Source organism: Oncorhynchus masou, chromosome 3 (genome assembly GCF_036934945.1).
Source record: "Oncorhynchus masou masou isolate Uvic2021 chromosome 3, UVic_Omas_1.1, whole genome shotgun sequence".
Classification (NCBI taxonomy): Eukaryota; Metazoa; Chordata; class Actinopteri; order Salmoniformes; family Salmonidae; genus Oncorhynchus; species Oncorhynchus masou.
In genome coordinates this window covers 43,759,815-43,903,993 of record NC_088214.1, presented here as the reverse complement: position 1 = coordinate 43,903,993, position 144,179 = coordinate 43,759,815, and the positions used below count along the sequence as shown (strand labels likewise).

General features: G+C 43.3%; 6 protein-coding genes and 1 non-coding gene across 13 annotated transcripts in view; 1 reads left to right on the top strand and 6 right to left on the bottom strand.

Annotated features, from left to right (window-relative positions):
• Window positions 1-18,500, bottom strand: part of LOC135517709 (protein wntless homolog) — a 25,818-nt gene extending 7,318 nt beyond the window's left edge. Inside the window, exons 1-6 of the mRNA XM_064942252.1 lie at window positions 18,083-18,500; window positions 14,795-15,067; window positions 8,993-9,117; window positions 8,544-8,705; window positions 8,184-8,320; window positions 4,974-5,142 (exon numbers count right to left, since the gene is read on the bottom strand). Of these exons, the coding sequence (XP_064798324.1) occupies window positions 4,974-5,142; window positions 8,184-8,320; window positions 8,544-8,705; window positions 8,993-9,117; window positions 14,795-15,067; window positions 18,083-18,188 (972 nt within the window). The 5' untranslated portion in view covers window positions 18,189-18,500. The remainder of the gene's footprint in view (window positions 1-4,973; window positions 5,143-8,183; window positions 8,321-8,543; window positions 8,706-8,992; window positions 9,118-14,794; window positions 15,068-18,082) is intronic.
• Window positions 18,501-20,149: 1,649 nt separating this feature from the next.
• On the bottom strand, window positions 20,150-41,553 carry LOC135517705 (gelsolin-like). The gene is made up of 17 exons (XM_064942238.1): window positions 41,444-41,553; window positions 38,980-39,167; window positions 36,546-36,700; window positions 32,079-32,240; window positions 29,913-30,062; window positions 29,312-29,401; window positions 28,872-29,004; window positions 28,230-28,318; window positions 27,697-27,912; window positions 27,293-27,426; window positions 26,857-26,947; window positions 25,355-25,525; window positions 22,554-22,728; window positions 22,080-22,195; window positions 21,795-21,872; window positions 21,613-21,673; window positions 20,150-20,938 (listed from the first exon to the last, which is right to left on the bottom strand). Exons 2-17 carry the CDS (start codon window positions 39,158-39,160, stop codon window positions 20,778-20,780), a joined length of 2,163 nt encoding a protein of 720 aa, XP_064798310.1. The 5' UTR covers window positions 39,161-39,167; window positions 41,444-41,553; the 3' UTR covers window positions 20,150-20,777.
• Window positions 41,554-52,887: 11,334 nt separating this feature from the next.
• Window positions 52,888-89,449, bottom strand: ccdc18 (coiled-coil domain containing 18). Of its 3 annotated transcripts, none has more exons than XM_064942207.1 (27): window positions 89,009-89,445; window positions 88,587-88,809; window positions 88,217-88,372; window positions 88,018-88,127; window positions 87,750-87,878; window positions 87,396-87,492; window positions 87,185-87,306; window positions 74,590-74,914; window positions 74,374-74,461; window positions 73,843-74,060; window positions 73,617-73,727; window positions 73,349-73,480; window positions 72,917-73,051; window positions 72,625-72,702; window positions 72,232-72,348; window positions 71,605-71,772; window positions 66,035-66,177; window positions 63,708-63,871; window positions 63,287-63,500; window positions 61,274-61,373; window positions 61,009-61,125; window positions 60,774-60,842; window positions 60,248-60,388; window positions 59,967-60,104; window positions 59,286-59,498; window positions 57,729-58,457; window positions 52,888-55,395 (listed from the first exon to the last, which is right to left on the bottom strand). In XM_064942207.1, the coding sequence occupies exons 1-26, from the start codon at window positions 89,110-89,112 to the stop codon at window positions 57,756-57,758; spliced, it is 4,314 nt and encodes a 1,437-aa protein (XP_064798279.1). In that variant the 5' UTR covers window positions 89,113-89,445; the 3' UTR covers window positions 52,888-55,395; window positions 57,729-57,755. The 3 variants fall into 3 exon arrangements, with proteins under 3 accessions (XP_064798279.1, XP_064798289.1, XP_064798298.1); XM_064942217.1 differs by having other exon boundaries at window positions 74,626-74,914; window positions 89,009-89,444; XM_064942226.1 differs by lacking the exons at window positions 52,888-55,395; window positions 57,729-58,457; window positions 59,286-59,498 and adding an exon at window positions 59,509-59,818 and having other exon boundaries at window positions 89,009-89,449.
• A 6,897-nt stretch (window positions 89,450-96,346) lies between these two features.
• On the bottom strand, window positions 96,347-106,807 carry mtf2 (metal response element binding transcription factor 2). Of its 4 annotated transcripts, none has more exons than XM_064942193.1 (15): window positions 106,593-106,807; window positions 104,667-104,880; window positions 104,448-104,529; window positions 102,751-102,846; window positions 102,448-102,548; window positions 102,054-102,190; window positions 101,852-101,947; window positions 101,662-101,730; window positions 101,314-101,437; window positions 100,748-100,815; window positions 100,417-100,590; window positions 100,151-100,259; window positions 100,012-100,067; window positions 99,808-99,915; window positions 96,347-99,655 (listed from the first exon to the last, which is right to left on the bottom strand). In XM_064942193.1, exons 1-15 carry the CDS (start codon window positions 106,595-106,597, stop codon window positions 99,289-99,291), a joined length of 1,806 nt encoding a protein of 601 aa, XP_064798265.1. In that variant the 5' UTR covers window positions 106,598-106,807; the 3' UTR covers window positions 96,347-99,288. The 4 variants fall into 4 exon arrangements, with proteins under 4 accessions (XP_064798265.1, XP_064798269.1, XP_064798248.1 ...); XM_064942197.1 differs by lacking the exon at window positions 106,593-106,807 and adding an exon at window positions 106,417-106,545 and having other exon boundaries at window positions 102,054-102,187; XM_064942176.1 differs by lacking the exon at window positions 106,593-106,807 and adding an exon at window positions 106,417-106,543.
• A 2,577-nt stretch (window positions 106,808-109,384) lies between these two features.
• Window positions 109,385-116,645, top strand: LOC135517645 (divergent protein kinase domain 1A-like). The gene is given in 6 exon segments (XM_064942145.1): window positions 109,385-109,720; window positions 113,906-113,966; window positions 113,969-114,039; window positions 114,342-114,449; window positions 114,790-114,966; window positions 115,174-116,645. Coding segments are annotated over 6 exon segments (1,284 nt in total). The 5' UTR covers window positions 109,385-109,666; the 3' UTR covers window positions 115,987-116,645.
• Window positions 116,646-117,740: 1,095 nt separating this feature from the next.
• Window positions 117,741-122,409, bottom strand: LOC135517653 (large ribosomal subunit protein uL18-like). 2 transcript variants are annotated; one of them, XM_064942157.1, is made up of 8 exons: window positions 122,301-122,409; window positions 121,002-121,071; window positions 119,965-120,080; window positions 119,728-119,862; window positions 119,079-119,281; window positions 118,552-118,729; window positions 118,150-118,238; window positions 117,741-117,878 (listed from the first exon to the last, which is right to left on the bottom strand). In XM_064942157.1, exons 1-8 carry the CDS (start codon window positions 122,301-122,303, stop codon window positions 117,776-117,778), a joined length of 897 nt encoding a protein of 298 aa, XP_064798229.1. In that variant the 5' UTR covers window positions 122,304-122,409; the 3' UTR covers window positions 117,741-117,775. The 2 variants fall into 2 exon arrangements, with proteins under 2 accessions (XP_064798229.1, XP_064798237.1); XM_064942165.1 differs by lacking the exon at window positions 121,002-121,071 and having other exon boundaries at window positions 122,301-122,387.
• LOC135519070 (small nucleolar RNA SNORA26) lies at window positions 118,912-119,035 on the bottom strand. Its single transcript, XR_010452260.1, has one exon. It is a non-coding gene; the product is annotated as a small nucleolar RNA SNORA26 (small nucleolar RNA).
• Window positions 122,410-144,179: the final 21,770 nt, after the last annotated feature.

Below are 144,179 nucleotides of genomic sequence, written 5' to 3'. Positions count from 1 at the left end.
CCCACCTAAGGACACAGCTCACTTTATACATGTGATCACTCCTTAGTGGTATGCTCAGCTACGTCAATGTATGTGTGTATCAATAAGCCTGAGGTTACCTTATTAGGCAAACATTTTCAATAGCTTCTCTGAATTTATTAGAATCACAAGATCAAAATATCAAAACCTGACCGTGGTTACTTCTCTTTATCTAATTTCAGTCTGACTCACACCCAGCCTGCAAGCACACTCTCGCAACAGCCAGGGCTTAACCACAAAGACTAATAAAGATGGCTTGTGCAACGTATAGTGGCAGAGTTTAGACACATAGCAACAGTATCTTATTATAAGGCCTGCAGAAAAACATAGGAATCTTAAGGTCCCCTTAATCAATAATGGGGAGGGTCTTTGGGACCCACCCCCTACAGGCTCTGTGCAGGCCAGCCAAGTTCTTCCACACCAATCTCGACAAACCATTTCTTTATGGACCACTCTTTGTGCACGAGGGCAGTGTCATGCTGAAACAGGAAAGGGCCTTACCCAAACTGTTGCCAAAAACTTGGAAGCACAGAATCGTCTAGAATGTAAATTGTAGAGTTAAGATTTCCCTTCACTGGAACTAAGGGGCCTGAACCATGAAAAACAGCCCCAGAAATGTATTCCTCCCCAATACACTACAGATAGAGTTCTCCTGGCATCCACCAAACCCAGATTCATCTGTCGGGCTGCCACATGGTGAAGTGTGATTCAGCACTATAGAAAACGCCTTTCCATTGCTCCAGAGTCCAATGGCGGCAAGCTTGACACCACTCCAGCCAACACTTGGCATTGTGCATGGTGATCTTAAGCTTTACACTACAGATAGAGTTCTCCTGGCATCCACCAAACCCAGATTCATCTGTCGGGCTGCCACATGGTGAAGTGTGATTCAGCACTATAGAAAACGCCTTTCCATTGCTCCAGAGTCCAATGGCGGCAAGCTTTACACCACTCCAGCCAACACTTGGCATTGTGCATGGTGATCTTAAGCTTTTGTGCGGCTTCTCGGCCAAGGAACAGTTGTTGTGTTGACGTTGCTTCCAGAGGCAGTTTGGAACTCGGTAGTGAGTGTTGCAACCGAGGACAGTCAATTCTTATACGCTACCCACTTCAGCACTCGGTGGTGCCAATCTGTGAGCTTGTGGGGCCTACCATTTCACAGCTGTGCCACTGTTGCTCCTCGATGTTTCCACTTCACAATAACAGCACTTACAGTTGTCCAGGGCAGCTCTAGCAGGGCAGAAATGTTACGAATTGTGTTTTTGGAAAGGTGGCATCCTATGATGGTACCACGTTGACAGTCACTGAGCTCTTCAGTAAGGCCATTCTACTGCTCATGTTGGTCTGTGGAGATTGCATGGCTGTGTGCTCGATGTTATACACCTGTCAGCAACGGGTGAGTTTAGCCGAATCCACTCATTTGAAGGGGTTGCCACATACTTTTGTATATATAGTGTATGATAGGCTACATTACACAAGACATCAAATCTTAAAACCCCATAGATGTATGCTGTCTTGGGAACATCTAGTCATCTTATTCATTGCATGTGGACTGCATTATATGTACTGGAATTACACATCTCTTTCAAATAATGAAGCTGGGATAAAGCATGCAATGCTGATGGTTCATTGATTTGTGCAGGACATGCAGCCTAAGTTAAAATGGTAAACAAATTCACTCAAATTGACTATAATCACAGGGCCTATTTAACACAGTGCAGTGCAGTAGGAAAGCATTACGACCCCTTCAGTTTGTTACGTTACAGCCTTATTCTAAAATGGATAAAATATATATTTTTTAAATCCATCTACACATAATAACATTTTTTCCCTACTTCATTATGGGTATGTTAGCACATTTATTCAAAATAAAAAACAGAAACACCTTAATTATTCAGACCCTTTGCAATGAGAGTCGAAATGGAGCTCAAGTGCATCCTGTTTCCATTGATCATCCTTGAGATTTCTACAACTTGATTGGAGTCCACCTGCAGTAGATTCAATTGATTGGACATGATTTGGAAAGGCACACACCTGTCTATAAAGGTGCCACAGATGACAGTGAATATCAGAGCAAAAACCAAGCCATGAGGTCGAAGGAATTGTCCACGGAGCTCAGAGACAGGATTGTGTCGAGGCACAGATCTGGGGAAGGGTACCAAAAAATGACTGACGCATTCATTGAAGGCCCCCAAGAACACAGGGGCCTCCATCATTATTTAAATGGAAGAAGTTTGGAACCAACAAGGAAGCCACTCGTCAGAAAAAGGCACATGGCAGCCGGAGTTTGGAGTTTGCCAAAAGGCACATAAGACTCCCAGACCCTGAGAAACAAGATTCTCTGGTCTGATGAAACCAGATTGAACTCTTTGGCCTGAATACCAAGTGTCATGTCTGGAGGAAACCTGGCACCATCCCTACAGTAAAGCATGGCAGCATCATGCTGTGGGGATGTCTTTTAGCGGCAGGGACTTGGAAACTAGTCAGGATCAAGGGCAAGATGCATGGCGCAAAGTACAGAGAGATCCTTGACGAAAACCTGCTCCAGAGTGCTCAGTACCTCAGACTGTGGCGTAGGTTCACCTTCCAACAGGACAACCACCCTAGGCACACAGCCAAGAAAACACAGGAGTGGCTTCGGGACAAGTCTCTGAATGTCCTTGAGTGGCCCATTTCTTGTTAACAAACTACAGTTATCTACTTTGTGCATGACAAGTAATTTTTCCAACAATTGATAAGACAGTGAAATAATCTATCACAACTCCAGTGGGTCAGAAGTTTACATGTACTAAAGTTGACTGTGCCTTTAAACAGCTTGGAAAATTCCAGAAAATAATGTCATGGCTTTAGAAGCTTCTGATAGGCTAATTGACATAATTTGAATCAATTGGAGGTGTACCAGTGGATATATTTCAAGGCCTACCTTCAAACTCAGTACCTCTTTGCTTGACATCATGGGAAAATCAAAAGAAATCAGCCAAGACCTCAGAAAGGAAATTGTAGACCTCCACAAGTCATTCATCCTTGGGAGCAATTTCCAAAACGCCTGAAGGTACCACGTTCATCTGTACAAACAATATTACGCAAGTATAAACACCATGGGACCACCAGTCGTCACACCGCTCAGGAAGGAGACGTGTTCTGTCTCCTAGAGATGAACGTACTTTGGTGCGAAAAGTGCAAACCCACCATAAAAAAAGCCAGACTACGGTTTGCAACTTGTACTTTTTGGAGAAATGTCCTCTGGTCTGATGGAAAGAATAGAACTGTTTGGCCATAATGACCATCGTTATGTTTGGAGGAAAAAGGGGGAGTCTTGCAAGCCGAAGAACACCATCCCAACCGTCAAGCACAGGGGTGGCAGCATCATGTTGTGGGGGTGCTTTGCTGCAGGAGGGACGAATTCACTTCACAACTGGATGGCTTCATGAGGAGGGAAAAGTATGTGGATATATTGTAGCAACATCTCAAGACATCAGTCAGGAAGTTAAAGCTTGGTCGCAAATCGGTCTTCCAAATGGACAATGACCCCAAGCATTCTTCCAAAGTTGTGGCAAAATGGCTTAAGGACAACAGAGTCAAGGTATTGGAGTGGCCATCACAAAGCCCTGATCTTAATCCTATAGAAAATGTGTGGGCAGAACTGAAAAAGCGTGTTCGAGCAAGGAGGCCTACAAACCTGACTCAGTTACACCAGCTCTGTCAGGAGGAACGGGCCAAAATTCACCCAACTTATTGTGGAAAGCTTGTTGAAGGCTACCCAAAACATTTGACCAAAGTTAAACAATTTAAAGGCAAGGCTACCAAATACTAATTGCGTGTGTAAACTTCTGACCCACTGGGAATGTGATGAAAGAAATAAAAGCTGAAATAAAACACTCTCTACTATTATTCTGACATTTCATATTCTTAAAATAAAGTGGTGATCCTAACTGACCTAATACAGGGATTGTTTACTAGGATTAAATGTCAGGAATTGTGAAAAACTGAGTTTAAATATATTTGGCGAAGGTGTATGTAAACTTCCGACTTCCACTGTATGTAAACGTGATCTGTTTTTTATTTTTAATACATTTGCAAAGATTTCTAAAAACCTGTTTTAATTGCCATTATGGGGCATTGTGTATAGATTGAGGGGGAAAAAAACAATTTAATAAATTTTAGAATAAGGCTATAACAAAATGTGGAACAAGTCCAGCGGTCTGAATACTTTCCGAATGCCCTGTACCTTTCAGAATGTTGCACCTAATACAGTATGTCGTCAAGCTTGCATTTCTCTTCGAATAAAATGATCCTACTTAGGTTCCAAAAACAAAGAAAAACTGTATTATTGTTTGAAAGAGTACAAAACTCTAGTCTCAGCTGTAAACTGCAGCGAATATGTATTTTAAATAAAACGCTCAAAAGCTCTACGTTTTGAATACACGTTTCATTCCGAATTAACTGCATCTAGCCTAGGCCAAGTTAGGCAACCACTTGGAGAAGTCTACTCGACAGTTTACAAGGTACAGAAATGCAATTTGAATGGACTGATTTAAAGCAATGATATATAGGCTATGCTGCAGCAAATTTACCTGTCACAAGAAAATACAACAAAAAAAAGTTACCAACTGGTGAGATACATCCATTGTGAACTGCGCTCCATATCAAGACGCACCGTGTTCCCCCACGTGGGACCAATGACATGCTTTGGGAACACCCCCTGTTCTGTAGTGATTGGCTCCTGATTTGCTAGTGTCAAACTGACGACATCATCAGATTTCCTGGGAGAATGTCAGCCAACGCCCTCCAACACACTCACGTCATGCTGCAAATTTGTATTCACGGTACTTAACTCTTCCGAGTTGGCGAAATTTATATTCTCCTTAAGTCACACTCAGCCATATTAACTCAAATGGATAGATACTAAGACATCAGAAGAATACTTGGGAGAGGTGAAAAGACCAGCGACAAACCATGAGGTGTTCTCCACAGAAGATGATCCAGAAGGAGAGCAGCATGGCGTAGAAGATGCCCTGCCGGATGTCCCCGAACAGCAACATCCAGGTCCAGTTGAACCCCACAGAGAACCACTCCACCGGGATGTTGATGAAAGTCATGCACAAGCCCAGGGCAAAGATCACCCTGGAGGACACAGCAGCATCAGCAGCAGCAGCAGTACCACCAAAATTAACAGGTTAAATTAAAATACCAGTCATCACCATAACGCACTATATTAACATAATGATCATAATCAATATCATCATCATTATGTCCGTTAGTTTTATATAATGGTCAGAACTGTAAAAAAAATACATTTTAAAAAAGTGAACAATCTCCTTTGTCATTCAAATCAAAATGCTATTTGTCACATGCTTACAGTGAAATGCTTACTTACAGGCCCTTCCCAACAACGCAGAGAAAGAAAAGAGACGATAGAAAAGTAATAATGAATACACAATGAGTAACGATAACTTGGCTGTATACACGGGGTAGCAGAACCGAGTCCAGGTAATGGAGGTAGATCTGTACATAACTAGGAATAAAGTGACTAGGCAACAGGATAGAGAAACAGTACCAGCAGCGTATGTGATGAGTGAAAAAGGTTTGTGCAAAAAGGATCAACGCAGATAGTTAAATTGTTAACCAAATAGCTACCCGGACTAACTATTTATCTGTCTTATGGCTTAGGGGTAGAAGCTTTTCAGGGTCCTGTTAGTTCCAGACTTGGTGCATCGGTACCGCTTGCCGTGTGGTAGCAGAGAGAACAGTCTATGACGTATGGCTGGAGTCTGAACATTTTTGGGGCCTTCCTCTGACACCGCCTGGTATAGAGATCCTGGATGGCAGGGAGCTCGAACCCAGTGATGTACTGGACCGTACATATTACCCTCTGTGTAGCGCTTTGCGGTCGGACAGTTTCCATACCAAGTGGTGATGCAGCAAGTCAAGATGCTGTCAATGGTGCAGCTGTAGAACTTTTGAGGATCTGAGGGCCCATGCCAAATCTCCACCACAGCCCCGTCGATGTGAATGGAAGTTGGCCTGGCCCTCCATTTCCTGTAGTCCACGATCAGCTCGTTTGTTTTGCTGATGTTGGGAAGGAGAGGCTGCCGTCCGGGTACCACATTACCAGTTCTCTCACCTCCTCCCTATAGGCGGGGTCTCATCGTCGTCGGTGATCAGGCCGACCACCGTGCCGTCGTCAACTAACTGAATAATGGTGTTGGGAGTTGTGCGCGGCCATTCATTCGGTAATAGACGACTTCCGCTGAGAAGGCATTGGCGCCATCAGAAATACTTGGGACACAGAACCCCAGTGTGTAGCAGGAGAACTTATACCTGGACGTTTCTCCGTAGACCCCTCAGGGAGCCGTGGGGTAGGACCTCCGGGAGACTCCATACTCCATCTCTCCAGTCACTGGACCACGCTGCTATGATAAATCACACTGGCTAAAATAAATAAATCAAACCAACCTATTACAGACACAGAACAAGGCTTCTCTGTTCAACCGCTGCAAGTACCCGCATGCCGGGACAAGATGAAAGGATAATCGCATAGAGAGGAGAAAAGGAGGGAGGGGTGCAGTTGAGGGATTGAGAAGGGGGGGTGTATTGCAGGGAGGGGGAAGGGGGGGGTGGAACATGGGCTGAGGGAAATGGTGGTGTGTGGATTGGGGATGGGGTGCAATTGACTCTAAAAACATTAATCACATTCCAGAAGAGCCGGCAGCGAGATACGTTCCATTGGGCTAGTATGAATGGAATGTCCTGCGCTCTGCGAATATACAGATGGGAGAGATAGAGGTGTGTGTTTGTATAAAGAGCACTTAAACTAAACAAGCTGCAGAGCTAGCTCCATAACTTGTAAGAGAGACATAAGCAGCAAGAGGACTCAACCTACAACCTGGGGAAATAAGAGCACTAACTACCGTATATAAAGAAATAGCTTTGGTGGAAACAGACTTGACATACACTGCGTGTACAAAACATTAGGAACGCCTGCTCTTTCCACGACAGACTGACCAGGTGAAAGCTATACAAGGACTGTACATGTGTGCCATTCAGAAGGTGAATGGGCAAGACAAAAGATTTAAGTGCCTTTGAACGGGGTATGGTGGTGTGCGCCAGGCGCACCGGTTTGCCGGTCACGAAGCAATTCGCTGCTGGGTTTTTCATGCTCAACAGTTTCCTGTGTGTGTGTCAAGAATGGTCCGCCGCCCAAAATGGGGTGCAACTCAATATTAGGAAGGTGTTCCTAATGTTTTGTACTCTGTGTAGACGCGTTTATTATTTCAGTGTGGACTACTGCCATTTCTTCCAGTGCTTTAACAAGGCCAATTACTGATAAATGACCTTCATGTACTTTCCACAAACAGAGTTCGAGTGACATTTTCTGAGAGCTGCGTGGTCACTTGGGAACGAGGGCTCTGAGCCCGAGAGACGACGGGGAAGACGGAGAGCGGGAGGAGAGGTTGGGGGTAGAAGTGTTAGCGGAGTGCTAGAAGATTGTCGCTCTTGGACGAATGTTCCTGCTGGGGTGAACGCAGCGCCGCAGGGGACAAACCAAACTGAACACATAGCTCTCGGCACAGAGTATCAGTCTACATTACATTGGTACATCATTTCAATCTGGCGTTAGTTATCGTTTGGAATAAAGTTGTCACCACTACAGGTCTTGAAAAAGCTACACCTGGTTCTCATTTTTATTTAACAGTGTAGCTGCCCAACTGCTGCTCTAGGATCAGTTTTGTCTTTTTAGATCATTATGAATAAGATTACATGACAAACAAGTGGGACCTGATCCTAGATCAGCACTCCTGCCCTGAGACACTTTATGAATACGGGGCCCAGGACTGAGAACATCTGACCTAGATGCACAATCTATCCATAGCTAATCGAACGGCAGGTCTCCTCCTGTACTTGCTAACGTTGCCATAAGCCCAAGGCCTAACTGGTATCCACTGGGGGTTACTGAGTTTTACCCTGGCTGAAGGCCTTACTCGCGTGTATGAAGCTAGGACAAGGATATCCATGCATTTTGGATTAGAGATCAATTCTCAATGCACACCTACACGGTGCACCAGCTCACGAAGCAACCAACGCCAATGGATGACTGAACGCCGTAATACACAACAAAGAACCATCCCGTTCACAGTCCAATAAACAATATGGCGGCCTTTTACTTTTCCAACAGCACAGGAGGTCGTGTCATGAGGGTGATGCGTCTCCAGTACCACACCAAGATGATGAGGATGCTGGGCGTGAGGAAGGTCTTCATGGCAAACCACACCTTGGTGAAACCGCCATTCTGATGGATACCCTGATAGGATAGGAAATTAAAAACGTCAGCCAGTCTTTCACACAGTTCACCTCAACATCTCGTTTGGCCATTTTGGCAATCAGTTAGGATGTGAAAAACTTTGTTTTTTAAGTAACTCCACACGTGTCCAAGACAAAAGTAAAGGATATTCAATGATCGCAGATATTTTATGAATAGATTTGACTTCTTTGAGTCGCTCTTCCAGCACCCACACACTACTAACCACCAGACGGATGTCCTTGATCTCCCCAATGCCCACGTTGATCTTATTGCGTTCGCTGACAGGCAGGCGGATGTTGAGCAGGTAGTACTTGTGGGCCACATTGCCCAGTTCCATGAAGGGCAGCAGGTCACACTCGTAGTAGCGACCCTCGTTCTCATATGTCTACAGGGCACAGCGAGAGATGACTTAGACACGTCTGACGGGACACCAACTATACGGAATTTCTTTAAAACACAAAATTCAATTTAAATCAGCTGAAACCACTGAACTTTGGGAGACTGATTTAAAACCTGAATGATCACGTGTGGACTAACCAACCAATACTATAATAAAAAAACAGAGCAATCAAGTGATTAAAACCAGTAGCACAAAAAACCCTTTAGGACTGGAAGTGTTTAACCCCAGAGGGAAGGGAACAGTTGGAACACTCCATAGTGTCCTGTGTTTACCTTGGTGGTGGTGAAGTTGCAGCTAAGCTTTCTTCGCTCTATGGAGTGGGCCATCTCTGTCCATTCACTGAGCATGTCATCCCTGTAGGCCACACCTACATCAATGGTGGCCACTGCTCCATCCTCTGTTGGAGGAAGATGTCAATACATCACACTTTAGGGAGATCCTAAAGGTTTACCGACTACCAAATGTTATATAGATGCCAAATAACAGTTGGGGAGACTTCATTATAAGGGCATATAAATCCTGTTTTTGCTCTACGCGTGTCTTAACAAGCAGGTCAGTATTGAAGTGTGGATTTGCAATGAAATCAAATTCTCCGCCTGCAATTCCCTATTGCGTAACACAATTTATAGCCATGACAACAATACTTTGGTGTAAACCAGCGGTGACTGGGGTGGAATAAGTCTCGGATGACAGACAGTCACGGCCTTTCGGGAAAAGACCAGAGGAAGCAACGTCCTAGAGCCATGAAAAGAATGCATTCAACGCTGTAAATCCACAATCTGGACTGCTACACATACGATCTGTGCTAAGAGCAACACTGGGTCATTTTCATGCCATCAAATTAGCAGACACTTCATTTGCTTTCACTTAGCATGAAATGCTATTCATTTCCTAGACAATGCATCCACTATAGACGACGAGTGCAACTTTAAACTATTCCGAAGGCTACAACATGTGGTACTGGGCTTATTAAAAGGGATAGATCAGCCCACAAAAAGTTTGTCACTTAGATTTCAGTTAATATCTTGAAAATGTGTCCTAAAAAGGTGGCTCATCTGGAGTTTGAGACTGTTTGAGATATGAAAACATGGAGAAACTTTCAAGGCGTGATCTATCCCTTTAACTTTCAAAGTATGCAGGAAAGAATGCATGTAATGAAAAACACTAACAAGACAGAACAGATTAGAGGTCGACCGATTAATCGGAATGGCCGATTAATCAGAGCTGATTTCACCGATTTGCCGATTTTTTTAAAAATATATATTTTTTTACACCTTTATTTAACTAGGCAAGTCAGTTAAGAACACATACTTATTTTCAATGAAGGCCTTGAAACGGTGGGTTAACTGCCTTGTTCAGGGGAAGAACGACAGATTTTTACCTTGTCAGCTCAAGGATTAGTTTTTGCAACCTTTCAGTTACTAGTCCAACGCTCTAACCACCTGCCTTACATTGCACTCCACAATGAGCCTGCATGGCAGGCTGACTACCTGTTACGCGAAGGCAGCAATGAGCCAAGTTAAGTTGCTAGCTAGCATTAAACTTATCTTATAAAAAACAAATCAGTCTTAACATAATCACGAGTTAAACTAGTAATATCATCAACCATATGTAGTTATCTAGCGTGCCCTGCGTTGCATATAATCGATGCGGTGCCTGTTAATTTCTCATTGAATCACAGCCTACTTCAACAAACGGGTGATGATTTAACATTTGCAAAAAAAACACTGTCGTTGCACCAATGTACCTAACCAAAACATCAACGCCTTTCTTTGAAATCAATGCACAAGTATATATTTTTAAACCTGAATATTTAGTTAATATTGCCTGCTAACATGAATTTCTTACAACTAGGGAAATTGTCACTTCTCTTGCGTTCCGTGCAAGCAGTGTATGCAGCGGTTTGGGCCGCCTGGCTTATTGCGAACTGTGTGAAGTCCATTTATTCCTAACAATGGCCGTAATTAATTTGCTAGAAATGTACATAATTATGACATAACATTGAAGTTTGTGCAATGTAACAGGAATATTTAGACTTATGGATGCCACCCATTAGATAAAATATGGAACGGTTCCGTATTTCACTGAAAGAATAAACGTTTTGATTTAGAGATTATAGTTTCTGGATTTTACCATTTTAATGACCAAAGGCTCGTATTTTTGTGTGTTATTATGTTAGAATTAAGTCTATGATTTGATAGAGCAGTCTGACTGAGCGATGGTAGGCACCGGCAGGCTCATAAACATTCATTTCAAACAGCACTTTTGTGCGGTTTGTGCGTTTATGACTTCAAGCCTATCAACTCCCGAGATTAGGCTGGTGTAACCGATGTAAAATGGCTTGCTAGTTAGCGGGGTGCGCACGAATAGCGTTTCAAACGTCACTCCCTCTGAGACTTGGAGTAGTTGTCTCCCTTGCTCTGCATGGGTAACGCTGCTTCGAGGGTGGCTGTTGTCAATGTGTTCCTAGTTCGAGCGAGGAAGGGACGGAAGCTATACTGTTACACTGGCAATACTAAAGTGCCTATAAGATCATCCAATAGTCAAAAGTATATGAAATACAAAATGGTATAGAGAGAAATAGTCCTATAAACCTAAAACTTGTTACCTGGGAATATTGAAGACTCATGTTAAAAAGAACCACCAGCTTTCATATGTTCTCGTGTTCTGAGTAAAGAACTGAAACGTTAGCTTTCTTACATGGCACATAATGCACGTTCACTTTCTTCTCCAACACTTTGTTTTACATTTAAACCAAATTGAACACGTTTCATTATTTATGAGGCTAAATAGATTTTATTGATGTATTATATGAAGTTCAAATAAGTGTTCATTCAGTATTGTTGTAATTGTCATTATTACAAATAAATAAATAAATAAATAAATAAAAAGGCCTCATTAAATCGGTACCAGCTTTTTTTAGTCCTCCAATAATCAGTATCGGCAATGAAAAATCATAAATCTGTCGACCTCTAGAACAGATGCACCAAAATCTCACATCGGCGTGCCATGTTGATCCCAAAATAGTCCAAGGATGATTAATGATCTAAAACATTTCCCTGTTGAGGGGCTTAAAGATGGCCTTACGTACATGTACGTAAACTTTCAATTCAGTCTCCTATACAGTTGGCAATGATACAATATTACTGACTTGAAGGTGCAAAACGTTGAGCTGAACCTGGTTTTAAGTGCCTAGAGAAAAAAAATGGCCGTCAGAATGCCAACACAGGCTTTAGGATCTGTGCTTCACCCTTCCACCTTCCAAAGAGACTCATGTGGTTATGAAACAAGTTGGAGAGCCCTGAAAGAAACCCGGTGCCCTGAGAGGGGGAAGAGAGGAAAAGGAGGGAGGGGGAGTTATTGGCAGTCCTCTCTCCTCTACTGTCTCCATATACCACTCTTTCCCACCCCTCAAGTGAACACCGCCAAATATCCTGAATGTCAGCTTACCGCACACAAACATTCCACCCTAGTGCAGTGCCCAACGCCACTAAGCCTTCTCAACAGCTGTGTTATTGCTGGACCCCTGCCAGGGGTGGCTGTTGCCTGGGTGGAGTGGGGTGGGGGAGAAAGAAGACAATTCATCTCAGGGACCAACCTTCAGCATGGTAAATGTCTAAAGAAAGGTTGCGTTATAGACAGGCCAACGCCATTTTGTCACACGAAGGGTTCTGGTTTTCATTGCTTACCTCTCAGAGAGATTTGGATGCCGTGAGAAAGTAAATCACGAAGAGCTCAATGTCAATAGCTTGTTGGAAGTTCTATTCTTTGAACAAACTGCAACTCCGCTCCTTGTTAATGTTACAGAGGTAGTTTGCAGAGCTAGCCACAAATGAAGAACATTCCTGCCTGAGACAATCTGACCTCTGTTGAGACCAAAATGAGACCTAAGAGCTCAGCAAGCTAATGTGGTCTTGAGTGGCAAGGACAACCTGGATTTGATTTGCGATCGTTTACATTACAGCTACACGTTTCAGCACTGAAGCTGAATGCGTCGTTTTATATGCAGCCGCATGCTATTTCTGTGCATGGCGACTCTTACATTTGTATTTATTTTTAAAGCACAGGCAATCTGTCCATTTCTCCTCTGTGGCTCGGTCATAGACAGCTGTTGACATCAGGGTGATCCTCAGGCCCACACAGTAAAACCTCTGGCAGGTGAACAGAGGCAGTCTGCCTAGCCCCGGCGGATTAGCGTGGGGTGGACAACCGTCCCATATCTGGGTGGGTGGAATTCTTGGACGGGGTATTGAATCGATGACTAGTCTGGCAGCACAAGCTTTAAACAAGCCCACGCCCTGCTTGGGACTGGAGGTTTTTTGTTTTTAATGACTCGACATCTTGAGGAGTAACATTACATACTGAAACACAGCTATAGTTGGAGTATACAGTTTAACCTAGAGTCAAACAAGATCAAACTTTACTTTTAGCTTTTCTATTGTGGTAAAAATGCAGTGCGTCACTGCTCTAAACTATACTTTGCAACGTATATTTGGTGAGGGGAGGATGTTACAGAGTGCCTCGTGCCCTACTGTACATGCCGTGCATCCTGCGCTAGGTTAGCAAGACATCTGTCCCCATCTCTGCCCCCGTCACTTTCCCAGGCCGGCACGCCAATCCCCCTTCGTTAGTCCTCCGTTATCCCTCTAATCCCTTCTTTCACAGGCCCAGACCTGGCGCAGCTCCGATCCCGCCCTGTCAGTGGCCTCTCCTCAACAACCACGCACACAGAGATATTCCACTTGCCGTCAAGGAAGTCAAGGAAGGGAGAAGCAAGCTCAAGCTTCCATATTACCCTTAATGCCAGATCAGAAGACGGTTGCCATGTCTGAATCCTTGTCTGAATGTAATAACTGTGCACACTTCCAAAACAAACCCTCATCCCTACACCTGGGCTCTTCTGGGAGAAAGGGACTGGAATTGGTGTAAGAAAGATGGTGACATTTTCCTATGTCTATTGCCATATTGTAATGGGTGTATAGGAAGTACATTGGGTTCAGATTGAAATTGGGCACAGATCTGAAGGGTACCATGTTCAGATAAGGACCATGGCAAACCCTTCCTGGTCTGAACATAAAGGAATGTTAAGAGATACAGGGAGATGTGGGATGTCTGCTTCGAGGATGTAGCTTTTATCAGATCAGGTGACAGTTAATTGAGCCAACACCAGCTGCCAAAAATGACTCAATATTTCAAGGGCTTCTATTTTTTCATTTTACACTGACCTCAAGGATACACTACCCTGCAATGGAAAGTGAGAAACTCCTCCCCAACACTCCAAGTGATGTACCATATACCATGTTACAATTCATCGTAGGGATAAGCAAAGAGAAGGGGTGAAAAATGTGTACAGCAAGGTGTTATTCCACTCCATAATAGGAAATTGCAAAGCTATCAGTGTCCAATTTGAGACAGCCCACCACAGTTCGAGCAGCCCCCAGCTACCTGTTCTATAGAGACTATAAGCCACTGACATGGAGCCCTGAGGCTTGTATCGCTATGGAGAACCAGCAGCATATCCATCATTGTTAGGCCTTTCTCTCAGTGCGAGGGAAATCCAATCTACTGAGAGAAGAGAAAAGGCACATTCCTCTGGGTGCTCATGCATTCGCCACAATAAACAGGACAAAAGCAGGCAATGCCCTGAGGTGACAGGGGGACACTAATATTAACAGCATCTACACACACACACACACACACACACACACACACACACACACACACACACACACACACCTGAATACTTTATCAATTGGATCCACAAGGAGCGTAAGGGCAAAGCACCCAAATATTTTAGTGGTAATACAGTTGCCTGTACGTGTGAATCGTCATGAATCACTGACACAACAAAGACATACCAGACAGAGAGACAGACAATCAACATTCTAAAAAAAACACAATTGACAGAAACACAGACACAACATATTGCCCCCCCCCCCCCTCCCTCCCAGACACAACATAACACAAAAAGAGACAACGATCAAAGATAAGAATGACTTGACAATAAAACAACACCCGGTCAAAAAAATGAAAGAAAATCAACACCAATCACAGAGTCTGCAGTTTCCCCTTACCTATCTGGTTGTACATTTTGAAGGCGATGTCAAACTGCAAGATGACCAGCATGAACTGGAACCAGGGGCTCATCTCCTTGTTGGGCAGGGGGATGTGGACGGCAAACACGATGTTGTTGGCCTCGATCTTCTTGGACATAGCCTCATCAAAGTCCTGGATCTTGTCGCACTGGTTAGGGCCCCAGGGCATGAACCACCTGCCACTCTGGTGACGTTTGACCGCGTCCACACATTTGGTAGCCAGGTAGTGGACTGCCGTGGTGGGGCTGGGAGCTACAGGGAGAGGGGAGTTGCTAAGTTACTGCCCGATCACTACGGTAGTCGACCTAGATCCATAAGATGTCCTAGTCATCTGTCCTGAGGATGAGACCTTTTGTGGAGAAATAAAAATGGTAATTCTCATCTAATACTATGTTTGATGGTATAAGCTATAGAATAACGGAATAAGCGTTTTGGGGGAATTTCTTTGCGGACCACACTGGCAATTTTGTTGAGGTTCTCATTTCAATGCTTTGGTCCCGAGTGGTGTAGCAGTCTAAGGCACTGCATCTCAGTGCTAGAGGCGTCACTACAGACCCTGGTTCAATTCCAGGCTGTATCACAACCGGCCGTGATTGGAAGTCCCATAGGGCAGAGCACAATTGGCCCAGCGGGTATGGCCGTCATTGAAATATGAATTTGTTCTTAACTGACTTGCCTAATTAAATAAAGGTTTCAAAATATATATATGCTGTATGTGTATTGTGTAACTTTTTATTATTGTGCTGAAATATAAAGCCCATGTGCAATCATCGGGGGGGAAAAAATGTAAAAGCCTATTATATTCTTCAATTACAGAATGCACTACAAATAATTAATTCACAGTTAGGCTAATGGTGAGGTTTTAAACATTAATACATTTCCAAACTCATAATCAAAGCGTTGTTCCGGAGTTTAACTTGTGTCAGACGGCTACCAAGCTCAACAAAGTACGCACACGCGAAGAAGTTGAGTTTAAGATCAAACCGAGCCAAATCCTGGTTAAACAAAGTGACAATTCATTCTAACCATGTTGACAGAACACCCTGTAGTAAAGGCCCAATCCCTTTAAAAGGTGGCTCCCGGGAAAGCCCCCAGCACTCAAGTCATAATACTGTATCCGTATAGAGATTCATGAGCCAGATGAGGTTGGCCACTCTCTCATAGGATTTCACTAGTCGTTGGGAAAGGTACTAAACATTAGCATTAGAAGGCTGAGGATATGGTTGAGGTAAAAAAAAAAAAGTGAACTGTGCCGTGTAGATTGAGCAAGGAGGCTTGAGGGATGAAAGACGGAATAGGTTTGAGGGCTAGAAAAGGGTATCGACAGGGTAAGAAAAGGTGTCGGAGGGGGTTATGTGATTAAGCAGTGGTTAAGGCCCTCTTGGTCACTAAGGGGACCGTAGGTCCATAAAAAGGACCAGGGTGTATTGATAATAGGTATCAACAAGAGCCAGACCATGCCCTTAGGGTGAGATACAGACATCAGCCATGAACAAAATAACTTGTAAACTCTACTATGTATACATCAGTGCCACTATAATTCACTTTAAAACCTGCTCAAAGTGAAGGAATACGAGACAACTGCAATGCGCCGGGTTTGCAGGAGTTACTTCAGTTCTAAAATCTCATATACTCTTGATAAGTTATCCTGCTAAAACAAGGACACGTGTCTGATTACGATGCCAGGGTCTGTGCTGCCCCTACGTAACACTTTGGATAGTCCATTTCTAGTTGCTCTACAGACTGAGTGACATTTTCACCTTACCATATACCAATCCTAACCCTTATTCTAAACCTAATGCTAACCCTAACCTTAGCAACCAACTTTGCTTATCAACAGATAGTTTGACCATGGAGAGCATTTACAGGTGGACTATCCAAATCAAGTGTGACTGGTCTCGATTACTAGCAGGCGTTGAGCCCATTTACTCTCAATAGGGTAACAGACAAAAACATAACACAGCATAAAATAACCCTTGAGGCTCGGCCTTTGGCAACCCCCTCAGAAGTAATCCAAGGCCATCTTGAGAAGAGTATCAACGACCTCTCTCTCTGCGAGTGTGTCTTCTTAGCTAGGTGCGCCAATGTCACCTCACAATGGACTTGAGCCTACTCGGGAACAAGCACAGACACGCCAAATTGAATTAAACCAGCTCCACGGAACCCCTCAGAGTTCAATTATCCTGGCACCCTGAGAATCTGGGAGCACACGGCTCCTCCAGTCTCCACCCCAGTGTGTCCGCAATAATGGCCGCCTCTCAGCCCAGTGACCTCACGCTGTGTTGGAGTTGTCCAATAACAGGGGGAGACGAACGCCTTTCTACTCAATTACCCTGGCTGGCCCCGGCCACCGGGCAAATACAAAAGGCATCCAGCTTCATTAAAACTATCTTGGGCAGGAGTAGCCCAAACAAGCTCATTTATCAGCAGCCACCCAGCTCTGGAGAGGAGAGGAGACAGACTGACTGACTGGAGTGTTTTGCCAAAACTAACCAGAGATTGGGATCTGTAACATCAGGCCTCAAAGGACTCAACTACTGAGGCATTGAGTTTGTGGCAGTTTGTATGAGTATGTATGTGTGTGTGTGTGTGTCAGTGGGGAGCAGAGTCATGCAAATAGCACCGGCAGAAGTCAAAATATGCAATGCTGAGAGGGGTTTGTGATTTAGGGAGAGAGGGAGATGCAAGGGGGAAATAAAGAGATGGTGCCTGCCTGGGGCTACGGAGCAGACATACATAATGAGAGGAAGGTGGAGAGAAGTGGGGCAGACAACGTTCTGTGCTGGATCGGAGTGAAGTTATACACACCAATTCCTATGGTGTTTTACAGTGAAATATGTCATTCTTCAAGAGAAAACAAAACTATGCAAATTAAAAGTGAATTCACTCAATACTTTACAATAACGGTATTATTAAATATAGGAAAGGTGCTTTGTATTAGTAAATGCAAATACAGAGGGAAATATTGAGTTGGAAGCAGACGAATACCACCAGTAAATTATTTTTCATGCAACTTATTAAAAGTTGATACGTTTGATACAATGTAACTTCGTTAAAGGCTACATTGTTAGTAGTTACATAGACAACACTTTCACATGACAAATCACAACAGTGATAGACTAAATAATTAAATTGTTTTCATTATTTGATAGACCTACATTGAATATTCTATGTACTCGACAAATAGTGGATATTCAACCGCCGATGTCGAATAACAGAGCCAAAGGTTGCAACAGAAGAGAACACAATTGGGAAAACCATGCTTACCAATCAAGCCACCGACCATAAAAGAAAACGCTTGGAACAAAAGCAGAATCACTCCCACGATCACCAACTTTTTGGTGCTCATGTTTTCAATAATTGCCCCGGCCATCTTAAAAAGTTGTTAAAAACTACGCCGGGTGAGGAAAAATAAGGTGAGTCGGGACGAAAGTCACCGCATCTAGTTAGCACTCCAGATGCCGAGATTGAGGAGGCACCAGCACTGCCTCGCTTGAAAATCAACTTCGAAGGAGGACTGTAAGGAAGAAAAAAGGAGAATCACATGACGGAATAGCACGCCTGCCTATCCCTTCTCGAACACTACACTGCAGGAATATCTGTGGAGCGCCGCAGCATAGCAATAGTGGTTCGTAATGCCAGGTTGCTTTTGTCCGAATAATAACAGCCTCTATTATGCCAGCCACTCTATGCAAAGGAACGTTTTCAGTGAAGCTTGATGTGTTTTGATCTTGACGTGATTTTCCCCTCATTGCCAATGTTAAAAACTCTATCAGTCCATAAATGTCCTAAGTCTGAATATGTGTGATATTTATGGATCAGCCTATACAAAAAAAGTATAATATCACGTTTCTTTATTTAGAGAAATTAATGTGTGAAGATTTCATGCAAATTATTGAATGGAAAGTTATGAAACTTATGAGCTTATGCACACTTTAGCTTACTGTTTTGTTGTGTGATCAAATCTCTGTCTTCGGTGCCCAAGATAGCCTATTATTGAGAGGCTAAAACCACCTATAAGCCACTTATCTTTTTTTTTTAGATAGTGTTGGAGGGGGACGAGTTGCAAGGAGTGGGCGTATTTGTCACGCGCGCAAGCGGTTACAGGACAAATGTCACTTTACTTGGTGACAAGAGAAGGAAGCCTAGTCTAAGAAACAGGTCAAATTATTATATATAGTGACCGCCATGTTCACAGTGACATGGGTGCAAGGATAATCTATGCTTTTCCCACCTCACTTCAGCATGTGGATTTTGGGAGGTCTAAACTTTAATAAGGAGTCCAATGCCTAGCTACAGAAGCCTACACCTGTGGTAGAAGACAACATTTTTATTTAACTAGGCAAGCCAGTTAAGAATCAATTTTGATTTTAAATTGCTAGCCTACCACGGCCAAACCCTCCCCTAACGATGCTGGGCCAATAGTGATACAGCCCAGAATCGAACCGGGGTATGTAGCGACACCTCTTGCATTGAGATGCAGTGCCTTAGACCGCTGTGCCACTCGGGAGCCAGACTACCTGAGTCCCAATTAATGAACTTGCTGTATCCTACTGAAGATTAAAAGCCTAGCTACAATATCAAATACTTAGATGAGGCCTAACCAAAAGCTTTCAACCTATTAAAAGGCACTCAGCATATTTATTTTACCAGAATGCCTTACCTACACAGGCCTGCCATGTGGGTCACTCACTCATTTATATATAGGCCTACCCTATAGGCTTATTCCTCTCTTGCAGAAAAACAGAAAGCTTTCAGCACTTTGTTTCTCTATGAACCTTTCTCAGTTTCTCATGAAGTCCCCGTAGGCCTGTACAGCTGTGAAAGCGAATGTATAAGAAGCTTTCATGTCATTTCTTCGAGCCATGGCAAGCAGCAAACCCTTTTCACTTTCCCGAAGAGTGGCGGGAAAGATCTGTCCGCCCAGGCTCCCGCGAGACTGGCTGATGAGCAGTTCGATCAAGGTCACCCTGTCAATCATGCCAAGCGCTCTGCCACTGTAGCTCTACAAGCCGGAAGAAGGAATTCAGGCAATTCTCCTTAGCCAAATGAAGCGTAGTAAAAGGGTAACATTCTCTTGGCGTCTTCCTTTTTTAAAGTATCCTAGACGGCTACTATGGTTGTCTGTTCTCATAAGTTAAATACGTTTTTTCCCCCACCATTTGACCAACTTCAGAAGACAGAGAAATGTTACATGGAAGAAAGAGGTTGTACTGATATTAAAAGTGTGAAACTGGTCTGCTGTCATTCCTGTCCGTGTGGCCTCCTGTCAACATAGAAAATGTAGGCTACCAACATGTTCTTATTTCTACCACAGTCCACAGAAGACAATCCTTTTAAATACTAGGAATTTATTTAAAAGCCATCTGTAATAGCATTTCAGAATAATCAAAAAATAATGTAAAAAATATATCATGTATTTCTTCAGTTAGATACACTACTTATACAAGGGCATGTGGACACCATTCAAATGAGTGGATTTCAGCCACACCTATTGCTGATGGATGTATCAAATCGGATGTATCAAAACGAGCACACAATCTCCATAGACAAACATGGACCAACTCCATATTACTGTCCATGATTTTGGAATGAGATGTTCGATGTGCAGGTCCACATACTTTTGGCCATGTAGTTTATCTTGTTAAAATGAGGCATGCATCACATATTAAGACAAAGTGCAAAAATTACCTTTTGGATTCAAAACACTAGGCCTACTGGAGTGAGAAGGCTCCCAAATATATGCTCTAACAGGAAATTTAAAAGCATGCTAGGCAGACATTTCATACATCTTTAAAAACGACAACATTATGTCATTTTTTTTCAAGCTAGAGTAACAGAGCGGTGCAATGCACTGGTACAGAATAGAGGCAGAAACTCCCAAACAGCAGTGCATGGGAGTGGCAAGGGAATGGGTATGGGCAAGTGGCAGATCGGGAAGGGGGTGGGTGGAGTTATGCATTTAGAACGCTGCACGGATTCTCTCCAGAGGGTCTGTTTCCCACATTTTGGGGTCCCAAGCCTGGAACCAGCCAGTGAAGGTTGGGGGTTCTGCCCCCTGTTTGATGGTGGAGATGGGCAGCCCTCTGCGTCCAGAGGGGTCTGAGTCCACATAGTCCTTAGCTAGAGAGGGAGATAGAGAGAGGGATGGGGAGAGAGAGGGGGAGAGGGAGAGAGGGGGAGGAGAGGGGGAGAGAGAGATGGGGAGAGAGGGAGGGGGAGAGAGGAGAGGGGGAGTGAGAGAGAAGAGAGGGGGAGATGAGGGGGTTGGGGGGAGAGAAGGAGTGGAGAGGGAGGGAGGGAGGGGGAGGGAGGGAGGGAGGGAGGGAGGGAGGGAGGGAGGGAGGGAGGGAGGGAGGGAGGGAGGGAGGGAGGGAGGGAGGGAGGGAGGGAGGGAGGGAGGGAGGGAGGGAGGGAGGGAGGGAGGGAGCATAAACATTATTCCTGTATATTGACAGTCCAAGTCTCTAGTTAAAGAGAGAAACCAGAAATACAGTACTGTTATGTTATGTCACAAAAGGAACTCATGCTTTGATCTAGAAAATATTTTTATGAAGGCAACAGAAAGTGCAGCTTGAACCATAGGCTGAAACCAATTTCAAGTTCAACTGTATGCAATGGTGAGCGTCGGACGGAGAAAACAACCTTTTACAAATATAAAGGTCATCCTTTGTTTATATAGGTAGATACAATGAGCGTCATAAGATAACTCATGTTCTTCTTAATCAGTTGTGACCCCCGTCTGGATCCTAAGTAGGGGCCACTGTAAAAGTTTGTTTCTCTGCGTGTTCTCGTACCTATTTTGGGGGCTCCAGACCTCTCTTCCGCATTCGCATCGTTACCGATCCAGAGGAAGATCTGTTGGGAGGCCACACATGCTGTTAGCTTGTAGACTTTCAGATTCACTCTGCATTGTTTTTTGAGAGCAGAAGATGAACAAGCTTGTGAATTATGATTATGATGGGGGAGCGTCACTCACCTGGTCCCAGGTGTCCAGCAACATGACATCATCAGTGGCCAGGTCAGACTGTTGGAAGTCTCCAGGAACCTCTTCCACCTGGTGATTGGAGGATTAAAATACAGCACTGTGGAACATGGGCACATTGGACTTTTGCATTGTAGTATTCCACATTGTGTTACCTATGCAATGTTCTCTCCTTCTGAGTGACACTGAATTTCTCATTGGGGGTTGAATTGAGTAGTTATCTATTTATCCAAGCGAGACACTGCGATAGACACACTCATCAACACTCCCATCACTTACACTGAGGCATCCGGTCTTGTTGGAGCAGCCAAACAGGCGTGGAGGTTTGACCATGTTCTGCAGACCCTTGGAGGTCTGGTACTCCTTCTTTCCTCCCAGGGCAGACCAGAACCCAGCTAGGACAGGTAAGACCAGCATAGATTAATTTCATTGGTTCTTTGGAACTATGATGTTTTGTTGTGATATTAGCATGTGTGATGTTATCTCTTTCCTGTGTTGTTTTAGGGGCACATTTCAATTGTCTAAAGTTGTTTCCTCTCCTTGTAACCTTTCCTTCATCAACACTGATCTGAAAAAAAGTTAGATAGTCAAGCAAATACATGAGAGGAAGCCACCACCAAATAGCCTTTACCTATCCTGTGATTTCAGCCTTGTGTAGATGAAAGAGATAAGACAAGAAGAGGAAGACACGTTGGACTATCAAGATGCACCCCACTAATACAATAAAGATGGAAAACTACATGGAATCCTTACCTGGCTCCTTGCCCTCAGACACATCACTGGCACTGCCACCCAGGATGCCCACCACATGCTTGGCGGCGGCCATTTCCTCCTCGCTGGCGCCCACCCCCCTCCACACAAACATGGCATCGGGAGATTTGAGCACAAACACGTCATTGGCATTCAGGAAGGAAGCGGAGGGCTCTACCTGACAGGGAGAAAAAGACAAGAGGTGTTCAGAAGTGGTCTGGTAAAATTATAATCCTACTTCTTATCCTACACTGTTTCTATACTTCTACTATTTTATAGTCTTAGATGTTCTTCTAAGGGCCTGTCAATCCTCCACCCACACCGATGGTCATTATCTCAACTTGTTATTTCGTTTGTAATTGATTCAGAAGGGTGTTACAGCATAGCGCTGTGGCGGTTTCGGTTATTGTTCTCACGGTATTCACATAAACACTTCAGTATCACCAGGCCTCCGAGCCTTTGGAACATCTACATTGACAAAAGTCTAATAAAGCAATTTAATACATGCAGTAACAATAAATCCATTCTTTATTTTAGGCAGGTCTAAAGAAACATTATGATATGAAGAAAATGTATTTCCGAAGAACAGAATATGAGTTGGCCTCCTCTTTGTCTGGCTATGCGCCATGCCATAGGCTGTAGGCTTGTTTATTTAGCAGATAAATTACGCTTATAAGTACCATGTCATTATTTTATATTATATGATTTTATAGTAAGAAGAATATAATGGAACTTAGCTGAATAAAATAAGAGAGGATATTTTTCCCATTCCAGAACGAGTGTGCAGATGAAGTGGCTAAATTGAGCATAAAAGTGCTAATTTGAAACAGGTCCTATAAGCTAGATTTAGAGTTATTTGGCATCTTTAGTTGTGAATGATACAAACCTTAGAACGTTGTAGAAATCAAAACATATATGGGCTGCATGATGCGACTATAGTCTACTGATGATTTGAGAAAGTCGCAAAAAAAGCATGCGCTCTGCTCCTTGCCTCAGGCTGCAGCTGTTCTCTCATCAAGTGATCCTATTTTCACCCATCAGACTATTCTCAATGTAATCTTATCTTTAATAATATGTCAAATCAGTTTTGATTTAGAATGGACCATTTTCAAAGGGGCAGGAACAGGGGAAAAACGACGTCATCCATATGCACTCGAATAGCGAATGGAGGCCACTTTCCCACCTGTTCGTTTTTCAATTATGCCAGGTAGGCTGCTCCGGTTATTTCACCTCACGCATCAACCACGCTGGGCTACAGGTTATATTGCGACCAAACTCCATGCCATGGGCTCTCCGACCCTGTTCCTGCAGGTACCCAGTGCTTAATTTGGGAAACCAAGTGAAATCTGTTCTGAAACATCAATAGCAACTAAATATATTTCATTAAACTGTTGCCAGCCCCTCTCTCTGTGCACTCGAGAATGGAATGAAGGAGAGAGGGCATGAGATGGAAACGCATGATGATGAGATATTCTGTAGCTAAAGGTAATGTGACAGCCTATTAATTAATTTAAAATATATTTTTTAAATCCCTATTACTAGGCTATTCCAAATCAAATACAAATTCACTATACTTGTAGGCTAACTCTATAAGCCGCCCAGCACAATCAATGATCCAACAGCATGGCCTAGGCCTATTCAGTACGTTCTCTCCCAGACTCTGAAATAGGACGTTTGGAGCATAGAATAAGGTAACCAGTCCATCCAATATGCATAACAATACAGTCCACAATCAAAGGTGATTACTACAATTAGTTTAATTTTGAAGTATATTCTAGATCAATTATGTACGTAGGACATCTTAAATCTGTTTTTTATATGTTTTATATGTCTGACATGCGCAATATGTGATAGGCTATGTATTGTGTAATGGCACAATCAATATTTTAATTTCGGTATTATTTTGGGCATGGGCTCATATATACATAGGCATATGCATATGCATAAACTCTAATATGCATTTGGATGTTTTGAATTAATCATCACCTTAAGAAGCCATTTGTCAATTTGGTTGTGTGAAGATTTAAAACAACATCCACAATGACCATGTTTTCTTTCTGTTTCTTTCTTCAAATTGATCATCACAGTGAGGTGAGTTTTAAAAGAATGATACTGCGTTGATAAGTCTTTGATGTGATTCTCAATTGCATTTGCATTGATGTCAGAGTGGTTAGAAGAACAATAGAGCCCTGAGTACCAGGCCATTAGGACCTAATGGAGGGACAACAGAGCCCTGAGTACCAGGCCATTAGGACCTGATGGAGGGACAATATAGCCCTGAGTACCAGACCATTAGAACCTGATGGAGGAACAACAGAGCCCTGAGTACCAGGCCATTAGGACCTGATGGAGAGACAATAGAGCCCTGAGTACCAGACCATTAGAACGTGATGGAGGAACAACAGAGCCCTGAGTACCAGGCCATTAGGACGTGATGGAGGGACAATAGAGCCCCGAGTACCAGACTATTGGCGACCTGATGGTCATTAGCGAGATGGGTACTACCAAGCATGTCCAGAGTGCATAAAAGGAGATTACCGTTACTCAGCGGTCCCGTGGAATTTTACTGCAGTCATGACACATGACTGCCAGTGTGGCAGTAAAATGATTAACCCAACAGCCCTAGTTACGGGTACAGGTATAACATTCAAAGTCATATTAATTCAGATATATTCATATATTCAGTTATTTGCATTTCATATTTTCACATATATTTTCTTGTACCCATAAATAATATACCCCTGTTGAACCCGACCAGACTTATCTGTTCCTCTCCCTCACACATAGACACACTGAGAACTCACCTCTACAGCTCGTGTAGCGCGGGTGGAGGACTGCCGAATGTGGAAGAGTCGTGTGCTGCCAGTGCCCGTCTGTCCTCCTTTACGAGACGTTCCTCCAATGTGGACCATCATGGGCTTGCCCTGGAACAGACTCATCAGGTGGGGGGGTTCCTGGCCCTGGGTCACACGCACCTGTAGGGGGAAATAGACAAACATGGACGCACAATGATGTAGATTAAGAAAAAACATTCTAAAGTGATGGGTCATTCTGTTGATTTAATGAAAATTGAGGCAAAGGTTGCTTTCCTCAATATACCGAACTGTCACGGTGTAACATTATATGCCAATTTGGTGGTACCCATTAAAATGTTAAACACAAAACTGCTTGAAACACCCAACTGGAAGCCAAACCAAGAGTGATTGCCCTCTGCTGGTCAGTATCAAAACCTTTCCACACAATTATTCCGTCTATAAAGACAGGACAAAGTGCATAAGAGACTCAATAATATGACCTCGTTTGCTAGAGACTGGATACCAACGCAGCAGCTGCCTTTGGCAAAAGATCATACATGCACAGGCAAACTGGATGCAGTCTATCACAGTGCCATCCGTTTTGTAACCAAAGCCCCATATACCATCCACCACTGCGACCTGTATGCTCTCGTCAGCTGGCCCTCGCTACCTATTCGACGCCAGATCCACTGGCTCCAGGCCATCTATAAGTCTTTGCTAGGTAAAGCTCCGCCTTATCTCAGCTTACTGGTCACAATAACAACACCCACCCATAGCACGCGCTCCAGCAGGTATATCTCACTGTTCATCCCCAAAGCCAACCCCTCCTTTGGCCACCTTTCCTTACAGTTCTCTGCTGTCAATGACTGGAGCGAATTGCAAAAATCGCTGAAGCTGGAGACTTATATCTCCCTCACTAACTTTAAGCATCAGCTATCTGAGCAGCTCACCGATCGCTGCAGCTGTACACAGCCCATCTGTAAATGGCCCATCCAACTACCTACCTCATCCCCATATTGTATTTATTTTATTTTTTTGCACTTTTGCACACCAGTATTTCTACTTCCACATCATCACCTGCGCATCTATCACTCCAGTGTTAATTTCCTCAATTGTAATTACTTCGCTACTATGGCCTATTTATTGCCTTACCTCCTTACTCCATTTGCACACACTGTATATAGATTTTTCAATTGTTATTGACTGTACTTTTGTTATCCCATGTGTAACTCACTGTTTTGCTTTATCTTGGCCAGGTCGCAGTTATAAATGAGAACTTGTTCTCAACTGGCCTACCTGGTTAATCATTTTTTTATAATTTTTATTTTATCGGCGTCATGAACCACAATAAATGCAACGGCTTGACAACCTTTGAACTATTGACTGAAAGTGCTTTGTCCAGTGCCCTTACGAATAAAAATGCCACACCGTCATAGCTATTGACTGTGCTGTGCTATTGACACGGATTGCGTTGGGGACAGGAAGATGAGCTGGAGATTAAAGAGACCCACCTGAACAGGGGCTCCTCCCATAGAGTCATCCAGCTTCACTGTCATGAAGGCAGAGGCAGCCAGCTCATCCTGGGTGCACTTCAGCCCCTGCCTGATACACACACACACACAAACCAACAAACATGTTAACCACACCGTATTGGGGCCTTCCAACAGGTACCTAATATGGGATAAAAGTATTGAGTCAGTTTGCCATGCTCATTTCAGATACATTTCAGATACAGGACACGTGGAAGTGTTTCAGAATATTCAAGAACAGGTTCGGGTTAGGTAAAATGCCCCCTTTGTGTAATTGATTTGTTGTACACAAACCTGGCGTCGATGTCATTTGCACTGTCCAGGTGCACAGTAGATGATTAGTCATTTGCACTCACTAGGTGTAAATAAATGATGTCATGTTTACAGCATAGTTGTGGATGATGTCATATGTACTGACCAGGTGTAGATGATGTGCTGCTCCCTGCCTCCCAGTCTGTAGCTGTAGAGGATGAGGTAACAGTCTCCTCCATAGAACTGGCCATAGGAGGAGGGATCCACAGCCACTTTATCACCATCCTCAACACGCCAGATCTGAAACCAAAGCAATAGTTAGGGGTGCTCAATCACAATATCATTTTCAATGTTTATGTTGCTGCCCTGATTTGTTCTGAAAGTGCCCAGCACTGCTGACTGAGTTCAGGGGTCTGAAACGTTCGGGTGGTGGGCCAGATCCGGCCCACAAGCCGATATAATATGGCCCGTGGTTGTCTATGTAAATATAAACAGACAGACCCTGGGAAAAATTAGTTTGAGACCCTTGACTTAGTTATTTCCATTGTAGTCCAGTATTATGTGTTTTACCTGGACTTTGCCTTTACCATCATCCACCATGCCATGCTGGGCGGCCATGTTTTTGTTGGAGTGGAGGGTGGAGGCGTCGAAGGGCACTTGCTCCACCTTGGCAATGCGGCCGATGCTGTAGGCCTTACTGGGACCTGTGGTCTGGTCCTTGTCCTTCCAGTCACTGAAGAACTGCTTGAAAAGAGTGGTCTCGCCTCCTGCTGGAAGTACCTGGATCTGCAGGGCCGAAGAAGAAACGCACATTTTTTTTGTTTGCCATAAACCACAAATTCATCTCACGTTCGTTCCAATAGCTGAGTGACAAATGAGACTTGGAATTATGGTTTTGTGAAACTATTAATCTTTCTTTATATTTAAAAATTTAAGTCACTTTTTTGTTTGTTGAAAATGGACATGGCTAACAACATTTGGACCATTTCCATTGCCTGAGCAAGACCTAGGAATGGTCCAAATGTTTTTTCAAAATGAAACTTCCCGTTATTCCATCAGTGTACCTGTGTCTTATGAAACTTCCCGTTATTCCATCAGTGTACCTGTGTCTTATCGGAGTAGCCCTTCTCTTTGATGAACTTCTGGGCTGCTGACATGGCTGCTTTACGTTCCGATGTGTTGGCCTTGGGTCCTGTGATGGGGAAACAGACAGGGATGCTGAATTATCAACCTAACAAGACTCTAATTATCAACCTAACAAGACTCTAATTATCAACCTAACAAGACTCTAATTATCAACCTAACAAGACTCTAATTATCAACCTAACAAGACTCTAATTATCAACCTAACAAGACTCTAATTATCAACCTAACAAGACTCTAATTATCAACCTAACAAGACTCTAATTATCAACCTAACAAGACTCTAATTATCAACCTAACAAGACTCTAATTATCAACCTAACAAGACTCTAATTATCAACCTAACAAGACTCTAGAAAAAAAAACAGACGATCGCGAAAACAAATACGTAAAGAGAGAACTCTGAAAAGAATGCTGTAAAACATTACACGTTGAGGTAGCCATTTATGCCCCGAAACTATTTTTGACCAGACGGCGCCGTTTCCCCAGAAGTTACATATTTTCCGATATAATCGACTTGCCTCGTCGAAGTGCGTCACATAACGATCAATATCCTGGCAAATGTTTCAAAAGCTAGAGTGGAGAGGAGAAGAGTAGCCTACCTTTCCATACGAAGACGTTCTTGTCCACTCCATTGTCCAGGATGTAGCACTCCTCAGCGGTCAGCATGGCCTGTTTGAAGGGGCTGGAGGAGGCCACCGACGACGACTTCATAGAGCCAGAGGCATCGGAGATCTACAAAACACAGGGATTAGATATCAACAGACACATACTCATCCTGTACATATGTTGACAGTACTCCCTTGAAACGCAATGTGTTCTTCTCTACGGATTCCCAATGTATAAATAAGGGATCAATATGGAATCAACAAATAGATACAACATCAAAGATCTACAATGTACATCAATAAGCTTGAGAGATCAACAATACGTGAGAACTGAAATGGATAACCCCATAATCAAGAGAAGAGAACAATGAGATAAGAACAATGACAAATCACGATGCTGATGCTAAACAGCAAAGAGCAGTAACATCAGTTACCATGTAGAGGGCACCCTTCTTCCTGTTGGAGGTGTCCACCTTCTCATCATCGGGTGTGCCAGGGGGGATACTGGGTTTGGGCCCCAGAGCCTATAAGGATCCAACATGGAAGATTAGCTTCATACAGAAACACAGAGAATCCTTGTTCCTGGCCCCATACACATGCATGGCCAGTCTCTCTTATTCACGTTATCTATCTCTCTCCCCCTTTTTATTTATCCTTTTCTCTCTCGTTAGTCTTAGAGACAATTGCCATATAGTTGTTTGGGGGGGGGGGGGGGTGGCAGTTTAGCAAAAGGCTAAGGCATAGAAGTGGCACAGGGTACAAAAAAAGGCATTTGTACCCATCTGCATTCCCACGGTGAAGGCGATTTCAATAACCAGGAAACGCCTAAAAAATGTATAGCGCCATTTTATGATATGTTATACAGTAATTACCACGTCCAATAATGAATATTTGAATGTTGTTTGGATACTGTACATGTATAAGTATGATTGATTTTCTCGTGTGTGTGTGTGTTGGTAGATGCATGCGTGTATGTGTGTGTGTGTGTTGGTACATGCATGCGTGTGTGTGTGTGTGTGTATCCCTATCCTTCACCTCAGTAAGTGCCTGTGGCTCAGCCCCATCCTCCACCATGTGGAGTTTGGCCCTGCCGTTCCTCTCGTTGTCCCTGATGTCAATGGCCACCTGGGAGGCCTTCAGACGCTCAAAACGGTTACACTCACTGCCACACCACTGGTAGATATCCTGAGGAAGAGGTAGAGTGGAGAAGATGAGGAACTAAAAGGTTTAGCTAGCTTTCCAGTGTCACCTAGTTACATGTCTTTTCGATGCCTAAGGGATCTATACGTGTATTGAAATTCAGCTATGTGATTTCTGGTGTACATCATTTTTGCTTCTCATGTTACTTAGCTATAGCCCTTCAGGCTTGAACTCCTATTCTGAGATGCCTAACTTTAAATGTTATGCAAATAATCATTGACGTCAATGCATGATTTACACAGAGATGTGAGGTGCTGTAAATATGTGTTCAGGTTAATGGTGATCATTTCACCAATTCTACCGACGCCAGAGTCCCTTCAAAGGTGTAGCCACATCATTTTGCTCATCATATAACTTAGCTAAAAGCTCTGACACTGGCTTTCAAATACCAACACCTACATCATCATTCAAAGGTTTTAGAACACCTACTCATTCAAGGGTTTTTCTTAATTTTTACTATTTTCTACATTCTATAATAATAGTGAAGACATCAAAACTATGAAATAACACATATGGAATCATGTAGTAACCAAAAAAAAAAGTGTTAAACAAATCAAAATATATTTTTTATTTAAGATTCTTCAAATAGCCACCCCTTTGCACACTCTTGGCATTCTCTCAACTAGCTTCATCTGGAATGCTTTTCCAGCAGTCTTGAAGGAGTTCCCAAATATGCTAAGCACTTGTTGGCTGCTTTTCCTTCACTCTGCGGTCCGACTCATCCCAAACCATCTCAATTGGGTTGAGGTCGGGAATTGAGGAGGCCAGGTCATCTGATGCAGCACTCCATCACTCTCCTTCTTGGTCAAATAGCCCTTACACAGCCTGGAGGTGTGTTGGGTCATTGTCATCATGAATAACAAATGATAGTCCCACTAAGCCCAAACCAGATGGGATGGCATATCGCTGCAGAATGCTGTGGTAGCCATGCTGGTTAAGTGTGCATTGAATTCTAAATCAATCACAGACAGTGTCACCAGCAAAGTACCCCCACACCATAACACCTCCTCCTCCATGCTTTACGGTGGGAAATACACATGCAGAGATCATCCGTTCACCCACAAAGCGTCTCACAAAGACACGGCGGTTGGATCCAAAAATCTCCAATTTGGACTCCAGATCAAAGGACAGATTTCCACCGGCTTAATGTCCATTGCTTGTGTTTCTTGGCCTAAGCAAGTCTCTTCTTCTTATTGGTGTCATTTAGTAGTAGTTTCTTTGCAGCAATTCGACCATGAAGGCCTGATTCTCACAGTCTCCTCTGAAGAGTTGATGTTGAGATGTGTCTGTTACTTGAACTCTGTGAAGCATTTATTTGGGCTGCAATTTCTGAGGCTGGTAACTATAGTGAACTTATCCTCTGCAGCAGAGGTAACTCTGGGTTTTCCTTTCCTGTGGCGGTCCTCATGAGAGCCAGTTTCATCATAGCGCTTGATGATTTTTGCAAGTGCACTTGAAGAAACTTTCAAAGTTCTTGACATTTTCTGTATTGACTGACCTTCATGTCTTAAAGAGATGATGGACTGTCGTTTCTCTTTGCTTATTTGAGCTGTTCTTGACATAATATGGACTTGGTCTTTTACCAAATAGGGTTATCTTCTCTATACCCCCTTCCTTGTCACAACACAACTGATTGGTTCAAACGCATTAAGAAGGAAAGAAATTCCACAAATTAATTGTTAATTGAAATACATTCCAGGTGACTCCCTCATGAAGCTGGTTGAGAGAATGCCGAGAGTGTGCAAAGCTGACATCAAGGCAAAGGTTGGCTATTTAAAGAATCTCAAATATAAAATCTATTTTGATTTGTTAAACACTTTTTTAGGTTACGATAAGATTCCATATGTGTTATTTCATAGATTTGATGGCTTTGCTATTATTCTACAATGTAGAAAATAGTAAAAATAAAGACTTTTTTTTAATGAGTAGGTGTTCTAAAACTTTAGATCGGTAGTGTAGGTCTACATTTCACTATGGCTGTACTGCGTAGACGAGTGTTACCTTTCCCAGGTCCACGATAAAGCAGTCTCCCTGGTTGAAGCTCGCCCAGGACAGGGCCACCTCTGTGGCTCGGATGGCCCGCCTCCCCTTGATGTGCAACAGGCGCTTCACGCTCATGTCATTGGTCACGACGTGTTGGAAGCCTGAGGCCACACCCCCTTGCTGTGATGGGAGGGGTCAAATTAGGTGAAAGCGTGAAGAGGAGATCAGAGTCTTTTTTTCCTGGTGGGTCTCTCGATAAACTAGGGTACCAGTGAGTGTTTCTTGTAGTGGACAACTGTTTGGAGATGTTACAAAGTCATTAGTAGTCATTTGCCTTTTTTTTCTCATGTGAATACATTAAGATATAAAGAGGTGACATAGATACATTCAATATAATACATGAGTTGAATCAAAACCTATGTTTAAACTACCTTTCTTTCCTTACATTTATCATACTGCTGTTTGTCATTATATCATATACTAAGCATTTAACAATTGAATTACACATCGAATGACAAAATCCATGATATTGCTGTTGGACTCCTTGTATGGCGATCTCGGAGGTGCACTGTGTGAAAAGAGTTTTCATGGGCACACATATCCCAAACAATGTATGGATTGCAAAATCAAATGCCTCTAACAGAAAGAATATTGTAACTTTAACCAGATGAATCAAACAAAAATCAATCCTGTCATTAAAGGGGTTCTTTAATTGTTACGCATAACAGTAGTTTGATGCGCATTTGATGTCTAGCTCTTTAGTTTCGTGGGGAAATTACTGTGCAACATCAGCCGATTCAGGAAAGGATTTTCTGAATGAGAATCACGTGATAAACAGCCAGTGTCAGTGGAGACCAGTCATTCAGGGCAGGTGGAGCAGAGCCTGTTTTGAGCCACATGTTTTGTATTGGTCTTGCCTGTTTTGCATCTAATTTTGGCATTAATACATGTCACATATCAGTTTGCAAACAATGTAAAAAATAAAAAATCTGAAATAGAGCGTAGACATTGTTAATGTTGTAAATGACTATTGTTGTCACGTTCTGACCTTTATTTCCTTTGTTTTGTCATTATTTAGTATGGTCAGGGCGTGAGTTGGGGTGGGCAGTCTATGTTTGTTTTTCTATGATTTGGGTATTTCTATGTTTCGGCCTAGTATGGTTCTCAATCAGAGGCAGGTGTCATTAGTTGTCTCTGATTGAGAATCATACTTAGGTAGCCTGGGTTTCACTGTGTGTTTGTGGGTGATTGTTCCTGTCTCTGTGTTTGCACCAGATGGGGGGGGTGTTGTTCTTCTTCTTCACATTTCTTGTTTTGTTAGTTTATTCATGTATAGTGTCTTTATTAAAGTACCATGAATAACCACCACACTGCGTTTTGGTCCACCTCTCCTTCACCAAAAGAAAACCGTTACAATTGTAGCTGGAACTGGCTGATTTTTTTATGGAATATCTACGTAGGTGTACAGAGGCCCATTATCAGCAACCATCACTCCTGTGTTCAAATGGCACCTTGTGTTAGCTAATCCAAGTTAATCATTTTAAAAGGCTAATTGATCATTAGAAAACCCTCATTCATGGGGACACTATGTCACCTCCAAGTCTAATTGTGGACTTAGAAAATTCTAGCCCCTTGCGTGATGCCATAGAGTAACATTAGAAGCGCCCATCCAAGAAGGCTCAAGGTCATTGGCCACAGATAAAATGACGTCAAATCGCGTTATATCTACAGTAGCTTTGATTGGACTGTCAATATCATACTTTCCAAATCTTAGCTAGCAGTCATCCTCATCATCACGAATCAAGTTGACAATCTACTGGCAAATCCTTTTTAATCCTTAACATATGAAGAGAAATGATGACGAGATATTATAGATTAAACGTATCGCTGCTCATCGGCCATTGGACATAAACAAATTCAACAATGAGTGGTTTGGAAGGAATCTGTGAGTTCAAGACAACTGGGAACTCGGGAAAACAAGCTACTAATGGGACAATAAGTTTTGAACTTTAATCCAATTCAGGAATTGTAAATGAGGAACTCAGGCCTCTTTCTAGAGCTATGATCTGAAGATCACTGACGAGATCATGATTTGACATTTTTTTCCAGAGGTCCCAGTTGTCTTGAAAGCACCATAAATCCAGAGAATGCCAGACTTTGATGACAAAGTTCGATGACGAAATATGCCCACGAAGCACCGCCGCGCTACCTTCCTGTGAGCACAGCACAACAAGGTGAGTCCAAAAATGTATTGTATGCTGTTGCATGAATGATGTAATATGCCAGGGAGATATGTATACTGTAGCTAAGAAAGTTATACTACGTGTATGTTGTGTAGTAAGCTGTTAGTAGCCCATTTGCCTCACCCTAATAATTTGGTCTATTTTCCCCTCTTAATTTTGCCTACTGTTCTGACTTGGTGATGCACATGTTTTTGAGAAATGTAATCATAGAATATTGTAAGAGCTTTCATTGTTTGCTTATATGCCCCCTTTATTTTTCCTATGATTCAGACTTGGTGTACAGGGAGAACACTGAATTCTATCGCTGTACATTTTAAAAGTGCTGAACAAATAGTTATATTGACTAGCGTCCGTCCTAGTTCGCTCATCAATGTCGATATCAAAATTATGGATTGCTTCTTATCCGCTCAGGGAAAGTTATTATCATTAAATAAACACACACAGTGATTTATTAGACATACAGCGATGATAAAAAAAGACTGCATGGGGGCTTTAATAGTTGAATCTCAATTGCATTTTCTTCATTAGTCGCATCCGCACTCCTTCTCAAAACCCATTGGATGAGAAGGTCAGAGGTCCTTCCCTGGTTTCCCCCATTCATCACCTACCTCTCAAAGCACATTGGGAGAGAAGGTCAGAGGTCCTTCCCTGGTTTCCCCCATTCATCACCTACCTCTCAAAGCACATTGGGAGAGAAGGTCAGAGGTCCTTCCCTGGTTTCCCCATTCATCACCTACCTCTCAAAGCACATTGGGAGAGAAGGTCAGAGGTCCTTCCCTGGTTTCCCCCATTCATCACCTACCTCTCAAAGCACATTGGGAGAGAAGGTCAGAGGTCCTTCCCTGGTTTCCCCCATTCATCACCTACCTCTCAAAGCACATTGGGAGAGAAGGTCAGAGGTCCTTCCCTGGTTTCCCCCATTCATCACCTACCTCTCAAAGCACATTGGGAGAGAAGGTCAGAGGTCCTTCCCTGGTTTCCCCCATTCATCACCTACCTCTCAAAGCACATTGGGAGAGAGGAGTGAAGGTTCCTCCCCTCAGGCTGCAATGCATTCATTTGTCGTTTTTAGACACAGACTTTGCCAGATATGAATATAAAAACAGATTTCCGTTTGCAAATCATAGATATCACTGTCCAAACTACAATTTAACTCAAATCATTTTAGGTTTCCACCATTGATAAGTCTTGGTTTTTCTTTTCCTCTTAAGGGAATTCAAAGCTTGTTGTCATGTGGCTATTAATGAAATTCCCAAAATGAGAAACAGATCCAGTCGGAGGAAGAGAGGTTCTCCTGAGGAAAACAGAGAACTTTCCATGGCATAGATGCAGCAGGAAGGAATGTTTTATGACTGCAGTGTAACAAAGGCCTCAGATATTCAGCCCGAGCTTCTCTCTCTCTCTCTTATGCTCTCTCTCTCCCTCAAGGACACAGTGTGCAACTCTAAAATAGAAGGACGTTTCCAGTTTCCAATGGTAAACAGAAATGGTACAATTACTGTGGCTTTTGTGGAAACATAAAACAGATGGTGAGAGGAACAACAAGGGGCAAAACTCTCAAACCCCATGGTTGTAGTATTATAACAGAGATGTTACTGTATTACAGGCCACTACGACCAACCCCTCTTGCTCTAACCCTTACCTTTCTAAAACCACTTCCTTATCATCAACTGACTGCTCTCATTCAAAATGTCTGCTCTCATTCAAAATGTCTGCTCTCCTTCAAAATGTCTGCTCTCCTTCAAAATGACTGCTCTCATTCAAAATGACTGCTCTCATTCAAAATTACTAATATCATTCAAAATGTCTGCTCTCATTCCAAATGTCTGCTCTCATTCCAAATGTCTGCTCTCATTCCAAATGTCTGCTCTCATTCCAAATGTCTGCTCTCATTCCAAATGTCTGCTCTCATTCCAAATGTCTGCTCTCATTCCAAATGTCTGCTCTCATTCCAAATGTCTGCTCTCATTCAAAATGTATGCTCTCATTCAAAATGACTGCTCTCATTCAAAATGACTGCTCTCATTCAAAATGACTGCTCTCATTCAAAATGACTGCTCTCATTCAAAATGACTAATATCATTCAAATGACTGATCTCATTCAAAATGTCTGCTCTCATTCAAATGACTGCTCTCATTCAAATGACTGATATCATTCAAAATGTCATTAGTGGACCATACATTGGAAAATAGTTGCTCTCCCAACTCATAACTGTCTGATTGTTAGTTGAAAGCGACTGACCTTGTACTTGATGCCAGACTTGAAGTAGCCCATGAAGGTGATGGACTCATTGTTCTGGACCTCTCTGAACTGGACCGGCCCTCCACCCAGGAAGTCATCCAGCTGCGTGGCAAAGATGGCCGCCGCTCCGCTCTCATCCTGAGAACACTCATCACCTGGAGAAAAGAAAGAGAAGAGGGGAGAAAGTGAGACATCATTGACAAGAGAAATTGCTAAAATCATGCACAGACCAAAGACTTGCTTCCAAGCATTTATTCAAAGAGTTCTCATTTGAACCGCGGAGTATAGTCTGGTGATGGCCTGTTTTGGTTCTGGACTATTCTTTAGAGATTGCTCCAAGCTAACGGAATGAGACTTCATGCCAAAGTTTACATACAAATAATGAGTACAAGAAAATGCCTATAGTAGAACTGGTTTGATCAGATCCACCAAGGTCCAGTCTATCCTTTATTACGGGTAAACGTTGCTGTGGTTGGGCCCTAGGGCTCCAACATGGGGTTAAACCGTGGTGGGTGGAGTTGTTTGCCATTTTGCATTGACCCCTCTCAGATCTCGAACGGGGGGATAGAGAATGTCAGATCTGTAATGCCAGCACCACAGTAAAGAAATTAAGCCTTGTTAGCAAGGTACCACATAAACACGTCCAGACCCATCTGTCTATTGTGAGTGGGTAATGACTACCCGGAACTGGTATGCCATGTGCGCGAGCACGGCTTGGCACGCACACTGGGTTCACTCTGGTTTGTCTTGATGTGAAGTCAAACTGACAAACTAGAAGTTTATAGCAGAGGAGAGATGGAGGGAAGGGAAGATGGCAGGAGAGAAAGAGACAGACAGAGAGAGAGAGAAGCAAGGAAATGAGAGGAGAGAGCGTTTTCTAATGTGATGTGGGCTTTCTTTGAAGATAAGTGTACTCGTATGTAGCCTACCATGCCCCCAAAGATCTTTAGCCAATTGAATTAAGCTAATAGACAAGACAGGAAAGCAAGAGGGCAAATAGATTTACACAAATACATTTCACACATGAGTGTGAGTACAAGGAAGGAGAGTTTCAACATCTCTGTTATCGCAACACAACATTGCCAAAGCATCATAGTGATGTGTTGCTGGGAATGCTTTCTCATGTGGTCACCTCACTTCAAACCAAGTGTGAGAAAACGGAACATTTTCTGCACAAGCAATACCTGCTATATATAGATTTACCAAAGTGTCTACATGTAAATTGACCACAGCTAAAGGGTGTTACTGGTTACACACATACACACTCTGAGAAAGTCACGTTTTCTACGAGTGTAACTCATGATTGGGAAAGAACACGACTTCCGCTCTTATTGAAATTCATATGGGTGTACTTCAGAGGAGGCTGGTAGGAGGAGCTATAGGAGGACGGGCTCACTGTAATGTCTGGAATGGAATCAATGACATGGTACCAAACACATCTAGCGCATGGAAACAACATGCTTGACTCGGTTCCATCGATTCCATTCCAGCCATTCCAATGAGTCCGTCCTCCTATAGCTCCCCCCACCAGCCTCCTCTGGTGTATTTGTCTGTGGGAATATCTATAACCCATCCATATGTCCATACTAGTCTGTCTGTGTCATGTCTGTCGGTGACCCAGATCCAATAACTCCTCTCTTTCTCAAAGTAACCATTGACCTAAGAAGACTGGAAGAAAGCAAGTCCTCCACTACATAGCTTTCACTACTACATAGCCTCCACTACATAGCTTTCACTACTACATAGCCTCCACTACATAGCTTTCACTACTACATAGCCTCCACTACATAGCTTTCACTACTACAAAGCCTCCACTACATAGCTTTCACTACTACATAGCCTCCACTACATAGCTTTCACTACTACATAGCCTCCACTACATAGCTTTCTCAAGTCCAGTCCATCTCTGATCAGTAGTTACTTTGAGGAATGTGAGTATTATCAAAGCATGTGAGCTGGGGGGGGTCAGTGACATTTCTTCAACATCTAAAGAAATGGCTGTTAAGAGCCATTGTGTGTGTGTGTGTGTGTGTGTGTGTGTGTGTGTGTGTGTGTGTGTGTGTGTGTGTGTGTGTGTGTGTGTGTAGTGTGTGTGTGGTGTGTGTGTGTGTGTGTGTAGTGTGTGTGTGTGTGTGTGTGTGTGTGTGTGTGTGTGTGTGTGTGTGTGTGTGTGTTGTGTGTGTAGTGTGTGTGTGTGTGTAGTGTGTGTGTGTGTGTGTGTGCGTGCGTGCGTGTGTGTGTGTGTGTGTGTGTGTGTGTGTGTGTGTGTGTGTGTGTGTGTGTGTGTGTGTGTGTGTGTAGTGTGTGTGTGTGTGTGTGTGTGCGTGCGTGCGTGTGTAGTGTGTGTGTGTGTGTGTGTGTGTGTGCGTGCGTGCGTGCGTGTGTAGTGTGTGTGCGTGCGTGCGTGCGTAGTGTGTGTGTGTGTGTGTCTTACCCATCCACATGTGTATGTAGTGGGAGGGGGCTGCGGTGGTGTAGAGGAGGATGTACGCGTCTCCTGTGAAGAAGTTGCCGTGTAGGGCCTTGGGGACTGGCCTCAGGTCCATGTTCTCAATACGCCACACCTGCAGCCCTGTCTCCTTCCCAGCGGCCACAAATTCCTTGTGGGACACCATGATGGCTCTGAGAGGAAGAGAGAACATGATCGTATCTCAATGTTCCTCAAAAATGGTGACAGTTTCTCATTTCTAACCTTTACCGTCACTGTTTTCATCATTGCATTGTCTGTTGTAATTTGACTGCATATACCATCTTTTAAATTCAAAAGACAGGCTTTTCAAGAGAAATGGACAAAGAATGAGAGAGAGAGAGCGACAGACCTGTCATAAATGTTGTTTGGGGAACCAAAGCTATTGCCTATCTCAACAGGACCTCAGGTAGGGTTTGTTAGTCTAGGGTTGTAGTAGTCAACTAAGAACAGTCATTACTGAGGTTATAAATACCCATGTTATCTTTTTTTTATACCTTTATTTTACTAGGCAAGTCAGTTAAGAACAAATTCTTATTTTCAATGACGGCCTGGGAACAGTGGGTTAACTGCCTGTTCAGGGGCAGAACGACAGATTTGTACCTTGTCAGCTTGGGGGTTTGAACTCACAACCTTCCGGTTACTAGTCCAACGCTCTAACCACTAGGCTACCCTGCCGTAATCTTGACCACCTAGTTGATCATTTTGTGAGAAGCCATTATATTTGAAGCCCTAGATACCGAAAACATTAACACAACTCTATATGTGAAAACGTGCTACTTCCTCTGAAAGTAGTGGTGGCCTACTACAAAGAAATTAGATTGGTATCGCAGGCACACAGGACAAGGTTATGGTGACATAAACCTGGCTTCAGTATGCTTTCTTTACATTTAAATGACACAAGGACGATGAGGGAGACTAATTTAAGTTTAAAATGACATGTTTTTATTTGGCTTATGTATGCTACGGGATACACATGGTATTCACTGTCCAACAAAATGCTTACTTACAGGTCCCTTCTCGACAATAAGAATTAATAAAATATAAGAAGAATACGAAACATAAAGAAAATGGTTCAGATTAAACTGAAAATAGAAGCAAAGATAATTATGAAACCACTACTTCGACTGATGCATTTCACATCAGCGATGTTATCGTATGATAACTGTAAAGCCAATCATTACACATCATTACACTGTAAAACCAAGTGTTTAGGTACTGAACACATAATTAACACTGTGAAGGTATTGAAAATTTAAATGAAAGCCTGCCACAGTGTTTAGATTGTAAACACCAGAACATATTTCTTTGCTGTGTGACTTTTTAATCACATGAACACAGTACAAGGCATTAGGATTTTAAACACTAAACACTGGGGATGTTGTTTGAACACTATGATGTAAAACCCCTGTATATTTGCATATTTCCCAGCATGCCTTTCTAGTGAACGTGAAAGATCACTTAGGAGATATATATGTTCTCCTGGTTGGAAACTGACTCGAAAAATCTGCATATCATGTTTAATCTTGCATTCTCAACACCTGTGTTTAAGATGAGAACACGTATTGGCAAATATTAATGCGTATTCTTTCAGTTTTAAAGACTGAGATTTAGGTTATAAACATGTAAAACCATGAAACATGTGACACTGTAGAAATAGTGCGCTCCTCTACCAGTAACCTCAGCTATCTGTGCTTGCCTGTGTATGAATTAACTGGCTGTCTGGTTCTGCTCGGACGAGAAAGACGAGTAACTATCTTTGCACTCAAATCAACAACACCTTGATATAATGCAAATGTGTTTAGGTGAGATATGATGACTATCTACTGAACATACATTTGGTTGTCACTGTGCGTGACCAAATATGAAAATACATTTCTCTCTCACACAGACACAGACTGAGAATCTGAGACACACGCACACAACTCAATGATGACACTTTTCTCTTCCAGGGAATGTGTTGTTTAACTGACGCAGCCTATGCCTGGAAATTATATCAAGCCTAGTAACAAGTTGTCCGTGCACGACTCTCTTTCACTATGACTGACCTATTTACACAACTGGTAAAATAAAGGCATTAGTATGGCTTTTAGACAACTACAAAAAGCAATAAGCAGTTGAAGAGATCATGTTTCAGTCGATTTCGGTTCAAATTTAGGCTACAAGAGAGGAATAGAGCGAATGCACGATCAGTCTCACATATGAATTCATGTGAAACTGCGCAAAACTGTTGAAGAATGAAGGCCAATCTTCAACAGGCCTACAACATATATTGCGCACGACAATTTTGACAAAACTCGATATAAATCTATGCGTTATACAGTTTCCATATGGACCTTTGAAGGGTTCAAACAAGAGGTCACGCAACAACGAATAAAAGTCAACCAAATTATAATTAAACATGCATTAATTAATATAAAAAGTAACTCACCGCTTGACAGATGTATAACGGAGGGTACGAGAATGTGTGTTGAGCGAGCAGATGTGGACGCGTATGCGACTTCTCTTCCAGAGGCAAAGAGCCTTGTTAATTGCTTGTGGGAGGGTTTAGCCGTTTATGGGAGCACCCTACTGACCCCCGCCCCCGCCCCCCCCACACACACACAGACACGCACACACACACGCACACACACGCACACACACACACAAGGAAGGAGGCTATGCAGCCAGTGAATGGTCAAGGACACAAGCATGTAATTCTCCTTCTGTAACCTTTCGACTTGATTGACTTGCAGCTCTTTGGTCAGAGCCAACTGAAACAGTACAGACAAACTAAATCTTATTTTGAGATAAAGGACATTGACATCATGAGCTGTTTCCTGGACAGGGGTAATATTTAGGCTGTGTTTGAGGGACTTCCCCTCCCACTAGAGGTAGCATACAGATTAGGACTTTGGGTAGCCTATAACCCACTAACCTACTAGCCTATAACCCACTACCTGTAATCCATCCCCCCCCCCCCCCCCACACACACACACACAGTAACCAGTTCAGTTAGTCAAACAAACACACAGAAGCCATTCCCCCAAATCAAGCCTCAAAGTATGTTACCAGCTCACACCCACTGACTCTCTCTCTCCCTCTGTATAAAGGGCTATAGGTGGAACCCAAAAGGATTCTGCCTGGAACCAAAAAGGGTTATGCAAAGGGTTCTATTGGGGACTGCCGAAGAACCCTTAAAGGTTCTAGATAGCTCCTTTTTTGTGTGTGTAAAGAGATGTTTACACACTAAGATTCCCAACGTTCACACTAGAAGTGAGTAATAGGAGAGATATGTGCCTTGCCCTGGTTGGGAAGTGCTATATAGCATGTGATCCTGTGAATGAGGGTATACAACCCACAGGAGGAGCAAACCCACACAAAGGCATGGTAAACTAAAACAGATGCTATGGGAAAGTAGCTGGTCAATGCCAGTAAGAGATTCTCAGTTCCCTGGCTCAACCAAAAGACAATCCTCTCAGACTGGCCTCTGAAGATACCAAAAACTCAAAGAGCTGAAGGCTTCACAGTGAAAGGATGACTCACCAAACTTAGCTCCAAATTCAATTTAACTTTCTGAGAACTAACTGTTCTTAAAGACTCCCTCATGATCTGCAGTGATTGCAGTCTGTCTGGTAGAAACTCCCTCTGAAGTTTATTTTTTATTTTTTATTTTATTGGACCAGTTGATTTAATAATGACCGGAACATTCCGCAAAATAGTCTGCATCAGCTTTTAACCATGGTCATTTCAGGACCAGTGAATTGCATTCCTATTCAGAAAGTCTGTGTTCAAATCAACATAACCCACATGCTGGTGATAAGAGATATTCTGCACAGAGATTTGATAGACTGATAATGGGTACATATGCAAATTCGACCCGTTTCAGTGAAACCACAGAAAGCGAATGTCCCAAAACAACCCAAAACATGTATCTACACAGCAACCAGCAATAGGGGAAACATCTGTGCTACTGTCTTTGTGTTTGATATCCGATGACAAGAGGAAGTACTTTTGTCTCTCACGATAGCCTCACTATGACAGTGATGGCTGCGGAGCTGTCACAGAGAAAGCTCACGGTCTTTGAAGCACGAGGGGAAAGTGATGTCACTGCAGGACTGAGTGGCAGTCGCCTGGCTGACCGGAATGTAGTGTGCCACACATTGATAGGACTTCCGTTCCCAAAAGGCACCCGAGTCCCTACATAGTGCACATAGGACTCTGGTCAAAATAAGGGACCCAGACAGGGAGTTGATACAGAGTATTACAGACCCTGAGGGACAATGCAACCACCTCACCACCCCGGCTTTAGGGATTTGCCTCGCTAAGCCACCCACTGTCTGCCATAATATGGTCCGATCGAAATACGCTCACACTTAATAAACGTGTTATTACACATCACTTCACAAACAGTACTGAAGCATGTGCTTGTTTGTAGCGCTGGTTAAGTAGCTAAAGCCTCTTGAAATTGATTTTGACTCAAAATGAACGTTAGACTTTATGACGAGTCCAACGAACCCAATGAACTTGAAAACCAGGCGTAAAAATGCTGATTTGTCTGAGGTTTAAGCCTTGGAACCATGGTAAGTAACATGACACAGTAATGCATATTCTGCATTCTCTTCAGGCCTTGACTGCTCAGACAGCAATGTGGCTTCACCGCAAGCACAACCGGATAAGTATCCCCCTCAACCAAGGACCACGCCGTGGAAGTGTCCAAAACGACCATGATAAGGATTTTTTAGATAGAGGGTCAACGACAATACTAAAGGAACACAGAGCAGGCGCATTTGCACGCGCACACACACATACACACACACACTCACACACACACACACACACACACACACACACACACACACACACACACACACACACACACACACACACACACACACACACACACACACTTCAGTTTGATCCTCCAGCAAGCAAACAGATAGCCAATGTGTCCTCAACTAGCTTCTACTTCTGACTGAAAGTCTGCCTATAATACATTCTCAGGCAGAGTATAGCGAATTCCATGCTTCTCTAAACTCTATGAATGAACCCCTTCATTTCACCATTAACTATGACCCATCACAAATCACTTTTCTTGATGTGATGAATATTAGGGACAAAACCTCCCTCTATAGATTTCTATAGGGAACCTACGGAGAAGAATACCCTCCTTAGAGGTGACAGCTTTCGTCTACTTAATAAAAGTACACTCAGTCCGCATCAGAAGAATATGCAGGTCCGATGCTTCTCAGAAACAGACCAGGGACCTCACACAAAGGATTAAGGAAACAGGGTACAAAGACAATTGGGTAAAACATGCCAATGATCGTTCTGAAGGACTAACACAGTTGGAAAGCCTTCAACCAAAAGTTAAAGAAAAAGCAGAACATGTCCCATCATGCTTCACCCAACACTCACCATTGGGGAAGGCATTTAAGGACGATTATCAGGAAAAATTGACTCACAATTGAAACCCATTTTTAAATGTCCCCCACATATATGGTCTTTTGAAAGACCCCCGAACGTGAGAGACATTGCGGTTTAAATCTGATTACCCTCCAGAGAAAAGGGAAACTTTCTTGGACAAGGTTCCGGAGGGTAATTACAAATGTAGCAAATGTGCTCAATGCAAAAATAAAGTATGAGCTGTTTTTATGTGTATAAATGATGTAAAAAATGTATGAGCTGTTTTTATGTGTATAAATGATGTAAAAAATGTATGAGCTGTTTTTATGTGTATAAATGATGTAAAACATGTATGAGCTGTTTTTATGTGTATAAATGATGTAAGAAATGTATGAGCTGATTTTATGTGTATAAATGATGTAAAACATGTATGAGCTGTTTTTATGTGTATAAATGATGTAAGAAATGTATGAGCTGATTTTATGTGTATAAATGATGTAAAAAATGTATGAGCTGTTTTTATGTGTATAAATGATGTAAAAAATGTATGAGCTGTTTTTGTGTATAAATTATGTAAAAAATGTATGAGCTGTTTTTATGTGTATAAATGATGTAAAAAATGTATGAGCTGTTTTTATGTCTATAAATGATGTAAAAAAATGTATGAGGAAATGTGTTAATAAAGCTTTTCCAAAAGAAACAAAATGTGCTCATTGGAGCTTCACGTATAAATGTAACTCATTTACTCACCCCAGCACAGGACAACGATTTAGGATCAAGGGCCTGATTACGTGCATGTCCACCAATGTTATTTCCATGTTGACATGTCTTTTACATAGGGAAAACCCGTAGAAGCCTTAAGACACGGATCAGTGAGCACCGCAGCCATATTACAGACAGGTGAGACAACAATTCCGGTTGCTGTTCATTTTGTACACGCTGGACATCCTATTAGTTCTCTGAGATACATTGGAATATAAATGGACAAGAGGTCACACAGGGGAGGGGACAATGACAGGAAACTTCTTCAAAGGGAATCTTTCTGAATCCACAGGCTCAACACACTGCTTCCTCTTGGCCTTAACGAGGAGTTTGACTTTAAACCGTTTTTATAGTTTTAAAATGACCAAATTGTGCTTTAAAAAAAAATCCTAAATTAATAATTGTATGCATGTTACTGTAAATATTGATCACATTCCTTGTGTATGATCATACATTTTGAAACATTTAATGTTAATATTGTGAAACTGTTATACATTTTTTTACCTGCAGTTTAAGGAAATGATGTCAGCGAGTACTGCCCCTATATATAGGACCTTCCACCCCCACCTGGGATATGGATGCCTGATGAAGACCTAAGGGTCAAAACGTTGTTATAAATAAATATCACCTGGGAGCATGAGAAGCAGTGTACGGTATTTTCCTTTCTGTTTTCCCAGGGCATAGTCAGGTAGCAAAAAGAATGGCCTGCCCAGCATTTTTATACATGACCCTAAGTGTTATAGGATGTTCATTTCTTATTTAACTCAGGAACAACACTGGTATAGAAGCACCTGCTGTCAATATACTCTGTATCCCTCATTTACTCAAGTGTTTCCATTATTTTGGCTGTTACCTGTAGCTTGAATAGGTAGGTATTTCGTTGTGTTTTAAACAAGGAAATTGAAGCTGCCTCCTTGACGTGTAGGTAGAGCATTCCGGAGCGGAGGGGCCACGTGAGAAGGCCCCGTCACCCATGCTGCAAAAGGTGTGTGGCTGGTGTTTCCACGTTGTTTAAGTCTGATGATCAGTGTATCCTTCAGAAGTTGGCATATGTATTTAGGTGGATCACCCTTTAGGGCCTTAAAGGCAGTGCTGGAATAGTGCTCAATTGTCGTACTTGAGTAAAAGTAACAAGTAAAACTAAATGCTATACATCAAATCCCTTATATTAAGCAAACCAGACGGCACAATTGTTATTTTTTATTTTATGGCCAGGGGCACACGCCAGCACTCAGACATCATTTACAAATGCATTGTTTGTGTTTTGTGAGTCCGGCAGATCAGAGGCAGTAGGGAAGACATAGTGGTGGAAAAAGTACCCAATTGTCATAGTTGAATAAATGTAAAGATACCTTAATAGAAAATGACTCAAGTAAAAGTCACCCAGTTAAATACAACTTGAGTAAAAGTCTAAAATGATTTAGTTTTAAATATACTTAAGTATCAAAAGCAAAAGTAATTTCAAATTCCTTATATTAAGAAAAGCATACGGCCACATTTTCTAGTTTAAAAAAAAGTATTTACAGATAGCCAGGGGCACACTCCAACACTGTGTTTAGTGAATCTTCCAGATGAGAGGCAGTAGGGATGACCAGAGATGTTCTCTTGATAAGTGTGTGAATTTGAATATTTTCCTATCATGCTAAGCATTCAAAATGTAACTAATTATTTTGGCTGTCAGGGAAAATGTATGTAGTAAAAAATACATAATTTTCTTTAGGAATGTAGTGAAGTAAAAGTAGTCAAAAATATAAATAGTGAAGTACAGATACCCCAAAAAAAACTACTTAAGTAGTACTTTAAAGTATTTTTACTTAAGTACTTTACAGAACTGGGAAGATAATACATAAAATTGATAGGTATGGAATTAGACCATATTGCTGGCCTGCCTGGGTATTCAAAATCTAACGAGTACTTTTGGGTTTCAGGGAAAATGTATGGGAGTAAAAAGTACGTATTTTCCTTAAGAATGTAGTGGAGTAAAAGTAAAAGTTGTAAAAAAAGATATGAATTCTCAAGTAAATTACAGATCCCCGTAAAAAAAAAAAATCTTAAGTGGTACTTCAAAGTATTTTTAATTAGTTACTTTACACCATTGGTTAAAGGTGAACAGCAGAATCTTACTTTTGGTCCTGTATTGAACAGAAAGCCAATGGAGGTTGAATAAAACATGGGCGATGTGAGTTTTTTTTTGTGTGGTTCGTGAGCATCCTGTCAGCTGCATTCTGGATCCTCTGGAGTTGAGACGCGTCTTACTGGGATGCCAGTCAGCAGTGCATTGCAGCAGTCAAGCTGAGATGTTACCAGGGCATTCACAAGCTTCCAAGCAGCCGCAACGGACAAGAAGGACCCGATTCAACTTGATGTTGCGCAGGTGGGAAAACAACACGCAGATGTCTGCTTCAAATGAGGCTCGAGTCTAAACACCAAGGCTTCTGCAGCTGGGAAAGCTTTGATGGTGTCATCAGCTAGAGAAAGAAAGAATGTGCTCATCTTGCTCCATGCACTCTTGGAGCCAATAAGCACAAGCTCTGTTTTAGTGCAATCAATTTTGTAGGAAGTTCAACTGCATCCATCTCTTAATTGCATCCAAACAGTTTGTCAGTTTGGTTGTTATGCTCTCAGTGTCCACCTTTGTCCTCATGTACACTGACTGTACAAAACATTAGGAACATCATCCTAATATTGAGTTGTACCCCCTTTTGCCCTCAGAATAACCTCAACTCATCGGGCATGGACTCGACAAGGTCTCGAAACCATTCAACTTGACACAACTCTCTTTTTAGGGCTGTCTCTGTACTGTGCCATGCATGGAAGCTGAACTAGAAGGGTTCATGCAGGTTGTTGGTAGAAAGTTACAGTAGTTATGTAGCTGTATTGAGACCACACTTTCAAGGACCTTTGATGGACAGGGCAGGTGGAAATTAATATGTAATTGCTTCGGGTGTCCAGTCCAGGTCTTTTCAAGGTTGGTATAATGGAGGCAGTTTTCAGGGAATTAGGCACAGTGCCTGAATTACGAAAGTGATTTACACTACCGGTCAAAAGTTTTAAAACACCTACTCATTCAAGGGTTTTTCTTAATTTTGACTATTTTCTACACTGTAGAACAATAGTGAAGACATCAAAACTCTGAAATAAAATATATGGAATCATATAGTAACCAAAAGGTGTTAAACAAATTAAAATATAATTTTTAAAGTAGCCACCCTTTCCCTTGATAACAGCGTTGCGCACTCTTGGCATTCTCTCAACCAGCTACACCTGGAATGCTTTTCCAACAGTCTTGAAGGAGTTCCCACATATGCGGAGCACTTGTTGGCTGCTTTTCCTTCACTCTGCGGTCCAACTCATCCCAAACCATCTCAATTGGGTTGAGGTCAGGTGATTGTGGAGGCCAGGTCATCTGATGTAGTACTCCATCACACTCCTTCTTGGTCAAATAGCCCTTACACAGTCTGGAGATGTGTTGGGTCATTGGTCTGTTGAAAAACAAATGATAGTCCCACTAAGCCCAAACCAGATGGGATGGCGTATCGCTGCAGAAGGCTGTGGTAGCCATGCTGGTTAAGTGTGCCTTGAATTCAAAATAAATCATAGACAGTGATACCAGCAAAGCACACCCACACCATATCACCTCCCCCTCCATGCTTATGTTGGGAAATACACATGCAGAGATCATCCGTTCACCCACAAAGCGTCTCACAAAGATGGGAACCAAATATCTCCAATTTGGACTCCAGACCAAAGGTCAAATTTCCACCGGTCTAATGTCCATTGCTCATGTTTCTTGGCCCAAGCAAGTCTCTTCTTATTATTGGTGTCCTTTAGTAGTGGTTTCTTTGCAGCAATTCGACCACGACGGCCTGATTTACACAGTCTCCTCTGAACAGTTGATGTTGAGGTGTGTCTGTTACTTGAACTCTGTGAAGCATTTATTTGGGCTGCAATTTCTGAGACTGGTAACTAATGAACTTATCCTCTGCAGCAGAGGTAACTCTGGGTCTTCCATGCCTGTGGCGGTCCTCATGAGAGCCAGTTTCATCATAGCGCTTGAAGGTTTTTGCGACTGCACTTGTTCATTGGAATGCATTCCAGATGACTACCTTATGAAGCTGGTTGTGAGAATGCCAAGAGTGTGCAAAGCTGTCATCAAGGCAAAGGTTGACTATTTGAAGAATCTCAAATATAAAATATATTTGGATTTGGTAAACACTTTTTTGGTTGCTACATGATTCCATGTGTTATGTAATAGTTTGTCTTCACTATTATCCTACAATGTAGAAAATAGTACAAATAAAGAAAAATCCTTGAATGAGTAGGTGTTCTAAACCTTTGGACCAGTAATGTATGATTTTGGTTATAGTTGAACTGAGAAGAGAGGGTCTGGATTTTATGAGCGCTGTGGGAATAGGGTTCAAGGGTCAGATATTTGACTTCATATTTTTTTACAATTTAAGATACAGATGTTGGAGGTGTCAGTGAGAATTTGTTGAAACTGCAGCTGGGAGGCTCAGTATGAAGCAGAGGAGCAGGTCCCATGCAAGGGGTCATTTGTACAGTACATGTCCTTGATTTTGGATTGGAAAATGTCAAGAAAATTCTTGGATTGCTCAATGGAAGAGTTATCTGGGGGTTTAACATTTCTTTCCAACAGAAAATAGAATTCTGGGGTTCCCCTTTCCATTTGAAATGAGATTGGTATAGTATAACTCAGTGCCTCTTTGTATGCAGTCCAATGATATGGCATGCAGTTAGGTTTGTTTTCCTCCGTATTCTTTCCAATTTACACTCAGCAGCAGAATGTAGATATCTCCAGAGTTTTTAATGTGGCAGTGATATCAATAACTGTGTACAGTCCCTGGTTATATTGTTCAACTGCCATTTCAAGTGAGGATGAGGGAAGTCATTGCACATCAGATAATGCTTCTGTAAGTGAGTGGGAGTGACTGATATCCTTCCAGAATCTGAAATCTGTCTCTTTTTAAACAGTGCTGGTATTGGGATGGAGACAGTCAAGAGAAGGGCCCTATTGTCAGATAAGCCCAACCCAGGTAGCACATTTGGTTCCTTGGAATTTGTGCGAACGTACGTTTTTAGTGTCCCCATTGGTTCTGGGATTGAAGCCATATGTTTCCTGAGCAGTAAAACGGAATGTTTTCAAACGTTCTGAGAACGGAAGTGAAAACGTTGCTTGTTCTTGGAACATACATTTTTAGGTTGTTGGGAGGTTCTAAGAATAATGGAACCATAGTAAAAACAAAGTTTTTTCTGGGTGGTTTTATTAACGTTCTGAGAATGGAAAACATAGCGGGCCATGTTTTAAAAAAAACTCATACAAAGCTGTTAATTTTAGTCTATTCAAACAGATCCCATTTCAAAGGAAACAGGCACTTAATAAGATCAGGTGTGGCCAATTAGTAAGCATGGCCAACCCACCTGAACACACTTAACAAGATAAAGGATAGGGAGAGTTTTGATGAGGCTGAGAACGGAATGTATGTTTAATTTACATTCTTAAAACGTTCTTTGAATGTTACTAATGTTTTCTTGTGGTTTTTATGAAAAATTATCTTAATGTTCTGAGAACATTACTTTAAAGAGAACCATTAGGAAACCTGTAGAAACGTTATGCTAAAGTACTGAAATTCCCACAGAAGAACGTTGTTCCTAATATTCTCCTAATATTCTCTGCACAATTTGACAACATTACTTTATATAGAACCAGGAAACGTTATGCTGAAGCACTGAAATTCCCACCTAAGAAACATATGGTTCTCAGAACATTATATGCTTGCTGGGAAGTCAACTGACTGGTTTTATATTATTCATTCATAATACTGTGAATATATAGTTTCAGACATATTGTTGCATTTTTTTTCTTCTGGTTTGTGCAAAATTGTTAAGAATAATATAAAACCAGTCTACACACCACCAAAGTGAATTGGGTTTGGTCTTGCCTCTTGGTTGACAGTGTTGGGGGATGGGTAATGTATTGATGCTTGAGCACCAAATCAAATTTGTTTCTATTTGTCTTTGGTACATATTTTATATTTATGAGTCTTATTTTTGTACATATTTTTTATATTGATATAGTTTTAAATGACATGATTATTTATTTGTGTTGTTCCAAATGTTACAGTTAGTGCAGAATGGTGCTTTTTTTTGGGGGGGGGGGGGGGGCGGCATACAAACTAGAACCGCCCCCGCGTACAACATTTCTGCATGCGCCATTTCTGAAAAGTCTGCGCACAACACAAAAATATTGAGATGTATAAAGGCACGTCATACCACGTTCCTCGTTATAACTCAGACCGGCCATAAAACGGTCCACGCGCTGAACGAGCATGACAACTCCACCTGGAAAAAGAATCCTGTGTCTAAATTATTTTAGAATCTAAAAAGAGAAGGGATTTTCGCTCCTCTCACTAATGGTTGCATACTTGTTTATATGGTTGTCCTGTTTTGACTTTTATTTGTTATTAATCAGCTTTTCATCATATCCCCCATTTGCACAAAATACTTACCTGCCAGCTTGCAGTAGCCGACAACACCACCAGCAGATGTGTATATGCACGGTCTAAATTTTACAGGGAGCCGAGCACATTCTCATGTCAAATTGCATCCTGCCTAAGAACAGCCCTTAGACTGTAGTATATTCGTCATATACCACAGCTCCTCGGGCCTTGTTGATTAAATATCCATGAGGAGTCCTCTATCTCTATGACAATATATGGGCATTATGATCCTATTGATAATTACTTGAGTGCTGCCAGCTGTGGGCAAACCCAACCCATGGAAACTGTTACGCTACCCTTCATTCCATGACATACCATTTTTTTTTTTAACTCTATGACCAAAATGATCCTATTGACACTTTGTAGTCAGTGTTGACACCAGAATAAATGTCTGACTCATATCGATGCCACAGGCCATTTTCAAAATGAAAAGTTGCTTTCTAGGGGCAGTCGCTCGTTAAAATTTTTTTTAAAAGACATTCCAAACGAGGCAGGGTTTTCTATTGGAATAGACTTCACTATCCCACCTCCTGTGGCTGAGCATTGTGCTGAAAGCCAAGGGGCACTGCCTGGTTAAGAAGCATGTAATAATTTGTCTGTTGCCAAGTCCCAAATAAATAGCTGTTTTGAATTTGGGATGGCGACAACTTCTTCAGTGTAGAATTTGTCATTGTCAAAACAAAATCTGCAGAGTTCTGCTTGATCAAATGGCGCCCTGTCAAAACCATACGGTACCTTAAATAGTCAACGTTACAGAGTTCGGAGTGCTCATCACTGAACGGTTCAGTACGATCTCGTTTCTTTTTCCTCATTAGAATACCTCCATTTTAAGTAGGCCACAAAACCCTTGCCACGTATAAAACAATGGTGCCAACAACGGAAGATGTTCTTTTGTAGAGCTGCAGTTTCACTGTCGTAACCGGGACAACCGGTAACAGATGTGGTGAGTGAGCGTGTGGCACAGGAACCACCCACACTTCTCTCTTTCACATCAACCTCAAATCATCCCCGGCCTGCACGAACCACTGTAACCAAACATTTTCAACCATCTATGAGCTCAATGCAAGAGGGTCCTTTTTCACCGACATGTATTGCTACATAAGCTAATGTCAGCATCTTACAAAATGTCTCAAATTTAAAACGTTACTACACACACACACACACACACACACACACACACACACACACGAAGAATGACAACAGTGGGAAGTTAGAAGCGGAAGACAGGGGTTTATGTATACAATTAGGAATTTGAATAGTAAAAAAAAAGACATTTGGTTGCTTCTGCACCACAAGACATTTTCAAAATGTGACCACATCTTTCTTTACTGAGAGCTGCACACTCATATCCTCCACCTTAGGAATCCATGACAGTGAGAGCGGAAGAGGGGAGGAAAAGAGAGAGAGACACACACACACATATCGACACTACAATCAAGTACTAAAACAGCTTGTTAGTGGTGGCTGGAAGAAACAGATCCGCACCCAAAAACTGTTCAGTACAAAAGATTCACTGATCAAGAGCACCAATTAAAACACGTCACAGTACTAACATTGTAGGGGGGAAAAAGGCCAGTGCTGCTGCTTTTGGAGAAGATGTTTTTGTTATCCCACAGAGAAAGTCATGCAGGCTGGTTGCTAACGGTGATGTCCATGTTCCGTCTTTGTCTGGAGTGTCAACAAACATTACACCCACACACACAGAGAAAAAAAAATGGCATTTTTCCAATAACCTTCAGAAACAAATGGCACAGGCAGGCACACACATACAGGCAGACAAACACACAGACACAAAGGCAGACTGTCCAAATAGCAAACTCACATTTGTACACCAAGCATTGTGTTTCGTGTAGCGGAATCGGTTGTGTTTCCTTTTGGCTTGTCATGACATGGATGTTTCAGCACTGAAATTCATTAGGCTTGCAAATGTCAATTATACATTTCATAGGTCCCCTATCATCAGTGGAAATTTAATTCAGTAAAATCCAATTTTTTCCCTCTTTGCAAAGAAATAACTAGGAGTATCATATGTATTCAATTGGTGGGCATGTGTTGAGCACAGAAAAATCACAATAACGTAGCTTATCTTGTTAGCGAAAATATTATTTTTCTCTAGTTTGAACTTTCCATCAACTCTAACTTGAGTATTGAACATTTGACAAGTGGCTTATCCACAAGAGTTTGGGATGCTAAAAATACTAATTCTACACAACTTTTTTTCTTGTTATTTAAACCCCCTCTGGGCGCCCAATCAAATGCAGCAAGTCGGGCTGTCATTTTGTTCCAACATGACCACCGTCTAGACCACAAATTCTTCGTTGGGCCTTGCAAGTTCCAAAAGCATCAAAGTGAAGTTCAGGTTTTTTTTTTAATGTGCATTTTCTTTTGCTAAAATAAAATGAGGAGTCCCATTTCACACAAGAAGTCATATTTAAATATCAAAAATGTATTCTACTAAAAATGATTTAATTGAATTCAGATTGAAAATAGATAACATACACATTTATACTTAAATGATATACAGTTAGCTCTAAAAGTATTTGGATAGTGACATTTTTTGTTGTTGTTATGGCTCTGTATTCCAGCACTTTGGATTGGAAATTATAGAATGACTATGACGTTAAAGGGCAGACTGTCAGCTTTAACATGAGGGTATTTTCACCCATATCGGGTGAACCGTTCAGAAATTAGAGCACTTTTTGTACATAGTCCCCCTGTGTTAGGGGACCAAAAGTATAGGGACAAATGATCTTATATGTGTATTAAAGTAGTTAAACATTTAGTATTTGGTCCCATATTCCATCAAGCTTGTTGAGTGCATTTGCTGTTGTTTTCTGATTTGTTTCAGATTATTTTGTGCCCATTAGAAGTTAATGGTAAATAATGTATTGTCATTTTGGAGTCACTTTTATTGTAAATAGAAATCAAATGTTTCTAAACACTTGTACATTAATGTGGATGCTGCCATGATTACGGATATTCCTGAATGAATTGTAAATAATGACGAGTGAGAAAGTTAGAAGCACAAATATCATACCTCCCCCTGCCCCAAAAAACGACTAACCTCCCGTTATTGTAATGGTGAGAGCTTAGCATGTCTTCAGGGTATGATATTTGTGCATCTGTCTCTCACTCATCATTATTCACGAATCATTCAGGACTATCCGTAATCATCGTAGATGTAATCATTGCGTGCTAGGAATATGGGACCAAATACTAAACTTTTGACTACTTCAATACACATAAGTGAATTTGTCCCAATACATTTGGTCCCCAAAAATGGTGAGACTACGTCCAAAAAGTGCTGTAAATTTTTCAACGGTTCCCCCGATATGGATGAAAATAGCCTCAAATTAAAGCTGACAGTCTGCACTAACTTCACAGTCATTGTATCGTTTCTAAATCCAAAGTGCTGGAGTACAGAGCCAAAACAACAACAAATGTATCAATATCCCAATACTTTTGGAGCTCACTGTATATACATAACATGTGTCTAGGTAAAAGAGCATGAACCTTGGCAGCCATATACAGGGCAAGCCTGAGCTGGAGTGAAATGTAATGAAACCAATTCCTACCAGACAGTAGTGTGGCCTGATGCTTCATTCACAAACACACAAACAAACAAACAAAACCACACACTAAGTCTTCAAAAGTCTAAATGGGTCCCACTATTATACGTTCCCCCATAGATCAGCATCCACCATCTTTAAAGGTCCCCCTGAAAATGAAAGACCGATATGGATTAGTGAAATAACAGAGGTGTCCATTGTGGGAGAAAAGAATTCTGTTGATTAAAACGTAAAACAGCATTACTATACTATCGCGAAGGGGTGAGCTCTTCACTACAAGGACATTGTTAAGTTAATGTATTTATTGCTTATTTATTGGATAAACCAAGTTGTATGCAGAATCCCTTTCATTTGAACCATTCATCATTCCATGCAATTAATACTATAGCTACAATGTAAATTGCTCAGAATTGCATTGTTGGAAACGTAGGGCAGGGGTTCCCAAACATTTTTGCTTTGTAACCCACCAATTGAGGTGCCGTGAGTCGCGACCCACCATAAGGGTTGAGCGGTAATTATTTTGTTTTTTTAGACACACAGATCAAAGAATAAGAAAAAAAAGATAGAATTGTAGGAAATTGGTTTGGAAATTGCTATGCATTTTGACATGGCTGGCGTTCTCACGCTCAAAACATTACAACATGAAATGGGGGCTAAATTGTCTAGCTTTTACTTTGCGGATTGTAAATTCTCAAAGATTGTAGGCCATTATTGAAAAATGTATAGGTCCATTATCTTTGCTACATAGTTTTAGTCGTTTTAAGTTCACACTGAAAATGTTCTCCTATCCCAAAATTTATTAATTTATTTTTAAAATATCAATGTCGTCCCGCGACTCACCTGGACCCCTGTCGCCACGTAGGGTGTTCTCGGTGCTGGTCTGGATGGGTCTGGATATGTTCAAGTCGCGTCGAGGACAATTTTAGCATTTTAGCTAACCCTTTCTCTAGCCTTAACTAATTTGCCGAACCTGCCACGTTAATTCTCCTAACCTGCTACGAAAAGTCACTTCTGTTAAACAAAACCACCAGGCCTGCCCCTGAGAACCACGTGGGTTCCAAATAACCTGATACTCCGTCAATTGCACCTCTTCCCTAATTGGTTCTGTATCCTGTTTGCTTAGTTAATTGAGTGGATGTTTGAATACAGGCCTCTGACCTAATTATTAAAGGAACCGCTTTTAACAGCAGGTGTGTCATTATTTGAGAGATCCTTGTGTGTGTGTGTGTGAGTGTGTAAGGTGAGCCACAGTTTTCGCTCTGTTTACAACGTTTTTTTGGTTAAGAGAGACAGCCGGCTCTCAACTACCTATACAAAAGCCATTAACCTGTTGATGCTCTGGGGGCGCTATTTCATTTTTGGATGAAAAACGTTCCCGTTTTAAACAAGATATTTTGTCACAAAAAGATGCTCGACTATGCATATAATTGATAGCTTTCGAAAGAAAACACTCTGACGTGTCCAGAACTACCAAGATATTTTCTGTGCGTGCCCTAGAACGTGAGCTTCAGGCAAAACCAAGATGAGACGGCATCCAGGAAATGAGCAGGATTTTTGAGGCTCTGTTTTCCATTGTCTCCTTATATGGCTGTGAATGCGAGAGGAATGAGCCTGCCCTTTCTGTCGTTTCCCCAAGGTGTCTGCAGCATTGTGACGTATTTGTAGGCAGATCATTGGAAGATTGACCATAAGAGACCACATTTACCAGGTGTCCGACCGGTGTCCTGCGCCGAAATTGGTGCGCAAAAGGCAGCTGCCAGTATTTTTCCATGGGATACAGAGAGGAAAGCAAGCTTCCACGAACTGCATATCAATGAAGAGATATGTGAAAAAACACCTTGAGGATTGATTCCAAACAACGTTTGCCATGTTTCGGTCGATATTATGTAGTTAATTCGGAAAAAGTTTTACGTTGTAGGTGACTGAATTTTCGGTTCGTTTCGGTAGCCAGACGCAATGTAGAAAACGGAACGATTTCTCCTACACACAGACGCTTTCAGGAAAAACTGTGCATTTGGTATGTAACAGAGTCTCCTCATTGAAAACATCAGAAGCTCTTCAAAGGTAAATGATTTTATTTATTTGGTTATCTGTTTTTTGTGAAAATGTTGCGTGCTAAATGCTACTCAAAATGCTATGCTAGCTTTGCATACTCTTACACAAATTAGTCAATTTCTATGGTTCAAAAGCATATTTTGAAAATCTGAGATGACAGTGTTGTTAAGAAAAGGCTAAGCTTGAGAGCAGACGCATTATTTTCATTTTATTTGCGATTTTCAGAAATCGTTAATGTTGCGTTATGCTAATGAGCCTGAGGCTTTAGTCACGATCCCGGATCCGGGATGAGGAGTTCCAAGAGGTTAAACAAGCACCAACCATTTCATCAAATCACCACAATTACACATTGCCAATGTTAAAACTACAGCTATGTGTACCACCTAGTTTCATCCTTCGTACCCCAGAGAGAGTTGCTCATGCTAACCTGCAGTGTGAGGGTGTGCTCAGCCTCTCAGAGGCCCGCGGAGCCACAGAGGGACGGGTCCTCCTGCAGGGCCAGCGTCTGGTTGACAAAACTCAGCATGCCCGTCAGGGAGCTCATGTCCATCTCCTCCTGGGTCTCCTGCCTGAGGGGGGACTCTCTCTCCTCCCTCTCCTCCGACATTTTGTCCACCATGTAGGTGAGGGGGTTGAAGGAGAGGTCTGAGGCAGAGGTGGCCTCCAGTCGGCTGAGGCCCTGCCAGCTGTGGTCAGGCTGGTACGGTGTGGGGGACATGAAGGAGGTGTCCCAGGGGAGGTGCTGACCCAGGGCTTCCCGTAACGTGGCCTTCAGGTTCTGAGGGAGATCAAGGGAGGAGTCCACACTGCTGCCCTCCACGGGCCAGTCTGGAGTGTGGGTTTGGGGTGGGCGAGGAGGGGAGTGGTGTTGTATATGGTGGGGTGAAGGGGAACGGGTGTGAGAGTGAGTGGGTGGTGGAGAAGGGTGGGAGAGTTTGTGAGGGGAGTGGGTGTGAGTGGGTGGGGAGGAGCAGGTGTGTTTATGAGGAGAGTGGGTGCATGAGTGAGTGTGTGGGGGAGAATGGTGGTGTGTGTGAGGGGCCAGAGGGGATGAGGGCAGGGTGATCTCTGGGTGAAGGTGGAACGTGGCGTGGTGGAGCTCTGTAGCTCTCTCCAGACTGGAAATTCTGGCCTGTAGGCGGGTGACTTCGGACTCCTGAAGGGATGAGAAGAGTCAGTCATTCAGTAGCTAGGATTTATTTTTTCCACCAGAGGTGTTTCCATCAACCTGACTTGTTGCGGATAAAAGGCTCTATGTGACAACATAGGTCACATTAAAAGCACTTTCACGCGTAATTTCCGAATATAAAAACAAAACAAAAACAACAGAAGTTTAACTTTGTCACATTTTCAACTCTACCGATGGTTTTGTGACACAAACTGTTGGGATAAATAGCAAACTTGCCCAATCTGGTTTTGAAGCATGCTCTCTAGACAAGGGGCAGGTTATATGGTGAATGATGGTTATCATATGAATATTTGTGTATAAATGTGTTTCCACCGCAAATTGTCGCATAATCCATTTCCAAATTATCCCTCCGTGTCCAGCGGATTTTATTCTGTCAACATTAGGACATTTTCATTATAAATGGCTTCTTTTTGTATACGTCAGGTCATTCATCCGCATGGAATAGATGGATAGAAACCTGGTTACTGACAAGGAGGTGAAACTATCAGCTCGGCCAATAGGTAATAACATCAAATGAAATAAAGGCGCACCAGAAGAATTGAATTTTTAAATCTAGGAACCAAAGTGTTGGTCAGTGTTTCCCAGGGGACCCTAATCACATTTGAATAGAAGCTGCCCTGACTCCTCCACCATTTCTTAATACCTTGTAGAATGAGGCAATTTTTTCTCTCTAAAAATATCCTCCATCTTAGAGGAAGACAGCACAATGAAACTGGAGTATATGTTCATGCCCAGTAAGGGGAGGGGGGGGGGGGACACTTTCACTAGCCCAGTCCCAGGCCTACGGTACTCTACCTTGATGAGCAGGGCCTCGCGGGCGCTCTGCAGGCTGGTCTGGGTGGCGTGGAGCTGGGCCTGCAGGTGGGCCGCCTGGGCCCTGGTCTGCTCTAGCTGCAGCTGGCTCTGCTGCAGTCTGGAGGCCAGGTGCTCCTGGGAGCTCCGCAGGCTGCAGCTCATCTGCTCCGACACCTTCAGGAGCTGGCCCCGCGTCTGCTGCAGGGAGTAGAGCTGGGGGAGGGGCAACAGAGAAAGGCGGAAGGAGGAGAGTGAAGTTACAAGCGCGTACTGTAGGAACTTTAGCAGTTATTGCATGTGTAAAAGGACTGGTGATTAGGGAAATTACGAGAAACAAAGAAGTGAAAGTGGGACTGGGGAAGAGATTGATGAGGTGATATATACAGTAGTGCCCTCAAAAACTCAACTCTGGACCTCGAAGCCAGTTCCACTGCATCTCTCCCCCCCATTGTTCACATGAGACACCAGGTGGGTGATACTAATTATCAGGTGGGAACAGAAAAACAGCAGGCTTCGGACCTCGTAGAATAACCCTGCAGTAGAGGACGACAGAAACGGAAGAACAGTGGAGAAAGAAGAAGATGGGAGTGTGCGTGTGAGAGAGAAAGAGACAGCCAAATGAACAGACAGAGATGGACAGAGGCTGCATAGACATCCACAGTTCCCGGGGCCCCGTTGTACCTCCTTGCTGTGCTGTTCCCTCTCCTGCTCCAGCTCCTGCTGTAGGGAGGAGATGGTGACTTGCAGTCTGGCTTCCCCCTGGACCCAGCGGCCCTCCCTGGCAGACAGCTTCTCCTCTAGACTCCTCACCTGCGCCTCCTATATGAGACCCAACAACACAGTTAAGGTCATCATCTGGCCATAGAAGAATGAACAGAAATACCACAATTTGTTATTATGGATAAACAGCAAGAATACATGGATTTATTGGGCATTTACAGACAACCAAATGAAGGTTTCACCTTTTCCCTGGCATGTTGAGTGATGCTGTCCAGCTCTTCGTTCAGGCTCTCACAGCGAGTCTGTGTGTCCCGCAGCTCTTGCGTTGTTCTCTGCAACTCCTCCCGACACACACGCAGGTTCTGGCCCTGCCCCAGAAAGTGCTGGAGCAAAAGGTCAAAGGTTAAATCAGACGGAGCCTAGGCAGTCAGTCCATAGATTTTAGAGCATTTACTTTATGGATTTACTCCAAATAGACATTAAGATTGTCCAGGGTTCATTCTGTGGTTCATTCAAAAAGGTTCCCGGAAAGGGAACACTGAACAATGCATGATAGTCCATTATGAGGTTATCGATCCAGAGACATCTTGCCAATTGCTATAGCTTCTAAGTTGAATGCTGTCGGTGGTATTTTTTTAACTTCTCTGTTCAACCATCTATCTGTCCCTCCATGAAAATAATGATACTGTAAGTATTACCCATATTTCTGTACTTCAACTTAAGCCTCCATCTATCAACAGATCCATTCATCGCCTCATCCCACCATACCTTCTCGGAATCCTCCTTCTCTTGTAGTTGTGCCTTTAGCAGGTCTAACCTCTCACTCAAAAACGCCACCTGGGGAGGCAAAACATGAGGCGATAGTCAACTACAGTACTTCAGCTATAACGCTATAGCAGAACGGAGAGTACTTGTAACGGGAATATGCTTTTCCAGGGGCAACAAATGACCCCCGAATTACACAGATGGAAGAATAGAGGTGTGTGTGTAATGGGCCTTTTACCCGCTTGTCTCGGGCTTTGACCTCTCCCTCTCTCTGGTCCAGAGTCTGCTGTAGGGCCTGAACCTTCTTGTCCATCTCCACCTTATGGTCTCTGATGGCCACGTCCAACTGGCCCAGCTGAGGAAGAGGGAGACACGCATATGGAGAGAAGCTCTGGATTTCTTCGCATTCCACTCATTAAAGACTATGACCATATTCAAGTGGAATAAACCTCATATGGCACGCCATGAAATGTTGCCTCGGTTTAGTGTGTGTGTGTACGTACCAGCTGTGCTCTCTGCTGGAGCTCCCCCTGTCTCTCCTTCAATGCTGTGTCCATGTCCAACACCTCGTGGTTCCTCTCCTCCAACTCCCTCTGGCTTTCCCTGCAGCGCACACGCACACACACACACACACACACACACACACACACACACACACACACACACACACACACACACACACACACACACAGTGAAGTCACTGTACACCAGGGGCATGTCCTATTTCACACAGAAGATCTCAACAGCTGATCGCAGCTGTGTAGCAGGCATTTTGTTTCACACACACGGGACTCAAAGGAAAACTACTTGAGACTAACGCAGCGATACTGTGCGTGTTTGAGGTCAGTGGTTTAGACTTCAATGTAGTTGATGTGAAAATCCCCTTGCATCCCAAATAACTACTCATTGTGTGGTCAAGACGGGTGATTCTGCGCCGTGCCTGGTTCAAAATGACCCCCCCCCCCCAAACATACTTTCTTTTTTAGGCCTTTACTTTTACATACATTTCTTGAATTATATTGCATCAGGGGTTGAGGTTCAGCAATGTAGCTGCTCAATAGGGTTTACAGATCAGGTGTTACTGTTGCTGTTATATGTTTGAATGACAGTGAGAGATAATCCACTGGTAAAACTGTCAAAGCTTCACAATAATACCTAGCCATTACATTCACCTAATTAGAACGTGCCCTTAGACAGTTTGTGACAACGTCATATTGGCTGGTGGCATGTTGGGTGGGGGACAATTGTGTATTTAACAAAGATGTTCACCAGAAATGAACTGGTTGGTATCAGATGGAGGGTTTTAATCCATAGCAGACAGATACCAGTGATATTATAACTGTGTTCCTATTTACACAAAGAGATCATGTGTATAAAGTGATTTACGACTTGGTTTATGAGTCCCGTGGGTGCTTGGTATCCGTGTGGGCCGTGTGTGTGTGCCACCAAAGTCAACTGCTGTTTGTTCACTGACTGCAACAAAACCTCAAAACAATACACAATTTATTATAAAAATAATACATTTCAACAAAATAATAGGAGCATGATACATATTATGAATGCCAGAGGCTAGCTCAGCCAGAGGCTAGGTCAGCCAGGGGATAGGTCAGCCAGGGGCTAGGTCAGCCAGAGGCTAGGTCAGCCAGGGGATAGGTCAGCCAGGGGCTAGCTCAGCCAGGGGCTAACTCAGCCAGAGGCTAGCTCAGCCAGAGGCTAGCTCAGCCAGAGGCTAGCTCAGCCAGGGGCTAACTCAGCCAGAGGCTAGCTCAGCCAGAGGCTAGGTCAGCCAGAGGCTAGCTCAGCCAGGGGCTAGCTCAGCCAGGGGCTAGCTCAGCCAGGGGCTAGCTCAGCCAGGGGCTAGCTCAGCCAGGGGCTAGCTCAGCCAGGGGCTAACTACATATAGCTAGCCTATTCTCTTGAAACAGAGGCTTTCCCTCAATGATGAGCTCACATGAGGTTTTAGTTCAAAGAAAAGTTACGTTATTTAACATTGCAACTCATGCTCAACAAACACAAATGTGCATAGTACATAATATTTACTTAAATATTTCTAGACATATTACATAATATATTATATTAACTAATTATATAATAAAAAGTGACAGTTAAAGACGAAAAAGGTCACCCAAAATCAATTATTCTTAAACCTGACCAAAGAACGTCCAAACATATGACTTCTGATTTCAGTCTTCCCAAATCGCCCGTCAACGAGGTCTCAGACACCTCCACTGACCGTCGAGGTGCCATGGTTACACGGTCCATTGAAAGCGTGTGTGACTTCCGGCGTGTGGTCAGGGCTTCTTCAATGATATGAATATCTTAACCTTCAAAACTGCTCTGCATTTTCCATTTTAAAAAATTACTTGGATTTTTATTTATGTGTTCTGAGTTTATTTTGTTTATGAAGCATTTCCTAAAGATTTGAGGGGAGACGTGTTCTGTTCAGCAGAGCAACAAATGGACAACCCCGGTCAAGGCCCCTCCCCCCGTCGGGAGGTTGGCAGAGAGAGGCTCACCTGAGCTCGGCCGACAATTTCTCCAGTGATGTCTGTCGTTCATCTGCGCTGACCTGCGTGTGCTGTAACAGCTCTCTCAGCTCCTGTAGGTTCTCTAGGGTGTTGTGCATCTCACCGCGCACCCCCTGTAGCTGTCCCTCCAGAGTCTCCGCCCGCTGCACAGAGTTCCGCCTGTCCTCCTCGCAGCGGTGGAGCTTCTCCTCCAAGTCCACAACTGCAGGGGGGAGGAGGAGGGGAGAAAGGGCTTCCACGATGACTATAGATGTGGTAGAGAGGTCAGTGGAATGCAGACCGTGGCGGATATATACAGTAATCACGAAAAATCTAAATAAAATTGGTCCAAACTTTGATTGAATGAATGAAGAATTGAAGAAAGAACAGAAACTAAAATAATCTCCAATCCCCCCCTAGTGTGTTTTACCCGCATCATTCTTCTTCTCCAGTAGGCCCTGGGTCTGCTGCAGGGTCTCCTCCATGCAGCTGAGCTGGGAGGACTTCATGCTGGCGTCCTTCCGCAGCCTTTGCAGCTCCTGCTCCATGGATGACAGCTCCCCACGACACCGATTCATCTCAGACGACAGCTGACTGGAATACACACGCGCACACAGTTAGGATACTTGTATGCTAACACGGACAAGATACATGTACAGATGACATGCAGAGATTCACACCCTGCACTCACACACATCCTCGACACCCTCCATCTGGCTCCTACCGAAAAGTGCACAAATGTGCCCGCATTAGGAATCCTCTCAGCAACCTAGGCCACTGCACTACCCGCAAAAAAAAAAAATGGAGCCAACTCAGGTTCTATATGACTTGGACAGAACTAGAGTACTAACCGAGTAACCTGAACTAGAGTACTAACCTGAACTAGAGTACTAACCGAGTAACCTGAACTAGAGTACTAACCTGAACTAGAGTACTAACCGAGTAACCTGAACTAGAGTACTAACCTGAACTAGAGTACTAACCGAGTAACCTGAACTAGAGTACTAACCTGAACGAGAGTACTAACTGAGTAACCTGAACTAGAGTACTAACCTGAACTAGAGTACTAACCTGAACTAGAGTACTAACCTGAACTAGAGTACTAACTGAGTAACCTGAACTAGAGTACTAACCTGAACGAGAGTACTAACTGAGTAACCTGAACTAGAGTACTAACCTGAACTAGAGTACTAACCTGAACTAGAGTACTAACCGAATAACCTGAACTAGAGTACTAACCTGAACTAGAGTACTAACCGAATAACCTGAACTAGAGTACTAACCTGAACTAGAGTACTAACCGAGTAACCTGAACTAGAGTACTAACCTGAACTAGAGTACTAACCTGAACTAGAGTACTAACTGAGTAACCTGAACTAGAGTACTAACCTGAACGAGAGTACTAACTGAGTAACCTGAACTAGAGTACTAACCTGAACTAGAGTACTAACCTGAACTAGAGTACTAACCGAATATCCTGAACTAGAGTACTAACTGAGTAACCTGAACTAGAGTACTAACTGAGTAACCTGAACTAGAGTACTAACCTGAACTAGAGTACTAACCTGAACTAGAGTACTAACTGAGTAACCTGAACTAGAGTACTAACCTGAACTAGAGTACTAACTGAGTAACCTGATCTAGAGTACTAACCTGAACGAGAGTACTAACTGAGTAACCTGAACTAGAGTACTAACCTGAACTAGAGTACTAACCGAATAACCTGAACTACAGTACTAACTGAGTAACCTGAACTAGAGTACTAACCTGAACTAGAGTACTAACTGAGTAACCTGAACTAGAGTACTAACCTGAACTAGAGTACTAACCGAATAACCTGAACTAGAGTACTAACCTGAACTAGAGTACTAACCGAGTAACCTGAACTAGAGTACTAACCTGAACTAGAGTACTAACCGAATAACCTGAACTAGAGTACTAACCTGAACTACAGTACTAACTGAGTAACCTGAACTAGAGTACTAACTGAGTAACAATAACTAGAGTGCTAACTGAGCAACCAGATTTAGAACTCTGAGTAAGATCTCTGTATCGATCCTCCCTAAGTAGTGACTTAATAGACAAAGCAATGTGCTTTCCTCGTCAAAGTGCTCCTCTATGCTTCGCTACACTCCCTCATTAAGTGTTAAACTCCACCCTAAAATAAGCTCTCGCTCTAAGGAGAATGCTTCAGAGTGGAGCGGTGTATATATACCCCCTGACAAAGGGAGGAGCGTGTGGGGGGGGGGTGGAGATGAGACACACACAATAAACCCCTGGTTGTTGATGCACTAGAGTCATGGGACTGTCTTATTCTGTCAGCACTATGCCGATGGGAACATTTCTCTCCTCCTCGCTCTCTTTCTGCTACAGGGCAGGAACTGCTCGGTCTGGCCTGAACTCCAACCACTCCCACTGACCGACAGAACAGTTGCAATATACACACAGAGAGGATTTTGTGAGGTCTTATCTTAAGGTCATACAAAGTTAGTATGATATGCATCAACGTGGAGCAAAAGCTTGAAAATTATTTTACACTATCTTTCAACGGCTCAGATATCATAAAAATGTGTTTGTTTTCGGGGGTAAGCAAAACAAATAAGTGTATTTGAATGGCTTCATTAACGAATCAGACATTAGTGCAATGTCTGAATTCAATCACATTTAGTGAATTGTGTGACTGAAGCATTCTATATCAAACTAAGCAATGACAAATGCTTAATTGGAATGAATACAAAATCTTCTGTCGTGTCTTACGTGACAGAGCCAGAGAGCTGTGCAGCCTGTCGCCTCTTCTCCTGCACCTCCTTGTCAGCCTCCTGCACCACCTCCTCTCTCCTCCTCAGCTCCTCCTCCAGAGACAAGCGCGCCCGCTCCACCTCCTGCTCCAACGCAGACACCTGGCAACAAATATCATTCATATTATACAGTAGCAGTCAAAAGTTCGGACACACCTACACTCATTCAAGGGTTTTCCTATCATTTTACCATTTTCTAGATTGTAGAATAATAGTGGAGACATCACAACTATGAAATAACACATATGGAATAAGTAGTAACCAAAAAAACAAAAAGTGTTAAAGATCTTCAAAGTAGCCACTCTTTGCCTTGATGACAGCTTTTGCACACTCTTGGCATTCTAAATCACTAAAGTTGGAGACTTATACAGCCGGAAGTTTACATACACCTTCGCCAAATACATTTAAACTCAGTTTCACAATTCCTGACATTTAATCCTAGTAAAAATTCCCTGTCTTCGGTCAGTTAGGATCACCACTTAATTTTAAGAAAGTGAAATGTCAGAATAATAGCAGACAGAATGATTTATTTCAGCTTTTATTTCTTTCATCACATTCCCAGTGGGTCAGAAGATTACATACACTCAATTAGTATTTGGTAGCATTGCCTTTCAATTGCTTAACTTGGGTCAAATGTTTTGGGTAGCCTTTCACAGGCTTCCCACAATAAGTTGGGTGAATTTTGGCACATTCCTCTTGACAGAAATGGTGTAACTGAGTCAGGTTTGTCGGCCTCCTTGCTCGAACACGCTTTTTCAGTTCAGCCCACACATTTCCTATGGGATTGAGGTCAGGGCTTTGTGATGGCCACTCCAACACTTCGACTTTGTTGTCCATTAAGCCATTTTGCCACAACTTTGGAAGAATGCTTGGAATACTTTTTTGGACATTTCTCCAAAAAGTATGATCTTTGTCCCCATGTGCAGTTGCAAACCGTAGTCTGCGGTTTTGGAACAGTGGCTTCTTCCTTGCTGAGTTTCAGGTTGTCGATATAGGACTCGTTTTACTGTGGATATAGATACTTTTGTACCCGTTTCCTCCAGCATCTTCACAAAGTCTTCTGCTGTTGTTCTGGGATTGATTTGCACTTTTCGCACCAAAGTACGTTCATCTCTAGGGGAGAGGATGCATCTCCTTCCTGAGCGGTATGACGGCTGCGTGGTCCCATGGTGTTCATACTTGCGTACTATTGTTTGTGCAGATGATAGTGGTACCTTCAGGCGTTTGAAAATTGCTCCCAAGGATGAACCAGACATGTGGAGGTCTACAAAAACAATTTGTGAGGTCTTGGCTGATTTCTCTTGATTTTCCCATGATGTCAAGCAAAGAGGCACTGAGTTTGAAGGTAGGCTTGGAAATACATCTACAGGTACACCTCCAATTGACTCAAATTATGTCAATTAGCCTATCAGAAGCTTCTAAAGCCATGACATCATTTTCTGGAATTTTCCAAGCTGTTTAAAGGCACAGTCAACTTAGTGTATGTAAACTTCTGACCCACTGGAATTGTGATACAGTGAATTATAAATTAAATAATCTGTCTTTAAACAATTGTTGGAGAAATTATTTTTGTCATGCACAAAGTATATGTCCTAACTGACTTGACAAAACTATAGTTTGTTAACAAGACATTTGTGGAGTGGTTGAAAAATAAGTTTTAATGACTCCAACCTAAGTGTATGTAAACTTCCGACATCAACTGCATCACCCTCACTAACTTTAAGCGTCAGCTGTCAGAGCAGCTTACCGATCACTGCAGCTGTACACAGCCCATCTGTAAATAGCCCATCCAACCAACTACATACCCCATCCCCATATTTGTTTTCCTGCTCTTTTGCACACCAGTATTTCTACTTGCACATCCTCATCTGCACATATATCACTCCAGTGTAAATTGCTAACTTCACCACTATTGGCCTATTTATTGCCTTACCTCCTTACTTCATTTGCACACACTGTATACAGATTTTTCTATTGTGTTATTGACTGTACGTTTGTTTATCCCATGTGAACTCTGTGTTGTTTTTGTCACACTGCTTTGCTTTATCCTGGCCAAGTCACAGTTGTAAATGAGAACTTGTTCTCAACTGGCCTACCAGGTCAAATAAAAGGTGAAATAAAATAAATACAAAATTCAACCAGCTTCACCTGGAATGCTTTTCCAACAGTCTTGAAAGAGTTCCCACATATGCCGAGCACTTCTTGACTGCTTTTCCTTCACTCTGCGGTCCGACTCATACCAAACCATCTCAATTGGGTTGAGGTCGGGTGATTGTGGAGGCCAGGTCATCTGATACAGCACTCCATCACTCTTCTTATTGATCAAATAGCTCTTACACAGCCTGGATGTGTGTTTTGGGTCATTGTCCTGTTGAAAAAAGGAATGACAGTCCCACTTAGCCCAAACCAGATGGGATGGCGTATCGCTGCAGAATGCTGTGGTAGCCATGCTGGTTAAGAGTGCCTTGAATTCTAAATAAATCACAGACAGTGTCACCAGCAAAGCACCCCCACACCATCACACCTCCTCCTCCATGCTTGAAGGTGGGAACCACACATGCAGAGATCATCCGTTCACCTACTCTGTGTCTCACAAAGACACAGCAGTTGGAGCAAAAAAATCTCAAATTTGGACTCCAAACCAAAAGGAATGATTTCCACCGGTCTAATGTCCATGGCTCGTGTTTCTTGACCTTCTTACTGGTGTCCTTTAGTAGTGGTTTCTTTGCAGAAATTCAACCACGAAGGCCTGATTCACACAGTCTCCTCTGACCAGTTGATGTTGAGATGTGTCTATTACTTGAACTCTGTGAAGCATTTATTTGGGCTGTAATCTGAGGTGCAGTTAACTCTAATGAATTTATCCTCTGCAGCAGAGTTGGGTCTTCCTTCCCTGTGGTGGTCCTCATGAGAGCCAGTTTCATCATAGCACTTGATGTTTTGTACGACTGTTCCGGATTGACTGACCTTCATGTTTTGAAGTAATGATGGACTGTCGTTTCTCTTTGCTTATTTGAGCTGTTCTTGCCATAATATGGACTTGATCTTTTACCAAATAGGGCTATCTTCTGTATACCACTCCTACAACTGATTGTCTCAAACGCATTAAGGAAAGACATTTCACAAATTAACAAGGCACACCTGCCTGGTACGGCAATTGCTCGGCCTCCGACCGCAAGGCAATACAGAGGGTAGTGCGTACGGCCTTACCTGCCAGTCTATAAATTAGTCTAGCATGGGTAGGGTGGTCATCTGAATCAGGGTTAGTTTGGCAGCTGGGGTGAAATAGTAGCGATTCCGATAGAGGAAACCAAGTCTAGATTTAACCTTAGCCTGCAGCTTTGATGTGCTGAGAGAAAAACAGTGCACCGTCTAGCCATACTCCCAAGTACTTGTATGAGGTGACTACCTCAAGCTCTACATCCTCAGATGAAGGAGTCACACCGGTGGGGAGAGGGGCATTCTTCTTATCAAACCACATGACCTTAGTTTGGAGGTGTTCAGAACAAGGTTAAGGGCAGAGAAAGCTTTTTGGACACCAAGAAAGCTTTGTTGTAAAGCATTTAACACAAAACCCAGGGAGGGGCCAGCTGAGTATAAGACTGTATCATCTGCATATAAATGGATGAGAGAGCTTCCTACTGCCTGAGCTATGTTGTTGATGTAAATTGAGAAGAGCGTGGGGCCTAGGATTGAGCCTTGGGCTACTCCCTTGGTGACGGGCAGCGGCTGAGACAGCAGATGTTCTGACTGTATACACTGCACTCTTTGAGAGAGGTAGTTAGCAAACCAGGCCAAAGACCCCTCTGAGATACCAATATACCCGAGAGGCGTCAGCTGGCTTTAGAGCATTGGGCCAGTAACCGAAAGGCTGACAAGATAAAAATCTTCCCTTTCCTTAGCCGGCCCACAATAATGGAATGGTCTACCATATCAAAAGCTTTGACCAAGTCAATAAAAATAGCAGCACAACATTGCTTAGAATCAAGGGCAACAGTGACATCATTGAGGACCTTTAAGGTTGCAGTGACACATACATAACCTGAGTGGAAACCAGATTGCGTACCCGAGAGAATACTATAGACGTCAAGAAAGCCAGTCAGTTGATTATTGACATGTTTTTCCAACCCTTTTGATAAACAGGGCAAAATAGAAATTGGCCTAGTTAGGATCAGCTTGATCTCCCCTTTAAATACAGGATGCACCGTGGCTGCTTTCCAACCAATGGGAACCTCCCCAGAGATGAGAGACAGGTTGAAAAGATCAGCAATAGGCTTGGAGATGATAGGGGCATCAACCCTAAAGAAGAAAGGGAGCTCCTTTGGCACCTCGGACTCCGTGACCGCCTGCAGGGAGACATTTTGTAGGAGATGAGGAAACATTGGACGGGCAAGGAGGCATTTTTTTTTTTTTACTTTTCCTTGATTACATTATTTGATCTGTAGTTCTCTTTCCTATAGAAAGAGAGAATAAATGAAAGAAGGGAGAGTAAGACTGTCTGGCCAAAAATATTCAAAGATAAAAGTGACATACAGGAAGTTGATGATAAATCAGGAACTGTCCATGAGAATGAGGAAGAACGACAGGGTGCATACTTTGAAGAATCTCAAATATACTGTATTTTGATTTGTTTAACACTTTTTTGTTTACTACATGATTCCATGTGTGTTATTTCATAGTTTTGATGTCTATGTAGAAATAGAAAAACCCTTGAATGAGTAGGTGTTCTAAAACTTTTGACTGGTTGTGTGTGTGTGTGTGTGTGTGTGTGTGTGTGTGTGTGTGTGTGTGTGTGTGTGTGTGTGTGTGTGTGTGTGTGTGTGTGTGTGTGTGTGTGTGTGTGTGTGTGTATATATATCCCATATTCAATTAGTAATACCAAATACTGTAATACAACTGGTTTTACTTTAAGTTGCATTTCTGTGTATAATGGTTTTTCATACGGTAAAATACCCACTTAAATTATTCACCTTAAAACAAATGGAAGACTTGATGATAACCTAGTTGACAAAAGGTTTACACAGAAAGCATGTTGCCTGTGGGAAATTCAGCTCTCATGTTCCCTGTCAAGCCACGCTTTGTAGACAGAAAAGTCCTGCCCGCAAGTGAATAGATTTATACTGGCTTTGGTTAATGGAGTCATTGTACTATGTTTTTTTTGTGAGGGCAGTTTTGAGAAAAAGAAAAAAAATTAACAGTGTGGCAAGTCAAATACTAAAACGAGTTGAAGTGAATTAATAGAATATACGCATTTGCTTTTCAGGGAGTCTTTCTGGAAGTGGTTTGCACTTTAACACAGAGGTCAATATAATAGGCTGTGTCCTGCTTATTCAGCTGCATGAAGACTACTCGACCATTGAGATACAACCTGGGTCAAGTCCCCATGTCCCGCTAGGGAGCTCCGTGACAAATGTGTGTTTTACCTTCGCTGTCACTGCGATGTCAGCGGCCGCCCTGTCTACAAGACACATGTTCCTACCTGGCGTCTAGGTAGAGCATCCGTCAGTCTCTCCAAGCAGGCATCCGTACCTGTCCCTGTAGCTGGCTCTGGCTTTCCTCCAGTTCGGCCACACGGGTGCTGCTCTCCTGCAGCATGCTCTGCTGCCGCTGCAGGGAGTACTGAAGCTGGACACAGCGCTCACTGGAGCGGCCACACACCAGAGCGCTGCTACGCAACTCCTCCTGCAGAGACGACAGCTGTGGAGTAGAGCGAGAGAGAGACAGGGGTTTATACACACACACAGACATGGACTCTCTCACACGTACACACAGACGACAAGGTGAGACACACACACACACACACAGACATGGACTCTCTCACACGTACACACAGACGACATGGTGAGACACACACACAGACATGGACTCTCTCACACGTACACACAGACGACAAGGTGAGACACACACACACACAGACATGGACTCTCTCACACGTACACACAGACGACAAGGTGAGACACACACACACACAGACATGGACTCCCTCACACGTACACACAGACGGCAAGGTGAGACACACACACACATGGACTCTCTCACACGTACACACAGACGACAAGGTGAGACACACACACAAGCACGGTAACGGAGCGTGTCAGACAGTCACAATGGAGTATAAGCAACAGGGCGGTAGCAACACGGAACACAGACGCACACCTCTTTGCCCTTGACGTCCAGCTGTCTCTGGTAGTGCTGCTTAGCGTCCTCCGTCTGCAGTAGGCAGGAGCTCAGCTCATCCCGACAGGACGACAGGGCTGTCTCCAGCTGCCTCACCTGACACACGTCACAAACACAGAACATAAATACGGTCCGTGTCAAGCCACACGTGTTCCTGTCCTCTTTCCTTTGCCATACATCCCTTGTGAAGCTCGTACACGCCCGTGTCAACGATCTACGGTAAGATGGCGGTAAGACCCTCGATTTGATATTGATATGTCGTCACCAAGCGTCTTTGCAGAGCACAGTACGGTACAGTTGATATGCATTTAAACTGAGTGCTAGAAAAACCTGGGTATAGCATTCAATACAGTGTCTTCCATTTATTGTTACCTTGGTGGAAGACTCGGTGGCCTGCTCTCTGACACTCCGTAGAGCCTCCTCGCCGTGTTTCACGTTGGTCTCTCTCTCCTGGTGATAAGTACATTGAGATCTCATGACAAGGTGCACGGCACACAAGCAAGCTATTTATTCCATTAACGCTATGGCTTCACGTACGGTCATGAAATGTCATTTAATGAGTGTTCTGGCACAAAATGGCTGCCGTGCCATGCATCCCAGTTACATAGTAGTGGTTCCTGAGAGGATGTGTAGGATTAAACTGTATAGCTGTGGTGGTTCTGACCTGTGTGAGCTGGTCCAGGGAGACCTGCAATAGGTGGGCTGTGCTCTGGGCCTCGTGTCTCTCCCTCTGGGCACAACACACAGCCTGCTCCAGCTCTGAGACCTGGGCCCGGGTCTGGTCCAGAGACAACTGCAGCTGGAGACAGGGAAGGAGCAAGAGAGGGAGAGAGGGACAGAGGCAAAGAGATAAAAAGGGAGAAAGCCACTACTACCGAGAGAGCCCACAATGACATGTTTTTATTTTTATTTTTTACTTTTGCTTGATTTCATTATTTGTACATTTCCTAGAAAATAGAGGAAATGAGAGAAGGAAGAGGGAGACTGTCTGGCCCCAAAAAAAGTCAACGATAAAGCGGCATAGGAAGTTGACGATGAATCAGGAACTGTACATAAGAATGAGGAAGAAAGATCCACACACAAACACGAGACTCACCAGTTCCACTCTGTCCTGCAGTTCCTTGCACTGGTCAGCACGGGCCTTTTTACTTTTGTCCAGAGCCTGTTGGAAGTCCCTCTGCTTCTTGCTCATCACAGACTGGTAGTGCTGGATAGCACTGGCCTTCTCCTGGGATGAGAGAAAGAGAGAGAGAGAGAAAAAAAGGTAGAGAGAAAGAGAAGTAGAGAAAGAGAGTACCTCATAACAATGAGCATGCTTTATGAGTCACTTAATGTGACGTGTGTGTGTGTGTATGTGTGCGTACCAGCAGCTCCTGCTCCAGCTGAGTGTTCTTCAGAGCAGCCAGTGAGTAGGCAGAGCTCTTCTCCTGCAGTTGTTTCTCCAGAGCCGCCACACGAGCACTCTTCTTCTTCAACTGTAGCAGGACAGCAAGACCACCGTGGGGTGACGGTCAGAATTCAACAAATACGACTCACACATCAGATACACGCAGCACGCACGCACACACACCTCTCCCCTTCCCCACTCACCTCCTTCTCAGCATCGGTAGCCAGGCTGGCCCTCTGGAGCAGCTCGCTGTGGACCTGCTGGTAGTGGGAGGCCCTCTGGGCCATGGAGCTGTGCAGGGAGGAGACTTCCTCCTGGGCTTTAGACAGTCTCTCCTGGAGCCTGGAGGCCAGGGAGCTCTGTCTGCCCCGCTCTGCCTCTACCGCCTGAAGCACTGGGAGCAGCTGCTGGTATCGCTCACCTGGAGGAGTGGGGGGAGGGGGGTGTAGAGGGAGAAGGGGGAGATGGATGGATTGGAAGAGGGGGTAGGTAGAAGAGAACGAGATAAATAAAAAATAATCACACAGCCCAACAACCATAGGCTACCAAATAAATACATCAACTCAGTACAAAGACATACATCTGGTTCACAGGAGGCTGGTGAAGGCGAGAATGGGATGGTATCAAACTTGTGATACCATTCGATCAATTCCGTTCCAGTCATTACTATGAACCTTTCCTCCCCAATGAATGTTCCACCAGCCGTCTGGGATTCGGTTGTACTGCACACACACCTGGCTTGGGTCTGAGTGGGTCTGTCGTTCCTGTGTAATCCACTGGGAGCAGCATACAGGGCTTCACACAGAGAGGTCCCTCATCACCCTGTAACAACACAACCCCATCAAGTGGCTAAATAACTAAGTATCTCCCCATCACCCCAAGTTGACGGTCTGTTTTTGTGCATATAAATATATATGTCTGAATGTGAGTGACTGTACGTGTCAACGTACGTGCGTGTACGTGCGCATGTCCCCAATCCTCCATACCTCTCGGAGGTGCAGCAAAGCCAATATACTCTCCAGACTAGATAATTCAGCCAGGCTCTGCTGGGCCTCCCTCTGGCATTGGACCAGCCTGTGTTCCTGGCACTGGGTAAGGGCCCGGAGGTCCTCTACCTCCCTGTGGAGAGAGGTCAGCTCCCTGGCCGCCAAGGCCCGCTCCCCCAGCTCCAACTCCAGCCGCGAGGCCCGCTGGGCAGCCTCCTCCAGACGTCCTTGGAGCTCAGAGTTTTTTGTGTTGAGTGTGCGCGCCTGGGTGACCTCCTCCTTCAGCTCACTAAAGAGATGGTTTCAATGACATACAGTGCATTCAGAAAGTATTCATACCCCTTCACTTATTCCACATGTTGTTGTGTTAAAGCCTGAAATCAAAATCGATTCAATAGATAGTGTGTAAAACAACACCACATAATTACAAAGAAAAAGCATGTTTGCAAATATATTGAAAATTAAATACAGCAATAACTAATTTACATAAGTATTCACACCAGACTCAATGCTTTGTAGAATCTGCTTTGGCAGAGATTACGAGTCTCTCAGGATAAGTCTCTAAGAGCTTTCCACACCTGGATTGTGCAATATTTGCCAATATCAAAAAAAAAATGTATTTGTCACATGGCCGAATACAACAACCTTACAGTGAAATGCTTACATACAAGCCCTTAACCAACAATGCAGTTTTAAAGAAAATACTCCCAAAAAAGTACGAAATAAGAATAACAAATCATTAAAGAGCAGCAGTAAACACCGCGAGGCTATATACAGGGGGTACCGGTACAGAGTCACTGTGAGGGGGCACCAGTTGGCCCCGGTGATGGACTGGGCCATATGCACCCTCAGTAGTGCCTTGCAGTCGGAGGACAAGCAGTTGCCATACCAGGCAGTGATGCAACCAGTTAGGATGCTCTCGATGGTGCAGCTGTAAAACTTTTTGAGGATCTGAGAACCCATGCCAAATCTTTTAAGTCTCCTAAGGGGGGAATAGGCTTTGTCGTGCCCTCTTCAAGACTGTCTTGGTGTGCTTGGACCATGTTAGTTTGTTGGTGATGTGGACGCCAAGGAACTTGAAGCTCTCCACCTGCTCCACTACAGCCCAGTCGGTGAGAATGGGGGCATGCACGGTCCTCCTTTTTCTGTAGTCAACAATCATCTCCTTTGTCTTGATCACGTTGCGGGAGAGGTTGTTGTCCTTGCACCACACAGTCAGGTCTCTGACCTCCTCCCTATAGGCTGTCTCATCGTTGTCGGTGATTAGGCCTACCACTGTTGTGTAATCGGAAAACTTTATGATGGGTGTTGGAGTCGTGCCTGGCCATGCAGTCATGAGTGAACAGGGAGTACCGGGGGGGGGGGCTGAGCACGCATCCCTGTGGGGCCCCCATATTGAGGATCAGCGTGGCGGATGTGTTGTTACCTATTCTTACCACCTGGGGGCGGCCCATCAGCAAAAACAGGATCTAGTTGCAGAGGGAGGTGTTTAGTCCCAGGGTCCTTAGCTAAGTAATGAGCTTTAAGGGCACTAATGGTGTTGAACGCTGAGCTGTAGTCAATGAATAAAATTCTGTGTGAAAGGGCAGTGTGGAGTGCAATAGAGATTGCATCATCTGTGGATCTGTTGGGGCGGTATGCAAATTGGAGTGGGTCTAGGGTTTCTGGGGTAATGGTGTTGTGAGCCATGACCAGCCTTTCAAAGCACTTCATGGCTACAGACGCAAGTGCTACAGGTTGGTAGTCATTTAGGCAAATTACCTTAGTGTTCTTGGGCACAGGGACTATGGTGGTCTGCTTAAAACATGTTGGTAATACAGACTCAGACAGGGAGAAGTTGAAAATGTCAGTGAAGACACTTGCCAGTTGGTCAGCGCATGCTCAGAGTACACATCCTGGTAATCCGTCTGGCCCTGCGGCCTTGTGAATATTGACCTGTTCAAAACGGTCTTACTCACATCGGCTGAGGAGAGCGATCACACAGTCGTCCGGAACAGCTGACGCTCTCATGCATGTTTGTGTTATTTACCTCGAAGCGAGGATAGAAGTAATTTAGCTCGTCTGATAGGCTCGTGTCACTGGGCAGCTCTCAGCTGTGCTTCCCTTTGTAGTCTGTAATAGTTTACAAGCCCTGCCACATCCAACGAGCGTCGGAGACGGTGAAGTACGATTTGATCTTAGTCCCGTATTGACGCGTTGTCTGTTTGACAGTTTGGAGGGCATAGCGGGATTTCTTATAAGCTTCCGGGTTAGAGTGCCGCTCCTTGAAAGCGGAAGCTCTAGCCTTTAACTCAGTGTGGATGTGGCCTGTCATCCATGGCTTCTGGTTGGGGTATGTACGTACAGTCACTGTTGGGACGACGTCATCGATGCACTTATTGATGAAGCCAGTGACTGATGTGGTATACTCCTCAATGCCATCGGAAGAATCCCGGAACATGTTCCAGTTTGTGCAAGCAGTCCCATAGTTTAGCATCTGTTTCATCTGACCACTTCATCTGACCAATATTTGCTTGTAAGCAGGAATCAGGAGGATAGATTTATGGTCAGATTTGCCAAATGGAGGGCGAGGGAGAGCTTTATGGGCGTCTCTGTGTGTGGCGTAAAGGTGGTCAAGAGTTTGTTTCCCCTCTGGTTGCACATTTAACATGCTGATAGAAATGAGGTAAAAACGGATTTAAATTTCCCTGCATTAAAGTCCCCGGCCACTAGTAGTGCCGCCTCTGGATGAGCGTTTTTTTGTTTGCTTATGGCGGTATACAGCTCATTGAGTGCGGTTTTAGTGCCAGCATCAGTCTGTGGTGGAATGTTGGCAGCTATGAAAAATACACTGAAAACTCTCTAGGTAGATAGTGTGGTCTACAGCTTATCATGAGATGCTCTACCTCAGGCGAGCAACAGCTGAGACTTCCTTAGATATCGTGCACCAGCTGTTGTTTACAAATATGCATATGCCCCGTGTCATACCAGAGGCAGCTGTTCTATCCAGACGATAGTGTGTATAACCCGCCAGCTGTATGTTATTAATGTCGTCGTTCAGTCACGACTTGGTGAAACATAAGATACTACAGTTATTAATGTCCCATTGGTAGGAAATTTTGTCCCAATTATTTTCTACCAAATGAACGTTAGCTAACAGTACAGATGGCAGCGGCAGATTAGCCACTTGTCGCCTGATCCTCACAAGGTACAGCGATCTCTTTCCGTGAAATCTCTGTTTCTTTCTCCTGCAAATGATGGGGATGAGGGCCTGTTCAGGTGTTTGGAGTATATCCTTCCCACCCGTCTCATTAAAGAAAGACTCTTCGTCCAATTTGAGGTGAATAATAGCTGTTGTGATGTCCAGAAGCTCTTTTCGGTCATAAGAGACAGTAGCAGCAACATTATGAACAAAATACGTTTAACAATGCGAAAAAACAAACAAAATAGCACAGTTGGTTAAGAGCCAATAAAACCGCAGCCATCCCCTCCGGTGCCATCTTCCTAGATATTTTCCCATTATTCTTTAAAAAAATGATTCAAGCTCTGTCAAATTGGGTGTTGATTGGCTAGACAAACATTTTTAGGTCTTGCCATAGACTTAAATTTACTTAAGTCAAAACTGTAAATCGGCCACTCAGAAACATTCACACTCTTCTTGGTAAGCAACTTGGGTTTCAGGTTTTTGTCCTGCTGAAAGGTGAATTCATCTCCTTGTGTCTGGTGGAAAGCAAAATGAACCACATTTTCCTCCAGGATTTTACCTGTGCATAGATTCATTCCATTTATTTTTTATCCTGAAAAACTCCCCAGTCCTTAATGATTACAAGCATACCCATAACATGATGCAGCCGCCACTACGCATGACAATATGGACTATGGTACTCAGTAATGTGTTGTATTGGATTTGCCCCAAACACAACACTTTGTATACAGGACAAAAAGTGAATTGCTTTGCCACATTTTTTGCAGTATACATTAGTGCCCCGTTGCAAACAGATTTCATGTTTTGTAATATTTGTTTTCTGTACAGGCTTCCTTCTTTTCACTCTGTCAAATAGGTTAATATTGTGGTGTAATTACAACGTTGTTGATCCATCCTCAGTTATCCTCTCACAGACATTAACTTTTTAAAGTCACAATTGTCCTCATGGTGAAATCCCTGAGCAGTTTTCTTCCTCTCCAGCAACTGAGTTTCGAAGGACGCCTGTATCTTTGTACTGACTGGGGCAGGGTTTCCGTTAGGAAAATGTGGAGCTTGACATTTTAAATTTGCCCGACATTTGAGAAATGTACCAAACCCATATGCATTGGGTTCTTAACCTGATTAGGGCATCCACCTACATTGCTCAGAATGACATTTAGAATATGGTAATTAGTATAAATTAAAACGTCTACAGGATCGGTGGGTCCCCTGCGGGACGGTTGAGCTAACATATGCTAATCACATTAGCCTGAAGATGTAAGTAACAAGAACATCTCCCAGGACATAGACATATCTGATACTGACAGAAAGCTGACATTCTTGTTAATCTAACTGTACTGCCCAAATAACAGTCACTATTACAGTGAAAGAATACCATGCTATTGTTTGAGAGTGCACAGCTATGAACTTGAAAATGAATTAATAAACCAATTAGCCACATTTAGTCAGTCTTGAAACAACATTTTGAACAGAAATGCAACGATCAGTCTAAAACTTTGCATATACAGTTGAAGTCAGAAGTTTACATACACCTTAGCCAAGTACATTTAAAAATCTGTTTTTCACAATTCCTTGTCTTAGGATCACCACAATATTTTAATAATGTGAAATGTCAGAATAATAGTAGACAGAAAGAGAAAATGTTTCATATTAGTGTTCAATTTGTATTTGGTAGCATTGCCTTTCAATTGTTTAACTTGGGTGAAACGTTTTAGGTAGCTTCTCACAATAAGTTGGGTGAATTTTGGCCCATTCCTCCTGACAGAAATGGTGTAACTGAGTCAGGTTTGTAGGCTTCCTTGCTCACACACGCTTTTTCAGTTCTGCCCACACATTTTCTATAGGGTTGAGGTCAGGGATTTGTGATGGCCACTCCAATACCTTGACTTTGTTGTCCCTAAGCCATTTTGCCACAACTTTAGAAGAATGCTTGGGGTCATTGTCAATTTGGAAGACCCATTTGAAACCAAGCTTGAACTTCCTGACTGATGTCTTGAGAAGTTGCTTCAATATATCCACATCATTTCCTTCCCTCATGATGCCATCTATTTTTGTGAAATGCACCAGTCCCTCCTGCAATAAAGCACCCCCACAACATGATGCTGCCACCCCCATGCTTCACTGTTGGGATGGTGTTCATCGGCTTGCAAGCCTCCCCACTTTTCCTCCAAACATAACGATGGTCATTATGGCCAAACAGTTCTATTTTTGTTTCATCAGACCAGAGGACATTTCTCCAAAAAAGTACGATCTTTGTTCCCATGTGCAGTTGCAAACTGTAGTCTGGCTATTTTATGGCGGTTTTGGAGCAGTGGCTTCTTCCTTGCTGAGCGGCCTTTCACGTTATGTCGATATAAGACTTGTTTAACTGTGGATTATAGATATTTTGTACCCGTTTCCTCCATCATCTTCACATGGTTTATTGAGGTTGTTCTGGGATTGATTTACACTTTTTGAACAAAAGTATGTTCATCTCTAGGAGACAGAACGTGTCTCCTTCCTGAACGGTATGACGACTGCGTGGTCCCATGATGTTTATACTTGCGTAATGTTTGTACAGATGAACGTGGTACCTTCAGGTTTTTGGAAATTGCTCCCAAGGATGAACCAGACACTGAGTTTGAAGGTAAGTCTTGAAATATATCTACAGGTAAACCTACAATTGACTCAAATGATGTCAATTAGCCTATCAGAAGCTTCTAAAGCCATGACATTTTCTGGAATTTTCCAAGCTGTTTAAAGGCACAGTCAACTTAGTGTATGTAAACTTCTGACCCAATGGAATTGTGAATTATAAGTGAAATAAACTGTCAGTAAACAATTGTTGGAAAAATTACTTATGTCATGCACAAAGTAGATGTCCTAACCGACTTGCTAAAACTATAGTTTGTTAACAAGAAATTTGTGGAGTGGTTAATAAACTAGTTTTAATGACTCCAACCTAGGTGTATGTAAACTAGTTTTAATGACTCCAACCTAAGTGTATGTAAACTAGTTTTAATGACTCCAACCTAGGTAACTTCTGACTTCAACTGTACACTACAGTTCAAAAGTTCGGGGTCACTTACATGTTTCTTTGTTTTTGAAAGAAAATCAAATTTTTGTCCATTAAAATAACATCAAATTGATCACAAATACAGTGTAGACATTGTTAATGTTGTAAATTACTATTGTAGCTGGAAATGGCTGACTTTTAATGGAATATCTACATAGGCGGACAGAGGCCCATTATCAGCAACCATCACTCCTGTGTTCCATTGGCACGTTGTGTTAGCTAATCCAAATGTATAATTTTAAAGGGCTACTTGATCATTATAAAACCCTTTTGCAATTATGTTAGCACAGCTGAAAACTGTTGGTCTGATTAAAGAAGCAATAAAACTGGCCTTCTTTCGACATGTTGAGTATCTGAAGCATCAGCATTTGTGGGTTCAATTACAGGCTCAAAATGGCCAGAAACAAAGACCTTTCCTCTGAAACTTGTCAGTCTATTCTTCTTCTGAGAAATTAAGGCTTTTCCATGCGAGAAATTGCCAAGAAACTGAATATCTCATACAACGCTATGTACTACTCCCTTCACAGAACAGCGCAAACTGGCTCAAACCAGAATAGAAAGAGTGGGAGGCCTCGGTGCACAACTGAGTAAGAGGACAAGTACATTAGAGTGTCTAGTTTGAGAAATAGACGCCTCACAAGTCCTCAACTGGCATCTTCATGAAATAGTACCTGCAAAACACCCGTCTCAACGTCAACAGTGAAGAGGCGACACCGGGATGCTGGCCTTCTAGGCAGAGTTGCAAAGAAAAAGCCATATCTCAGACTGGCCAATAAAACAAAAAGATTAAAGATGGGAAAAGAACAGACAAAGGACAGAGGAAGATTGGAAAAAAATGTTATGGACAGATTAATCTAAGTTTGTGATGTTCGGATCGCAAAGAAGAACATTCGTGAGATGCAGAAAAAATGAAAAGATGCTAGAGGACTGCTTGACGCCATCTGTCAAGCATGGTGGAGGCAATGTGATGGTCTGGGGGTGCTTTGGTGGTGGTATAAAGTGGGAGATTTGTACAGGGTAAAAGCTAAATTTGAAGGACACAATTATTATTTCAAGTAAAAATCATTATTTATAACCTTGTCAACATCTTGACAATATTTCATATTCATGTTGCAACTCATTTCATGTATGTTTTCAAGTGACACAAAATTTTGAATGAAAGTGTACATTGCTGCCATCTAGTGGCCAAAATGTAAATTGCTGGCATAAGTCATTATGGCCTTTCGTTTTTTTTCTTTGTATTATCTTTTAACATATATAATGTGTTATATTCTCCTACATTAATTTAACATTTCCACAAACGTCAAAATGTTTCATTTCAAATGGTATCAAGACTATGCATATCCTTGCTTCAGGTCCTGAGCTACCGGCAGTTAGATTTGGGAATGTTATTTTAGACAAAAACTGAAAAAAGGGGAGGTTCCTTTAGAGGTTTTAACAGAACATGTAAATTGAGGATACAACGATATGCAGGCTTTCTTACCGAATTCTGAGCCAACAAGACGAGTAACAAACAGCAAAATCACTCACCAAATGTGCGCTGCCCTATGGGACTCCCAATCACGGCCCGGTTGTGATACAGCCTGGAATCACACCAGAGTCAGTAGTGAAGCTTCTAGCACTGAGATGCAATGCCTTAGACCGCTGCGCCACTCGGGACCCCAATTAGGTGTCAAAATGCATACTGCCTCCAGCTCATTGCAGTGGTGTGTGACAGCCTGCCTTAACGTAGCCGTTCGATGGCGCGGTCAAAACAACTGGGAACTCGGAAATCTCAGACTTCCGACTTCAGTGCGTTCAAGGCAACTGGGAACTGGGTGGGGGTGGGGGTTTATTACATACAGTCGGGAGGAACTACTGGATATAAGAGCAACGTCAACTCGCCATCAATACGACCAGGAATATGACTTTCCCCCGAAGCGGATCCTGTGTTTTGCCCAACACCTGGGACAATGGATCGGATCCCAGCCGGCGAACCAAAACAACGACCCCGTAAAAGGGGCAGACGAAGCGGTCTTCTGGTCGGTCTCCAGAGATGGGCACATCGCTCACCGCTCCCGAGCATACTACTCGCCAATGTCCAGTCTCTTGTCAACAAGATTGATGAAATCCGAGCAAGGGTAGCATTCCAGAGAGACATCAGAGACTGTAACGTTCTTTGCTTCACGGAAACATTGCTCACTCGAGACACGCTATCGGAGTCGGTACAGCCAGTTGGTTTCTTCACGCAACGCACCAACAGAAACAAACATCTTTCTGGTAAGAAGAGGGGCGGGGGTGTATGCCTTATGATTAACGAGACGTGGTGTGATGATAACAACATACAGGAACTCAAGTCCTTCTGTTCACCTGACTTAGAATTCCTCACAATCAAATGTCGACTGCATTATCTACCAAGAGAATTCTCTTCGATTATAATCTGAAAACAAGACTCCCTAAATTCTATCAGCATATCGATTGTGCTACCAGGGCTGGTAAAACCCTGGATCATTGTTATTCTAAATTCCGCGACACATATAAGGCCCTCCCCCGCTCTCCTTTCGGAAAAGCTGACCAAGACTCCATTTTGTTGCTTCCAGCCTACAGACAGAAACTAAAACAAGAAGCTCCCGCGCTCAGGTCTCGTCAACGCTAGTCCGACCAATCTGATTCCACGCGTCAAGATTGCTTCGATCACGTGGATTGGGATATGTTCCGCATTGCGTCAAACAACAACATTGACGAATACGCTGATTCGGTGAGCGAGTTCATTAGCAAGTGCATAGGCGATGTCGTACCCACAACAACATTGACGAATACGCTGATTCGGTGAGCGAGTTCATTAGCAAGTGCATAGGCGATGTCGTACCCACAACAACTATTAAAACATTCCCAAACCAGAAACCGTGGATCGATGGCAGCATTATCGCAAAACTGAAAGCGCAAACCACTGCTTTTAACCAGGGCAAGGTGACCGGAAATATGACAGAATAAAAACAGTGAAGCTATTCCCTCCGCAATGCAATCAAACAAGCTAAGCGTCAGTATAGAGACAAAGTAGAGTTGCAATTCAATGGCTCAGACACAAGAGGTATGTGGCAGGGTCCACAGTCAATCACGGATTACAAAAAGAAAACCAGCCCCGTCGCGGACTACGATGTCTTGCTCCCAGACAGACTAAACAACTTCTTTGCTCGCTTTGATGACAATACAGTGCCACTGACACGGTCCACTACCAAAACCTGTGGGCTCTCCTTCACTGCAGCCGACGTGAGTAAAACATTTAAACGTGTTAACCCTCGCAAGGCTGCAGGCCCAGACGGCATCCCCAGCCGAGTCCTCAGAGCATGCGCAGACCAGCTGGCTGGTGTGTTTACGGACATATTCAATCCTTATTCCAGTCTGCTGTCCCCACATGCTTCAAGAGGGCCACCATTGTTCCTGTTCCCAAGAAAGCTAAGGTAACTGAGCTAAACGACTACCGCCCCGTAGCACTCACTTCCGTCATCATGAAGTGCTTTGACAGATTAGTCAGACCATATCACCTCCACCCTACCTGACACCCTAGACCCACTCCAATTTGCTTACTGTCCCAATAGGTCCACAGACGACGCAATCTCAACCACACTGCCCTAAACCATCTGGACAAGAGGAATACCTATGTGAGAATGCTGTTCATTGACTACAGCTCAGCATTTAACACCATAATACCCTCCAAACTCGTCATCAAGCTCGAGACCCTGGGTCTCAACCCCGCTCTGTGCAACTGGGTATTGGACTTCCTGACGGGCCATCCCCAGGTGGTGAGGGTAGGTAACAACATCTCCACCCCGCTGATCCTCAACACTGGGGCCCCACAAGGGTGCGTTCTGAGCCCTCTCCTGTACTCCCTGTTCACCCAAGACTGCGTGGCCATGCACGCCTCCAACTCAATCATCAAGTTTGCAGATGACACTACAGTGGTAGGCTTGATTACTAACAACGACGAGACTGCCTACAGGGAGGAGTTGAGGGCCCTCTGAGTGTGGTGTCAGGAAAATAACCTCACGCTCAACGTCAACAAAACAAAGGAGATGATCATGGACTTAAGGAAACAGCAGAGGGAGCACCCCCCTATCCACATTGATGGGACAGTAGTGGAGAGGGTAGAAAGCGTACACATCACAGAAAAACAATTGGTCCACCCACACAGACAGTGTGGTGAAGAAGGCGCAGCAGCACCTCTTCAACCTCAGGAGGCTGAAGAAATTTGGTTTGTCACCAAAAGCACTCACAAACGTTTACAGATGCACAATCGAGAGTATCCTGTCGGGCTGTATCACCGCCTGGTACGACAATTGCTCCACCCACATCCGTAAGGCTCTCCAGAGGGAAGTGAGGTCTGCACAACGCATCACTGGGGGCAAACTACCTGCTCTCCAGGACACCTACACCACCCGATGTCACGAGCCACTGCCTGTTCACCCCGCTATCATCCAGAAAGCGAGGTCAGTGCAGGTGCATCAAAGCAGAGACTGAGAGACTGAAAAACAGCTTCTATCTCAAGGCAATCAGACTGTTAGACAGCCACCACTAACATTGAGTGGCTGCTGCCAACATACTGACTCGACTCCAGCCACTTTAATAATGGAAAAATTGATGTAAAAAAATGTATATCACTAGCCACTTTAAACAATGCCACTTAATATAATGTTTACATACCCTACATTACTCATCTCATATGTATATACTGAACTCTATACCACCTACTGCATCTTGCCATCTTTATGTAATACATGTATCACTAGCCACTTTAAACAATGCCACTTAATATAATGTTTACATACCCTACATTACTCATCTCATATGTATATACTGTACTCGATACCATCTACTGCATCTTGCCCATGCCGTTCTGTACCATCACTCATTCATATATCTTTATGTACATATTCTTCATCCCTTTACACTTGTGTGTATAAGGTAGCTGATGTGAAAAATTGTTAGGTTAGATTACTCGTTGGTTATTACTGCATTGTCGGAACTAGAAGCACAAGCATTTCGCTACACTCGCATTAACATCTGCTAACCATGTGTATGTGACAAATAAGATTTGATTTGAATGGTCATCCAAATCGGAATTTGTATATTTCAGACTTCCCAGTTGTCTTGGAAGAACAACAAGATGCTGCAGCAGCTCAAATGTTCCACTCTGTATCTGTATGCTGTACGTGTGTGATAAATAAGATGCATAACGAATACCACACACACAACCTAATTTAATTCCACAAAACTTATTGAAATTCCCTTAAAGACTGATAAGCATGCCCATTCAAAAAACAAAAAATATTTCCATTGACTGGTATTTCCAGCAATGAATGAATAGGCTAAAAAGCATTATTTGGAAATAGGATTTTTGGGGGGTATTATTATTCTATATGGGGTTTTCCAAAAAACAATATTGGACAAAGGTTGGCTACTACCGGCTAATGGAAATCCTGGACTGGGTGTATTGATACACCATCCAAAGTGTAATTAATAACATCACCATGCCCTTCTTTGTGATGCATTGGAAAACCTCCCTGGTCTTTGTGGTTGAATCTGTGTTTGAAATTGACTGCTTGACTGAGGGATCTTACAGATAATTGTATGTGTGGGGTACAGAGATGAGGTAGACGTTCAAAAATCATGTTAAACACTATTACTGCACACAGAGTGAGTCCATGCAACTTATTATGGGTCTTGTTACGCACATTTTTACTACTAAACTTACTGAGGCTTGTCATAACAAAGAAGTTGAATACTTATTGACTCAAGACATTTCAGCTTTTCATTTTTAATTAATTGGTCCAAAAAAATATCTGAAAGCATAATTCCACTTTTACATTATTGTGTGTAGGCCAAAATCTCAATTCAACACCACGAACCGTATAGCTAGCTACTCAACTCCGTGATGATCAGGGCTTTAAATTAACTTGTGTTCACCAGCCACTTACGTCAGGTAGATACTAACATCTATCACCCACTCCGATTTTTGTTCGGTTTAATTACACCAACAAAACAGATGCGCATGCTTTGTAATGTTTCTAAAACTAATGTATAACTAGTAAGAAGTAGTGGTAAATTGAAACAAAAAGGCAGAAATACTTTGAAAACAGCTACTGCAGTATTTATTTTGCTCTAAATACGATCATACGTAATTATTTTTATTCACAAAAGCGAGTGAACTGCGTGTACTGTGGAGCCCTGGCCACCCACCAACGTGGCTGGTGAAGTAGACATATTACCCGCCAATGTCCAACTCTACCCGCATTTGGCAGGTGGTAATTTTAGGCCCTGTTGATGATAATGGCCACACCCACCTGATGGTTTGGCCCTGCTCCTCTCGCGCTCTCTCCAACACGGTGCACTTGCTCTCCAGCTCCTCTCTCTCTCGGTCACACACGATGAGACTCTCCTTCAGCTTGCTCTCGCTCTCCATGACCTTGGAAACACAGTCAAGCCATAAGGTCAAAGGGGCGGTCACTACTCATTATTTTCTATGCTGAACTAAGTAAGGGTTCAATGAGTTACCTTTTTCAGCTTAATGGAAATATTTGTCTTGTAGTCTTTGAAAGCGTCTGTGAGTTTCTCCGCATTGCGAAGGGCTTGGTTTCTTTGTTGCTCCGCTCTGTAAGAAACGAGACAGCTCAGTACATTGTCGTTATTTCACACTAAAGTACATTGTTATGCCTGTGAATGAGCAACAAGTGTCAGTGTTTTCCTTAGTTGGATTGTTGCCTATGTCCGGGCACAAAGGACCTGAAGGAACATCCTAGGATGCCAGCAACAAAATCAATTGAGAACAATAGGGGACTAATTATTTTAGATGGGGAGAATCAAAGCTAAAACATATTAATGCAAGGGGAAACAAGTGTCAAGTGTTACCGTTTTCCTTGTCTGGTTGTGTCGGTAAGCTCTGTTCTGAGCATGCTCAGTTCGTCTCTGAGTTCGGCTACCTGTCTGTCACTTTGAGTTGCTGCCTGCTGGCTCTGCTCTGCCTTCAACTCTGCAGTCCTAAATCAACAACAAGTCAACAACATACAATTCAGTTCTATTTTCATTCTGAAAAAGATATTGGAAAATACAAATTCAGTGAGACTTAATCACAATCTTACATTTAAAGACACAGAAATAAAAAAATATGCCTACTGACCGTAGTTCTTTGGCCTGGGCCTCCACCTCAGCCTCCAAGCCCAGGATCTGCTCCCTCATGACGGTCACACTGGAGGTCTTAGCCCCTACTGTGGAGCCCAGGAGACGGGCCTGAAGAAAGAGCAGATACACCGGCCATTTACCATCTCTCCTAGTGAATGTCAATGATCTTTACATGCATGGTTGTTCTCACTTAGTACCTTGGTTTTAGAGCTGGCCAGTTCAATCTGGGTCGCCTCCAGGTCACTGATGAGCTGTCTGTTCTCCAGAGCCAGGGAGGCGTTCTCTTGACGCAGGCAGCCTAGCTTCTTCCTGAGGGGGGCAACCTCCATCTCCACTGCCCTAGACGAGGAGCACTGATGGATACAGAGGTATAGACAGGTTAAGACATGAACCACAAACTAAACACACACACAAACATCAAAGACAAGAAACACACTCAACTCAGATTGTCAAGCAAACAGACAAAGTCTGTGACATTATAGCTACAGAGTTAGTGTACAAATGACCACACACATACAGTAACATAGACCAGTCCATCTGTAAATAAAGTGGCTGTCTCTCTCTCACCCTGGAGTCAGTACTGGTGGGTAGGCTTTCACAGGCCTGTCTCTCAGCTGTCCTACTTCTGTGGAGGGGTCTCTCAAGACTTGGGTTGTCAGGTGGAGGATGTGGGACATCAGGCCGCTGTAGGTCCTCTAGGGACAGAAGACCTGGCAACCCATGTACTAAACTCCTCTCAGACCGCTCACTGTGACTCTCATGTCCTGAGTGACTCTCATGTCCTGAGTGACTTGGAGGATGGCAAAAAGGCATGTCAAAGTAAGTGCTACACCTGTTGGACTTTCAGAGGACCTAACAGTCTGTTAGTCAATTGGGCTATGTGCGTGAGGAAGTTGCATTGACTTGCACCTACCTGTGACTCAATTGGGGAAATCAAGTTAGCCAAGTAACGTTATATTCACACCTAGCAGCAAGTTAGCGTCGCTTACCTTAATTGTTCTCCCAAACTTTGCAAACTAATCTCCGTCAATCGCAATTGATTCCTTAAACTGGCCACATCCTCGACAATATCCTCGTCGTTGTTGTTAAACATTGGTGGCTGTCATTTGCACACGCTAACGTTAGCTAGCTAGCTAACATCAACAACTCGCGTAGCCAGTTTATCAATCAACAGGTTGCTAGGGTTATTTGTTAGCTAGCTAGTTAGCTAACTGAAGATGTATAGCAACTATGTGCTGTGGTACTCTGGATAAAGTTACTTCGCTAGTGGAATAGGAACATACGCGGTAATCTTTGAAAAGGTTCATAAAGTTTAAACATCTTTTACTGCTTGGCAGTTCAGTCGCTCACTGCCAAAATTGTAAACATCGCTCAGCATCGTGTCATTCGATTGGACGAGAGGGAACTGTGTGAAAAGTGATTGGTTTCACGAAGAGGTCGTGAACTGCAAAGGCCGCGAATGGTGGCGCGTTTTGGCTGACCAATTCAAAAGCATATACTTCCCGGCCTCCGAGAATTTTCCTTTCTGTCTGTGTTTTGGTTCTGGCAAATTCCTGTCAAATTCTTATTCATCTCAATTTGTGGAGCAGAAATATGCAGAATGACGAAATATAGTGGATAATAAGAAATAAAAAAATGATGCATAGATATGTTTACTTTTGATTCATGTAGTTGACAACAACATATCATGAGTCATAGCTGAATAAATTCCCTTCAAAATGTGAGTCTGACCCTCACAGGAACCTTTTGACACAAGTCATCATTGATAGCCCAATCATAAAAATTGCATTTACTTTGAAAGTAATTTAAGAGGAAGGAAAGAAACGCCATATATACAGTTCAATACAATATTCAATTGAATGCGACAATATGCCACGATGTATGAGTGCCATTTCACATACATATGTTCCTATCACGTGTGGCTTCATTCGTTAGACATGCAGTATACAGCTTGATTCCAGGAATCGACCACCTACAGTACCTTCAGAAAGTATTTACATACCTTGACTTTTTCCACATTTTGTGGTGTTACAACCTGAATTTAAATGGATTATATTGAGTTTGTCACTAGCCTATACAAAATATCCCATAATATAAAAGTGGAATTATGTTTTTCGATATTTATACAAATTAATTCAAAATTAAAATCTGAAATGTCTTGAGTCAATAAGTATTTAACTTCTTTGTTATGGCAAGCCTAAGTTCAGTAGTGAAAATGTGCTTAACAAGTCACATAATACGTTGCATAGGCTCACTCTGTGTGCAGTAATAATGTTTAACATGATTTTTGAATGACTACCTCATCTCTGTACCCCATGCATACAATTATCTGTCATTGTATTGAATCAATACACCCAGTCACTACAAAGATAGGCGTCCTTCCTAACTCAGTTGCCGGAGAGGAAGGAAACTGCTCAGGGATTTCACCATGAGGACAATGGTGACTTTAAAACAGTTACAGAGTTTAATGTCTGTGATAACAGAACTGAGGATGGCTCAACAACATTGTAGTTTCTCTACAATACCAACCTACTTGACAGAGTGAAAAGAAGCAAGCCTGTACAGAATACAAATATTCCAAAACATGCATCCTGTTTGCAGCAAGGCACTAAAGAAACACTGCAAAAAATATTGAAAAACAGATTAGTGTCCCTACTTCCCAAAACACTTGAGCGTACTGTCTATAATAAACTGTTGTTATCTCTCTCAGAATTATCTTTTTGACTCTAACCAGTCAGGCTTCAAGACGGCTCACTCAGCTGAGACAGCTCTGCTTTGTGACGGAGGTTCTCCGCTCTGCCAAAGCTGATTCTCTCTCTCTGTTCTCATCCTCCTAGATCTATCCACTGCCTCGACACCGTGAACCATCAGATCCTCCTCTCCACCCTCTCAAGACCTGGCGTGTCAGGCTCTGCACACTCCTGGATTGCATTCTACCTAGCAGGTCACTCCTACCAGGTGATGTGGAGAGGATCTGTCTGCACCACATGCTCTCACTATTGAGGTTCCCCAAGACTCGGTTCTCGGTCCTCTCCTCTTTTCTCTATACACCAAGTCACTCGGCTCAGTCCTATCCTCACATGGTCGCTCCTATCAATGCTATGCAGATTACTCTCAACTATTCAGACCCTTTACTCAGTACTTTGTTGAAGCACCTTTAGCAGCGACTACAGCCTTAGGTATGACGCTACAAGCTTGGCACACCTGTATTTGGGGAGTTTCTCCCATTCCTCTCTGCAGATCCTCTCAAGCTCTGCCAGGTTGGATGGGGAGTATCGCTGAACAGTTATTTTCAGGTCTCTCCAGAGATGTTCATTCCTGACTAGTCTCCCAGTCCCAGCCCCTGAAAAACATCCCCACAGCATGATGCTGCAACCACCATGCTTAACCGTAGAGATGGTGCAGGTTTCCTCCAGACGTGACGCTTCGCATTCAGGCAAAAGAGTTCAATCTCGGTTTCATTAGACCAGAGAATTTTGTTTCTCATGGTCTGAGAGTCCTTTAGGTGCCTTTTGGCAAGCGGGCTGTCATGTGCCTTTTACTGAGGAGTGGCTTCCGTCTGGCCACTCTACCATAAAGGCCTGATTGGTGGAGTGCTTCAGAGATGGTTGTCCTTCTGGAAGGTTCTCCCATCTCCACAGAAGAACTTTGAAGCGCTGTCAGATTGACCATTGGGTTCTTTGTCACCTCCCTGATCAAGGCCCTTCTCTACCAATTGCTCAGTTTGGTCGGGAGGCCAGCTCTAGGAAGAGTCTTGGTGGTTCCAAACTTCTTCCATTAAAGAATAGTGGAGGCTACTGTGTTCTTGGGAACCTTCAATGCTGCAGAAATATGTTGGTACCCTTGCCCAGATCTGTGCCTCAACACAATCCTGTCTCGGAGCTCTGCAAACGATTCATTCAACCTCATGGCTTTGTTTTTGCTCTGACATGCACTTCCTCTTCGGTGGGGTTTATCGCCGGTTGGCATCCAACATTATGGTGCATTACCGCCACCTACTGTACTGGAGTGTGAGCCAGAGACAGGGAGAAACTAAATCCTACCTGCCAGCCCCATTACTCTTAAAAAAAGATAACATATTTGAGACTCTATCTAATGACGTTCTACTCAATATACTATTTAAACTAATTTCCCATATTCACTTCTCCCTCATACTCAGCCTCTCTCTTTCCCTCTGATACTGTCCACAATGTATCAATACATGCTCCACGGTCTCGGTTTCCTGGCATTAATCACACTTTCCCGTTGAATGCTTTCCTATCATATTTAACGTTGTTTTCAACCGACTGTGTCGCACCCTTAATCTTGTAAAATAGCCTCCTCTCTTCTGTCCCTTCCTGCCATCCTCCCTTCCGTGACTTTCCTCTGTACTTGAAATAAATGCCTGCTCTGAGTATCTCTATTCCACTGCTCCTGCCATCTCTGCACCGTCACTGTCCATATCAGGCTTTTCCCTCTGCTTTGCTCATTGAAACTATGACATCAACATTCCCACTTCTAAGTGCTTGTTTAGCCAGTACGTCAACTGCCTCGTTCCCCTTCACCCCCACATGGGCTGGGACCCAAGTAAATCTTATCTGTATACCCATCTGCCTAATCCTACCATGGGTTTGTAGCACCCCATAAAGCAGGTCTTGTCTGCTTCGTGAGCTAAAGGACTGGAGACTCATTAACACTGCACATGAATTAGAGCAAATAACTGCTCTGTCAGGCTTGACTTCCTCCACCCACTGCAAGGCCAACAGTATGGCCATCAGCTCCGCCATATATACAGCCAGATGATCTGTTACACGTTTCCTGACTGCCACCCCACATTCCTGCACCACAAATGCTGACCCAGTACATCCTGTCCTTGGATCTTTTGAACCATCTGTGTAAATGGCCACAAAATCCTGATACACAGAATCCAGATGGATCAACCACCTCCCTATCTTTCTGTAGTCTCTCCAATGCTTCTAGATCAACTACTGGAGGTGGGAGGAGCCATGGTGGATTAACAGGAATAGCTACAGTTGGGCAAAACTCCCTTCCATACAGTTCCATCTTCTTCCCCTGGGTATCACCCACCCACCAAAAGCTTGTGTTCTGTCTTCGCTCATGTCCCCAGCATGCCTGTAAAATCCCTTTTGCAGAATGAGACACTCATGTCCCTGTAGATTGACCCAATAATTAATTGCCAGCTGCTGTCTCCTAATCTGCAATGGCATATCCCCCATCTCCACCTGTAGTGCAGCCACTGGGGACGTACGAAACACCCCACTACATATTCCGAGTCCTTGCCCCTGTGTGACATCTAGCCTTTCCAAGGATGTCCGGGCTGCCGAACCATACGCTGTACTGCCATAGTCGATTACAGATCGGATCAATGCAACGTACATGGTCCTTAATGAGGAACGCCCAGCTCCCCCACTCCTTCCACGTCAGACAGCCCATCACATTTAGTACCTTCTTACACTTTCCCACCACTCTCTCAATGTGTTCTGCCCAAGTCAGTCTAGTGTCAAAGTATACACCAAGAAACCTGAAGGCCCCCACCCTCTCCAAGTTTCTCCCATTTAACCTCAAGCATACCTCATCTCCCACCTTCCTCCTGGTAAAGAACTGTGTTTTCTCTACAGAGAACCTGAATCCCCACATTAATGCCCACCGCTCTACCACATCAATTGCTTCCTGTACCTTCCTGACTATGTATGGCACATTTCTTCCCCTCTTCCATAAGACCCCATCATCTGCAAATAACGACCTCCGAATATCCCGCTGTACCTGAGAGCAAACGCCATTGATCATGATTGAGAACAGCAGAGGACTAATCACACACCCCTGTGGTGTACCGTTATACACAGGTAGTTGCCTGATAGCGACTTTCCCAGCCTCACCTGGATCGACCTTCCAAACATGAAATCCTTTATCTAGTTGTACCTTCTTCCTCCTACCCCCATAGTATCAAGCTTGAATAACAATCCCTCCTTCTCCACATCAAAAAAGACAGCTACAACAGTCTCCTTGTTCACCTGAGCCTTCCTGACCTCTGCTTCTAAGCAGATCACTGGGTCCAAAGTTCCCCTTCCCTTCCTGAACCCACTCTGATGTGGCGATACTAGCCCCCTGCTCTCCAGGAAGTAAGCACTGGGTTCATAGTTCCCCTCCCCTTCCTGAACCCACTCTGATGTGGCGATACTAGCCCCCTGCTCTCCAGGAAGTAAGCACTGGGTCCATAGTTCCCCTTCCCTTCCTGAACCCACTCTGATGTAGCGATACTAGCCCCCTGCTCTCCAGGAAGTAAGTTAGCCTCTCTGTAATCATACGTTTCATAATCTTACATACATGTGATGTTAAAGCTATTGGCCAATAGCTTGCTGGCCTCGTTGGGTCCTTCCCTGGCTTCCAGATTGGTACCACCCTTCCAACTGCCTGGTAGTTTCCCCTCCTCCCACACTGTGTTGTGCAACACCAAAACCTTATCCAGTGCCTCATCACTAAGATGGGACAACATAACATAGCCCACCTCCTCTTTCCCAGGTGAAATTAACCCAGCCTTACCTATTGCCCTTTTAACCTCTGCCATGGTAAATGGTGCATTCAATGCATCATTTACATCCTCCCTCCTACCCAGCACTTCAGGATGCTCCTCTCTCGTTATCTCTCTCCCACTCTGACAAATTGGCCGAGCTATGCACTTCGACAAACGCTTTGGCCATCATCTCTTCCTTCTCATCGGTTACTGCCACATCCTTCCCACTAGTCAACACTGGATAATCCCACTCCCTTGTGACCCCACTCATCCTCTTAATCATCCTGGTGTCGCAGAACCGACGCCAACATGACCTCTTTGCCTGACGAATAGTTCTCTTCAACAGGGCCTGCTTATACTGAATCTGATGTTGGAAGTTATGCATCCTTTTCAGTATACTAAATGCCCTGTTCCTACACCTCACCATTTCCCCAAACCCCTCCATCCAACTTGGGACTGCTTTCATCCTCCTCCCTGAACTCTAAAGTATAGCCTCAGTAGCTGTCCCCACCCAGCTATTCATACTATCCACATTCCCCCCTCATATCCACCCGAGCCATCACCTGCTCACTCAGCTCCTGAAACTGATCCCACTTTGCCCTTCCAAACACCCACCTGCCTACTCCATCCACTGACACTTCCTCCTCCCCCCAGCCTACTGTGCATACTATGAGGTATTGATCACTCCCTACTGTCGACTCCTCCCATTTCTCCCACTCCCCCCCAGTGCGTGTTGGGGGCATTTTATCATGGCCCTCCACCCTCTCCAGCACTTCAAGTCCAATATCTGACACAGATTATTGTAGTTCAATACCACATATTCCTGTTCAATACCTCAGCCTAGCATCCTGTAGGGAAGTTCTTGCTTTATAAAGGTAGTCTGACATACACTGTCAACTGTGAGACCTTATATAGACAGGTGTGTGCCTTTCCAACTCAAGTTGCAGAAACATCTCAAGGATGATCAATGGAAACAGGATGCACCCGAGCTCAATTTGGAGTCTCATAGCAAAGGGTCTGAATTCTTATGTAAATAAAAAACATTTTTAAATATAAATCAGCAACATTTTCTAAGCCTGTTTTCACTTTGTCATTATGGGACATTGTGTATATTGATGGGGGGGGGGGTACTTTTATCCATTTTAGAATAAGGGTGTAACGTAACAAAAAGCTCTACACTTGTATTCGGCGCATGTGACAAAGTTTGATTTGAAAAAGTGAAGGGGCCTGAACACTTGCTGAATGCACTGTAAGTACTTTACTGTGATTTTTTTGTTTGTTTTTAATCGGCAAAAAGAAACAGCTTCTACGAAAGAGCAATTTCTCAGCACTGTCTGGGAGTGTTCTGTGTTGAGAAATGAAAACAAGCTGTTATTGGCAGAGGGGTTTGGAACTCTTTCCTATTGGACTATTACCTAATTAACTGCCTGGTGATATCACCAGGGAGGCCAAAACTCCATCCAACCAAAAACAGGCTGAAATTTCAGGTGGTGTTTTCAAACAGCTCTTATACTAAATTCCAACCTGTGTGGAAATGGAAAATCATGTTTGAATGCACTGGACCTCTAAGAATGTATTTCTGGTGTAATGTTAATGAGCTAGCTTGTAATAATGCATCACCGGAATGACTAATCTACATCGTCTTCAAGTAAATGTTACATGCCATTCATTTCTTTCTGTCAAGATGACCTACTGATTCATAAAATAATACATCTAACTGGCATAAACATGCAGTGGAAATCATGTTATTTCTACCAAAAGTGCCAATTTAACAGACTGCAAGTCTTTTTGAAAAAATAAACAATGAATTCAGAACTAGGGCTTTTAAATATTTATTATGTGGCTGAAGAAGCCTGCTCAAAGCCAGTAGAAAAAAAAGATCTAGGGTCTAACACTGGCACAATGACATACAGGAGAAAAGCTTCAAATAAAAACTCATTTTTTAATTTATTTTTTTAAATAGAGAGAACATCAAGATCCAACTCCACTGCCTGAAGGGGAAAATGGCTTTTTCTGAGAATCACGCAGCACATCCAACACCAAGAGGCATTAACTGCTTGAACTCTTAAAATGAAACAAGGAACTCAGAAGAAACTTTATTTTCCAGAGATAAGTGGAAGAAATGTTCTTGGATAAACAAATCATTTTTGACCCTGTAGCATAATGGACTAAATTTCAGTATTTTTCAAAACAACCAGTCACATAGGAATGTCTAAATTAATGCTACCATTTTTTTTTTATGAACATATCAATGAAATACTTACACAACAAAATGTTCCATCCCATTAATACCTCAATTTTACATTCCACATCTTTGCTGGAGTTCTATGAGCACGTTATACATACAGTGAAGTTACTGCGCATGTCCTGAGTGGGTTCTAGGTGAGCTTGGCTGTACCAGCAGAAGTCTAAGTGCACAGTTGAGGAGAAAGTGAAATAAATAGCACCTGAAATAAAAATCAAAGCCTGACTTAAGCAAAAAATATTGTTGTTGCCGTTAAGTGATTGAAATACAAAAGCAACCATTTTTTTAGGGTCGAGTTGCATAGGCGGCTACGAGAACTGAAATCAGTTTTTAAAAGTACAAGGTCCAAGAGCTTTTTGTAGTCAGTGTTCTAACAAACTTACCAATGTCATAAAATACAACAGCAGCCCGACAGAAATGAAGGAACAAAGTCCTGGTTGAGGCGTTTATAAAATGTAAGGGGTAGATTGAGTATGCAAAATACAGCAACGATTTAGATCTTCAGAACATATAGAACACATGTAGGTACATTACACATCCTTTCAAATGTAATAACACAAAGACCTTGCGTCCAACTAAGTTACCGCTTTACACTTGAACTCACTCTTAACATTCCTTCTCACAAGCTCAGCCCTCAAAGCAAATTCACCTTGTTTTAATCATGAATCGTGTGTTCGGAGAAAGAAAAGCATTTGACCCCTGTAAGTAAATCTGGACACTTGAACTATAACACAGTGAAAATAACACTGTTCATAGTGAGATGATTTGCAGAACATGAAGCAGAGGTTTGAGCTAGAGGTTACACACTTTCAGCTGAGAGAGGGAAAGGAGACAATGCGCATCTCCGCCTCTGTGAATTAATACGCTCGCCTATCACGTGTTTAGGAGAATGGTTTTACGGTACAACAGGCTGAACTTGATGTGCAATCAAATCCAAATTGTAAAAAAATAGGGGAAAAAAAAGAAATGTACTGTGCCTCACTGGACACTGACATGAGTAAATACAAGTAGAAAAGTAAATAGACATAATAAAACTGGTTTGCAGCAGCACAAATCTCTGTCGTTGAGTCCCTCTCGAACATCAACTACTTGCAAACAGGCACACCAGGTCAGGCGCCAAGGCACCCAAACACCAATCAACCCCCCCTATCTAACCCTTTTACATTCTGCCTAAACTGGTCTCTCACCCCCTTCAGTTCACAAAATCTAAACAGATCTGAAACACTGAAGTCAACGAGTCACAGAAAAGAGCATATCACTGGACGAAAAGGAAGAACTAAAATAGGGAAACTCAAGCTCCCTCCCTGACCGGGCAACACGGAGGCCCGTTCTCAGAAGGCGAGGGTTAAAAGTGATAATGGCCGTGAAGACAGTTTTTTTTTAGGATATATTGGCACGATTGTTAGGCCCGAGACAAAGTCAAGGGCTGGCAAACGGTGCCAATACATCCTCCTAACTCTGGCTTCGAGGGCATTATCACTTTTATACAACGGGTTAACATATTAAAAATGATGATTTACATATTTTCATTAACGTTACTTTTATGAATTCATTCATACCATTTCATCCTTCCACAAGATATAGTCCCGACACAAATCTAGGGTTGCTACTCAAGCCGGCTGGTCATCCGTTCTATCGGTTTGGTTGGCAGTCATTACATTTTGTTCTGAATCTGTGGACACGACCGAGTCGTTCGTTCTAAATGTTTTATTACCATACTGGCTGGTAACATTCTTATCCCTTGCTTGTTTACTAGCCAACTATGGCTAACTTACAGTCACGCCAAACAGTGCAGCCAGAATAACAAAGTAGCTGCATTGGCATTTGTTTAAGCAGCTTTCTAGTGACATTTATTTGGATACATCCATAACAATCAGCTAAGGATGTGCGATTTCACCTGGCGTTGAAACTGTGCTCTCTTGCCAGGACACTGTTGTTCAGAGGAGCTAGCCAACAACACAGCTAACACAATAACTTTAAACTGATTGCAAACTAGCTGCACCTAGTTTCATTTTACCTGTTTTCTATTGATATCTCTTTGTATATATCGATGAAAATGATGCGGATTCATGATTTCGACCGACTTAGAAAAGCTGCCTGCCGGTCTCATCCCGATTCTTGACACGTTCATTACTATGCGACAGCTGGTGATCGAATTTGAATATTGAAACAATGTTGCAAATGGAGACAGACAGCAAGGTTTATACAAATCTCCACTGTTGAAAACTAAACGTTAGTCTAAAAGAAAAGTTAGATAATAATGCTTTTTATAGTGGAGACCTTGTTTATAAATCGCTTGGCTGGGCTGAAGAGACAGTGGATTGCGCAGTCAGATGGAACTGAGTAAATAGGCATTTTAACGTCGTAGATTTAGCCGGTGGTAACTTGCGGAATAGACACTGGCAGGAATGCGGTTTTAACCAATCAACATTCAGGATTAGACCCACTCGTTGTATAATGCTTTATAAGCGCTGTGTAAACACGTAATAAACTACGTAAGCGCTGCGAGACGTTCAGGAGGCAGTGACGCCCTCCCATTCTACCAGGTACTGGACCTTGCCATCCAGGGTGACACGGCGGGCCAGGACGCGGTACTTCTCCCCGCACTCCAGGCGGCCTGCCGCCCCAAAGTAGCTGCTGATTGAGCTCTTGAGGTGGGACAACTGGCCGCCTGGGCCCAGGCCGTGCACTATATCCGTGGAGTGGAGCCCTGGCAAGGTGTTTTGGGGCTCTGGGGCATGGGGACCTGGGTGTTGAGGGGGAATCGCATGGTTGGGGGGCTGCAGGGGGACCCGTCGTGGCCGGCCCCGTCTTCTCTTCAGGGGGGGCTTGGCAATGGGCCAGTGGCGGCCCGTGCGCGTCTTACTGGAGATGCACAGGCTGGGGTGGAATAGGGGAGGGAGAAAGATTAGAAAAACACTTAGGAGGTACTCCCAATTACCTACCATACAATGACTACAATACAACGGTACAATGACTTTCTATGTGAATTTGTGAGAGCCTGAGTGTGAATCTGATCATGTAGAATGTACCTGGACTGCCTGGAGAGGTTAGTTGAGGTAGTTTCAGTGGTGCTGACGGCACTGACGGAGTCCACGTCCGAGGTACTGGAGGATGGCAGAGATCTGTCGGTCCTGCTGCTGGGAGTAATGGGGACACTGTTAACAACACCATTCAACAGTTTTCACAAATTGAGCAACTGTTCTCACAAATTAATTTGGGGGGGGATAACTGACCTAGAGGCTAAGAGATCCAACGAGTGGGAATCAAGCAATTGTGGTGGCGTCACATCCTTCAAGGGGGAATAAAAAGACATGACATCTCAATTTATAAACAACATGCCTCAAATGTTTTAAGTTTGGGTAAAGGTGTTACCTGCGCCAAAAGTTCACTGGAGCGCCTTAGCTTGGCCAGAGTCTCCAGCGAGTGACCTCCCTGCTTCTTCCTCTTCTTGGCTTTCTTCACCCCGCCATTGGTTAATTCACTGGAACAAGATTTAAAATCGTAAAACCGAGTCATCAGTTTCCCTTCTGCTACTTTAAAACATGTGGCCACCCAAAAAAAAAAATCCTTACCAGAGTATATAGCATGCAAAAGTGTTGATTTTTCTAATGGGTTTCTCATAGAAAGTTGGGTCTCACCTGGTGTTGGTCAGCGGTTGGATAGCCTTCCTGCCTTTGATTTTGATCTCATTGGAGGCCCTCTCTGGCTCCCCTCTGTCGGCCAGCACCTCAGAGCTCTGGGGACCTGGAGGAAAACGGATCCTCAGCCCAAAGAGGTGCTTCTTCTTCTTAATCTCCTTCCCCGACATGAACCTGGGAGAGAGAGAGGGGGGTGAGAGAGAGAGAGCAGGGTGGAGAAGTGGAGGACATGAATGAGAGAGGAAGGGAGAGGGGATGGACTGTACATGAGAATAGTTATGCTGACATGATTGGAACAATCATGAAATCATAGGGAGAGGGTGTAACTCACATGCTGTGGTTGCTATTCAGTGCTTCCAGAATACTTTCATATCGGTCCGACTGAGGAGTAGCTGAAAGCTGGGAAAAGGCAATAAATAGTAAGATGAATTCGAGAGGTTGGAATTTCATATATTGCTGTGTCAAATAAAATATACTGAACAAAAATATAAACGCAACACGCAACAATTTCAAAGATTTTACTGAGTTAAAGTTCATATAAAGAAATCTGTCAATTTAAATAAATTCCTTTGGCCCTAATCTATGGATTTCACATGACTTTACAGGGGTCAGCCATGGGTGGGCATAGGCATAGCAAGGCCCAGACAAAGCCCAGCCAATCAGAATGACTTTTTCCCCACAAAAAGGCTTTATTACAGACAGAAATACTCCTCAATTAAAAGAGAAATAAGCTTTTGTGCGTATGGAACATTTCTGTGATCTTTTATTTCAGCTCATGAAACCAGCACTTTACATGTTGCGTTTATATTTTTGTTCTGTGTAGAATTATTATTATTTTTTATATTTGAGAAGTTCTATAGATTAATGTTTCTCCAACTGCGTCAAGGTTTGTCCTACCTCCCGGAGCTGTAGTTGATCCCAGTTGTCGTTGATGTAAGTCATCAGCTCCAGCTCGGAATCAAAGTACTTCTTCTTGTGAATCACACTCAGATTGTAGAGGCTCAGGTGTGCAACGTCCACCCTGTTGGAGAGAAACAAAGATGGAAGCGCAAAACGGTCAAAATTCAATGATTTTTTAAATGATTCGTGTGCAATAGAATTGCTAAATTTTTCCTAGAGGGAACTGCTGTTTCATCAAACAATCCATACACTGATCTTGCTTGTTCCAATACAGGAAATAATAGATCAATTGAAGAACATCAATCCATTGCATACACAAATCTCTTCTACACGAGTTCCACTCACCATCTAAGAGGCAGTCGTTTGAGGTACTCCGGTCCACTATTGCAAACTGAACAAATAAATAGATAGAACCTGGTGAGAAAGAAGCACAAGCGCTTGTTTATTTTCTGGCACTGCATTGGTAGCCAGCACATGCTTCCTGAAAGATGATGTATCGTGAGGCTTTGAAAAAGGGGGGGGGGCTGTTTCGTACCTGTCTCCATAGAGCATGGGCGTCTTAAAACACTGGATGCATGCCTCGTGGAACCACTGCTTACACCTGTTGCACTGCAGCATCTTCAGGTACCAGCTAAAGGAGAGAGGGGAGAAGGGTTAAAACAGAGCATGTGAGTGAGTGAGTGAGTGAGTGAGTGAGTGAGTGAGTGAGTGAGTGAGTGAGTGAGTGAGTGACTCACTCTCCAGGTCCTCCGCAGTAGCAGTAGCATTGCTGGCTGTTGGTTTTGTGGCCCTGGTCCCACACCAGGTACTCCAGGGCATAAGGCAAAGAGTGGTTCATCTCCTGCTGGGCTCTGGGACCCTTCAGCGCGCCCTTCTGACAGAGAACACACACACACCCGACTGTGAGCTCAATTGGTTGGAGCGTCCCCCCTTTAACATTTATTACGACCTTTTCACACAGCGGTTCTGAGTCTGTAAGGTCAAGACATGTGAATGCGTGTGCTCACTTTCCGGTGTTGTCATATTGCATTATGTTGTATTGCATTATAGTGTGTTGGTTTGTGTACCTTGCATGCTGAACTCACAAAATTAATTTCCATGGAAATATAAGTTATTGTATAGTTATCGTACATTTGCTGTTGTGGCCAACACACACTCCCCACAGAGCCACTTCTCGTCGGTGTCGATCAGACTGGAGTCGATGACGGGGGAGTGGCAGAGCTGGTGATATCCTGAAAAGGGAAAGATTGGATCACAGTTAAGAGAGAATTACTATTGTATTGATGTGTTTCCAAAGGTGGGACCTATAATGACCAGATAAACAAGGACTCCTTAACTTGGATATGAACCAGCAAACATTTTGTCCCAGGAGAAATTTCTGAACCTGGTCAGGTTAAAGGAAGGAAGGGGTCAGGATGGTGATTGTGCCCTAACCTTGTCCACACTTGTCGCAGATGACAATCTCGTTTGGCTCCTCGGAGCACTCGTCCTGGCATATTGTGCAGACCATGTCCTCCCCTCCCTCGTCCCCTGAAAACAGACAGGACGAGTCACTCCTCTAGATAACCGCACACCGCCCTTTAATTCATAAAAGGGAACAGCCGGGCAACCAGCATCACACAGCAAAGAAAAGAGAGAACATTTCAAGAAAGAGAGAGCTTCAGGGAGGAGATTGAAGAGAGAGAACGAACAATAACGAGAGCTCAATAACGCAGAACAGTTCACACTTGTGCTTTGTAACTGACAAAAAAAAAAAAGAGTGAGAGACCGAGGTGGGAAATCCCCATTAATGTGATGTGCACACAGGATATATGGGGTCATATCTCCACAAACACATCCCCATTTGCTTCCAATCCAATGTAAATCAAATAAGCTGTCGCTTTCACCCGAAGTTGATCAATTAAAATATGTCATTCATATCCAGCCCAAACAGAGAAGGGACATTTTTGGGGGGCATCAACTGCAACCTTGCAGAGTAAAATGACAAGATAAACACCAGTGAAAATAACTTTCTAGGGCCCTATAAAATCATTTTTATTTTTTGTTATCAACATTTAATTTAGAATGTTTTTGGGAAAGCCTTTCCATTACCAGAAGACTTTTCATTAGCATCATCATATACGGCTACACACAAAGCAGTAGAAGCGTGCGCCATACAAAGACAGGGAATTCTCGTTGCCTCTACAGAAATTTGGAAGAAATATGAATCACGGATGCATTCTGTTCAGGTCTTATGATACACTTGGGCAAATCAATACATTTGGTTGATTCCCTACATTTTTTGAATATAGTTGAATTCCGTTTTAATGTATGGATTCTATAGGGCCCTAACCTTTACTACTTAGAGGGACTTCAGTTGAGGGGCCTACCATCATAAGAATTCATACTCAAATACCACTGGAGGTGCCATTTGAGGTTCAACATAGCACAGTCACGAGATCCCATTTCCTGCCACTTAGACCAAAAAAAAGATTGCCCAATACCAGTATGTCAAACATTAGTCATGTGTCATCTAACTGAAATAGGCATGCCCGTCTAATGTCTAGGCCCCTCACTGAAGTGTAACCAATTAGCATGTGAACTGAACAGTGAACACAGTAGTAATACAAGCTGAGGAGTACCTTCCCTATGCTTGTCTCGCGGCTCCGTGGGGAACTTAACATTTGGCGTGAGCCCAGAATCTTTGTGGTCAGTTGACTGTCAGGGACAAGATTACAAAAGATAAACCCGGCCTGAACGGAGGAGATAGAAGAAAACTCAACCAAGGATATCAACCCAACCGGAGATAGAATGAATGAGGGCAAGCCAAACGGCATTAATGAACACATGTTTAACTGAAAACTGTACAGCCCGCAGAATAATTACACGTTCTAAAGGCAAAATTTGAAGGATTCTACCCATCGTGTATTGGTAATATCTGTGGAGAAAATAGAAAGCATGTATTTTTCTTAGCAGATGGCTTTTTTATTATTATTTAGAGTGTAATACAAGCATATTACACAAATGGCAAATATGCAACAAGTTGCACGGTCAACATATCAAGCAAGCGTAAAACTGTTCATCCCGTTGACAATCGAACAAAATGGCTGGAACTTAACATGGCACCATGTCTTGGAAGGAGAACTACTTGCCTGTCTGAATGTCCTTCCACAGGACCCAGGACTTCGAACGATCTTCAAAGACAACAAAACAGCTCTGCTTCCCCTTATTTATCTGAGGGAAGGATCATTTTTTAGTACATGATCCTTTTCTGCAAAATGACATAAGATACGGTTGAAATGGCATTTTATAGAACATGTGAACAATAACATCAAATGGAACCTTTCCACCTATTAGCAACAGCTGCTTACCTTAGTGATAATCCCCAAATAAAACAGGCCATCCGACCATCGGGCTAGGACCTCTTGCCCCTCTTTAAACTTGTCGCTGAGGTTGGTGTCCATGCTCCCTCCATGTCCATCCTCGGCAGGTTCGACGCTGGTCAGGGACACTGGCGTCTTGTGCTGCCGATGAGAATTTGCTTTCCGCTGGTGGACCGGCAAATGCTCTAATTCTGTTGAGTCTCTGTCATATTGGAAGAGAGAGGTGAATTAGCCGAATTCCTACATTGTACCCCCCCCCTCCCAAAAAAATAGGTGTCACTGTCAAGCATTGTCATTGTATTAAAGCTACAGGCGAGTGGAGTCTCACCATGAGAGCATCTCTGACATTGCCAAAATATTCAAGGGAGACACAGAATAAAGGAGGATTATTTCAACAGAAACACTGGAAAGCCTAAATCACATTTTTGAGAAACTGTTGCAGATTAGAATAGTTTCATAGAATTTGACAGGCTGTCAACTCAGCTGCCAAGTAACTCATCATACGAACTGTTAGTTCCAATTAACAAGGCTGTAATACACAATTGATCGCTATTTACAGCATGAAACTAATACCTGCAAAATCATGAATGTTCCTTACAGGCTAGATGGTTGAATAAATTACATTTAAAAGCTGCAGTATGTAACTTTTTGGGAAACCCAACCAAATGCACATAGAAATATGAGTTATATAGCTGTCATTCTCATTGAATGCAAGTCTAGGAAGCGGTTGATATTGTAATGAAACAGGCAGGGAGCAGGTATCGAACCCTCGACCTTCTAGCCCGAAGTCCAGCGCGCTATCGACTGTGCCGCAAAAGCGCTAATAAACCCAGGGTCGTTGCAATAAATTCTACTGCTATATGCATTTCCTTCTTACGTTTAGTTTTACTCTTTTACTTTAGTTCGTGTACATCAACTTCAAACAAGCTGAAAATACGCAATATTTTTTTGTGTATTGAAAATATATATATTTTTCGCACAGGGGTTTAGATGGTACAATGGTTTTCTATACATTGCTTTTTTTGTGTGTCATATACTGAAATTAGGCGAACTATTAGAATTTTAGCGACCAGGAAATGGCGAAGCGATTCCTGCATATGGCACCTTTAAACTTACTCCACCGGTTGTCTGTGCAGTTTGTCCTTCAGCTGCTCTAAATTTGAGACAAATATCCACTGGAAAGTATTGTTCGCCCAACTTTTTAGCTAGCCAGTCGGTAGTATGTGGTTCAGTTTGGCACCCCGAGGTAAAACTCGTTTTATACTAGATATTCGGTTGTTTCGTCAATTGGATATTGACCCATGCATGACAAGATTTACATTTTAAATATATTTTTTAAATCACAAGTGTCAATTGTTCTGCATCTTCCCCTGATTCAGAATATATAATTAATTATTGAAGAGGAAACCGCACAGACAACCGGTATAGTAACTTTAAAATGTAATTGTATTCAATATTCTGGCTTGTAAAGAACATTGACACGATTTTGCAGGTATTAGTTTCAGGCTGTATATACCAATTACTTGTTTATAACAGCCTGATTAATCAGACTAACAAGTTGTGAGAAAATGTAACCGAGTCTTGGTGCATGACGTCCTTCAATAAAAAGCATTAATTGGTTTTAAAATGGGGGTGTTCGATTCGAACCCTATCCCACTGTGCACCGTCACCGTTTCCTTTTGTTCGTGGGCTGTCAGGACATTGCATCCAGGATGAATTAATGAATGGATACATTTACCTGCACATACGTTCTCAGTTCAACGAGTAAGTTCGATGCAGCATGCATGCAATTAGTCTTAGCGGTTGTCTAGGCTAAAAACAAGTGACAGACAGGTCTCGAGCTATCACAGACGGAATGATTCTGGAGCGCACCCACACCCCCATTATAAAAACATCGTAATGTTGATAAGGTACCTCATTCGGTCAGTTCGGAGGGTCAAAATGCCACATATATTGAAATACTCGGTCGTAATCGGTGCTTGGCCTCGTGTCCGAGTAGCGTTAAATCTCTTTGAAATGCACCTCTCTTAATATGACACACTACCAAGGGTTTTTAGAAAATAACAAACGGGTCATTTTCCCCTAATACATTCGCCATTTTGGTTTCCCGCTGATCTGGGAGTGCATTGTGGGAGTCGTTCGCTCGACCAGCCACTAACCACTTTTTTTTTCATACATTTGAAAATGTAGGCAGGACTTTTTCCTCCACGACCCACTTGAACCTTTTTTAATGATTAAGACTAGAGTCGAAGGACCGATCCAACGTTGATGATCTACATTCATTTTATTTTATTTATTATTATTTATTCAACTTGACTGTATATCTAGGTCGTGAGCCCACAACTTCATTCTAACCTACTTTTTTGGAATTTGGGGGAAAGGTTATAGGAAATGTAGAGCTGTAGTATAATGGCCTATCATTAGTATTATTAGTAATACGGTTGATACATCCATATCTTTGATGGGAATTTAAAAAATAATATTACTTCCCATCAAGGATATGGATGCATCAACCGTCCACATGTCGGCGCTTGAGAACCACAAACTGGACCATTTTCACCGCGGCGTTACAATGTAACAAAGTAGTAACATTCATATATTGTAACAGTTCCTTATTTGTTAAAATGAATAGCTGCGACATTGTTGCTTTTTTTAAAACTGCGAGCTGCTGTAGTCTATCCCTTTTCAAACATTTACATGTTATGGCAAATTCCAGCATTCATGAAATTCTGAATTAGTGACAGAGAAAAATAGTTATAATTTATTAATGTATGATTATTTCCTAGTAATTATAATGATTTCATATGATAGATTTCATACAGGAAATGATGGCTATCCATTGCTATAAACAGAGGGGATCAAAGCTTTTGCGTCGGCAAAAAAATCGTCCCTCAGCCTTTATTTTCTGCAGTCCTTGTGAGATACAGCATGTGGCTGGCTGCTAGTGGTAAAATCCTTTCTCCTTGCACCAGGATATTATGCTGGCAGCACGGTTGCGGATAAATGTTTTTCTCAAAATAAGAGTCCCCTTGCAAAGACATGCTAAACTTTGTGACTATCGATTATTTTTTTTTCACTCTGGTGCAGTAAAACTGTTTTTCAAACCATTGCTACCAACTTTGAAAAAATAAATGGATAATCTAAACAATTTTTGTATATAATGTTTCCGTCATCTTTTCCTATGACCGAAAGGAGCTTCTGGACATCAGGACAGCGATCACTAACCTCGATTAGGACGAAGGACATACTGCTCACCCTGGACCAGGACCTAATCCTCAAAAGTTAAAGGCGGCGTAAGAGAGACCGACGTGCCAGTACCCTGACGAAACTACATCGGCGAGTACATGAAAAGCGCCTCTATCCTCTGTTCTATTGGTGAAAGTAGTACAATCACTGCAGAACAAATTGGACAAGCTTCATTTGAGTCTATCCAATCAACTAGACCTGAAGAACTGTCATATCCTATGTTTCACGGAGTCGTGGCTGAACAAGGACATGGACAATATACACTGAGGAACACCTATGTGTGAATGCCATTCACTGACTACCGCTCACCGTTCAGCATCATAGTGCCTTCCAAGCTCATCACTAAGCTAAGGACCCTGGGACTGAACACCTCCCTCAGAAACTGTTTCAAGTTTTAATGTCGTGCACAAGTACAGTGAAATGTCTTCCTGACGGCCGCCCCCAGGTGGCCAGGGTAGGCAACAGCACACTTAGTCCCCTCCTGTACTGCCTGTTCACCCACAACTGCGTGGCCGCTCACAACTCCAAAACCATTATTAAGTTTGCCAACGACATGACAGTGGTGGGCCTGATTACAGACGATGGTGGACCACACACACACCGACACAGTCATGAAGAGAGCACAAACAACACATCTTCTCCCCCTCAGGAGGCTGAAAAGATTTGGCATGGGCCCTCAGATCCTCAAAAAGTTCAACAGCTGCACCATTGAGAGCATCTTTGACTGGCTTCATCACCGCTTGTTATGGCAACTGCTTGTCATCTGAACACAAGGCGCTAGCTGCGCTACAGAGGATAGCGCATACAGCCCAGTGCATCACTGGGGGCTGAGCTCCCTGCCATCCAGGACCTCAATACCAGGCGGTGTCAGAGGAAGGCCTGTGAATAATGACATTTTATTTTTTGTTGTTTATTGTTTTATTCACACCATCATTTATTTTGAAAGTTTACACACACACATGTGTTGAAAGCTGTTGTGTAGACTGTATTTAAAGAAATACACAAATGCATGTTATTGGAATTACTTGGTTGTGTCTGCAAAACTTAGAAAGGTTCTCTCTACAAGCCAATATGTATCCCATGTACAGGCTATTACAGGATATGTATGGCACAGTCCCCCCTCCAAAACTACACATATTTGAGACCTGACTGAGTATTTTCCACCCCACTTTAGCTGAGAACGGTAGAAAAGTTCTCTCTGCAGCCCAATATTCTCAACATACCAGTGTCAACGATAGTGTTTTTTCATTGTTGGTTAAAAATGTTTTTTTAAACCCATATTTAGTCTTTGTTTTCATAAATTACTAATTGCCTTTCCTTGCTGGCCATTGATTAAAATGTAATATATTTTGAATGAGTTATCCACATTGCCATATTTTGAAATGTGTGGTTTTATTTTGAAGGTTTTCTCATGACCATATGAGCGTGACGTCATCCGTTGTGCTGCTGGCAGAATTACTGGTCAGCTGCACGAGCCAGACAGCAGCGCTGCCAGACCCGTGAACTGCGTAAAGGAGCCGGTCTTTGGCTCTACACAAATGGAGAACTAAGAATAATTGGGTACCGGGAGATGTTCGATGTTAGAATATATTTTGTGAAATCTAGAATGCGCTTAAAACGCATTGGAAACTGAAAATGGTGTAGCCTACGAACACGGACAGTCTCTTCATGAGCTCCAGCTTCACTCCATTTATTTGGATTCTCTTTCGCAGTTCCACGTATTGAGATGGTCTATTTTTGTGATGGCGAGAGGTCTGTTTCCACGGGCCTGGATAAAGAAATCATTCTTTTTCCAGGTAAACAGTGCTATTCTAACGCGTTTTACACCTTTTTATATTGACAGAGCTTGCAGTCAATAAGATTGATACCGTGTGGTTACTGTCATTGATTGTTGTAACTAGTGTATGCATTTTGTCGTGCAGACTCTTACAATTCTGACGGGACTAAAATGTTAATTTAATAGTAGCCCACACCAGCAGTTCATGGAGGTAGAAAACATTTGGCTGCGATGCATATTCTTGCATGCTGAAATTGTTGACGCTACCATGAGATGCGTCAATTTGGTTTGGAAAAATAGTCTGCCTACCCCTAAGAAGTAGCATAAATAAATTAGGCCTATTATTATGTTATGGGACTAGGGCACTAGGCTACACTTTATTACATATAGCTTAATACACTCTTATTGAATGCACTCCAATTCATTTGGGCTACCACCTTTGTCCTTGCCTGAGGCCACCAGTGGAATATGTGATTCTGCAGCTGCAACAGTTTGTTTATCCAGTGCCGCGGCAGGAATGATCTGCTGTGCTGGATAATAAGGCTGAACCAAGAGTATTGGGCACTGGGGGGGGGGGGCAGCAATTCCCATATACCAGGGATCATCAACAAAACTGAACAAAAATACAAACGCAACATGCAACAGTTTAAAAGATTTCGCTGAGTTACAGTTCATAGAAGGAAATCAGTCAATTGAAATACATTCATTCGGCCCTAATCTATCGATTTCACATGACTGGGAATAAAGTAATGCATCTGTTGGTCACAGATGCCTTAGAAAATAGGTCGGGGCGTGAATCAGAAAACTAGCCCGTATCTGGTGTGACCACCATTTGCCTCATGCAGCGCGACACATCTCCTTCGCAATAGAGCTGATCAGGCTGTTGATTGTGGCCTGGGGAATGTTGTCCCACTCTTGAATGGCTGTGTGACGTTGCTGGATATTGGCGTGAACTGGAACACGCTGTCGATCCATAGCATCCCAAACATCCTCAATGGGTGTCATGTCTGGTGAGTATGCAGGCCATGGAAGAACTGGGACATTTTCAGCTTCCAGGAATTGTGTACAGATCCTTGCGACATGGGGCATTATATCATGCTAAAACATGAGGTGATGGCGTTGGATGAATGGCATGGTAATGGACCTCAGGATCTCTACACGGTATCTGTGTGCATTGAAATTGCCATCGATACAATTAAATTGTGTTCGTTGTTCGTAGCTTATGCCTGCCAATACCATAACCCCACCGTCACCTTGGGGCAAACCGCTGACCCTCACAACGCCATACACGTGGTCTGCGGTTGTGAGGCCAGTTTACATACTGCTAAATTCTCTAAAACAACGTGGCAGAGAAATTAACATTACTACATTACTACAGTCAGCATGCCAATTGCACACACCCTTAACACTTGAGACATCTGTGGTGTTGTGACAAAACTGCACATTTTAGAGTGACCTTTTATTGTCCCCAGCACAAGGTTAACCTGTGTAATGATCATGCTGTTAATCAGCTTCTTAATATGCCACACCTGTCAGGTGGATAGATTATCTTGGCAAAGGAGAAATTCTCCCTACAGAGATGTAAACAAATTTGTGGAACATTTTTAGAGAAATTAGCTTTTTGTGCGTATGGAACATTTATGGGATCTTTTATTTCAGTTTACATTTTTGTTTAGTGTAGATTCAGCCTTTTTCTTACGCAGATGGTCGGGGAGCCGGAACGTAGAAGCCAAAATGGATATAATATCTGTCTAAAACGTAGTAATTTCAAACCTTGCTTACAATTGTATACTGTCACATCTCTCTATTATGCGTTGGAATACTTGTACAGATTTCCAAAATTAAAATCACTTGGAGCTGATTACCTGGTGTTTTTAGTCTTTTATGTCCAACAGTGATATAAAAAAAATATATGTATGTATGGGGGAATCTAGTCCTATACCATAAGAGGCTTAGTGGGATCACTATGGTAATGTTGACATTGCTCTCAATGTCTGACATGCTTGCTTTGCTTATTATTATAATTTGTTTTAATTTAACCTCTATTTAACTAGGCAAGTCAGTTAAGAACAAATTCTTATTTACAACGACTTCCCGCCAAACCCGGACGACGCTGGGCCAATTGTACGCCGCCCTATGAGACTCCCAATCACAGCCGGTTGTGATACAGCCTGGAATTGAACCAGGGTGTCTGTAGTGACGCTTCTAGCACTGAGACTGCCTTAGACTGCTGCGCCACCTGGGAGCCCAATGTTTTTGTTAAATATGTAATAGACTTACATAATATGTAACTTATTCAAACCACAGAATACATTTTAGAGGACTTTCTTTTGCAGTATGTTGAGGGCATCAATAGCACATGATTGTATTTAGGGCTTGGAATTGCCAGGGACCTCATGATACGATATTATAACCATACTTAGGTGCTGATAGGATATGTATTGCAATTCTCACGATTCTATATGTGTTGCGATTCAGTACTGTGATTTTATGGCGATTCAATGTTCCAAACATATTGCTCACCATATGACCACTACAAAGAGACGAGAGAGCCTGAGAAAACAAGTTTTGATTTGTCATGGAAATAAAAGTTCTGAAAACAAATTGGCTCCCTTTAAAAAAAAAAAAATGGAGAACTAGCTAAGAAGGGAAAATACTGGCATTTGGTGCAAACATACAGGCAACTAGTTTAAAAATAATATTCCAATATTGTCAAAACGATGATATATTGTCAAAATAATATCCCAATATGTAACTGTTTTGATTCCCCCCATCTCTAACTGTATTCTGTTCCCATGTTTTGCTGTATTCAGTGATGTGAAATGCTCTGAACATTGCAGATAGGACTAGAACAAGTAGAGCAGACATGATTACATTTGCAGATAGAAATAGAACAAGTAGAGCAGACATGATTACATTTGCAGATAGAAATAGAACAAGTAGAGCAGATATGATTAAATCGCTCCATATGATTTTGTTTGTTCTCTCTGACAGGCAATCCTATCTGTTTTACACAACATTTCAATCCGAACGTTCTCTAACATTACATCCTCCTGAAGAGATGTTGCTGTTAGAACAATACTTTACTGCTCACTATAGAATGAGGCCTGGCTTGTGACTCGACCAGCAGTGACTTGGTCCTACCTCTGGAGGCCCCTCTCTCTCTCACCCCTTTAAGCCATAACTCCCTCATGCTTCAAGCTTATTCTTCTCATCCCAAAACAACACCGCTCTAAGCTCCAGGCTTGATCATAGAGTCCTGATTAGAAACACTTAGTCAGAGAAAATCAAAGGTGATTTGTCCCTTTCCCCTCACAAGTATCTTATTGGTCACAGTTTACCTCTCAGACATACTCTGATTCTGTTTTATTATCCACACATAGTATGATGCAATTTATTGGCAGGGCAGTCAATCTCTGATCCCTCGCATCAATCTCTGATTAGGCATCCATTCTATTCTAGGTAGTGTGCTAGTGTGGACATTGGAACGTAAGCATCTGACTGCACACGGGCCGTTTGTTATCTTGTCATGTGATATGAGGCCTGTGACAGCCTACAGCCCAGGTCTGTAACTCAATTGATTTAGAACCATGTCTGGAGTCTGGTTACGTTAAGATCAAACCAACACTTAACCCCAGAACTCTTGTTTAGTCTCAACGGGTCATTGTTGGACCACTGTGGTTGAGATCAATAGCTTGATTATGTGAACCCCACTGTCACCGTGGAAACTACAGTACCGCTGGTTGTCTGTTGTTGGTCACATGACGGTGTTGATTAGGAAGCGCTAATTAGTATACCGCCATTGACCAGGCTGGCCTCATTTTTGACTCTCACGGCACAATAGGGGTTTGTTCTCTCTCTCTCTCTCTCTCCATTTGTTTGTAGATGCATGTGAATGTGTTCCGTTAAAAGCCCAGAATCCTAACTGAATACCTCACCTCATGCCATTAAGGAAAAAGCCGCCATTTCAGATGGAGTGAAAATCGAACGCTTACTGACAATTGCACTTTAGAATTAGATGGAGTGATGTTGTACTGTGTAGGGCGGGGGGACTCGGCACACTATTTTACAACACGATGTGGTAGATTGAACATGGTGGCTAAACGTTGTGCACTTAATGCTCTACTCATTGATGCATTGGTGCTTATGCATTTTTAAAGGGAAGGCGAAGAATAACCCAGTTTGCTCTGTTTGACCCCTGTAGGCTCGCATCTCCTTTGTGCGGGTGAAATACCTGTTCCTCACCTGGCTGACGGTGTTTGTCGGGGCTGGGTGATCTATGTCCAGTATTCCAACTACACCGAGCTGTGCAGAGGACATGAATGCAAGAACGCCATAGTGAGTACGGACACATCGGTCATATCCATGATCCACTTAGTTTTTGTTGTTGTTGTCTTTTACATATTTTGCTGTATTTATTGATAGACAGGAGGAGTGTTTTGAACAGGCAGTGGAGCCAGATTGGTATGACAACACTGTGTGTGTGGGGGGGGGGCACGCGCGCGCATGCATGCATCTCACCCATCGTCACGAGTGGTCCGCCCTCTATAGATCTCACTTTGTAAAATCTGGTGTACTGTTGTAGAGTAAAGGCAATGGAGAGAAAGGCTAACACCGACCCATGTCCACTGCTCCCCCAGTGTGACAAATACAGGAGAGGCATCATTGACGGCTCGGCCTGCAGCAGCCTTTGTGACAAAGACACCCTCTACCTGGGCAGGTGCCTCTCCACCAGCCCCAACAACCAGGTGTGGTAACAGACTGTGCACCCTACCTCTGAGCTGTTGTCTTGGTCCGTACCAAGTACAGGTCCAGGATCAGTAAAAACCAACCTTAGATCAGTGCATCCTCCTAGGACCCGGACCTACAGCACTAATGTTGACTCAAGAAGGCGCTTCAGCAAGTTCCTGTATGTGGCCAATGGTTTTATTGAAGGGCATGGTGTCTTCAGTAGAAGTTCACTACAGTATTTCCATGCACCGTCAGTTCAGGATAATAATCCAGTACCATCAGTTCTTCTTATCGACTGTAGGTGTATAAATAATGTAATGCCACTCTCTGGTTGTCCCTCTTGCCTGGGGCTCTCAGGTGTACACAGGTGGCTGGGGTGACGTGGACGGGGTGATCCGCTGCCAGGTGGGGGAGGTGCTGCCCTATGAGCTGGGAGAGGAGCCGGAGCCCCGGAGAGAGGCTGCAGTCTTCGACAAACCCACCCGCGGAACGTCTGTGGAGAAGTTCCGCGAGATGGTCTTCAATCACCTCAAGGTCTTGGAACTATTGCTGCTTTTGACTTCAGCAGATGCTGTCGCAAATAATCAGCATACCGTTTTGACATGAGTTTTTGTCTCCATCGAAGTCCTTTGATGCTTTGGTTATTTATTGCACCAACATTTTTACCAGAAATCTGCATAGTTTATAGAGGATACCAGCTAAACTTCTCTTCCTTCCTCCCACTTTCTCTCCCATCTCCAGTCAAAACTGGGCGAGCAAGCTAATCTGGCCAGCCTGGTGACCCAAATACTCAGCGTCGCCGACGGCAACAAGGACGGCCACGTCTCGCTCCCAGAGGCCCGTTCGGCCTGGGCTCTTCTCCAGTTGGACGAGGTGCTGCTGGGCCTGCTCCTCCAGGAACGGGGCCACACCCCTCGTCTGATGGGCTTCTGTGGAGACCTGTACGTGACCGAGAGGGTACCCTATGGCCCCCTTTACGGTGTCAGCCTCCCCTGGCCTCTGGAGGCCTGGGTCCCCAGTGGGGCCCGACGCAGCATGGACCAGTGGTTCACCCCCTCGTGGCCCCGCAAAGCCAAGATCTCCATGGGTCTCCTGGAGCTGGTGGAGGACATCTTCCACGGCAACTACGGCAGCTTCCTCATGTGCGACCTGAGCGCCGGCCACTTCGGCTACACGGACCGCCACGACCTCCGCCTCACCGACCCGCGGGCCATCGTCTCTGAGGACGCGTTCAGGCGAACCATGCGCGCGCTGCACTGCGAGAAGGATGACGACTGCTTGTTTGGGGCGGACTGCCGGACGTCGTGCGACGTGGCTCAGAAACGATGCAGGGAGGAGGTGACCCAGCCCAACCTGGCCAAGGCGTGCAGGGCTCTGAGGGACTACCTCCTGAGAGGAACACCGTCGGAGCTGAGGGAGGAGCTAGAGAGGCAGCTGTATGCCTGCATGGCCCTCAGGGGCTCAGCGGGCCAGATGGACATGGAACACTCACTCATCCTGAACAACCTCAAAGCTCTGCTGTGGAGACAGATCTCTCATACTAAAGACTCATGATGCTCAAAGAATTAAGACGTAATTGACAAGTCTGCTACTGGCTCAGTGGCTTGGTTAGAGGAGCCTTTGGGGAAATTATTTCTAAAAACTCAACCACTTTGGTGGATTGTTCATTCAAGATGTACTATATTGTTTTCTGTACCACCCTTTTTATGCTGCATAGCAGTTGTTTTGGCGGTGTAACTGCATTAGAGCTGTCAAATCCACAAGCGGCTCCTGGCATGCCTATTTGAAAGGAAATTGCCTACCGTTTAGAAAGCTTTTTTCACAACTTTGTCTTGTAGTAAAACAGAGGAAGAAAAGTGTTTCCAGCAACATCAGTGTGCATCATGCAATTTTAACCATTTATAAGTAGACAGTCTACTAATTGGTTGTCAATAGTAATTAAAAAACTGAAGATTTCCAAAGTAACAAATGTGCCATTTTCACATTTTGATGTTGGCGTGGTGCAGGAGATGAAAATATTTGTTCCTTTTAAATCAAAACGTTGTACAATTTAACAATAATTTCAGATGTAGACTAGGCTTTAGACGGATGAATAATTTTCAATTTGAGCGTCATTTCTATATAGCCTACTACACTTTCTCGTTCCGAACTTCTAACGCGAGTGGCTTCATGACAATCGAAAGTAGCCGCTCACCGATTTGACAGCTCCACCTCAAGACACCGTCAAAACATTAGCTATGCGGGTGTCGGCTATCACCGGTTAAAGCCTGATCCGATTTAATCTAGGCATGAGTCGTTGGAAGAATGGACTACCACAATTCATATTCAGGATGCTGGGGAAACTAGAGATATTTGCCGTTTATGAAGGAGCTCATGGAACATTTTTGAAGCGATACTATGAACTACACTTGCACATTACATGAAGACAATGTGACCAATAAATCTGAGGAAAGCGTATATATGGCTTTGTCCCAATAATCTTTCCTGCCATGATTTGAAATGACCAGTATTACCAGTTAGTCCATACCTTGACTGATCCATTGCTTTTAGATTCATGGGAAATAGTGGAACAAGCGTATACTTCAGGAGGTAAGATACTGGGACACATCCCATGGAGTCATCCACTTTGCTGGACGTTTCACCACCCTTCCTCACTTGATGATTTGTATTGGCATATAGCAGTGCTGCATCAAAACTGGACTAATAGTCTCTTCTAGACCCTCTAATAAATGCCAGTTTGCATACCATGTACATTTCTTAAACATTTGTCATGTTCCACTATGTAGCATACTAGTGCCATATTCTGTACACGCTAGAGATCATGCTGAAAACACCAGACGTGTTATCTTCCACTTAAGGAGGTAGTGTACATGAACTACATTTGACTTGCTGTTTCTATGTCCTTTTAAACTCACTGTACATCCTTTAAAATGGAAACCCAGTCCGATGTGGATTCTGAAGGAGTTAAATGCAGCTGTGACCTTCAGTTTTGAGGGATGAATTGCAATGTAGATGTATGTTTACCTTGAAGTTTGAACCAGCATGATTTTGCACAATAAAAACCACATACCACTCACCATTGTGGTCTCAGTCAAGTTGAAAGTGGATTATCCAGACCGTCTGTGCACGATAAAAATATGCAGACTAAAAAAGGTTCGTAATGGAATGTGTGGGAGAACCTGCTAAATCAACTCATTCAATCACACCAGAATTTCCCTCAAATATAAAAACTGCAGTATACAGGAAGCCATTCTCGCAAACTGCCAGGACGGTGCTTCCGCAGGGAGCAAAGTGACGGTGAAACAAAGTCATTTGCAATACATTTATTAAGCCAGTGGTCCGTCTAACCATCCGCCGCCTCTGCTTCCTGTGCTCGTAGAAAGCTGGCCTTTTTCTGGGCAACGCGGTCCTTTCTCTGTGCCAACGAGAGTTTGGCACGGTTCCACCTGCGACAAAAAACAATACCCCCATTAACCATCAGCACAGCGAATGAGATTAAAGGCCGATTGCTCAATGTTGACGCTACCAGTGGAACTACAATATACAGTCGCTTCTCTCAGCCCCGTCTTGAAAGGACAATGGACATCAGCTGTTGCAAATGAAGGACCAACTACATTTTGCTCAGCATACTTCGTATCATCATAAAGAAGCACTACCCCAATGCACAATATGCAAATGTTCCCAAGTGTAAAGCCAGCAACTGTGTACCAAACCCACCTCTTCTTCTTGACGTCTTTTTGGGGTTTCTTTTCGTGGACTGGGTTCTCTCTAATGACGGCGTGTGCTTTCTTGTACATCTGCTCTACCTGAAAGAACACATTGTTCAGGTGAGGTAAGGTAAACAGTTCAGGACCAGGGTCCACAGAAAAACAACAGCCCTTCAGCATTATCTGGTCATTCATCTCGCTTCTCTCAGCCCCGTCTTGAAAGAACAAAAAAACATCAGCCGTCGCAAACGAAGGACCAACTACAATTTGCTCAGAGATCTTGGAATCATCATCAAGAAGCAGCAAATCTAAATAGGAGTTGCCAAACCAACTGATACTCTCCCACTACAGGATCTGGAGTACAGGCTTTTCCGTCAATGTCTGATTCAGTGGGCTGTGTAAATGGCCTTACTGTGTCTGGCGTGACGCCGTTCTTTATGAAGCGGGAGAACTGTTTCTTGTAGGTGTCTTCGTCCTCCTCCATCAGGTAGCTCATGTAGTCCGACACGTTCATGCCCATGATGTGTTTGCGATGCATCTCTGCGTTGAACTCTTTGCTCTCCATGTCATAGCCTGGGAAACGTTTTGTGCTGAGGAGCGAGAGGTACCACACCGATTACTTTGGTTGATTTAGTGTACAGCGACTTTGAATAGTCATAAAAAAACATTTTCCACAATCACATTTTAAAATGACAGTCTTAATGCAGAATTGATGGTCTAGTTTTGGGCAAACATTTTCCAGATGAAGTGCAAGAGAAGAGACGTGGACACATTTTGTATCTCCCGACAGGATCCGCAGTGAGGTGTTCAGCCTTCACTCCAGGTTTATGAGAGAACTATAATACTTTACCCCTCTGTGTTGGTCATATAGAACATTTCAAGTCCTAGATGGGCAAAAAAGGGGGATCCATATTCAGCTTCAACCTGCACTCAACTAACCTGTGAGGAATTGAGAGGCCACCATCAACGGCGCCCTTTAGTGCTCCGAACACTTTGTTGCCCGTCGACGTCCTGGCGAGCCCGGCGTCTAGAAAACACGTGAAGGCCCCCGGCTGGCCGTCTACACTCTCCACGTTGAACTCATCTCCCGTCACCTCCACCTGGCCCTCGTACACCTGGTCCAGACCAAACTTGTTCAGCAGCTGAGGAGCGAGAGAGAACGATGTTTCATTAGAGAAATGCAAATGTATATCCGCGAATAAAAAAGTATTAGCGAAAATGATAAGCTTCAGAAAACTGTACACACAGATCTGTCTTCCCTTTTCAGCATAATGATACTGGTACACGAAGCAGGGGTAGGTTTTAATTTTTTTAAATCAATTAATTTGCCAGTGCAGATGAATGGCTACACAGGTGCCAACAATACCCTGAAAAACAACTTTACTCAGGATGAAGTCATTCCAGTTTTATTACAGCGACGTCAACCAGCTTCCTCATGAAAACACGAGAACATTTTTTGCGCAAGTGTGCACGCTTGCGTATGTGTATCTTTATGGGATTGCCAAGGGTGTGTGCATGCAGCTATGCATTCCTCTATGTGTATGAGCGTGAGGCGTGTGTATGCATACAGTATGTGTGTGCCCCTTACCCTGCGAGCCAGCAGTAGGCCTGTGCAGTAGGCTGCAGCATAGTTTGTCAGTCCCACTGTGATGCCGTACTTCGGTAGTTCATGGGAGTAGGCGGCACTGACAATCTGGTCACCCTCAATCTTGGCATAAGCAATCTGAAACAGAGATAGAAGTGGTGAGGGTCTGGATGTGGTAAAAAATTCTTTATCAAGATTCTTAGAGCTGGGCAGGGACAAAAGCCTGCACACTGCACTCACCTGACAGCAGATATCTCTGTTGGAGAACCTCACGATCATCCTGTACTTGGGAGTGTTGTACTTGTTCTTGTCTTGTATGACCAGGCGCTTACGGGCAAAGTAGTCAGTCTTCCCCTCTGTCAGAGACAATCACACCAAACACACAACTGGCTAGTATGCCAGAATTAACCAATCACTTGACTGTTTATCTTCAGCACTTCTAGTAGGTCATTCATCTCGCTTCTCTCAGCCCCGTCTTGAAAGAACAAAAAAAACATCAGCCGTCGCAAATGAAGGACCAACTACAATCTGCTCAGAGATCTTGGAATCATCATCAAGAAGCAGCGAATTTATCATATTCAGACAACTGGTTAGTACGCCAGCATTTGTCATAAAAATAAACAAATGTTTATTCTCCATTCTATTCAGTCAGTGGCTGCATTCCAAACACTTAACAGACACACCCTCTCCCCGCGGGCAAGTGAATTTTAAATGGACCACCCTTGCCCGGAAATTGATTGTGTTGAGCTACCGTTAGCTTATGGGTGCTTTATATGCACTACAGTCAATTTAATTAACTGTATAATTATTAATATACACCTACTGTATGACAGCTAACTAGCGTTAGCATGCCTAGCTGAAACTTCTGAAGGAAAATGTTTCATTTCTACAATTTCCAAAAGCTAACCCAACAAAAACATTTACGAAACATGTTTGTGCATGAGTAGCCCAATTTCTAACTTTTTTACTTACACTTGTATGTTGACTCCATGTTGAGGTTTTACGTTTTGCCGGGCTTTTATTAGCGGATGTACAATCATCGCAAATTGAATTATGTGGTGTTTCAGGCCCGAAGTGTACATAATTGTACACTTGCAAACTCCATTAAAAACTAGGACCAAGGGGCTTACATTGCAAACTTCCCTTGCTTGGCTAATAATTTGTACCAAAGACAAATAGGATGTGTCTTTTGAGTTTGAATCGCAGCCAGAAGTTGGCAAAAATATGACATATAAAAGGGTGCGTGAATGTGCATTACATATTTAAAAAAAATGTACCTCGCCTTCTCCTGAATTTCACCTGGTATCTCTTGAAGTAGGCCTTACTTTTAACGACTTTCACAAAGCCCTGTAGAGAGAAAGAGGTGAGAGCTGCCATTGCAGACTTCTTGCGAATGGTTCAGGCGTGTACACATGCAATACACATTTCTGCAGTCTGGGCCCCAAATAAAGTGCATAAGCACAATGAATATAATGTAGGCCAAACGCCACCGAGGATAATATGCCTGCGCTTCTCACAGAAACCACTTAATGTCACCCCCCCAACACTTTCCTGGTTGCCACTACTCTTGCTCAACAAAAACATGTAATCCGTCTCATCACAATTTATGTCACTCCAAAATGACTGAGATAGGGTGGCGTTTTACCCCAAGTTGGTCTACAATTGACGCGTTATATATTTAGCGCCACTCTCCGGTATGAAGTCACCGCAAATTGCAACGCATAATGTACTTAACATGCTGCCGCTAAGACTTCCGTGTTTAAAAATGGTACAGCTCGCGTGGATATTAGAAACGGAAAAAGGGATCCCCACCTTAACACATGTCATTAAAACTGCGATAGCAACGAACAGTTGTGCATTGACTGCTTGTACGAATACACGTTCCCTCCTTATGGCACTCATAACTTGAATGCGTCTCTAGATTAATATTTCTCAGAGAACACAACATGCCCACTAGGTAAAAATATAGACTATTCTACTATGGGGTAGTCTGGCTTTCTATTCATTATTACAAAGTTTTCCTTGCAGAAGAAAACTAAATGTGGACTGTTGTAGCATCTTCAAAGTGCACCTCGGCAGAAACTTTTTTCTTGTTCCATTTCTTTTTGGTTGAGGGCAAAAGTAAACTAGCACGACTGTATGCATTACTATAGTGATTTCAGTACAAGTCAGGCAGAAAACAACGCGAAGGCAAAAGTTGAAATATTTTAGTCTCGTTTACCGTGGAGGCTGACGGAATTCACCGCCAGGCTTAATGGCATTACCATCGTGTTCTCGTTGAAAACAATGACATCTGGTTTGCCGTCTACCTCTTACCATCTAAACACAGCATTTAGGCTGACATCGACAACAAACAGGTTTTTGTGCAATTGGACATGTTGAGGTAGGCCTTTGAGCGCCATATCGCCACGCTGGAACCTAGCCTGCAGTAAACATACAGCAGACCGGCGAAAGTATGCCGCACAAATCCACCCTCATCCATTTCCAAAGAAACGTCTATCCGACATGACAATGCATATTACATGTATACGCGGAACATGTTTAGGATTGTCAACATATGATGACAAAATACTGACCATTTTTGAGAAATTTCCAACTTCACAGTTGAAAGTCTTCCCAAGTAGCTGCAGAGTTGGTCAAAAATGCTGGCGTCGCAGACAGGATACCGCTTTCTGTGAATAGAAACGGTAAAGCACGCCACCTACTGGATGGGAGGAACATTGTATGAATATTATTTTATTCGTCGTAGTCTCGGGAAATCCCAGACTTTAGTGCATTCCTAACACTTTAAAAGAAACACCATATTCCCTCAATCCTCAAATTAAGTGGACACATCTGATGAGTTTTACATGGCGTCTGACGTGTATGCAGGGCGAGGGAGGAAGAAATGAGTTTTAAATGGACCGCCCTTGCCCGAAAATTCGTCACTCGATCATCCCGCCCTGATGTGATAATAGTAAAAATGGTGGAGTTTATTTTTGCATTTCCCGGTGCACCACGTGAGTAAAACCTTCACTTAAGGGCAAAGTGAACGGTCTAAAATGAGCAAACTCAGCTCAACCGGGGTACCGGGTCATGCAAAACGAATCCCACCAATATCAAAATCAACCCGATTCAGCCTGTCTCAATCGGAGGAGATTTACTTCGCCCTTTAATCTTTTCGCGGGAGATAAACCCATTTTGTATGGCGTTCTATGAGAGTGTCGAATTACGTGAGGCTTATTTGATCGAATACACGTTTCATAATGCTTAGGCTGTTACAAATGTACTTATATAGGTGGATGATGCGCGGGGCATTCCTGCAACTTTTAGAAAAACAACTTAATTGTGCCTGTTGTTCACACGTTTATCTGCCCTCTCATTGGCTAGAGTGGTCCCACCTGCTCTCTCCTGCCTTCAATCATTGAGAACATGTATTTCCATTAGAGTCACTTGGCTATCTTGTCAATATAATATATATTCTTTGTCTAAACGCAGCTTGTATAGGGCAACAGAACATTGTTCATGTGGGAGGCAACCTGTCTGCCTGGGGACAGGGGAGACTACTAGCCTCGGCCCCCAGATAAAAGCATGGGCAGAGGGTAGAATATTACAGTCTCTGATGTCTCTGCTACCTGTGCAAGCAAGGTTGCAAAAAGTGAGTATTTTGCAAGAATAACCTATTTTGGTCTCTCAATTATTAACTTCACCATAATGAAGGCAAAGCCACAATACACACAACACAGGAAATAAAACAACCACCCTTTTAAACTACAGTCAAAGCAATTTCACAGTAAGCAAAGCATCCTTGTACTTCTACATGAACATTTCAAACAGTGTCTGGTGAAACCAGCTCTTTATTTGTGTACCCTCGCACCAGATGGCGCTGCAGTGGATAGCAGCCATTTTACGGGCTCCTGACCAGTTCTGCTATTTTGTGCTGTTTTTATGCTGATCGTAACGTTTTTTTAAATATTTTTTTTACATAATGTCTCCATTGTGTCATTGTAAATAAGATTGTGTTCTTAACTGGTTTGCCTAGTCAAATAAAAAAAATAAAAAGCTGAAGAACATACAGGGGTTGGAGTTGTAAAAACTGTTGGTCTCTAAACCCTGAGAAAGGACGGACCATGTGAAAAACTGTTGTCTCTAAACCCTGAGAAAGGACGGACCATGTGAAAAACTGTTGGTCTCTAAACCCGGAGAAAGGACGGACCATGTGAAAAACTGTTGGTCTCTAAACCCTGAGAAAGGACGGACCATGTGAAAAACTGTTGTCTCTAAACCCTGAGAAAGGACGGACCATGTGAAAAACTGTTGGTCTCTAAACCCGGAGAAAGGACGGACCATGTGAAAAACTGTTGGTCTCTAAACCCTGAGAAAGGACGGACCATGTGAAAAACTGTTGGTCTCTAAACCGGAGAAAGGACGGACCATGTGAAAAACTGTTGGTCTCTAAACCAGGAGAAAGGACGGACCATGTGAAAAACTGTTGGTCTCTAAACCCGGAGAAAGGACGGACCATGTGAAAAACTGTTGGTCTCTAAACCAGGAGAAAGGACGGACCATGTGAAAAACTGTTGGTCTCTAAACCCTGAGAAAGGACGGACCATGTGAAAAACTGTTGTCTCTAAACCCGGAGAAAGGACGGACCATGTGAAAAACTGTTGTCTCTAAACCCGGAGAAAGGACGGACCATGTGAAAAACTGTTGGTCTCTAAACCCTGAGAAAGGACGGACCATGTGAAAAACTAAATCCGGCTAGAAGGACCAGTAAAAACGGTTGTCTGGTATGCCCTCACCCGCTCTATACTTATAACTGATTGGTTTGGTTCTGTCCTCTATAGTGCTGTCCTGTTAGTACATGATGTTGAGGCCCATCACTGTACTCTTGGTAGTCACCACCGCACACTCGCAGACACAGCTGTTTCCATTTGAAGATGTTTATATGATTTTGTCTGCTGTTTCCATTTGAAGATGTTTATATGATTTTGGTCATCCGAATGACTTGGAATCTTTTTGTTGTGGGTCTATAAGACAACGATACGAACACATGTAAACAGTATTAGTTAAGGGTTGTAACTACGCAATATACATATATGTACATGAATAAATGACAAATGGCATTACACTTATAACATGTCTATAAAGGGCTATAAACACAGCACCAATATAAACTGAAACAGTCACCTCTTAGAGAGAAAGAGAAGACAGACAATTACTTAGGGTGCCATAAATCCTGACCCTTGCGCAACCTTTCTCTCCATGAGAGAAAGGTTTCCAGGTTGTAAATTACTCTGTGCATGAGCAAGCTCCAAGAACTGTCTGGGATGACTCTGAAGCTCCCCATGACAGCGCAATAAAACACCTTAATAAAGACCACTAAAGGCCACTGTGTTAGCGTGCGCATGCAAAATACTATGTTTACCAATACAATAATTAAACCCTTTCGGCAAAACTCCTTGTGCAACCAATGCAATAACACTTGGCAGTACGGAATAATGGCAGTACGGAATAATACTACATGCAATAAACAATAGGCAAATCAGTATTGGCAACTCTAACATTGAAGAATAGTAACAGCCATACAGTAGAACATATGTCTGAAAGCTATCAGAGTAACAGGAAGTCATTGGTGGTAATTGCCTATTATTACACAGCATGTAAAAAAAACAATGTTGCATACGCAACATTCAGACATTCGTGTTACTGCCGACAATCAAATGTCCTCAGAACCTTGTGTCTTCTCCCTTCGGATGACGATAACACTCGGGACCTGAGTGGGAGGGTACAGTGTCCAGATGCACATTTCTAAGCGCTCTGATTGATTGGGAATGGCAGGTCTATGATGGGTTAGGGATAACTTAGGTAGGCTGAGTAGCCAAACTAACAGGACTTAAGGGAAACTGAAAAATAAAAAGGAAAACGCTGCACACTTGTTATAATAAAATCACCTGGGATCATGAGAAGCAGTGTGCAGCGTTTTCCTTTGTATTTTACATAATGTCTCTGCCATCCTTTCCTATGACTGAAAACAGCTTATGGTCATCAGAAAAGATCACTAACCTCAATTTGGAGGACCATTTCTACTTCAACGAGTTGGCAGCTATAGACGTTCTGCTTACTCGGACCAGGCACTAATCCCCGAGACTCAAAAGAGGAAGCGATGGCGCAAGAGAGGCAGATGAGCCGGCATCCTTACCAGACTACGTTAGCTAGTAAATAAACTACCTCTACCCTCCATTCTGTTGCCGAACATACAGTCACAAGAGAACAAACTGGACGAGCTCCGTTCGAGACTATACTATCAACGAGACTATGCTATCAGCGGGAATATTCTATGTTTCTTGAAGTCGTAGACAAACAAGGACATCATATCAGTCACCGGCATCATTAATAAGTGGATCGACGAAGTCGTCCCCACAGTGACCATGCGTATATATCCCAACCAGAAGCCATGGATTACAGGCAACATCCGCACTGAGCTAAAGGCTAGAGCTGCCGCCTTCAAGGAGCGGGACACTAATCCGGATGCTTATAAGAAATCTTGCATCGACCTACAACGAGTCAACAAACAGGCAAAGTGTCAATAGAGGAATAAGATTGAATCCTACTATGTCGGCTCTGATGCTCGTCGTATGTGGCAGGGCTTGCAAACTATCACGAGTTACAAAGGGAAACCCAGCCACAAACTGCCCAATGACGCAAGCCTACCAGACAAACTGAATGCTATCTATGCTGCAATTTAGGCAAGCAACACTGAACCATGCATGAGAGCACCAGCTGTTGCAGACAACTGTGTGATCTCGCTCTCCGTAGCCGGTGTGAGTAAGACCTTTAAAAAGGTTAACACTCACAAGGCCACGGGACCAGACTGATTACCAGGTGTGTACTCAGAACATGTGTTGACCAGCTGGCAAGTGTCTTCACTGATATGTCAGAGGAAGGCCCTAAAATTTGTCAAAGACTCCAGCCACCCAAGTCATGGACTGTTCTCTCTGCTACCACATGGCAAGATGTACCGATGCACCAAGTCTGGAACCAACACGACCATGAACCCTCAAGCCATAAGACTGATAAATAGTTAACCAAATAGCTACCCAGACTATCTGCATTGACCATTTTTGCACAAACTATTTTGACTTATTACATATGCTGCTGCTACTGTTTATTATCTATCTTGTTGCCTAGTCACTTTCTGCATTGTTGGGAAGGGCCCGTAAGTAAGCATTTCACTGTTAGTCTACACCTGTTGTTTACGAAGGATGTAACAAATACAATTGTATTGACTTCTGCCAAAGTCGAGGCCTCTCCTTGTTCGGGCGGTGCTCGGCGGTCAATGTCACCGGTCTTCAAGCCATCATTGATACATTTTACATTTTACATTGGTTTTGTCTTGTCTTCCTACACACCTGGTTCCAATCCCATTCATTATCCTGTTGTGTATTTAACCCTCTATTTTTCCTCATGTCCTTGTCAGAGATTGTTTGTTTGTATTGGTACGCGTTGGGTCCTCGTACCCACTTTGTTTTGCTTTGCTTTGATTATGTATTAAGGTTTTGGAGCTGTGTTTTTAAGTTATTAAACTACTCCATTATACCAAGTTCGATTCTCCTGCGCCTGATTTCCCTGCCACCGATACACACGTTGATGACAATTTGAGTGTTGGTGAGTAACCGGTTACATGTAATCAGTTGTAAAAAAAAATGTATGTAATCGGTTACGTTACCAGCAAAACTATTGTAATCAGATTACAGCTACTTTTGAAAAACTAGATGATTACTTCTTGGATTAGGCCTACTTTTAAATTCAGAAAGGATGTTTGTGAAAAAATACAAGGACACCTTTCTGTTTTCTCAATGACATTCAATTTAGCATTGAAAAAAAGGAGCACGTTTAAGTTTTTTCCACTTGAACAAGTCTGAACACTGATGGCACACTAAATGCATTTGATGGATCCTTTTTGTCTTCTAATGCTCCTTAACGTGAACATAATATAAAAGTAACTGAAAGTAATCAGATTACGCTACAGAGTTGTTTTTTTATCCAAATTACTGATTACAATTTTGGACAGGTAACTAGTAACTGTAACGGATTACCTTTACCCAACCCTGACTAACACCACTGGCTGTACTTAGTATGGGTGATAATCATGGAGAGTAAGTCACTGGCCTGCTTGTGCTCTTCCATCCTTCCTGTCCTCGGGCTTTGTGGGATATACTCGGCCTTGTCTCGGTATTAAGTTAGTGGCCTGTGGATTTCCCTTTAGTGGTGCGGGGACTGTGCTTTGCCAAAGTGAGTGGGGTTGTATCTTGCCTGGTTGTCCCTGTCCGGGGGTAACTTTGCTGCAATTGTCTATGGGATGGGGGCTAGGGTTAGTCTGTTATATCTGGTGTAATTCTCCTGTCTTACCTGGTGTCCTCTGATCTTAGACATGCTCCCTTAAATTCTCTCTCTCTCTCGCCCCCCCCCCTTTCTCAGAGGACCAGAGCCCTAGGACCATGCCTCAAGACTACCCTGACAACAACTGGCTGTCCCTAGTCCACCTGGTTGTGCTGCTGACCCAGTTTCTGCTGTTCTGCCTGTGCCACGTTTGAACATCTTGAAGAACGATCTGGCCTTTATGGCCATGTACTGTTATAATCTCCACCTGGCTTTTTCCTACCCAATGTGCCTCTACATCTGGGGTTTTAGGCTCAGTTTCTGTATAAGCACTTTGTGACAACTGCTGTTGTAAAAAGGGCTCTATGAATACATTTGATTTATTGATAATTTATAAAGTGGGCCAGGTCCTGGTACCTATGATCCAGATAAGAGCCAGGCAGAGCTGAGACCCAGTATCTTTGGTTATGCACATTTTTTATTATCTGATGAAACATTGTTGCCCACATTTAATTTTCTTCAGTCAACATCACGAGAAAGCATCAGCAAAATCCAACAATCCCATAGTATAACTGTTTATCTATTCCATAGGTCAGCTCCTCGCTGTAATGTTTTTCTTCTGTGGACGAAGGATCGGACCAAAGCGCAGCATGGTTAGAGTTCAACATGTTGAATAAAGACCATAAACATGAACACTACAAAATACCACAACAACAAATGTGGCAAAACCAAAAGAGTCCTATCTGGTGCATAGACAGAAGACAACCACCCACAAAACCCAACACAAAACAGGCTACCTAAATATGGTTCCCAATCAGAGACAATGACTAACACCTGCCTCTGATTGAGAACCATATCAGGCCAAACATAGAAATGGGAAAACTAGACACACAACATAGAATGCCCACTCAGCTCACGTCCTGACCAACACTAAAACAAAGAAAACACAAAAGAACTATGGTCAGAACGTGACAGTCGCATTCTATGAGTGAAAATAATATCCTCTCAAAGCGCACTCAAATTGCGAGTTCCGCACAGAACAGAAATCATGCCCAGTCATTGTACAACATTCTTAATGCAGTTGCGGGAAAACACACCTCTGAAAAGAGGAGGATTACAGAGCTATTTAGTGTTACTACACTTATTTCTAAAATCCCCAAAATATGCAAACTGCACCATTTTAGAATCAGTGTTCTTCTCAGGTATAATGGCGTTCACAAACATTGAATGTGCATTCCGCCACCTACTGTATGGGTAGTAAACTGTATAGAACCAGAGTTTATAGCAGCAGCAGCAATGGTGCCAGTGGCGTTGAATGTGTAGTGGAGACCGGGGCTGAATGTACCAGGTAGGCCTACATAATATTCACGCTACATGATCCTTGGCTGAGTGCTGACTGGGAATACAGATATGCAGCTGTTGGTCACAGATACCTTTAAAAAACTAAAGGTAGGGGTGTGGATCAGAAAAATAGTCAGTATCTCGTGTGACCACCATTTGTCAGGCAGCGCGACACTTCTTCTTTGCATAGAGTTGATCAGGCTGTGCGAAGTTTCTGGATATTGGCCGGCACTGGAACACACTGTCGTACACGTCAATCCAGAGCATCCCAAACATGCTTAATGGCTGACATGTCTGGTGAGTATGCAAGCCATGGAAGAACTGGGACATTTTCAGCTACCAGGAATTGTGTACAATTCCTTGCTACATGGGGCCGTGCATTCTCATGCTGAAACATGAGGTGATGGCGGCGGATGAATGGCATGACAATGGGCCTCAGGATCTCATCACGGTATCTCTGTGCATTCAAATTTCCATCTATAAAATGCAATTGTGTTCATTGTCCATAGCTTAAGCATGCCCATACCACAAACCCACCGCCACCATGTGGTACTCTGTTCACAATGGGGTACTCTGTTGACATCAGCTAACCGCTCGCCCACACGACACACTGTCTGCCACCTGCCAGGTACAATTGAAACCGGGATTCATCCGGGAAGAGCACACTTCTCCAGGTGCCAGTGGCGATCCAAGGTGAACATTTTTCCATTGAGGTCAGTTACTACGCTGAACTGCAGTCAGGTCCCTGGTGAGGACGACAAGCTGGCAGATGAGCTTCCCTGAGTGTTTCTGATAGTTTGTGCAGACATTCTTCAGTTGTGCAAACCCACAGTTTCATCAGCTGCCCTGGTGGCTGGTATCAAATGATCCCATAGGTGAAGAAGCCGGATATGGAGGTCCTGGGCTGGTGTGGTTACACGTGGTCTGCGGTTGTGAGGCCGGTTTGACATACTGCCAAATTCTCTAAAATTATGTTGGAGGCAGATTATGGTAGAGAAATAAACATTAAATTCTCTGGCGACAGCTCTGGTGCACATTCCTACAGTCAGCATGCTAATTGCACACTCCCTCAACTTGAAACATGTGATGCATTGTGTTGTGTGACAAAATTGCACATTTTAGAGTGGCCTTGTATTGTCCCCGGCCCAAGGTGCACCATAGTAACGATCAAACTGTTTAATCAGCTTCTTTATATGCCACACCTGTCAGGTGGATGGATTATCTTGGAAAAGGAGAAACGCTCACTGACAAATGTAAACAAATGTGTGCACAACATTTGAGAGAAATACTATTTTTGAGTTTATGAACATTTCTGGGATTTTTTTAATTCAGCTGATGAAACACGAGACCAACACTTTACATGTTACGTTTATATTTGTGTTCAGTGTATGTAAGTATAGCCACTATTCTGCATCAGTTGAGCTGCAACAAGTGATAATGCTTATTGTTAAATATTACACCTGCCTGATAATATGGACCAATATGTTATTGGGCTCATTCCTTCATTTTGGAGTAGGATGTCCTTTTTTAAAAAGTCACAAGAATTCACCTTCTCACAGTTATTATCTCCACAGACCGCCTGCCTGTATGCTGTGATATGTGCTTTTAGTATATTATATCAGTAACACTTTACTTAACCATGTCATTCCAGCTAACATAATTTGTCATAACCTGTCAGAATATGGTCACACCACTGTCATGACCCATATATTTACACCTGTTGAGACATATATTGTGTTATTTTATGGCAGAATATGACACCTACAAAAAAAAGTGTCAAAACCCACATTTATTCAAATTTATTTTTTCCCTACCAAGAAGTTTCCTTTCTTTTGAAAGTTTGTTTCTTAAATCCTTCGTTGTTGTAATGAATTCTTTAAAGTCATGTTTCTACACTCTATGACACTGTCAAGAAGCATTATGACCATCAGAATCACATAAGCCAGATAGGCCTACCACGTACATGCCCTTATGTCAGTCATCAGTCAAAAAGAGTGTGTCTTGTCCTGCTCCTGAAATCTGCTCCTGCAGTCATCCCAGTAATCAGAAACAGAGCATTGGGGTAGGTGCATGTCTGGCATAACGTGTGCGCAATTACAATGACTATTTAATATGGTGCATTTCAGAAAATGTTATATAACATAAAAATACTGTTGACAAGTAGACTATGGTGTAACGGAATGTTGTTGTTTTTTGGGAGGGGGGGGTAGTTTTTGGGGGGAGCATCTAAAGCTCATTCCCTGTGTTTCTAGCTGTCTCTATTTAGAACAAAAAGTAAGCAAAAATGCCCATTGTCATCAAGCTAGTTAAGAGACCATTATTCAGTATGTTTAAGTGATTGATAAGACTGAACTATATCAATGATAATTCAATAATCAACATTGGTGTTGGACATTTAACCAATAGCCTAACAAATGAACAACTCCTGCAAATAAAGTACAAAGACCTATGTGTTGATTATCTTTATTTATTTATTCTTTATTTATTATTTTTTATCAAATTTCAGCCAGACCGCCCAGCCAGCCAGAGCCGCCTGCACGCCTGAACCCCACCAGTCTAGTCAAAAACTCGACTCTGTCCCCAAAAATGTCCTTCCCATTGTTTTTTTTATGTCTCAAGAGAAAGGTTTGAAAAACAGAAGTTTAATAAAAACACACAAAAACAGTACATTATAGATATATATAGTTAATACATATAGTTAATATCATATAGTACTGTAGAGCTCTTTTTACTTACAAACAACGTAGCTGGGTCACCCCGTCCTGCCCCTAGGGGTCTACGGCCCTGCAGCGACCCCAACCCAACACAACCCACTCAACTTTAGGGTATTGGTGTGTTAGGCCAAGACCAGAGTGACAACCAACAGTACGGCAGACCCCCAGGGCCAGGACTGAGCAGCCCAGCAGGTAGGGATTGCCTAAATAGGTAATCAAATCTAGCGATACATAACTTGGCGAGTAGGAGCATTGTGCCAGTAACCAAAAGGTTGCTGGATCGAATTCCCGAGCTGACAAGGTAAAAATCTGTCATTCTGCCCCTGAGCAAGGCGATTAACCCACTGTTCCCCTGAGCAAGGCAGTTAACCCACTGTTCCCCTGAGCAAGATGATTAACCCACTGTTCCCCTGAGCAAGGCAGTTAACCCACTGTTCCCCTGAGCAAGATGATTAACCCACTGTTCCCCAGGCACCAAAGACGGTGTTGGTTGATTAAGGCAGCCCTCCGCACTTCTCTGATTCAGAGGGGTTGGATTGAATGCGGAAGACACATTTCAGTTGAATGAATTCAGTTGTACAACTGACTAGTTATCCCCCTTTCCCCCTTGATATTTATGCAGTCCATTGTGGGACGATAACCAACCTTCCAGTTCATGGCAAAGCATTTCTTAGCTGCTATAAATACTACGTTACACAGTTTCTTCTGATTACAGTCTCCAGTATCAACATTTCCAAGCAAACAAAAACAGGGAGAAGGGTGAATCTGTAGACATGCTGAGATAAAACATACTCTTTGCCAGAATTCAGCCAGCCTTCACAAGACCATAACATACAAATATGTCCTCTTTTGTGTTTTACACTTCCAGCAGAATAACACAATGTCTGAGTGCAGGATTTCACTGGTTTCACTGGCATATGGTACATTCTATGGTCTTAAACTGCAGTAATTTATGTCTTATATCTTATATGAACATGATTGGGCATTCTATCATAGAGTATCTTTTCTTTCACTCAAGTATGACAATGTGGTACTTTTCCCACCACTGCTGTATCATAACGTGTTATGACACCAAGTGTCAAGTAAAGTGGTACCATTATATGTCTTGGTAAATGTAATTGTACCGGCTTACATTTACCAAGACACCAGCAGAGAGCAGCAGCAACCCATTTCAATGTACAGTAAGTAGCCCTACAGTTTGTGATCTCAGAATAAGGCATTTGAGCCACTCCCTAGGCTACATGCTAAACATGTGGCTATACATAGTGAACTAGGCAGTCATGACAATACCCCCCCCCCTTGACGCGTGGCTCCAGCCGGGGGGACGACCCGGAGGGCGAGGCGCAGGGCGATCCGGACGAAGACGGTGGAACTCCTGCAGCATTAAAGGGTCCAACACGTCCTCGACCGGAACCCAGCACCTCTCCTCCGGACCGTACCCCTCCCACTCCACGAGATACTGAAGGCCCCTCGCCCGACGCCTCGAATTCAGTATGGTGCGGAGTACACCAAACGGAGTACACCGGGGCCCTCTCATGTCCAGAGGGGGCGGAGAAACCTCTCGCACCTCACTCCTGGAGTGGACCAGCCACCACCGGCCTGAGGAAAGACACATGGATCAAGGGGTTAATACGGTAATCGGGGAGAGGCTGTAACCTATAACAAACCTCAGTCACTCTCCTCAGGACTTTAAATGGCCCCACAAACCGTGGACCCAGCTTCCGGCAGGGCAGGCAAAGGGGCAGGTTTCGGGTCGAGAGCCAGACCCGGGCCCCCGGTGCGAACACCGGGGCCTCACTGCGGTGGCGGTCCGCGTTCTCTTTTTGGCACAGCACGGCCCGCTGAAGATGAACACGGACAGCTTCCCATGTCTCCTCCGCATGCCTGAACCAGTCGTCCACCGCAGGGGCCTCGGTCTGACTCTGATGCCACGGTGCCAGAACCGGCTGGTAGCCCAGTACGCACTGGAAGGAAGAGATATTAGTGGAGGAGTGGCAAAGCGAGTTCTGTGCCATCTCGGCCCAGGGCAGGAACACCGCCCACTCCCCCTGCCGGTCCTGGCAATAGGACCGCAGAAACCTGCCCACATCCTGGTTTACTCTCTCCACTTGCCCATTACTCTAGGGGTGGAAACCTGCCCACATCCTGGTTTACTCTCTCCACCTGCCCATTACTCTAGGGGTGGAAACCTGCCCACATCCTGGTTTACTCTCTCCACTTGCCCATTACTCTCTGGGTGAAACCCTGAAGTAAGGCTGATCGAGACCCCCAGACGTTCCATGAACGCCTTCCAGACACTAGACATGAATTGGGGACCTCGATCAGACACTATATCCTCAGGCACCCTGTAGTGCAGGAAGACGTGCGTAAACAAGGCCTCCGCAGCCTGTAGGGCCGTAGGGAGACCGGGCAGAGGGAGGAGACGGCAGGACTTAGAGAACCTATCCACAATGACCAGGATCACGGTGTTACCATGTGAGGGAGGGAGATCGGTTAGAAAATCCACCGACAGGTGCGACCAAGGCCGTTGTGAAACGGGTAAGGGGTGTAGCTTCCCTCTGGGCAGGTGCCTAGGAGCCTAACACTGGGCGCACACTGGGCAGGCGGAAACATAAACCCTCACGTCCTTAGCCAAGGTAGGCCACCAGTACCTCCCGCTCAAACAGCGCACTGTCCGACCGATCCCAGGATGACCAGACAAGGGTGAAGTGTGGGCCCAATAGATCAACCGGTCACGAACAGCAGACGGGACGTACAGACGCCCAGCAGGACACTGGACGGGAGAGGGCTCTGCACATAACGCCTGCTCAATGTCGTCTCCCTCCCAGGTTGTAAGCGCTCCTGAGATCTAGTTTGGTGAAGAAGCGCGCCCTGTGCATTGACTCAATCTCTGTGGCTATGAGTGGTAGCGGGTAACTATAACTCACAGTGATCTGGTTCAGATCCAGATAGACAATACACGGGCGCAGATCTCCCTCCTTCTCCTTCACAAAGCAATTATTTGAGGAGGCGTGTGAAGTGGATGACCGAATGTACCCCTGACACAGTGATTCGGAGACATATGTTTCCATAGCCTCTGTCTCCGCCTGTGAGAGGGGATACATGTGACTCCTGGGAAGTGCAGCGTCTACCGGGAGATTTATCGCGCAATCGCCCCGTCGATGAGGTGATAATTGAGTCGCCTTCTTTTTGGAGAAGGCGAGAGCCAAATTGGCATATTCAGGGGGAATGCGCACAGTGGAGACCTAGTCTGGACTCTCCGCTGTAGTAGCACCAACGGAAACCCCTAAACACCTCCCCGTGCACTCTCGCGACCACCCCGTGAGAGCCCTCTGTGGCCAAGAAACAGTGGGGTCATGACAAACTAACCAGGGTAGGCCTACCACTGGATACACAGGAGAGTCAATAAAGAAGAGACCAATTTTCTCCTTGTGACCCCCCTGCGTCACCATGCCCAGAGGAGCGGTGGCCTCCCTGATCAACCCTGACCCTAATGGTCGACTATCTAAGGCGTGAACGGGGAAAGGCACAGCCACCGGAACAATGGGGATCCCTAAACTATGGGCGAATGATCTATCTATAAAATTCCCAGCCACGCCTGAATCGATGAGCGCCGTATGCTGGGAATGCGGGGGAAAAAAGTTACATACACAAACATATGTGCGACAGAGGGCTCTGGGTGAGAATGGTGCCGGATCAACTGGGGTGACGCCAGAGCGCCTTGCCCGATGCCTCGATACCCAGAGGAACCTATCCAGCACCGACCGGCAGTGTGACCTCTGCGGCCACAGATGGTGCACGAGCTGGAACCCCCTCCGGTCTCCCTGCAGGGGGATGGAACCAACAGACCCCGATCTGAACGTCCGTAGGCAGCCAGCAGGTTATCCAGCCGGATGGACAGGTCCACCACCTGGCCAAACGTGAGTGTGGTGTCTCTGCAGGCCAACTCCCGTTGGATGTCCTCTCGCAGACTACAGCGACAATGGTTGATCAGGGACCAGTCGTTCCATCCAGCGCCCGGCAGCCAGGGTCCAAAACTCCAGGGCGAACTCCTGGGCGCTCCTCGTCCCCTGCCTCAGATGGAATAGGCGTTCACCTGCCGCTCTACTCTCGGGCCTCAAACTGGTCCAACGCCGCAACTCCCTCTCTCCACACAGCGTTGGCCCACTCCAGGGCTTTCCCGGTGAGGCACGAGACGAGGTCCAGCTGCAAGAGGAACCCCTGGCAGTTTGCAGCCGTCCCATTGTATTCCTGGGGAAGGGAGAGACGAATCCCACTGGGACCAGGAGAAGGAAGGGTGCGTAGTGGAGACCCCGGCTGTGCTGGTGGAGGTGCTGGGAGAACTCCCTGTCTCTCCCAGCGGTCCATTGTCTGGACAACGCGGTCCATGGCGGTGCCAAGATGGTGGAGCATTGCTGCGTGCTCCCAGGCGCGCTCCTCCAACCCTATACCCGGGGTACCTGCTCATGCTACCTCTATAAATTTGGTCCAGTATTCTGTAAGGGGTGCGTACTGGTGGCAGAGAAGTCAGACGCAGGAGAGCAAAAACTGTGTTTCCAACGGCTCAGTTTAATAATTTAAAAAACACTGGAAAACAAAACAATCAAGAAATGGGGACATAACCCGACCCACACCAGCCATAACGTGCACAAGCACTTACAATAAACAATACCGGACAAGGACATGGGGGGAACAGAGGGTTAAATACACAACATGTAATTGATGGGATTGAAACCAGGTGTGTGGGAAGACAAAACAAAACAAATGGAAAATGAAAGGTGGATTGGCGATGGCTAGAAGACCGGTGACGTTGACTACCGTACGTCGCCCGAACAAGGAGGGGGACCGACTTCGGAGGAAGTCATGACAGCTAAGCTGTATATTACCTTAATTTTTACATGTTTTGTCTTTACACGGTCAAATAACTCAAGCATAGATTGGTAACTTTTTCTAATTTCGACATACAGAAACTGGCCATGAGTAACTTGGTCAAAAAGAATGGCACTAATTGGCCAATAGGGGGTTCTGTTATAAGCAGTCTCACTTAGACCCTCATATCCGTCACCCCGTTTTAATCTAGAGACTGAAACTTTGTATGTAGGTGGTTTTCCTCATGGTGAAAAAATGTCCCTCAAGGACCCATAAGGTCCATCAGCATAGAATTTCCTCCACCTTGGAAATTTTGGAAAACGTTTCCGCTCATGAGCAATAAGTTCAAATGACGCCAACTTCGGTATTAATTAAGTTTTAGAAAAACTAAGGGATTGGTTAAGAGATGGCTGAATTATTGATAAATCAGGAAATAATTTAAATCCTTTGTAAATCCACTCCACAATGGCCTATCAACTTGAAAAGTTTAGGGTCATCACAGTCATTACCATAATGAACCTTGTTAAGTTTGGCATTGATATCTTAAATTCACAATTCACTTTTTTGACCATGTAACGTTACTATGTAACACTAATGCTTAAAATATCTTCTTCTCAAAGACTAAAAGTCAGATTCACACCAAATTTGGTCTTTAGACTCATCACAATAGTCCTTAAAGAGTTTGAGAAAATAACGTTGATGCATTGAAAGATGGCCACACGATATCAGTAGAAGCATATTAGCACACATGCTAATGTAACACTGTTGCTCAAAATCATCTGCAATCATCTTCACCTCATTAACCCTACATGAGATTCACTCCAGATATTGTGTTTAGACATTACATCAGTCTTTAATGGTTTTGAGAAAAAAGTAGCTGCATTCAAAAATGTCCACACTGTACCTATAAGTGCACATTAGCACATATGCTAATGTACAATTATTAAAAATGTTAACCATAATCCAGATTGACTCCAGATTTGGTATATACCCTACCGGTCAAACGTTTTAGAACATCTACTCATTCAAGGCTTTTTCTTTATTTTTTACCATTTTCTACATTGTATAGTAATTGTGAAGACATCAAAACTATGAAATAACACATATGGAATCATGCACTAACCAAAAAAGTGTTAAACAAATCTAAATATATTTGAGATTTGAGATTTTTCAAATAGCCACCCTTTGCCTTGATGACAGCATTGCACACACTTGGCATTCTCTCAACCAGCTCATGAGGTGCACAGGCGTGCCTTCTTAAAAGTTTATTTGTGATTTTTCATTCCTTAATGCGTTTGAGACAATCAGTTGTGTTGTGACAAGGTAGGGGAGGGGGGGTATACAGAAGATGGTCTTTTACCAAATAGGGCTAAGTCCATATTATGTGAAGAACAGCTCAAATAAGCAAAGAGAAATGACAGTCCATCATTACTTTAAGACATGAATGTCAGTCAATCTGGAAAATTTCAAGAACATCAAACGTTTCTTCAAGTGCAGTCGCAAAAACCATCAAAAGCTATGACAAAACTGGCTCTCATGAGGAACGTCACAGGAATGGAAGACCCAGAGTTACCTCTGCTGCAAAGGATACATTTATTAGAGTTTCCAGCCTCAGGAATTGCAGCCCAAATAAATGCTTCACAGAGTTCAAATAACAGACACATCTCAACATCAACTGTTCAGAGGAGACTGTGTGAATCAGGCCTTCATAGTCCAATTGCTGCAAAGTTACCACTACTAAAGGACACCAATAAGAAAAAAGACTTGATTGGGCCAAGAAACACGAGCAATGGACATTAGACTGGTGGAAATCTGTCCTTTGGTCTGATAAGTCAAAATTTGCGATTTTAGGCTCCAACCACCGTGTCTTTCTGAGACACAAAGTAGGTGAACGGATGATCTCAGCATGTATGGTTCCCACCGTGAAGCATGGAGGAGGAGGTGTGATGGTGTGGGTTTGCTGGTGACACTGTCTGTGATTTATTTAGAATTCAAGGCACACTTAACCAGCATGGCTACCACTGCATTTTGCAGCGATACACCATCCCATCTGGTTTGCACTTAGTGGGACTATCATTTGTTTTTCAACAGGACAATGACCCAACACACCTCCAGACTGTGTAAGTGCTATTTGACCAAGAAGCAGAGTGATGGAGTGCTACATCAGATGACCTGGCCTACACAATCCCCGGACCTCAACCCAATTGAGATGGTTTGTAATGAGTTGGACTGCAGAGTGAAGGAGAAGCAGCCAACAAGTTCTCAGCATCAAGACTGTTGGAAAAGCATTCCTCGTGAAGCTGGTTGCGAGAATGCCAAGAGTGTGCAAAGTTGTCATCAAGGAAAGGGTGGCTACTTTGAAGAATCTAAAATCCAAAATATATTTTGATTTGTTTAACACTTTTTTGGTTACTACATGATTCCATATGTGCCATTTTATTGTTCTGATGTCTTCACTATTATTCTACAATGTAGAAAATAGTAAAAATAAAGAAATACCCTTGAATTATTATGTGTGTCCAAACTTTTGACTGGTACTTTATATATATGTTTTTTTTTAAAGAAATCACCATCTCACAAACTGCATTGTGAAATATCTTCAGACTCGTGAGAATGTTGAGTTGAATTTAAGAACGCTTAACGTCCAAATAATCAGTCAGTTCCTCATTGGTGGATGGAGACAAATCTGTGAACTCCATTTGACCTTTTTTTTTTTTACAGCAGCAGCCACCTATTATGAGTGAATTTAAAAGTAACTTCCGCCCACAGGTCTGAGTCAACATATGAGTCTATTTCCACTGATCAGAGTCTGAGCCATTGTGAATATATTGAGCTGCGTCATCATAAGAGGTTGTGTCAATATAACATGTCTTGTGCATTTTGGATGTACACACCCTGCTGGACGTACACACCCTGCTGGACGTACACACCCTGGCTACTAAACCATTGTTCCACTTGGTTGCCCATGTATATCTGCTACTCTGTGGCTTCAAAGTCCTGCAGTGATGGCAGGGACAGCCACACCCAGTTCAGCTAGAGTGACTATATTTTAAGAACCTAACATAAGAAATTTGTTTTGCCAAAACGTGTTCACTATTGGAATCGGGTTCTTAAAAAAAAAACAGCCACGTTCCAATACCCTTACTAAGTATAACATTTAAAATACATTCATGCTCGTGTGAATTTCTTGGGTCAGAGTCAATGACTCCCTTGTCGTTGAAGCAGCCATGCCCAGTGAAGTGTCCACTCTGCTGATCCTGCTCCTCAGATAAAGCTTCCAAGCGAGCGAAACAGCGCCCCTCTGTTTCTGTATGTGTAGACCATGTATCTAATGCTGTATGGACCAAAAGAGCATGGCATGTCATAGTATTTCTGACCAGACAGCATCAGATGCATGGGCTAACTATAGAGGCGCTGTTTTGCTCACTCGGATGCTTTCTCATGGTGACATACAGTAATTTCAGCAGAGAGTAAGAGGCGAAGTGCGAGGGTTCACTCTCAGCTAAATCTGATCTCTGGTGTCAGCGTCTTGCACATTGGAAAGGAAGTTGGAGGATGCTTGTAAATGGATGTTTTTGCCAAAATTATATTTACTCTTGTCTAAATAAAAACATTCAAAGTACTTCACCAGAGAGCATGACTTAGCCACAGAGGATCATTAGTTTATTTATTTTTTAATTGCTGTGGATTCTTTCAAATTACATGCTTATGCATATGCCTATTTGTGAATCCCGCAATACTTATTTTACACCATAATTTGCAAATAAATTCATTAAAAATCCTACAATGTGATTTTCTTTTTTTTTTTCATTTTGTCTGTCATAGTTGAAGTGTACCTATGATGAAAATTACAGGCCTCTCTCATCTTTTTTTACGTGGGAGAACTTGCACAATTGGTGGCTGACTAAATACTTTTTTGCCCCACTGTATATGTCACCAGTAGGCCTAGTAAATGTACCATTTAATCATGTTTTTATTTGGTTACATACAGTACATTTGTGTTAATGAATGTATTATTTACAGTCATATACCATTCTCATTCTCATAGTGGAAACGTTGTTTGCAGAGTTCACAACCTGCTACACCTGTGAGAAACAGGTTTTCGTTAATTTCGTAACCATTAAGAGTCAATCTTTTCGATGTCTTTTGTTTGGAGTCCTCCATGATCAATGAGCACGCTTCTGGTTTCTCTGTCCTGATAACATTGAGGGAGCAAGCGGTCTGAGCATGCGTAGAAGTAGACCTACCTGGCCTCCTGCATGCAAATGTGAGAAAGTGACCATTTGGAAATGTCTGATTGTCGTAACTCACCACGTCCACCACCAATAAAGTGAGCTTCCCAGTCAGGTTTTTCTTCACCTCACACATTGCTAACGAAGTCTGTTTTTTTAAACATCCATTGCAAATGATAGTTCCTCAGTATTTAAAAAAAAAACTAAAACGTTCAAAAACTCGGGGCCTCAATAATCAACAAGCCTCAGTATGAAAGAGCAAACTATTATAATCTAATGATCCCATATATCCAGTGGAAACATTAAAAAAACAGCTGTCTGTCCCAAGCTTACTGGCAAAGGAAAATGAGGGCCTGGAACAGACTAGTTGATACAATGTTGCAAGTTCGCTAGAGACAGTTTGGAGCTGGATCCAGCTGATGATTTCATACAATGTTGCACTTCACTAGCAATAACTCAAGTCAAGAAAGATATAAAGAAAGAGACAGGCAGAGTGGGGAGATTAATTAGATTGAAAGAACCGGAATTTTCATCAGGATATTCTCAACTGTTTTAATTGTCGGCTTTATGTATTTTACTTAGTTGACGATGGAAGTTATATGCCTACTGTTGCATTGGCCTATAGGCTATATTTGAGTTATGTGCGTTCATAGGCGGTCCAAGTGAAAAAACGTCCCTGCCTATGGATATCAAAGGCCCATCCAACTGATTCGTTCTGGCGCAGGCCCTGGTGTACCTAATGATATCTATTTGATAATAAAAACAAAAAAATTACCAGACATATTGAAGTATCTTTATATTCAAATGCCATTACCCGGCCATCCACAATAAGTAAACATTTTTCACCTCCTTGTCATGTTTGTGAAAAGGCTTTTGAGATAAGATGCAAAAGGTCAACAGTTCAGATGAAGAACATTCAAAACATTTTGGAACATTAAGGATTTCGTAAAAATTTCTCTAAAATTTTCGAAAAAGCTGTTGCGCAGCAACTCACTGCCTTTCTGTGTATACGAAACGCTTCAGTCTGGTTTTTCAACCCCATCATAGCACTGAGATTGCACTTGTGAAGGTGGTAAATTACCTTTTAATTGCATCAGACCGAGGCTCTGCATCTGTCCTCGTGCTCCTAGACCTTAGTGCTGCTTTTCATACCATCAATCACCACATTCTTTTGGAGGGATTGGAAACCCAAATGGGTCTACACGGACAAGTTCTGGCCTGGTTTAGATCTTATCTGTCGGAAAGATATCAGTTTGTCTCTGTGGATGGTTTGGCCTCTGACAAATCAACTGTAAATTTCGGTGTTCCTCAAGGCTCTGTTTTAGGACCACTATTGTTTTCACTATATATTTTACCTCTTGGTGATGTCATTCGGAAACTTAATGTTAACTTTCACTGCTGTGCGGACGACACCCAGCTGCACATTTCGATGAAAAATGGTGAAGCCCCAAAATTGCCCTCCCTGGAAGCCTGTATTTCAGACATGAGGAAATGGATGGCGGGAAAATGTCTACTTTTAAACTCGGTCAAAACAGAGATGCTTGTTCTAGATCCCAAGAAACAAAGAGATCTTCTGTTGAATCCGACAATTAATCTTGTCACGCCCTGACCATAGAAAGCTGTTTATTCTCTATGTTGGTTGGGGCGTGATAGTGACTAGGGTGGGTCATCTAGGTGAATTGTATTTCTATGGTGGTCTGATATGGTTCCCAATCAGAGGCAGCTGTTTATCGTTGTCTCTGATTGGGGATCATATTTTGGTAGCCATTTCCTCATTGTGCTTTGTGGGATCTTGTCTACGGATAGTTTCCTGTGTGCACCAGTAGCTTCACGTTTTGTTTGTGCTTGTTTGTTTTGTTTTGGTGAGTTTTGATTAATTAAAATATGTGGAACTCTACGCACGCTGTGCCTTGGGCCAATCATTATAATGATCGTGACAAATCTTGATGGTTGTACAGTCATCTCAAATAAAACTGTGAAGGACCTCAGCGTTACTCTGGACCATGATCTCTCTTTTGACGAACATATCAAGACTGTTTCAAGGACAGCTTTTTTTCCATCTACGTAACATTGCAAAAATCAGAAACTTTCTGTCCAAAAATGATGCAGAAAAATGTAACCATGTTTTTGTCACTTCTAGGTTAGACTACTGCAATGCTCTACTTTCCGGCTACCCAGATAAAACACTAAATGAACTACAGTTAGTGCTAAACACGGCTGCAGAATCTTGACTAGAACCAAAAATTTGATCATATTGCTCCAGGGCTAGCCTCTCTATACTGGCTTCCTGTTAAGGCAAGGGTTGATTTCAAGGCTTTACTGCTAACCTACAAAGCATTACATTGGCTTGCTCCTACCTATCTTTCCGATTTGGTCCTGCCGTACATACCTACACATACGCTATGGTCACAAGACACAGGACTTCTTACTGTCCCTAGAATTTCTAAGCAAACAGCTGGAGGCAGGGCTTTCTCCTATAGGGTACATTTTAATAGTATGGTCTGCCTATCCATGTGAGAGACGCAGACTCTGTCTCAACCTTTAAGTCTTTACTGAAGACTCATCTCTTCAGTGGGTCATATGATTGAGTGTAGTCTGGCCCAGGAGTGTGAAGGTGAACGGAAAGGCACTGGAGCAACAAACCGCCCTTGCTGTCTCTGCCTGGCTTGTTCCTCTCGCAACTAGGATTCTCTGCCTCTAACCCTATTACAGGGGCTGAGTCACTGGCTTACTGATGCTTTTCCATGCCGTCCCTAGGAGGGGTGCATCACTTGAGTGGGTTGAGTCACTGACATGATCTTTCTGTCCGGGTTGGTGCCACCCCTTGGGTTGTGCCGTGAGGGAGATCTTCGTGGGCTATACTCGGCCTTGTCTCAGGATGGTAAATTGGTGGTTGAAGATATCCCTTTAGTGGTGTGGGGGCTGTGCTTTGGTAAAG

Excerpts from the sequence above, each read along its gene's own strand:
- LOC135517705 (XM_064942238.1), bottom strand. The coding sequence starts at position 39,160 with ATGGTGTCCCACAAGGAATTTGTGGCCGCTGGGAAGGAGACAGGGCTG. Across the intron at positions 28,319-28,871 it reads GAACGTCTTCGTATGGAAAG|GACCCAAGGCCAACACATCG; the intron begins GTAGGCTACTCT and ends TCCCCATCACAG. Across the intron at positions 21,674-21,794 it reads TGCTGGACACCTGGGACCAG|ATCTTCCTCTGGATCGGTAA; the intron begins GTGAGTGACGCT and ends GCCTCCCAACAG.
- ccdc18 (XM_064942207.1), bottom strand. The coding sequence starts at position 89,112 with ATGTTTAACAACAACGACGAGGATATTGTCGAGGATGTGGCCAGTTTA. Across the intron at positions 87,307-87,395 it reads TTTCCATTAAGCTGAAAAAG|GTCATGGAGAGCGAGAGCAA; the intron begins GTAACTCATTGA and ends TGTGTTTCCAAG. Across the intron at positions 60,105-60,247 it reads CTCAACATGCCAGGGAAAAG|GAGGCGCAGGTGAGGAGTCT; the intron begins GTGAAACCTTCA and ends GGTCTCATATAG.
- mtf2 (XM_064942176.1), bottom strand. Across the intron at positions 102,847-104,447 it reads GTGGAAGGACATTCAGACAG|GGGACGAGGGAGGGGAGGAC; the intron begins GCAAGTAGTTCT and ends GTCTGTTTTCAG. Across the intron at positions 100,068-100,150 it reads CCAGTGAACTTTTGGCGCAG|GATGTGACGCCACCACAATT; the intron begins GTAACACCTTTA and ends TCCCCCTTGAAG.
- LOC135517653 (XM_064942157.1), bottom strand. Across the intron at positions 119,863-119,964 it reads ACAGAGATATCTGCTGTCAG|ATTGCTTATGCCAAGATTGA; the intron begins GTGAGTGCAGTG and ends TCTCTGTTTCAG. Across the intron at positions 118,730-119,078 it reads GGCCTCTCAATTCCTCACAG|CACAAAACGTTTCCCAGGCT; the intron begins GTTAGTTGAGTG and ends CTCGCTCCTCAG.